The sequence below is a fragment of the Apostichopus japonicus genome, chromosome 16, assembly GCF_037975245.1.
Source record: "Apostichopus japonicus isolate 1M-3 chromosome 16, ASM3797524v1, whole genome shotgun sequence".
Lineage (NCBI taxonomy): Eukaryota > Metazoa > Echinodermata > Holothuroidea > Aspidochirotida > Stichopodidae > Apostichopus > Apostichopus japonicus.
In genome coordinates this window covers 39094235-39238413 of record NC_092576.1, presented here as the reverse complement: position 1 = coordinate 39238413, position 144179 = coordinate 39094235, and the positions used below count along the sequence as shown (strand labels likewise).

At 37.8% G+C, this 144179-nt stretch overlaps 2 protein-coding genes and 3 long non-coding RNA genes across 5 annotated transcripts in view; 3 read left to right on the top strand and 2 right to left on the bottom strand.

Annotated features, from left to right (window-relative positions):
- Positions 1–10978, top strand: part of LOC139982323 (uncharacterized) — a 17977-nt gene extending 6999 nt beyond the window's left edge. The window contains exons 3-6 of the mRNA XM_071995039.1: positions 1144–1241; positions 4601–4648; positions 6603–6628; positions 8002–10978. Coding sequence (XP_071851140.1) covers positions 1144–1241; positions 4601–4648; positions 6603–6628; positions 8002–8065 — 236 coding nt within the window. The 3' untranslated portion in view covers positions 8066–10978. The remainder of the gene's footprint in view (positions 1–1143; positions 1242–4600; positions 4649–6602; positions 6629–8001) is intronic.
- An 8044-nt stretch (positions 10979–19022) lies between these two features.
- Positions 19023–21246, top strand: LOC139983629 (uncharacterized). The gene is made up of 3 exons (XR_011798776.1): positions 19023–19407; positions 20121–20195; positions 20813–21246. It is a non-coding gene; the product is annotated as an uncharacterized lncRNA (long non-coding RNA).
- Positions 21247–23674: 2428 nt separating this feature from the next.
- On the bottom strand, positions 23675–26553 carry LOC139982537 (uncharacterized). Its single transcript, XM_071995430.1, has 3 exons — positions 26338–26553; positions 25365–25481; positions 23675–24179 (listed from the first exon to the last, which is right to left on the bottom strand). Exons 1-3 carry the CDS (start codon positions 26551–26553, stop codon positions 23874–23876), a joined length of 639 nt encoding a protein of 212 aa, XP_071851531.1. The 3' UTR covers positions 23675–23873.
- Positions 26554–33630: 7077 nt separating this feature from the next.
- On the bottom strand, positions 33631–124762 carry LOC139982810 (uncharacterized). The gene is made up of 2 exons (XR_011798362.1): positions 122940–124762; positions 33631–34491 (listed from the first exon to the last, which is right to left on the bottom strand). It is a non-coding gene; the product is annotated as an uncharacterized lncRNA (long non-coding RNA).
- Positions 124763–125157: 395 nt separating this feature from the next.
- LOC139982809 (uncharacterized) lies at positions 125158–132739 on the top strand. The gene is made up of 2 exons (XR_011798361.1): positions 125158–125536; positions 128733–132739. It is a non-coding gene; the product is annotated as an uncharacterized lncRNA (long non-coding RNA).
- Positions 132740–144179: the final 11440 nt, after the last annotated feature.

Below are 144179 nucleotides of genomic sequence, written 5' to 3'. Positions count from 1 at the left end.
ACAGAGTACAAACGTGAAAGAATTCTCACAGCGGTAAAATAATGGAAGCGGTACCACTGGTTGTGCACAAAGGTGAAAAGTGAAAATAAATTAAGTAAAATGTAGCCTGCTCATATTTTCATTAGAATATTCCAAATAGCATAGCGATGATCAACTTACCGATATCTGTCAATAATAGATCATGGATTGTATGCAACCTTCACGCTTTAAGGACAAATGCTCAGGTTATATGATTGCTTTCAAATCGTTAATTTTTGATTTTAGATGTTTATAAGCGATGTTATAACTATCAGAGATAGATCTGAAACATGAAGTTAGATTAAACTCGACGTTTCAGTTTTTAAAACTTAAGATATCTGAAAAAGAATGTTAATATGCATTAACTCAAAACTTGTTATAAATTATTGGAAAAAATACATTTACAGATATCTGCTATCTCAATTTCAGTAACTGAAAATGAAACATATTTGAAGCGATCCGTGTAAGGTTTGGTATAAATTACATTTCAAACGCACATACAATGTTTGAAATGAGCATTGTACACAATTCGTGTATGCTTTATGTTATAAACATATATCCAATAAATGCACATTAGAAGACAAATGCTGAATAGTTGCGAATATGTTTTAACCGTCTTCTCAAGTCTCGAATGATGGTAACTAGACCATTCTACATTAAAAATAGTTTAGTGTTGGAATGCAACCAGACATTTTATAGATATATTTCTGTGATAAAATTATGTCGGTATCACACATTTAGCTTTGGAGAAAAACACTGAGACAAACTGATTGCTCCCCTTGGCCTTTATTCTTGTACGTTTCCTCAATCTTCAAGTAACCAATCTTGTATTCAGACGAAACTTAATGGACTCAAACAATCAAAGAAAACTATCAAATTAGTTTCACTGATCGCTCTAATAAGCATAATGTGTGAATTATTTAGTTTAAAGTGATGCCTTTTGCGTGAAAAATAAACGGAATTCAACTGTTTACTATGTATCCGTCAGTACCTAAATCTATAAAAGTTTGACCTGATCAAAACATCTATTATAACATTGACTGCCGTTCTATCTTGTATCATCTGTTTTGATTGTTGATACTAATAACCTACCCTAATCCTGCTTTCTTTTTACTTATATTTTAGTTTTCTGGATGCCTTATGGATCAAGCGAAGGGTACTACAAACTAAATCTCCAGTCTGGTCGTTGGAAGCTGACATTTGGACGTTCTATACTCTTCCCGGTGATTATCTCCCATTGTTTATTTTAATATGAACCCTTGATGGTTCAACTCACTAAAAGTAACCCACCGACTGGAAATTATTTTAAACCAATGCTGGTCATTTCAAAGGAAAATGTGGAGATTATTATTATATTGCACCCACTTAACTATATCATGGCGGAAACAGCTCAGAAGTTTTTATGTTCTGCGATTTAAGTGACGCAGAAGTAACATCTAACTAAAATATAATTAAGCATGTTTACTAACTTCATTGTGTGATATGTCATCGATGGTAGATATAAGGGGTTTTGAGGTATACCAACGTTTGGTCACAAATAAACAGTGCCGCTTCCCTATGCTTTTGAAAAGAAGTGCACTTTGAATAGGCGGTACAAGAGGTGTTTGTTATCTGATATATTTCTCACAACAGTAGACATTGTGTACAGATATACGGTTCTGTCAGTTTATACTGTAATAGAGAGTAGAAGAGTGAGCAATGAATCTGGATTAATCAATCTGTAAATGTTTCAGTAAACATCCTCACCACAACGACATCACTGGTGGGGTCAAGGGGTTGGGGGAAGTTATGGTTAGGGATTGACGGGTCGGATGAAATAAAACGTTTTGAAGAGAACTTGGAGGGAATTTGCTAATTATGAAGGTGAATCTTTAATGTTAGCACGGAACACAAACATGTTTGCACTATGTGTCTTGTAGATGCAGTGACATGTACTCGACTTCGTATGAAAAATAATAACACATTGAAATATTCAATTTGCGTGCATTGCTTGAGCGATAGTGAAAGCATAAGTTTTATTGCTAAAGTTTCAAAATGTTTTGTGCTGATGATTGCGGTAGGGATGATGATGGGGATGGTGGTAGTATGATGATGGTGATGATGATGATGATGGTAAAGATGATGATAGTAGTGATGATGGTGTTAATGATGATACTGGTGAAGATGATAATAGTGGTAATGATGGTGATTATAGTGTCGGTGGAGATTGTAGTAATGATGATGGTAATAATGATGATGGTGATGAAGATGGTGATGAAGATGGTGATGAAGATGGTGATGATGGTAATGATGGTGATGATGATGATGATGATGATGATAGTGGTGATGATTGTAGTGGTGATAATTGTGGTGATGCCGATGGTGGTGGTGATAATGGTGGTGATGATGATGGTGATGATGGTGATCTTGGTGGTGATGATGACGATGCTGGTGATGGCGGAAATGATGGTGATGGTGATGATGGTAACGATAATGGTGATGATGAAGGTGGTGATTGTGGTGGTGATGATGGTGGTGGTAATGGTTATAATGATTGTGGTTATGATGATTGTGGTTGTGGAAGTATGATGATGGTGATGATGGTGGTGGTGGTGGTGATGATGGTGGTGATGATGATGGTGTTGATGATAATATTGGTAAAGATTATGTTAGTGGTGATAATGGTGATGGTGGAGATTGTAGTAATGATGATGGTAATGATGATGATGGTGATGATGAATCTGGTGATGGTGATGGGTGGTGGTGGTGATAATGGTGGTGATGATGATTACGGTGATGATGGTGACCTTGGTGGTGATCTTGATGGTGATCGTGGTGGTTATGATTGAAGTAATGATGATGGTAATGATGATGACGGTGATGATGGTGATCTTGGTGGTGACCATGGTGGTGATGATGATGGTGATGGTGGTGATGATGGTAATGGTAATGGTAATGGTGATGATGGTGGTGGTGATGATGGTGATTATGATGATGGTGATGATGAAGTTGGTGATGGTGATGGGTGGTGGAGATAATGGTGATGATGATGATGATGACGGTGATGATGGTGATCTTGGTGGTTATCGTGATGGTGATGACGATGATGGTGATGATAGTGATTGTGATGATGGTAATGATGATGGTGATGATTGTAGTGGTGATGGTGGTGATGATGGTGATGGTGGTAATGATGGTGATGGTAATGATAATGGTGATGACTGTGGTGGTGATGGTGATGGTGGTGGTAATGATAATGGTGATGATGGTGGTGGTGATGATGGTGATTATGAAGTTGGTGATGGTGATGGGTGGTGGTGATAATGGTGGTGATGATGATGACGGTGATGATGGTGATCTTGGTGGTTATCGTGATGGTGATGACGATGATAGTGATGGTGATTGTGATGATGGCGATTGTGATGATGGTAATGATGATGGTGATGATTGTAGTGATGATGATGGTGGTAATGATGGTGATGATGGTAATGATAATGTTGATGATTGTGGTGGTGATGATGATGGTGATGGTGATGGTGGTGGTGATGGTGGTGATGGTGATCTTGGTGGTGACCGTGGTGGTGATGATGACGATGATGGTGATGGTGGTAATGATGGTGTTGATGGCAATGATAATGTTGATGATGGTGGTGGTGCTGATGATGTTGGTGGTTTGTGGTGGTGGTGACGATGGTGATGTTGATTATTGTGATGGTGGTGATAGTGGTGGTGGCGGTGGCGATGGTGGATTTGGTGGTCGCGGTTATCGTGGTGGTGATGATCCCAACTTATAATGTTAGGAATCGAACTGAAATTACACGGGCGTCTATATTGTTAGTGGTAAATTTATCTCGTTACCGGACCGGAAACATTGTACAGCTAATTGTTGTATGTAGTTTATCGCCGGAGAAAAATTAAATATATTAATTGAACAAGAAGCTGGAGCATTGTGTAGTAGGGATATTTGAAAAGCCAAACATTACAGTACACAATAATATTCAAGTTGCATGCAATGCAGAGTAATATGAAATAAAAATGCGTTTTATTGTTGAAATATTTTGTAACCTGATTCACGGTAAATTATTTACAGTCATAACTTCTGTTCTTAATAATGATAATGATGATTACGAAGAAGATGATTACTATGACGAAGATTAATGCCAAAAGATGATTAATCCTTGCTATAAAATCTCAGGCATCAATGTTCATATGCAAAAAAGTGATCCTACTTTCTATGATATAGCTAACGATACATTTGTATTCCTCACAAACGGATACAGCAGCTGGTTTGCCATCAGAATATATCATTCCTGTTGGACAACACTATAATTTAACAGGGAAAATAGCTAACATATTTGAAGCAGTATTATTTGAGAAACATTCTTTTTATCTCCAAAAACAATACGATCACTTCTTTGAAATTAAATCTCTGTCATCAATTTCATGGGCAACATCTTCATTATTCCTGCTAGAGAATATTTATTATTTTTTACAAGGAAAAAAATAAAAAATATTAAAAGCAGTATGTCTTGCTTTTGGAAGTTATATTTTTGTTTACTCCATTCATACCTTAAAATTGATATTCAAATTTTGTTATTTACAGACGAAACAAATTGGAGATGAATTGACGGATGCAGAATATCGTCAAGAGGTAATGATATGCAAATAGTAAATATTCTACTTCATTTTGTAAATCGACCAGAATGATACATACATATACATATGTTATGTGAAATTCCTGTGTCATCCCATATTTAATAGCTATAAATCAATAGCATTAAAGCACGTGTTCTATTGTAAACATGTAAACATTTGTACTTTTAAACATTGTTTTTTTTTAAACACGAAATACTTCCAACAATAAACATTTTATATACATGTGGGCATGGTACGGCTTAAACAAGACCCGGTGGAATAACATGAAGTCATATGGTATGATATGATAAAAGATTCCTTATAATAGTAGGCAAAACTCGTTAACATTCAGAGTTTTCTTAATTCAACTTACTGTTTGGTTACTTGTCAGGCAAGTAACCTATGAAGTAAAGTTTGTGTGCAAGCGTATGTGTGTGGCGCCCTAGCCTGTAAACATGATATATCAAGATAGGTAACGTCTGTAATTATCATACGTGACATATGGCTTCCCCATAACCAGTACAATAATCGTAATGTTTTGTGTGCAGGTCAAGGTCATTTGGGGTCAGCAAAGATCACATTTTAAAATATTATAGTCAAAAACCTTGTAAACAAGATATAGTGAGTACACGAACCCTATTATTTCGGAAGGAGGTCACAGTTCATTTCTGGTCCACAAGGTCAATATATCCAAAGTCCTTTATCTTGAGAGTTTACCTTCAAAAAGAGATTATATGCCTGTCAGATTACCCAAATGAAAAGTAAGATTGCTTCACAATTTGGAATAGGTAAATGCTCATTTAAGGTATGCAGAAATCAAACCCAGCGAAATATCTAAAGGTCAAGTCTCCATAAAGATGTTAACCTTATGCTGATTGGACTTCCCCGTATGTAGTAGAAACTTCTTGTTGTATTAGGTTAAGTTAAATGTCGGCTTAAGTATATGTGGCCGTATGAACTTCAGCCAGGGTTAGCTTGCGATCTATTATTGTGCTGCTTCATATGTAATACATTTAAAGGCATGTAACTGTATGGAGGGGATTCCCTGCGCTCTTTTTTTTAAGCATAACAAATTTGGTAAGGGGAAATTGTTTTCTTTACTGGAAACTTGTTGTTGATATGAGATCACCTTTTATTTTATAACCAAGTATTTCAATGCCAAAACGATGGATTTAAACATAGTAATAAAAACCTGTACCGAGGAACTGAACTGATCTTTTATTTAGCCTTAACAGTGTGATTATAATACGTATCATTACACTTGAAAGCTAAATCTCTTGAATATGAACATCCGAAACAGTAAAAGCTCCAGACTTACCTTTTTTGTACCACTATGACATATCAACACTTCAATTATGTTTTAATGGATTTTTAGATGTGACGTTTTAAGTACTTGGTAGGATGGATGTGGTATGTGGATAGTAGTATTTTAATGTGAGCACAACATTAATTCGCATGTATTATTGACTGTAAACATTACAACTAATTAAAATCATGGTTAACAAATTTATCGTCGCATCAGAGTGTTGATGAAAGAATGATAGGTACCACGAGCAGCAGAGCAGTGAATTATTATGTTTAATTTAATTGTTTGAGGTTTCTTATATGTGACAGCGCACTAAAACATATAGTTTATAAATGAGATGGTTTAGTTCGAGAGGTTTGTATTGACTAATGATGTGTGATTATAAACTACCTTATATTAGTTAAAGGTAATTATGATGATAGGAAGTTCATTCAAAATTGATGCCATTCGTTACATGCATACCATTAGTTTGTGTGTTTTGAGAGAAAGTTGCACTTTAACATAAGCAATGAACTCATTGCTTATATGCAGTTTTTTTTATCGACTAGGATTCATTGTGGCAAGGAACGAGAGGTTTTGTGCGGGCGGGGAGGAGTTGGGGCATCCTTCATGTTTTATCTTATTTTTACGTTGTTTCCTTCCATTTTTTTTTAAATTTCTTTAGGTTGAAAGCTTCCGTCATCGCAACAGGTAAAGAAATAATGCTTATAGCGTGCAAGTTTGAATCACTACAGAACAAAACAAAACAAAAACAAGGGATTTTGTTTAATCCCGACATAGAACTTACCATTATATCCACGGTATTGCACCCAAATAATTACAATGTTACCTTTGTGAGACTTTGATACATTGAAGTAAATATCAAGTTCCAAAGGTTCATATTTGTATTTAAGTAAACATGAACAAATGATTATGCAAATTTAGGGTGACTCCGAATGTTATTAATAACATCCAAGTGGATTATTATTGTTATTTGAAACAATGAAAACAGGCGAAGACTCTCGTGACCATTCAATCAACTTGAGATATTTATTCATTTACTATTTAGACACAAAACATTGCTGTAGTTGCGTATTACATTTTATATAAGTATGATTATGTTGCAATTTTTCAACCCTAAACAATAAAATTAACATTTTAAATTTGATGATATCACTCGCCAAAAATATGAAGTTGCTTAATTAATAAAGTTGGATTTGTAAGAATTTTAATATTGTGTCACTCTGCTATTCCTATATATTTTCCAGATATTGATTTGAATATATTAACCTTGTCAGCGCCAATGTGGTTCTAAGTTGTCAATTGCCAAATCACTCACTGATTATAAAGAACTTGGAGAGCAGAATGTCAAACCTTATATGATCGTAAAATGTAAATGTGTTTAGTATTGAAAGGTTGACAGAAAGGGTATGGCATGTCATGTAAACGACTTACGAACGTTTTGGTCGATCATAGGTTTTAAAAAAGCTTCTTAATCAACGAGGCTATCGTAGACCAGACTAAATAACAATGTGTAAAGTTCTTGTACATAAATTAAATCACAAAACTGATAAACAAATCATAATTTGACACCCCTCTCTTAATACCACTCCACGGAGGACAAAAAAAGTAATATATCATTCGGCTCCTCTTAAATGATCGTCCCCATCCAATGTCAGCTTCAATCTGAAACTCATTCATGATTCTTAATATTTACATGACTGTGAGTTTGCACTTTTGTTTTCAAAGATCATGATGCTGATTTGAATCTACACATGGTGTCTCTCTGATGTTCAGAGATAGATTTGATGTTTCTACCTTGTCAAGGCCAATGCAATTCTAAGTTTCATTTAAAATGTAGCTGTCAATTGCAGCAAAACGTAGAATAATTGATAATCCACTCACTGGTAATAAAGGACTTGGAATGCAGCAACTCATACCTTGTATGATCTTAAAATGTCAATCTGTCTTATATGTTAACTTGGAAGTACTGGTGACTATTTGATGTACTATAAATGATATAAGAGTGTTAAGATATGTCGGTTATCATTATGCACTAGTTGATCTTACTTTATTCCAAACAGAGATTCCCCATGGCAGCAGACCTGGATAGTCTCGAGAGGAAGCCGAAATCTTGAAACAGAATAAGAAGATGACGATACGTTGTCAAGTACAGGAGACATTGATGTTGATATAAACTCAGGTGTCACCATAAAATAAGTTCAGTTTTCAACACATTACTTCATTGCAGAAAGCTGCAGTGGCGTGTATAAGATATCAAAGGTGGGGGATAAATTTGTTCTCGTGTATGGGGTTTTTGAGGTCCTTGTCCCTGATAAGTAACCGCTTAAAGTTTAATTGGGCATTAACACCTCATCATTGGAACATTCATTAAGTCTATAATAAGGTCTAATGGCCAAGCTTTGTTAATAATTATTTGGTTGAAAGGGTGTGTAACTAACAGACATGTCTTATATTCCCCAGACTGAATGTAAGCAGGTCCAAAACTGAACCATTTCCCTTCGCATGGCGGAAGAGGAGAGGGCATTGACCTCTATCCACCCACCCTTAACCCACGCCACTGGGAAATTGTATGAATGACTGAAAAACAGTAGACACAAGTAGCATTTACAGCACAAATACAAAATGGTTATTTATTGTTATATTATTGGTATGTTGGCAGGCACCTTTATTCAACTGAGTTCTATGTGAGAAGAACTAATGAATCATATTAAGTTTGGTATCAGGTTTGCTCAATTTATGTTGAATTTGCTACAATATTACCCTAGCATAGTTTTAGGCTTTTCTCGGCTGTTATATGAAGGGTCAAGAACCTTTAGGATAGAACGTGTACCAAAGGAAAAGTCTTGTCTCTGTGAACGTTAATCCGCTTCCTTTCTAAGTGCGGGGTCCTTCCCTTAAAAACAGACACGAGTAAAATGGAGCAGGTTTATTTTAGATTATAAATTAGGTTAATAATAAGGTACTAAGACAAGTCTCTACAACCCAAAGTATTGGACAAGATCAGTTATTTAATATAATCGATCCTCAACATCGTTTAATGTCACATAAATATTCATTGTTAAACAAAAAGAGGCAACATGCTCATGTACTTGATACATGTGTAAAAAGCAGAAGCTACTATTTGTCACGTGATCTCAGATCCATAGCCATAACATATCAATAGTCAGCTGCCAAATTTCCAATGTTGTAACAGTGGCTTAGGAAGCTATAAAGAAGTGTGGGACAGAAAAATACTGTAGTATTCACCACTAGTAGACATATGTAGATTATATAGTGACTGCGACGGGTTGCCAGAAATATATTACGGCTAAATGACTACATTACCTAGACTACACGAGTGTCAGTGTTTCATTTCAAGTTTGACATTTCCTGCCCCCTCCCCTCTGAAAAAATGAGAAAATTGAATACTAGAGCATTTTGAGGTATACAAGAAATAAAAAAATAATAGTTTGATGCTTGACACACCTTTCTGTAAATATAAGTGATCCGCTTGAAAGATTAGGTATGACTGTCATGGAGTGCATCGATTCCCTAAGTTAAATGTAAATTGCCAGATACACTCCTGTCCCCATTTATCAAAGTGATGGGGGTAGCGGTCCATTTGAACCTGTTCCTACTCGTTTGTTTATCTTTTATTTCATTATTTGAATAAACAAATTACCCACTCACCTATGTGATTCGACGGTAGATTAATATAGGGGCTTCAATTATGTTATGAGCTCAATTCTCCCTGAAGCTCAATATGAAATGAATGTGTTCGTTCCAATTCACACTTTACTTGTTTTTCGATAATACTGTTTTTTTTTTCTTTGTCGTTCATGCTTGTCTAAATTTTTAAACATCAAAAATATTCTATAGTATCATGTAACACGTTCGTAAAGAATTACAACGGCAAACAGTTTGATGTGAATAATAGGGCATAATATTGACATGGGTGAGTTATAATTTAGTCATCATAAAATTGGATTAACAAATGAACATTATTTTATAAAGAAGATTGACGTCATGATCCAATTATTATCAAAAGAACATTCCAAAAATATTTTGATTGTGAACTTCCCGAAAACCTGAATAGGTTTTGTTTCTTGCAACAAAACAAATAAGAATAGATTTAGGAAGTTACATCGGAATCAACATGTTTCTACTTGTTTGCAACTATAAATATCAACCTTACAATTCTTCTTAAAGTCATGTTTGATGTTTTAAGTATGCTGGTGACTATTTAACTACAATAAATGTCTGAGGATTAAGAGGAGCTTAAGAAACGTAAGACGTCTAAATGCGTGGAGAAAATGATACCAATAATTAATTCTCGTGATCAAACCTAAGTGATATAAATAACCTCCCGCATCGGAGATGATATTATTTTAATATCTTTATAATATTCAATGTGGTAAAGTTCTTGACATATTCATGAGAATTGAACAAATATTTTCTATAAATAACATTAAAGAACATTTATTAAATCCATATAACAATTATTTCATGGTGATAACTCAGCGATAGAACATACCATGCATGTTATAGTGAGGCCTCATATGTTCTTTTGAATTCTTACGTACTTTTATTACTTTTCTTATCATTGCTCGTCTAAGCTTCTCAAGTTTTGCCTTTTTTGCATAGTGTCTTTCTTAAGAGAACTAGAAATGTAAACCGAAATGTGTATCTCATTTATTTCTCAGAGCTTATGATTATAACACTAATCCAGAGCGCTACAGAATCAGACAATTTGAAATTATTTTCTTAATTATAAAGGTAATAAGACGTTAAATGCTGATATAAAATCATGGTGCAACATAATCCATTTGTTAAAATATCTCAGAATAAATTTGTCTTTTTAGCTATAGTTCGTTGCTTTGTAAGTGCTTAATAGTATTGTTTTTCTTTTATTAAATTACATTTTATTTCATATTGGTTTTCCGTCAAGAAATTGAAACATGCAGTATTTACTTCGACATTATATAACCTTACTTAAGCTTCAAAATCATATATAATTATAGAAAAAACATATACCTTTCGTTTGCAGTTTTAAATCAAATTAAATTCCAGGAATTATAAATGAATAAGAGTTAACTTTTTTTTTATCAATATCATGATTGTATTTATCGATCAGTGAATAGATTTAACAAAATTAAAATATTTATGAACAATTTGTGTCTTTTGAATAGCTTCGTTTTTGCTTTTTATACGCAATGCAAAGCAGACTGGAATATGCACGGTTATTTTAAATTTGATCTTCATTAAAACTGACATTGAGACAGTTGAGCATATTCGTGCCAATGTGGCTAATACTAATATATACAAATATATCTACGATGGAGTTATTTCGACGCTCCATGACCTGGCCTTTATGTTGCGTGGCTTAGTACGTTAATAAGGACTTTATTAGTTTTACACCATTAGTGACAATATGGCGTTCCATGTCATAGAATAACTTGTTGCGACACTAGCTGTTGCTCTTCACTCGACTTGGCAGTGCATGACTTGTGAATTCTCTTGCTTTGTGACATTCATAAGTGAACTATGATAAACTTGAATGAATTGGATGAATATATTTTCTTGAAAGTTGTGAAGAAATGGAAAGACAGGGAATGCGTGTTTTCAAAGATACTACGTTTATTTTCAGTGTATAGCACAATTGAGTGAACGTTAAGCACTGTTTTAAGATGTTTTAATATATCCAAGCATATTCCAGCAATTGGCCAGCATGCCAACAAGTTATGAGTAATTCTTTCACAAATGGCGATATTTTATATTCAGTATTTATTGACCCATCGTTATTTGATGGTCCGTTGACTGGTTTCTTAAATGTGCTTTATTATTTACTTTAGTATGATCGTTGTTTAGTGTTAGAAATTTCTTGCCGATAGGGTTGCCGCCCCCCCCCCTCCCCCGCCCCACCATATCACAAAGCTTCATAAAGTCTACCCTCGACCCAATCCATGGACCCAAAATATTGCTCTCATTTGATAGTGTCTCCCCACCTCCGTAATAGCCAATGTTCGGTGGGGACGGATGGCAGGCAGACCTTGCAGAGTATATGTTAACTGTGTGTTAATATGTGTAGGCTAAAGTGATAAACATAAAGAGATTAATCATTACTTGGTTGATTGTGTTAAATGGTGGGAAAGTGCCAGTTACACGATAACAACTTAAACAACTGTTATGTGGACTCCATCTGTGCAGTCAGTCGGGGAATTATTTTGGTAAGTAACCTCCCCTGCCGCACGTTTCTGAACATTTACACAAAATTCAAGAATATAAATTAGCACAATCTTGCTTTCACACCAAATCATGTGTATTATGTATTGTGTAATCATACCTCAGAAAGCACCCTTGCTGAAGTCTTAACTTGTCATGTTCTTTCTGTAGGAGGCTCATACAGGCGCTCCTATAATGGGTGTTCACTTCAACGATCCCTTTGACAACCCCCTTCTCTTTAAAGCCCTTCCTTTACCTCTACCATTCCATAAATATTTAAATGCCACTAGCGATAAATTAATTGAAGAGACATACCATATTTAATTCATTTACACACTACAAAATTGCACTTCAAAGTTGTTATGTGTCCTAACATCTTTTGGCGATCAAAGTTAAAGCACCAACCTAAACACTGTCATTGCGGTAGCTGGATGAATATGAGAATCTTCCCCCTTTTAATGGCATGAAATAGAAGACGTATGTTCTAAAATATTAATCGTGCGGTCTTTAAAACACTCATTGAAGCATGTTGACGACGATCTATCTCGTTTACTATCGGAATTACATGTTTGTTTCTATAATACGTACGAAAAATCTTAATACGTCGTAACCATTATATTATTGTGTGGTATTTAATCGTATTGCTCATATCGATCGCAAGCTTTCCGATTCCACCCCATCCCCTGTCATCCAAATTTCGGTTGCATCTTGGTTACTCTGACGACTCGACGATCAATTAAAGATTAAATAATTTCCTAATCATATATTATATCCACTGCCCTAGGTTTGCCCCCTCCTCCCTGTTCGCTTTTAGAAATCAAATCACACCCCATGTTCATTTTCTTAGTTTTTGATTTTGGGACATGGTATGTTAAGCTGCGTATCTTTCCTCTACTCTCGTGAAGTAGATAGGGCTACAGATAAACATGTGTAGACGTGAATCTATGCAGATGAAGAACACTTCTCAGATATCTTCGCCATGTAACTCAACCCAACCTGCCCCCTCCCTAAAAAAAAAAAAAAAAGTAATGATAAGATAAATTGGAACGTTGTTACAAATGCCTGCGTTATGATGGTTTTGTTAGGAAGAATTTAACTTAATTAAAACTGAACCAAATGAACAAACAGCAAGATGCAGTCACATTTCTAACAATATTACATAACAATCTAGTCTTGAGATTGTTAAACTGGAGTGAATGTTTTTGAAAGTTATAGTGTTTGTAATTTGTTAACACACGTAACCTTACAATGTAGGCTACCTATATGGACACATATACGTGAGCATGTTAATCGCTTTGTTTCACTGTACTGCTTATAGTAGGAGTCTAACTCGCTTTAGTACGTTTACCTAGTTATATAGTGCTGCAATCCATATCAACATGAAAATATGAACCTTGATTTGCAGATATAGACCCCGAATCTAACAGAACTGTAAAGGCCTGTCCAGTAGCTAATCCCGCCATTATTGTTTGGCTTTATCACATGTATGCAATACTGTTATTCTAAATAGTAATGTGCACACAACGAAAATGAGTGGTAGAGGAAAACCCCCACCTCCAACGAGAGAGGGATGGGAAGGATTTGTTCAGTCGGGACTGTTAACACTACGCCATTTAGTCCATTCCTCATGGTGTAACTCCGCAACCCCGCCCTTTTCAAACGTATGCGCACAATTATCAGGAGTTTGTATGACCACAACCATATATCACGACAATAAACAATACGTTATACCAAAGGTCTTGGACAATGCTTTGTTGGAGAACATTCTCAACCTGCTCAACCTTTTATAACTATAATAACCTATACTTTATGGGATTCATGTAACATTTATTCTTAGCGGTACGCTAAAACTACCGCTCCCAAAAGTAATTTCACACTGTGGTTTTTTCCTCAGTATACAAGCAACAGTTAATCATATGTAAATTCACTTAGCTAGTTACCCCATGATTTGTTTATGATACACTCCATGTTACCATGTTATTTTGTTAAGTACTATGTGTTCATCTAACCCACCTGGTGACCTTCTTACAACTTGTCTTCGTAGAGAATCGAACATAGACATGAAGAAAAGTTTTAGTCATTTTATTTTATTTCACTCATTTCTGTTAATGACGATTGCATATTTAAATCTTCCAGAAATAACTTTGTAAATGTAAGGTCTTACTCAGATGGCCAATGCACATTGTCATTTTTAATTTTTTTCTCTCGATGACGTTTACCATTAATTGTAATGTAAATGTATATTCTAAAATCCCTGGTAAGAGACACTCAGACGTAGTTATATGAAACTATGAACTTTGTATTATATACTATGATTATCGCCATATTACTTAGCTTCATGAAATATATATTAGTAGATTAGTACTCTACTGAATGTTACACTTTCAGTTTACATGCTTTATCTCTTTATTTCATAAGTGTATTATTGTCCCTATATTGTAACAAGATTTGAAAGTGTTACAGGTTTAAACTTGCAGTTTCTGTTCTGAAATATAGTACTGGAAGGTTACTGGAATAAGACCCCGTGACAGTGACCTTCACGGGAAAAAGACACGCATTTAAGTTATCGTAAGCACAGTCCTTGGATGTTTACGTCTTGCTTACGGTCACCTTAAACATCGGAAACCCGTACATTTTGGAACAACGCGTTTACGATGTGATTACGCATCCTTAAACATTGTAAACACGGAACAACAGATTTCCGTTACGTTTATGACAACTTACATATCGGAAGTTAATAATTACTTTCGTATTTATTAAAACTTATTTCTTCTCCACGTTTACGTTGACCTTAATCTCGCCACGAAGAAATTTACGACAGGATTACGATTATCTTACACATCGGAAACTCGTAGCATAGACACAACGCGTTTACAACAAACTTACGCCAAACTTAAGCATGACGTTAACGTTAATTGTTCCATGAAATAAAACACTGGACACAATTCTCATGTCAATCTTTCCGATGATGATATAACCCTGCGACTGCATCTCATGAACAAAATTTCAACATTTACGTTTGCTGAAACGAGTGCAGTTAAAAATTTACTGTATATTTACAATTAACTTACAAATACCCAAATACGTTCATTTCAGCGTTTACGTATTGATTACGAAATCCTTAAACGTCAAGTTTAAGTCATTTTCGTTCACCTGAAACAGGCACAGTACGGCATGTTTAGGATATACACGTCGGAAATTCCGAAGCATGCACACCACGGGATTACAGCATGATTACACCAACTTACGCATTTCGTTTACGTTGAATGTATTCTCCACTGAATTCGGAATTTACGGGAAGATTACGATTCACTTACGCGTCGAGCGCAGAGCATACACATACCACGAGTGTCAGTACAGCATGATTACATCAACTTCGCTTACGTTGACTCAATAAAGATTCGGAATTTAAGAGATGATTAATATTAACTTAAGCGTCGGAAATTTCAAAAAATACAAAAAACGTGATTACGGTATGATTACAACGCCCATATACGTCATATTTAATTTATACCCACGGGTAATTTTTACCGAGACAATCATCTGCCTATTCGGTTCATTATATGTTCGTCTGTAATTATAGCATGCTAAAGTACTTGCTACAAGTTTTCAAAAAGAGAGGTTTTAACTCTTCCAAAGTGTTCTCTTGAAATTCTAGTAAATGGACATACAAGATGACTGAATGTCCAGTGAGGTAAATTTCCTTCAGGGTGCACATGGTAATATAAAAAATGTAAAGGATTTGACCAAAGATGACCATATTTGAATATCTGACACTGTTCTAATACAGCATATATCTGTCAACGTCAATGTGCATGGCTTGCACATACATACAACCATATGTACCTCACAATGTATTTCTCATACTTTGTTCAGTTATAATATATATATATATATATATATATATATATATATATCTATATATATATATATATATATATATATATATATATATATATATATATATATATATATATCTATATATATATATATATATATATATATATATATATATATATATATATATATATATATATATATATATATATGCAGCCGTCAAATCAACAAAACTCCTCAAGCTAATTCTATGAGAGTATCAGCAAATTTCCTCGTGGTTGCTCATTTTGGTAAGTTACGTAATTCACGTTGCGGGCCCTCGATCATAATACCTCAACAAACAGCTCGCCCTCACAAAGAATTAAGTTTGGCTCTCTGGCATGGCTGATCGATATTCTTATTACTACCGCTGGAATCATGAGAAAACAGATGAGAAGACACATACACGGGTCTCCTCATCTGTCTGTCTAACTTTTTTATGTATAGTTATTTATGTGTTAAAGTAAGTTGGCCTGACGTTTTTTATTATTTATTATTATTATTTATTTCCAATTAGTATGGTACGTGTTTGGTTTATCTGCTTCTTGATGCATATGCAGATACAACAATGAAAATACACGATACGGCCTGCCTTATACTGTATCAAACAGAACAGTGCATCCAATTGGTTTATTGTAGAAAATTTGTGAAACCGCAATGAACAACCCTCATCTGTTGATCAGTCGCTGCTCCAATAAAACGACAGCAAAACCAGCATGAAAAAAACGCGCTTGTTTTCAAACGCGGTCAAAGCTGCTTACATTACAACAGGAGGGTTAATAATGTGACCGCGAATAGCGTACGAAATGTATGGCTGACTAAAACCAGGGAGTTGCATAACAACTCCCTGCTGATACTATATACGTTTGAAAGTAATAGTATACTCTTACTGAATTAACGTCTGCTTTCTTATTGTTCTTTGTTTTCTTTTCACACGGGGAGGTTGTTTTCTCCTCTGATAATTTTCGCACACGTATCAGCGTTTGCTATACATTCTCTTATACCCCATTAAGGGAGTATATGAACTGGAAAATTTCCAAAAGAATGGCGATCCTCCTGCGTTAATGTGCTTCCTAGCTAATTACTAGTTAAATCAGGGAGTTGTAACTCACCTGTTAAACAATCTGGCTATAGGTCGGGTCGTGAGCATGAAATGATGGGTTAATGCCTAGAAAGCCACAGTTTTAGGGTAGCATTAACAGCTCATATGTATAACACTGCTACAATTGTGTGCACATGTATTACACACTTATAGGGCGGTGATCCTGAAAACATAACTTCAAAGCTAATACTTGCCCGTTGAGCAATTTGTCGGTGGCTAAATTGATGAAAGGTAGTCTGCATATGCCACAAATTATAGCACGCTATATATAACTGCCAGAAGTTTACAAAAATTACCTTCCAGGAGGTCTTTACTTTCCAATTGTTCTCATACCTTCTTAATTATAAGACATAAAATAACTGAATGTTGCTTTCCTCAAGGGTGGTAATACAAATACAATATTTGTTTTGTATCAAATGTGACCATATTTGAATACCTGGCATATTAGGGGCCAAAACAGCAAACCTTTGGAGCGGGATATACTGGTTTTGTATTGGGGTTTAAAATCAAATGTAAACAATTGCAAGTAAAAGATTCAAAGTAAAGAACATACTTTACCAAACACGTTTTACGGGGTACAAAGTATATATTTATAAATTTGTAGTTGAGACGGTGCACTCTTTACTGCAGGAATGCGACAACTTAATAACGATTTTGCTCTCCCTTTCCTCTCTTATTCATTGCTGCAAATGTTTCTGTTGCAGCGATAGAAAGCAAGTGTAAATAAATGACACATGTTGACGCCAGAAATGTGTTCCACGCTCATTTCTATTGAACATTTTCTATTGTAGATAATGTTATTGAACTCTGAATTCAAACATGGAAACGTTTTACAAACATTCACCTCAAAATTAGTGGAACAATGCCACGAAGATTAATATATAGAATGAAAAACAACTTGTAGGTAGGGCTTATTGCTTACCGGCTAGATACAGACGTAACGATAATATACAACGTGTACTGCACGCAGCCGCGTACACTATACACACACATATATACATATGATCCGTATTGTGCCACGCTTAGGGAATTGTGCCACGCTTGGGAAAGTATGATTGAAATATATTAGGCTAGTTGTCATAAAACCTGTTCTTAAATTTAACAATTTGGAAGGCATTACACCATGTACAAACGGGAAGGCCCCATGAAAAAAATGCAAGTGAGACAAAAGCCTATACATCATATACTTTCTTATATTCTCTTTCAAACACTCCGATCCCCCCCCCCCCCCCCTACCAACCCGTTTAAATTTCGAAGGTGTTTACGTTGCTACGGGAGATTTTTGGGTGTCCAGTTATATTCAAACTTGTTATATGCAACTAATATAGGTTATGTAGAAGGATTAAAGTATGCTGTATTGGCCCATATATGCCATATATTTAAAAATGGTCACCTCACCCCTGGTCAATATTCTTAAACGGTTATATTACCTCGTTGGAAGAAAAATTACCTCACTAGACATTCAGTCATATTTTGTGTCCATTAAGAATGTCTGAGAACAATTTGGAGAGCGGAGACCTCCAAGGAAAGTATTTGTTTGAACATTCCTAGCAACTATTGCATGTTGCTTAATTTGCGGCCAATACAGTCCACAGATACAGTCTCAGATACAGACACATGTACGATAAACATATATACATAGACAACATATGTATAATGTACACAGCCGCATACACTACACATATACATATTGGTTAACATGCATGTGTGACAGTAACTTTATTGTGCCCACGCTTTGCACTATTAAAGAAGCCATTATATTAGAATCCTCTTTCCGACACCCGACCCACCCCCCTGAGACATATACATATATACCCATATACATATTGGTTAAAGAGGCGTGGTCGTGACGTAGCGGCTTTTAGAATATTTCTTCTGGACGTCAGAGTTTGATACAGTACATTTCTCTGACGTCACGAAGGTGACGTCACTCTGTACTTTTACGAATGATCACCGCGACGAACATCGGCAACTTTCGCCTGTATGCAGTCTGCTACATGTACAGTTTCACATAGGGAAAGTCCAGTACACAATGCAGGGAGTGACTGTATTATTGACAAAAGGCTACTGTAAATTAGATATTTAATGCGGAAATTAAAAGAACGGAGGTCCACATCGGTTCTTCTTTCCGACGCTTTGATGAGTGGGTTCGACAGTAAAAAGGCTTCGAGACGAAACGAGGTGAATTTAAAGAAAGTCGAGGGGTAGGTGACAAAGACCTAACGGTTTCCTCAACACATTGTGAACACCTCCTTGAATGTCATCTCGCTGCATGTCGTTTTTGCTGGTAAGTGCGTAACTTTCAGCATGCATAAACTTTTAAAAATGTAAGTTTGATAGGCCTAGGTCTTCCATCCATAGGTGAACAAGTCATACATTGATGTAGGCCTATAACTGAAACAAAATTGCTTTCTCTCGATCTAGGTGAAGCAATTACATAAGTATTCCAAGAACCTTTCAAATAATTGATTAGGAATAGGCTCGGGCCTAATTTCGGTTGCTAAAGCCTCTTATTTACTGTAGGCCTAACTTCTTCGTGTAGGTTTTATTCTGTCAAGGGACCTCTTTGGACTTGTTTTTAGTTATGGACAATTGATTGACCACTATGGTGAACTGAAGTAGTGCCACTGCCAGGGCTTTATTTCTCAGTTTGAAACTTGTAAGATTGTATCTGAGGACAGTGTATCCTCTCATACAGAGAACAGGTACGTGTAAAATGTTTAGATCGAATTTCAGGTTTCCCCCTCCCACACAAGATATATTCTCGTTGAAGATATATTCTCATGACATTAGTAGGAGTTGTATGTGGATCACCAGTTAACCACAAGTTTGCATGCATTGCCTAGCTGGTTGTATTCAAGTGCTGGAGTCGTAACAGACCAAAGTTGATGAAGACTTATACCTAAAAATATGTTGCTCTGTTCAGTAGAAAGTGGTGTGAGTGAAATGTGTGCTTTGACAGCCCTTGCAACTGCTTGTTTTTATTACACTTTGTTGAAGGTCGTTTCACCGTGATGAAGAAGGTATTGCAGCCCTATCCCATGGTGAAGAAGAACTATTGTGTATTGATGAAGGGTGAGTATATAGTAAAGACTATCACATAGTTACTCTATGGAAGTTTCTATGGATACAGTTATCAGTGTAATTTAAATGGAATATAACCTGCAAGTAAACACTGCTGTACAGTGTGGAGCCAGCCATACTGTCAAGTGAGGAACTATTTTCATTCTCATTTAAAGTTTCAAGAAAAGAAGAAGAAAATCAGTTAGAGTAAGCTAAGCTAAGGCCTACGGTTTCATGTATGACCTATTTCATAGTGAAGTTGGGGTATACATCCTGTTTAAATACTTTGCTAAATGTGGTTTATTAGGTCAACAATTTTGGCCATTGAAAATTCCTATATTCCATGCTTTATACCAGAACTATACAAAACATTCATTACAATCTTCCCTGCCTAAAGCAAATACCGCCAAGAGTACCCTGTTTTGGGCAAAAACAACATAGGAAATTGAATATCTACAGGTGTTGGTAATGCTAGCACACTGCCCCCCCCCCACCCCCACAAAAAAATACAGATACCATGACTGAAATTTTGTGCCTCTGCACTTACATTACAGTACTGATGCAAATAGGCTTCCATAATCTATTATTAATATACCTGTTGACTGAATTTTTGGATTTTCTTTTCACAGAGAGTTACTCCCTAATGAAACTGTAGAGAGTGAGGTGTTTCCTCCAGAGCTTGAGATGGACTCCTCAGAAAAACAGAGTGAAGAGTCTCTTCCAGATAACTACCCCTCAGGGGAAACTCTTGGTATAATTGAGGAAGCGAAATGTATTGTATCTATAAACAAATTGTAAGAACTGCTGAAGTTAATACATGGGGAGTACTGCACACACACAAACTGTACTAAAATCATATCTTATCAATGGAGTGCTATTGGTGCAGCAATTATTTTTTCTTGGAAGTGTGAAGATGGCCTTGTGTGGAAAATGGTACTCACAAAACAGATTTTGTGGTATCTTTTCAGGTAACATTCAATATTCGTCAGCTGTAACCATTTCAGGAAACAATTATTCTAAAATGGCATTGTATTTTAAAGTTTCCAAATTTGTTTTTGTAAGCAACACATTTCTACGTGTTCAAAGGTTGTATGTAACTCCAGCTGTTACAGCTACTTGGCAGAAGGTCCAAAAGGCAGAATTCTGCAAACTTAAAGACAGAGGTTTATGTGTAGCAGGAGATGCTAGAACAGACTCCCCTGGGCATTGTGCGCAATACTGTACTTACAGCTTCATGGATGAAGATTCTTCCAAGAGTTTGCATTTAGAGGTAGTTGATGTTAGTGAAGTAGGGGGAAAAGTCCAAACATGGAAAGAGTTGGATTTGAGAGATTATTGGATTTTCTAATGAAATAATTTAAAATCTGCGAAGTAGTGACAGATGCCCATGTTTTGATAAAGGCACAACTAATAAAAATGTGTACAATATATGATGGAATTTCTCATCAAGTGGATGTTTGGCATGGGGCAAAGAACCTTGTCAAGAAACTCTCTAACGTAGCAAATACCAAAGAGAACACCGATCTGCACTTATGTATGCCTGCTATAACGTAATAATTTCTGGTACTCCACTAAAGAGTGCGGTGGTAATGATATCACAATCAAGTCAATTTTGCTGTCACTTCTCCACCACATTGTAGACGAACACCAGTAATTGTTATCAATTGATGGTACACCTGGTGAATGTAGTCATCACCACCTATGTGAAAACGACCATAGTAAGCCTTATCTGAAGAAGGGATCACCGTCACATGAAGCTCTTAGCTCTTCCATACTCAAGAAGCAATTTCTTAACACTTTTCCATATTACAAAAATTTCAAGCATACTGGTCTCTTGAATCATTTCACAATCATATGCTAATGTATGCCAATAAATGTTGTGCTTATTCTTATGATGGATATGTAACTAGAATGCTACTGGCTGCTATCGATCACAAGTATCACATTGCAAACCAATGTATCTGGCAAAGTATAGTTAAAGATCAAAACAATGGGGCCTCAAAAAGTCAAAGTGCCTAAGGCTTTTGATTACATTCCTGAATTGATGAAAACTGTCTTTCTGCTCAGACAAGAGAATCAGTGCCATTTATTGGCCAGAGTAGTCCTACCTGAAGATCACCCAAAAATCATCAAACCAAATATTGGCAGTGCTCCAAAGCCTAGTATGAGTGTTTTACTTGCACAGTACCAGCTTAGATTTGCAAATTCAGCTGACATGGGGCATTCCTAAGCTACAATGGTTAATTTAGGAAACGAGATGCAGTTTTATTTCACTTGATTTGTTATTGATTAGCACTCTTAATGGCTCGGAGAGATGTTATATAAAGTTAAGTCTTGATGTGTGCTAAATTTACTACACTTAAAGAGTTATTTAAAGACTCCCTACTTTACTCGTTCATTTAATTTAGATCAACTTTATTATTACTATGTTACAAGTCAAGCAAAGCATGTTCTTTGATTTTCATGTCAAAAACAGAGCCCTTGGATTACATTCAATACTATTTTATCCTTGTAACACACTGTAAACATGTCATTTGATTGATGCCTTAAAGTCTTAAGTATTGTCACTGAGTTTTGCATGCATCTGAGGTGGCAAACTGTAGTCTTATCCAGTGGTGAGTAGCATAAAGTCAGAACTTCTATCTAGACTAACGAACATATTATTGTAATGGTTTAACATGCAAGTCAATGGGGCTTTTAGTAGGGTTATGACGTTCTAGTATCTTTAGACTACCTACTGTAGTCCAGCCCCTGTAATAGATGAAACTCAGCTGTTTAAGAGGTCATTTATCAAAATTAAAAGTAGTACAAGCTTGGCAACTTGGTCTGATAGCATTCATGGTTTTTAACTGTCTATAACACATCACAATGGCTGTGATAATACTTCATTTTTTGAGAGAAAGAAAAGAGAATACATTGTCATCAACTAAATTTGAACTTTTTATACCTTTATTGGAGTGCTCACATCTGTATTATTTGGATCTGCATTTGCTATTTGCCACCTACATTCTAACTTTTTCCCCTGATCGTGTCTTTTCATACCTTTCAAAACAAGAAATAAATATTTTACCTTTCAGCATAATTTGCAAACTTCTTTCACTCCTTGGAAGAACAATAACACCCCTTCCCCTCCACCCTGCTTAGGTTAACACTCTCTATAAACTTGAAAACCATGAAATAATCAGTTTACCTTCAACAATGTTTCACTGCTTGGAGTAACAAAAACGCCTCCCACAGCCCCACCCACCATCATCCCACATAGGTTACTACTGTCTATATACATAAGAAAAGAAATTACCATCACTCTACGAAAGGTTGTTAATAGGATTGAAATCCCTATCACAAACCATGAAGTAATCAGTTTACCTTCAACAATGTTTCACTGCTTGGAGTAACAACCCGTTACCCCTCACCCCACTCTGCCGCCATCACCCCACTTAAGTTAACAATTACTACAAATTTATCACTACGACTGTGGCAATATGGTTTCTTTTCAAACTGTTTTCTCTCTTAATCGATGAGGTAGTTGCCAGGATTGAATCCTACATATTGTCCATCCACATATGGAAATCTTTCCCTTATCTTTGAGATGCAACAGGATGGCAATACCATTCTATTTCCTCTACCTAGGCGACCAAACTTCAAGTAAATAAAATTTCTGTAAGCATAATGTCTGTAGTTCCTGTTGGTTCAAGCAAGATCATCCTCTCCCTTGCGCATATTTACACCCAAGATGTGTGCATTAAGGCAAATATCCCTAAATGCATCCGAGTAAGTTACACATTGTTGCACCCTGTTTGTGCAGCACTTCTTTTCCGCATCAGTTAGCATCTCTACACATTGCAGACATTTGCACCACGAAGGGACTTCACGAGAAGCAGTCACTTCCTCAGGTTGGTTTGGCACAGTGAGATCACTGTGAGCATCTGGGTTTCTGCTGAGAAGCTCTACTGCAACCTGCTCTAACTGTTCTCGTGACAATCCTTGTACATACATCTGTTGGAAAATTGAAAATAGCTTGTTTATTCCTTCAGTACAATCATGAACATATTAAGAGATAGCAGGGAAATTGGCTGCTAGTAAAAATGCAGGATATTTTTTGGGTCAAACTCACTACCTCATAGCACTCTGAATGGTGAAATTTTGGTATTTTGTGAATGCATGTGGAACACAGCAGAGTGAATGATGCAATCATGGCACTTCAAATACAATGTCTATTTATGAGCTATTTCATTCAGTTCTTCACAGATGAAAATAATCACAAAGATGCATTTTGATGGCATTCTTAACACAGAAACCCTAACAGTGTGGAATTTATCTTATCCACAAAAATGTCACATTTTCAGCCACTGGAATATCCCTTTAAGAAAGAATTGAACACAAACATTTCATTTGATTTCATACCAAAAAAAAATGGACCGCAGCCATTCACGTGAAACAAAACATAATACTCATCTTGATAGATAACTAGTTTGGTTATCATTGAAAGAGACAAAATGTGGTTTTCTTTGATTTCACAAAGACTGACATTCCTCAGAAGCTATACTTTCATATTCTAATCTTTATTTACTGAAAACCTTAAAATCTGACATATTTTGGAATGTTAAATTTTTAGCTGGAAATGTATTATGATTTTGAGTTTTCATTACACTTTAATATTTTGAATGAATATCTGGTGTGGATAAATTACTTTGGGTTTATGAATTGGGGGGGGGGTGGTTTCAGCCCAATCATCATGCATGGTGACATCACATAGTTTGCTTCTGTTAGGGAACTTCATAAACCTGTATTGGCTGCAATCTGAATATCACTCTCTGGAGATTTGCCGGTGTGTCTGACACTAAGGTGTCCAACTGCACCAATGTATGTGTGACAATATTCTTTGTTATAAGAATTCGGTACAACATAAATTATAAATAGAAAAATAAGCAAATATTGGTCTGATAACAGTGGGCACAGTTGCACATTGTGACATAAACTTGTACAACATTGTATTATATGCATCATAATCTGGACAAATTTTGGTCTTTTAACATTGGGCAGTTGCTCATTGTGACATAACCTTGTACTACAGTACATTATCATATGCATCATAATCTGCATACGTTATGATTTTTGTAGTCTATGATCATCAACGTAATGTAAATATTTAGTAAAGTGGAAAGTGTGTGCTATGCCAACCTGAAGTTGAGATTCATTTTCGTTTGAAGCCACATTCTGCTGCCCAGGTGCACTATCATCTTCACCTGCTGCATGCTCATTTGGTGAGATCTCACTATCACTAGTGTCTGACAAATCCTGTATAAAGAAAAAAATTCAAAAGACACTTATGAATGCAATATTTCTAGCATTGCTGGCTTTGAGCCTGTTTGAGTGTAGATATCAGATGGTGATGCTCTAGATATCATTATAGTATAGGCATATGGGCTTTAATCTGTCTGGACAGTTGTTATTCATACAGAGTATAGCTCCCTGGTCTCACCCCACGGTAAAGAATCACTGCTGTGCGTACAGTACTATACCAGCAGTACCCATTTAGTACTAGATCCTTACCAGGTTTGTATCAGGGCTTGCCATGCTGGTCACAACCATCCCCTAATCCCTGGCTCACACCCCACGGTATAGAACCACTGCTGTATGTACAGTACTATACCAGCTTAATCCTATAGTCCTAGATTATTACCATGTTTGTATTAGGGCTTGCCATGCTGGTCACAACCATCCCCTAATCCCACAACCATCCCCTAATCGCCCTCACTCCCCAAAGCAATGTCATATTCTCGTTTAACCCTTTTTATGTCAAGCGCCCAAGCCTATAGGGCTACTTTTATTTGGTTCACTTTATAATTATAAGCATACGCCTATATATACACTTAACTTACTAGACTTAGCCTAGGCCTAATATAGTAATAATAAATAAATAATTTCTTTGCTGATGAAATAAGGCCTTGTACATTAAAATTCAAGTTGTAAGTGCATATGACACCCTCCCTTCCAACCATGCATTATATTTGACGATTCGTTTGCACGCCGAGAGCACCCTTAACCTTCGCCTTATACCATTACCAGTTAATAATAGACCTAGGCTTACTAATGACACATTTATGCCTAGCCTACCTTAACCTAGACGCTGTGTTGTCAGTTATTAACATACCGTAGGTTTATTCTGGCAAGCTTTCCTTTTTGTGCCACACGTACAGAAAGAATTGCAGTAGGCCCCTAGTCCCTTGCACGGACACCCAGCTCCTGCTCGGCCCCTAGTCCTAGTGCTGGGCTGTCTCTGACTTGTCTTATTACAATTACAACATGAAGGAACTCCACCGGAAAATCGTGAATCCCATGATGATTGTAACGCTAGTTCAGATGACATCTTCTTTTGTAATTTTCAAAGAAGGTTTTTCGAAATTCACAAAATATACGTTCGATTGAATGTTTCGGCGGTGGTACTGTCATATGTTGAAGGTGAGTTGTCAACTGGTTGCCTGTACTGTAAGTCTGTAGACACACATACAGCACACACAGCAACGGTTCCGATTCGGTTAGTGCGATGAGGACTGTACATTATGTAGCGCATGCACTTCATATTGCCGCTGTGGCAACAACGCCTGTGTTTTGCACACATGTGTTCGGCAGACTTCTTGGAAATTAGTGGTCAGATACCATTTATACTTCTCTCTTACCTAAAGTAGAATCCATCTTACCAGTCACCTCCGATCTTTTTGCATAGTGTAATCATTTAAAATATTGTAATTTATATATTTTTAAATTTTAAAAGCTTGACATTGAATACTAAAAACGAATTTATTTTTCCCCCTGTTAAAACCTCTTACATCACAATGAACAATTGAAAATTAAATTGCTGTCGATATTTCATGACGACCACGCCCCTTTAACATGCATGCGTGACAGTAACTTTATTGTGCCCACGCTTAGGGGAATTGTGCCCACGCTTGGGAAAGTATGACTGAAATATAGTAGTCTTCACAGAAACTGTTCGAAAATTAAGCGATTTAGAAAGCATTAAAACCCAATACAAACGAGTAGACCCTTTAGGAACTGCACTATTAAAGAAGCCTATATATTACATACTTTCTTGAATCCTCTTTCCGACCCCCGACCCCCCCCCCTGACACATATACATAGATACACATGTATACATATTGGTTAACATGCATGTGTGACAGTAACTTTATTGTGCCCACGCTTAGGGGAATTGTGCCCACGCTTGAGAAAGTATGACTGAAATATAGTAGTCTTCACAGAAACTGTTCGAAAATTAAGCGATTTAGAAAGCATTAAAACCCAATACAAACGAGTAGACCCTTTAGGAACTGCACTATAAAAGAAGCCTATATGTTACATACTTTCTTGAATCCTCTTTCAGACACCCGACCCAACCCCCCCCCCCCCCGACACATATACATATATACACATATACATGTTGTCAACATGCATGTGTGACAGTAACTTTATTGTGCCCACGCTTAGGGGAATTGTGCCCACGCTTGGGAAAGTATGACTGAAATATAGTAGTCTTCACAGAAACCGTTTGAAAATTAAGCAATTTAGAAGGAATTAAACCCAATATAAACAAGTAGACCCTTTAGGAACTGCACTATAAAAGAAGCTTATATATTACATACTTTCTTGAATCCTCTTTCAGACACCTGACCCCCCCCCCCCCCTGACACATATACATAGATACACATATACATATTGGTTAACATGCATGTGTGACAGTAACTTTATTGTGCCCACGCTTAGGGGAATTGTGCCCATGCTTGGGAAAGTATGACTGAAATATAGTAGTCTTCACAGAACATGTTTTAAAATTAAGCGATTTAGAAGGCATTAAAATCCAATACAAACGAGTAGACCCTTTAGGAACTGCACTATTTAAGAAGCCAATATATTACATAATTTCTTGAATCCTCTGTCCGACCCCGACCCCCCCCCCCTCCCGCGCCTCTTCATTTATTTTTCGAAGGTGTTACATACCGGGAAGTTTTGGTCTCTAGTTAGGTTCAAACCTTGTTATATGCAACTTCACTAGGTTAAAGCCCAATACAAACGAGTAGACCCTACTCTACTAAATATTACTATCATACTAAGTATGATTTACTGGTCCCATATATGCTACATATTAAAATGTGGTCACCTTAGGTTAAAATTCTTAAACTGTTTTATTAACCACCTTGGAGGAAATTTACCTAACTGGGAATTTAGTCATCTTGTTGTGTGTGTTTATCATGTCAGCGAACAATATGGAGAGTGAACACCTTCAGGAAAGGACTTTTTTGAAAACTTCCAGCAATTACGGCATGCCGTAATTTGGGGCCATTACAGACTACTTTTGATGAGTATACGTATTTGAACCCGAAGCCCCTCACCCCACAATCAATTTCCCCTCCCTAAATCGATTACGGTACGCCTGATTGACTCTGCGATCAATTTCATATATAGGTTGATGATACCTATACTTACTTTTAATTTAACATAATATGTTGATAACATATATCAACTGAAAATTATAGTGGGGGATCATAACGAGGAAGAAACTGTACCCATCAGCCTTAGATTAAAATTGTATACGTACGCTTATGAGTACGGAATTTCCGACTGTCGCACTCTATTTTTCATAAATTCTTGCTATTTGTGAGTGACATACAATTTTCGGTCAAACTTGACCTTTAATCAGTCATATTTATCACGTTTTCCTTGTCATATTAAGAAATTGTATCTCGCGGTTCTTATACTCCACCATACAAAACTTCGTGTGATTTTGAATACTCTAAAAAAAATGCCTAATAAACTACTGTACAACGTATACAATTAAAACGCTCGATGTTATTCTACGGAAGCTTAAAATGGCAATCAACATACGAAAAACTTTGCCCATAAAGTGAAATTTTTCAGTAAATTGTTAAAATAACAAGATAAAATCTTATCCAAAAAAAAAACAGAAAAATGTTGGATTGCTTAGTTGCTTAAACTGAGCAATTGAACAATTATTGAAAAATGTTTAATTGACTTATCATATCTCGTGTATTGGACATTTTGCTGCAAATTGTTCACTTGTTCACTTCATTCCATCTGAGCAATTGAAAAATTTTCTGCAAAATGTTCAATTGACAACTTCTCTTATCTCGTTAATTGGACATGTTTTGGGCAAAATGTTCAATTGTTCACTTCATCCCAATTGAGCGATTGTAAAATTTTCTGCAAAATGTTTAATTGGCAACTTATCGTATCTCGTCAACTTAACATTTTTCTGCAAAATGTTTAACTGTTCACTTCATTCCCAATGCTCAGTTGGAATGAAGTGAACAATTTAATTTTTTTCATGTGAGTGATAAACCCCCCCCCCCACCCCCCAAGAAAATAATATTAAGCGCGCTAGGAAAAAGCACTGTATTTTGGGGTAGTTCACTATGTCGTCGAATATAATTTGTTGAAAAAGAAAAGTTTTCCCCTTTGTTACATTAACATAGCTTTTTTAGTTGGTAGTCTATGTAGCCTATCAAGCAGATAACTTATACTCATTGCTTACTCGCTAACCAGAGTGATTAATAAATTTGTGAAGTGAGGGCCAGTGGTACAAATGTACCGAAAAAACAAAAGTGCAGTCGCGAAAGATGGAGTGTCTGACTGACTGTCTGACACTGACTGTATCGTTGAAGAGTAAGGTGTGGGGGGGGGGGGTGCGGGTTACAAGGCAGCAGTCGGAATTTTGTGGCTCCAAATCCCATCCAGTTGGAATTTCAGCCACGACATCTCTTCCCCCCCCCCCCATACCCATTCTCAATCATCAGGCCTTAGCTACGTCCCTGTGTATAATACGTAAACGACGTTCATTACTGTTTAGTTTTTACGGAAATGTCGAAAATAATTTATATCGCTTGAGAAAATAAGCATTATGCCAAAAAAATGGCATATTCACGTGTGGTGTTTGTAAAAATCACGCACCTATATGCAAATAAATAATAGCTAAGATTGTCCTGTGTCCGTTATATAATTCCATTAAAGAAATGCATACCTGAGACACGGAAGTATTATCCTGTGAGGGTACCGTAATACATTCATGCTTGAGACACATGCAAGACTTAAATAAACAGAATAGCAAGACTTAAATAAACAGAATAGCAAGTCCCAAACATATAGACCTTCCTTACCGGTTTCGAACCTCTGGACATACAATCAGCGTCCATATAGCGTAGTGGTTAGGGTGTCCGCGTACAGAGCGGGCATGTGAGAATCCGCCCTTTAGTAGCACGGACGTTCACTTTTGGACACTGGCAGTTTCTGTACCATTCAAGGTTATTAGTTTGGAATATAAGCTTGTATATTACGTAACTATTTTCCTTTCAAGTAGCCTGATTTCCCTTAGCCATGCAGCCAAATAAGATGTAATTTTTACGTTTGATGATTGTTTTACTGTAATAAAAGTCTTAGCTGGATTATTTATACCCAATTTAGTGGTTGAATTTTCCAATTTGTTGCAATATTCATCGAAATAGACAAGTTTGAGAAGTTTAATTCCGATCTGAACTTTCAAATCGTGCCGATCCCTGAGCGTACATCCTCCCCAGGAGAAAAGCCCGCGCATTTCAGTTCAGGCGCTACTTGCGAAAACCCGGTGAAAGTGATCGTGAATCTACACACTACAGCGCTGTAAAAAAAATGTACAGGTCTGAAGACTTCGTTCTGTAGCGAGTTCAAATTGGCCATAAATTCCCTTATTTTTTTGTCTCGGCTTATTGTTCAAGTAGAATAAGGCTACAGAAGAGACTGATTTGGTTGAAGAGGTGAGTACTAGGCTATGAAACATAGGCCTGTTTCACATCCCTCCAATGTTTGTTTCGTTTCAGGTTTGCCGAACTTAGGCTAAGCATAGCCGTAATATAACTAGTGTTAGGCCTAAGCTAGTACAATGCTAGGTAATCTTAGCCTCACGCTAGACTAGTTTGAGAGTTTCTATAGTATAAAGGTGGGCCTATTACATGTACGTTGTCGGTTATGTAAGGGTTTTGACAATACGTACGAGTCTAAGATGATAACCTACACATCTAAGTTATCTTCTGGAAGCCTTTGATGTACTTTCGATGAACCTTTTGAAGTAAGTACTAAAGTATAGTCAGTATTGCGAAGTTCGCCATACTGCGAAGTTCGGGCACCCTAAGAAATACACGATTTTCACCATGAAAACCTACAGGAAGAGCCAAATTTCACCAAAAAGTATGAAGCTACAGTTATTTTCTCTCCAAAATGACCCGTGTGCAAGAAATTACTTACATATTTGTCAATAAAATGACGAAGATCTATGAAGTCTGTTATAATTACTGAAAGAGCAACAGCGCCACCAATTTTTACCAGCGCCACACTGTAGGTTGCGTGGCCGAAATTCGCAATACTCTAGCAAGAAATACCAGTTCCACAATCACGAAGAATCTTCTTGGAAAACAACGTGAAAACAGTTTGCAGGAAAGAAAGTTTGGCCGTGTATCGTACTATAACAAAATTCTCCCACCATATGAAGTATATTTTCAAATGATTTATACCAGAAGATTTAGTTTTGGGGTGTTTTAAGTCTTAAGTGGGCGAACTTCGAAGTCACCATCCTATATGCTTAACTTGTTCTTTAATTTAAATGTATAGTTGGCTTAGAAATAGTAGTACTAGGCTACTTACTAATACTACTACTAGTACTAGCCTAGTGTACTTAAGTCTAACTAGTATTAGGCCTAGTAATAGTAGTAGTACTAGTACTACTTACTAATTACTGCTATACTACTAGTACCAGGCCTAGCCTAGTGTACTTAAGTCTAACTAGTAATAGTAGTACTAGGCTAGAACAAGACCTAGTCTACCTAGGCTATAAACAAGACAGAGCCTAAGCAAAGCCGCTATTCGCTTGAAATTGGGTGCCTTTGCAGTGGTGTTTGAAACAAGAAAATCAAAACACCATCCTTGTACCAAATTGTGGCATGTAATCAGCCAAGGCTAGGCATAGGAGATAAATTGACTTCGTTCACAAGAATATAGAAATTGTCCACCTGCAACAAAGACAATGTATCATGATTCTTAAGTAAATTACACAGGGCAGTTACAAATAAGTAGGCCTACACAAACAACAAAAAATTAGTAGAATTTTTCAAACACTACTTTAAAAAGAACTTGATAAAACATAACATGGAAGAAAACACAACACCACAATTGCAGCAGGCTGTACAGAAAAAGCAATTTAATATTATGAGTTTTAATAGCCAGAGAATGAAAGATAAAATGATAGCAGGTTTAGGTCATAGAAGGCTGACTGGGCCTACTACTGCATTGAATTACTTGCCACATAATCTGGACATGGATGGGGACTACTGTCAGTCCAAAGGGAAGCAGCTCGTTACGTACACACAAGGTACACACATACATACAGGCGTAAGGTGGTTTACGGGGACTCAACCTTTTGGCTATCATTATGGGGACCGTTAGTTACAATGATCACAGAGGCTTCAAACTTTGAATTTGTAATGACCTTTCCATCCAAAATTAAGTTAGGGATTATTTATGTTTTTATTTACTTTTGTTATAGTGTTACTATACAAGACATTCCACATTACTTGTGGGGACTCACTACTGACTTAACACACACTGAATTGGTTTATGGGGACCTCACTGGAAGTTTGTTATTTCAATCATAATCAATGTAGCATGCTTCTGTTCCATTGTCAGTATATCATGGGGAAGGGGAAGGGGGGGGTGATAAGGGAAAAAATTACTTCACACATGACAAGTGAGTTGGCCACAGACTTGTTTGAAACTGGTATCAGCTGGATATCATTTGAGAAGCACTACTTCTAACTGTTCATGATCGAAGTGTGCTTATTATCCATTCCTGGGATGCCGAAGGGGGTATGATGGGGAAAACAGTGTGTTACTTCAAATAATGATCGTTAGGGACACATTATAGTTTTTGCAGAAAGGTTGATATCGAAAAATGAAAAAAAAAACACTTCAAGCCACATAATTTCAATCATTACCAATGTAATTATATTCCATAGTGTTATTGGTAGTAATTTCTGGGGTGGAGGAAGGGGGGGGGGGAGTGGAGGAGGAGGAGGCATAATGATTGAACAAGATATCTGGCATTTCACAATTGTCATGGAAGGATGCCATATATTGGTTTGTTGCATATGGAACTTATTTCCTGATACATCCCTCAAATTTTAATTCCATGCAATTTTGAAAGAATGCAATGGTAAATATAGGATAACAATACTGGCCAACTTTTTAAAGCCTTAAGTGGGCACCTTTGTCCTCTCCCACACAGGAAACATTTAATTGAACTGTTTACCTAAATAACAGTTCAAAACCAAGCTGCTGTTCAAACACTCCATGTTGGTTGGCATCACCACTTGACTCAATTTGATTCAAAATAGGGGGATAATTTCAGCATAAGGTGAAGGTGGGGAACCAGGGGGGAGGGGGGTAATCCACCTTCCTCCTTGGAAAAAACACAGCCAAAACAACACCCTTCGTGCCCTGTAAAATAGTAGCACAAAAAAAACCCAAAGAAGAACTTTTATACAACTGTGTGGAAACATAGAGAGGATATTACAGATATTGTAGAGGAAGTAGAGTAGAGTAGAATTTTATTCAATTCTTGTCATATGTTGCACCCTATGTATCTACATTGCAACAGATTTGTCCATACATATGGAACTGTTTCAAGACAAATATCAACAGTACATCACTTTATCTTTAAAAAAGTATAATTTTCACTGGTATAATATGGTATGGTATATATTATATTTCATCATAGCTAATCTTCCTGTCACATTGACAAAGCATGATGTTCACAAATGTTTTGTAAATTTTCTAATTATGCCTTTCTCTTGCATCATAATATATTCTTTAGTATTAAAACTCCTCAAACACATACCATCTCAGTTTAATAAATAACTCATCAATATAATATCAAGATCAATGCATGGTGATATAATACAATGTGCTCAATGGTCTCCAAAATGTATGATAATCAAAGAACTGAACACAAGAAACAAAGATTCTCTGAAATGAATATTGTGCATAGAGCTGAACTTCACCAATCAGTATGATCTGTTGCTATAGTGCTGACATATCCACTATGCAAGAATTGTTTGCTTGAAACCAACCCAGCTGACAAAATCCAAGAACATGTTTATTGCATATCCGGAGGTCCCAACACAACATTATATAATATGGAACCAAGCAGCCTTGATATACCAACTTGAGCATTTATATGATAGTACTGTGCCAGCCAGCCAGCCCTTGTCTGTAAGAGAGCAGAAAAACAATATCTATGTGAGAATATGATAAAATATTTGACAAAGAATAGGGGAAAAGGTTAAAAGGTAGTGTACTTTCCAAGGCATGCCAAACTTTATAGATCTAGCATATGCAACAGCATATAGCTTAATTGGGTGGTCAAGTCACCTTATCCCCCATTTCCAATCAACAAGTGGAATGACATCAAAGCATTAAATAGACATAACATTGGAATATTAGGCCATTATGAAATGTCAAACCCTGAATAAAGTACTCAAAGTATGAAGTACCTGATTCCCCATGGGCCCATTCCACCTGCCCCATGCAATGAACTTCAAAACAGTGTACAATCTGTAGTTTCAAAGACATATCAAACTACAGAAATGTAGCATTTGCTACATAAAATGGTCTAAATAGGGCTCCTATGTCACTTTCCCAACCATCTCCAGCACGACAGTGTACAAAAGTCATACAATCTGATATATTATAGAGAAAATAGGGATGTACACTGTTATGGCTTTCTCCTATTGTTCGAGAAAGAATTTTTTTTCACCATTTCCAACAGCATAGATTAAGGTGATGTATATTAAATGTAATGTCAAAGGTTTTTTTTTTTTCAACTATTAGGGTCCCTAAATGTGTGTGAGAATTTAATGAACAGTCTAATATTAATTTTTGACCATCTTATTTTCACCGTTTCAAAGTTTTGATGTCATTCCAAATTGGTGAACTGCTTAATCTCAAATACATCAGTGTAGAAAATTACCTTGTCCAACATTTACAGGGTCCACCCATATGTGGAACCATCATGTGGGGCAGAAGTTGGGGGGGGGGTTCCTGGAGGGGGAAACTGGGAAAGCAGCTATATGTAGGTTAGAGCTATCATTAGGATCAAATATTTCAAAGCATAGGATTTTATGTGTATTCATCTTTGTTGAATGGGATGGAGGGTCGGGGAGGGGTGGGGGGGGTCCAATTGACTTGGCTGCCCTCTTGGTCGTCTATTTGCTTTTCTCCGTGCTACGTAAAGTTTGATATGTCTTGAAAATTACAGTTTGAACACTATCACACTATCTAGCTCATTGCATGTGGCAAGTGGTGCGGGTTACTATGGAATCAGGTACCGTATACAGGGTCAGACCTCCATAACGTCCTAATATTGTGATATTATGTATAAATAATGTTTTGATGTCATTCCACTAATTGAGCGGAAATGAGGGGTGGGGATGATTGGAAAGCCCTAATCAGAATATATGCTGTTGCATGTGCTACATTCATACAATTTGATATATTATAGAGAAAATAGGGATGTACACTGTTATGGCTTTTTCCTATTGTTTGAGAAAGATTTATTTTACCATTTCCAACAGCATAGATTAAGGTGATGTATATTAAATGTAATGTCGAAGGTTTTTTTTCCAACTATTAGGGTCCCCATAATGTGTGTGAGAATTTAATGAACAGTCTAATATTAATTTTTGACCATCTTATTTTCACCGTTTCAAAGTTTTGATGTCATTCCAAATTGGTGAACTGCTTAATCTCAAATACATCAGTGTATAAAATTTCCTTGTCCAACTTTTACAGGCTCCACCCACATGTGGAACCATCATGTAGGGCAAAAGGGGGGGGGGTTGCTGGAGGGGGAAACTGGGAAAGCAGCTATATGTAGGTGAGAGCTATCATTAGGATCAAATATTTGAAAGCATAGGATTTTATGTGTATTCATCCTTGTTGAATGGGATGGAGGGTCGAGGAGGGTTGGGGGGGGGTCCAAGTGACTTGCGTGCCCTCTTGGTCGTCTATTTGCTTTTCTACCTGCTACGTAAAGTTTGATATGTCTTGAAAATTACAGTTTGTACACTATCACACTATCTAGCTCATTGCATGTGGCAAGTGGTGTGGGTCACTATGGAATCAGGTACCGTATACAGGGTCAGACCTCCATAACGCCCTAACATTGTGATATTATGTATAAATAATGTTTTGATGTCATTCCACTAGTTGAGTGGGAATGAGGGGTGGGGATGATTGGAAAGCCCTAATCAGAATATATGCTATTGCATGTGCTACATTCATACAATTTGATATATTAGAGAGAAAATAGGGATGTACACTGTTATGGCTTTCTCCTATTGTTTGAGAAAGATTTTTTTTACCATTTCCAACAGCATAGATTACGGTGATGTATATTAAATGTAATGTCAAAGGTTTTTTTTTTTTACTATTATGGTCCCAATGTGTGTGAGAATTTAATGAACAGTCTAATATTAATTTTTGACCATCTTATTTCCACCGTTTCAAAGTTTTGTTGTCATTCCAAATTGATGAACTGCTTAATCTCAAATACATCACGTAGAAAATAACCTTGTCCAACTTTTACAGGCTCCACCCATATGTGGAACCATCATGTGGGGCAAAAGGGGGGGGGTGTTGCTGGAGGGGGAAACTGGGAAAGCAGCTATATGTATGTTCTAGGGCTATCATTAGGATCAAATATTTGAAAGCATAGGATTTTATGTGTATTCATCCTTGTTGAACGGGATGGAGGGTCGGGGAGGGGGGAGGGGGGTCCAATTGACTTGCGTGCCCTCTTGGTCGTCTATTTGCTTTTCTCCCTGCTACGTAAAGTTTGATATGTCCTGAAAATTACAGTTTGAACACTATCACTCTATTTAGATCATTGCATGTGGCAAGTGGTGTGGGTTACTATGGAATCAGGTACCCTATACAGGGTCAGACCTCCATAACGCCCTAATAATGTGATATTATGTATAAATAATGTTTTGATGTCATTCCACTAGTTGAGTGGGAATGAGGGGTGGGGATGACTGGAAAGCCCTAATCAGAATATATATGCTGTTGCATGTGCTGTATTCATACAATTTGATATATTAGAGAGAAAATAGGGATGTACACTGATATGGCTTTCTCCTATTGTTTGAGATTTTTTTTTTTCACCATTTCCAACAGCATAGATTAAGGTGATGTATATTAAAAGTAATGTCAAAGGTTTTTTTTTCCAACTATTAGGGTCCCCATAATGTGTGTGAGAATTTAATGAGCAGTCTAATATTAATTTTTGACCATCTTATTTCCACCGTTTCAAAGTTTTGTTGTCATTCCAAATTGATGAACTGCTTAATCTCAAATACATCAGTGTAGAAAATAGCCTTGTCCAACTTTTACAGGCTCCACCCATATGTGGAACCATCATGTGGGGCAAAAGGGGGGGGGGGTGTTGCTGGAGGGGGAAACTGGGAAAGCAGCTATATGTATGTTCTAGGGCTATCATTAGGATCAAATATTTGAAAGCATAGGATTTTATGTGTATTCATCCTTGTTGAATCGGATGGAGGGTCGGGGAGGGGTGGGGGGGTCCAATTGACTTGGCTGCCCTCTTGGTCGTCTATTTGCTTTTCTCCCTGCTACGTAAAGTTTGATATGTCCTGAAAATTACAGTTTGTACACTATCACTCTATCTAGCTCATTGCATATGTCAAGTGGTGTGGGTTACTATGGAATTAGGTACCGTATACAGGGTCAGACCTCCATAACGCCCTAATATTGTGATATTATACATGTATAAATAATGTTTTGATGTCATTCCACTAGTTGAGTGGGAATGAGGGGTGGGGATGATTGGAAAGCCCTAATCAGAATATATGCTATTGCATGTGCTACATTCATACAATTTGATATATTAGAGAGAAAATAGGGATGTACACTGATATGGCTTTCTCCTATTGTTTGAGATTTTTTTTTTTACCATTTCCAACAGCATAGATTAAGGTGATGTATATTAAATGTAATGTCAAAGGTTTTTTTTTTTTACTATTAGGGTCCCCATAATGTGTGTGAGAATTTAATGAACAGTCTAATATTAATTTTTGACCATCTTATTTTCACCGTTTCAAAGTTTTGATGTCATTCCAAATTGGTGAACTGCTTAATCTCAAATACATCAGTGTAGAAAATTACCTTGTCCAACATTTACAGGCTCCACACATATGTGGAACCATCATGTGGGGCAGAAGGCGGGGGGGGGGGTTGCTGGAGGGGGGAACTGGGAAAGCAGCTATATGTAGGTTAGAGCTATCATTAGGATCAAATATTTGAAAGCATAGGATTTTATGTGTATTCATCCTTGTTGAATGGGATGGAGGGTCGAGGCGGGGTGGGGGGGGTCCAAGTGACTTGCGTGCCCTCTTGGTCGTCTATTTGCTTTTCTACCTGCTACGTAAAGTTTGATATGTCTTGAAAATTACAGTTTGTACACTATCACACTATCTAGCTCATTGCATGTGGCAAGTGGTGTGGGTCACTATGGAATCAGGTACCGTATACAGGGTCAGACCTCCATAACGCCCTAATATTGTGATATTATGTATAAATAATGTTTTGATGTCATTCCACTAGTTGAGTGGGAATGAGGGGTGGGGATGATTGGAAAGCCCTAATCAGAATATATATGCTGTTGCATGTGCTGCATTCATACAATTTGATATATTAGAGAGAAAATAGGGATGTACACAGCTGTTATGGTTTTCTCCTATTGTTTGAGAAAGATTTTTTTACCATTTCCAACAGCATAGATTAAGGTGATGTATATTAAATGTAAAGTAGAAGGTTTGTTTTCCAACTATTAGGGTCCCCATAATGTGTGTGAGAATTTAATGAACAGTCTAATATTAATTTTTGACCATCTTATTTTCACCGTTTCAAGGTTTCCATGCCATCCCAAATTGGTGAACTGCTTAATCTCAAATACAACAGTGTAGAAAATTACCTTGTCCAACTTTTACAGGCTCCACCCATATGTGGAACCATCATGTGGGGCAAAAGGGGGGGGGGGTTGCTAGAGGGGGAAACTGGGAAAGCAGCTATATGTAGGTTAGAGCTATCATTAGGATCAAATATTTGAAAGCATTTTATGTGTATTCATCCTTGTTGAATGGGATGGAGGGTCGGGGAGGGGTGGGGGGGGGCCCAAGTGACTTGCGTGCCCTCTTGGTCGTCTATTTGCTTTTCTACCTGCTACGTAAAGTTTGATATGTCTTGAAAATTACAGTTTGTACACTATCACTCTATTTAGATTATTGCATGTGGCAAGTGGTGTGGGTTACTATGGAATCAGGTACCGTATACAGGGTCAGACCTCCATAACGCCCTAATAATGTGATATTATGTATAAATAATGTTTTGATGTCATTCCACTAGTTGAGTGGGAATGAGGGGTGGGGATGATTGGAAAGCCCTAATCAGAATATATATGCTGTTGCATGTGCTACATTCATACAATTTGATATATTATAGAAAAAATAGGGATGTACACTGTTATGGCTTTCTCCTATTGTTTGAGAAATTTTTTTTTCACCATTTCCAACAGCATAGATTAAGGTGATGTATATTGAATGTAAAGTAGAATGTTTTTTTTTTCCCAACTATTAGGGTCCCCATAATGTGTGTGAGAATTTAATGAACAGTCTAATATTAATTTTTTACCATCTTATTTCCACCGTTTCAAAGTTTTGTTGTCATTCCAAATTGATGAACTGCTTAATCTCAAATACATCAGTGTAGAAAATAGCCTTGTCCAACTTTTACAGGCTCCACCCATATGTGGAACCATCATGTGGGGCAAAAGGGGGGGGGGTGTTGCTGGAGGGGGAAACTGGGAAAGCAGCTATATGTAGGTTCTAGGGCTATCATTAGGATCAAATATTTGAAAGCATAGGATTTTATGTGTATTCATCCTTGTTGAATGGGATGGAGGGTCGAGGAGGGTTGGGGGGGGGGGGTCCAAGTGACTTGCATGCCCTCTTGGTCGTCTATTTGCTTTTCTACCTGCTACGTAAAGTTTGATATGTCTTGAAAATTACAGTTTGTACACTATCACACTATCTAGCTCATTGCATGTGGCAAGTGGTGTGGGTTACTATGGAATCAGGTACCGTATACAGGGTCAGACCTCCATAACGCCCTTACATTGTGATATTATGTATAAATAATGTTTTGATGTCATTCCACTAGTTGAGTGGGAATGAGGGGTGGGGATGATTGGAAAGCCCTAATCAGAATATATATGCTGTTGCATGTGCTGCATTCATACAATTTGATATATTAGAGAGAAAATAGGGATGTACACGGCTGTTATGGTTTTCTCCTATTGTTTGAGAAAGATTTTTTTACCATTTCCAACAGCATAGATTAAGGTGATGTATATTAAATGTAAAGTAGAAGGTTTGTTTTCCAACTATTAGGGTCCCCATAATGTGTGTGAGAATTTAATGAACAGTCTAATATTAATTTTTGACCATCTTATTTCCACCATTTCAAGGTTTCCATGCCATCCCAAATTGGTGAACTGCTTAATCTCAAATACAACAGTGTAGAAAATTACCTTGTCCAACTTTTACAGGCTCCACCCATATGTGGAACCATCATGTGGGGCAAAAGGGGGGGGGGGGGTTGCTAGAGGGGGAAACTGGGAAAGCAGCTATATGTAGGTTAGAGCTATCATTAGGATCAAATATTAGAAAGCATTTTATGTGTATTCATCCTTGTTGAATGGGATGGAGGGTCGGGGAGGGGTGGGGGGGCCCAAGTGACTTGCGTGCCCTCTTGGTCGTCTATTTGCTTTTCTACCTGCTACGTAAAGTTTGATATGTCTTGAAAATTACAGTTTGTACACTATCAATCTATTTAGATTATTGCATGTGGCAAGTGGTGTGGGTTACTATGGAATCAGGTACCGTATACAGGGTCAGACCTCCATAACGCCCTAATAATGTGATATTATGTATAAATAATGTTTTGATGTCATTCCACTAGTTGAGTGGGAATGAGGGGTGGGGATGATTGGAAAGCCCTAATCAGAATATATATGCTGTTGCATGTGCTACATTCATACAATTTGATATATTATAGAGAAAATAGGGATGTACACTGTTATGGCTTTCTCCTATTGTTTGAGAAATTTTTTTTTCACCATTTCCAACAGCATAGATTAAGGTGATGTATATTGAATGTAAAGTAGAATGTTTTTTTTTTCCCCAACTATTAGGGTCCCCATAATGTGTGTGAGAATTTAATGAACAGTCTAATATTAATTTTTTACCATCTTATTTCCACCGTTTCAAAGTTTTGTTGTCATTCCAAATTGATGAACTGCTTAATCTCAAATACATCAGTGTAGAAAATAGCCTTGTCCAACTTTTACAGGCTCCACCCATATGTGGAACCATCATGTGGGGCAAAAGGGGGGGGGGTGTTGCTGGAGGGGGAAACTGGGAAAGCAGCTATATGTAGGTTCTAGGGCTATCATTAGGATCAAATATTTGAAAGCATAGGATTTTATGTGTATTCATCCTTGTTGAATGGGATGGAGGGTCGAGGAGGGTTGGGGGGGGTCCAAGTGACTTGCGTGCCCTCTTGGTCGTCTATTTGCTTTTCTACCTGCTACGTAAAGTTTGATATGTCCTGAAAATTACAGTTTGTACACTATCACTCTATCTAGCTCATTGCATGTGGTAAGTGGTGTGGGTCACTATGGAATCAGGTACCGTATACAGGGTCAGACCTCCATAACGCCCTAACATTGTGATATTATGTATAAATAATGTTTTGATGTCATTCCACTAGTTGAGTGGGAATGAGGGGTGGGGATGATTGGAAAGCCCTAATCAGAATATATGCTATTGCATGTGCTACATTCATACAATTTGATATATTAGAGAGAAAATAGGGATGTACACTGTTATGGCTTTCTCCTATTGTTTGAGAAAGATTTTTTTTACCATTTCCAACAGCATAGATTAAGGTGATGTATATTAAATGTAATGTCAAAGGGTTTTTTTTTGTACTATTATGGTCCCAATGTGTGTGAGAATTTAATGAACAGTCTAATATTAATTTTTGACCATCTTATTTTCACCGTTTCAAAATTTTGATGTCATTCCAAATTGGTGAACTGCTTAATCTCAAATACATCAGTGTAGAAAATTACCTCGTCCAACTTTTACAGGCTCCACCCATATGTGGAACCATCATGTGGGGCAAAAAGGGAGGGGGGTTGCTAGAGGGGGAAACTGGGAAAGCAGCTATATGTAGGTTAGAGCTATCATTAGGATCAAATATTTGAAAGCATAGGATTTTATGTGTATTCATCCTTGTTGAATGGGATGGAGGGTTGGGGAGGGGTGGGGGGTGTCCAGTTGACTTGGCTGCCCTATTGGTCGTCTATTTGCTTTTCTCCCTGCTACGTAAAGTTTGATATGTCCTGAAAATTACAGTTTGTACACTATCACTCTATCTAGCTCATTGCATATGTCAAGTGGTGTGGGTTACTATGGAATTAGGTACCCTATACAGGGTCAGACCTCCATAACGCCCTAATATTGTGATATTATGTATAAATAATGTTTTGATGTCATTCCACTAGTTGAGTGGGGATGAGGGGTGGGGATGATTGGAAAGCCCTCATCAGAATATATGGTGTTGCATGTGCTACATTCATACAATTTGATATATTAGAGAGAAAATAGGGATGTACACTGTTATGGCTTTCTCCTATTGTTTGAGAAAGATTTTTTTTTACCATTTACAACAGCATAGATTAAGGTGATGTATATTAAATGTAATGTCAAAGGTTTTTTTTTTTGTACTATTATGGTCCCAATGTGTGTGAGAATTTAATGAACAGTCTAATATTAGTTTTTGACCATCTTATTTTCACCGTTTCAAAGTTTTGATGTCATTCCAAATTGATGAACTGCTTAATCTCAAATACATCAGTGTAGAAAATAACCTTGTCCAACTTTTACAGGCTCCACCCATATGTGGAACCATCATGTGGGGCAAAAGGGGGGGGGGTGTTGCTGGAGGGGGAAACTGGGATGCAGCTATATGTACGTTCTAGGGCTATCATTAGGATCAAATATTTGAAAGCATAGGATTTTATGTGTATTCATCCTTGTTGAATGGGATGGAGGGTCGGGGAGGGGGGAGGGGGGGTCCAATTGACTTGGCTGCCCTCTTGGTCGTCTATTTGCTTTTCTCCCTGCTACGTAAAGTTTGATATGTCTTGAAAATTACAGTTTGTACACTATCACTCTATCTAGCTCATTGCATATGTCAAGTGGTGTGGGTTACTATGGAATTAGGTACCCTATACAGGGTCAGACCTCCATAACGCCCTAATATTGTGATATTATGTATAAATAATGTTTTGATGTCATTCCACTAGTTGAGTGGGAATGAGGGGTGGGGATGATTGGAAAGCCCTAATCAGAATATATGCTGTTGCATGTGCTACATTCATACAATTTGATATATTAGAGAGAAAATAGGGATGTACACTGTTATGGCTTTCTCCTATTGTTTGAGAAAGATTTTTTTTACCATTTCCAACAGCATAGATTAAGGTGATGTATATTAAATGTAATGTCAAAGGGTTTTTTTAAACTATTAGGGTCCCAATGTGTGTAAAAATTTAATGAACAGTCTAATATTAATTTTTGACCATCTTATTTCCACCGTTTCAAAGTTTTGTTGTCATTCCAAATTGATGAACTGCTTAATCTCAAATACATCAGTGTAGAAAATAACCTTGTCCAACTTTTACAGGCTCCACCCATATGTGGAACCATCATGTGGGGCAATAGGGGGGGGGGGGGTGTTGCTGGAGGGGGAAACTGGGAAAGCAGCTATATGTATGTTCTAGGGCTATCATTAGGATCAAATATTTGAAAGCATAGAATTTTATGTGTATTCATCCTTGTTGAATGGGATGGAGGGTCGGGGAGGGGTGGGGGGTGTCCAATTGACTTGGCTGCCCTATTGGTCGTCTATTTGCTTTTCTCCCTGCTACGTAAAGTTTGATATGTCCTGAAAATTACAGTTTGTACACTATCACTCTATTTAGATCATTGCATGTGGCAAGTGGTGTGGGTTACTATGGAATCAGGTACCGTATACAGGGTCAGACCTCCATAAACGCCCTAATAATGTGATATTATGTATAAATAATGTTTTGATGTCATTCCACTAGTTGAGTGGGAATGAGGGGTGGGGATGATTGGAAAGCCCTAATCAGAATATATATGCTGTTGCATGTGCTACATTCATACAATTTGATATATTATAGAGAAAATAGGGATGTACACTGATATGGCTTTCTCCTATTGTTTGAGAAATTTTTTTTTTCACCATTTCCAACAGCATAGATTAAGGTGATGTATATTAAATGTAAAGTAGAATGTTTTTTTTTTCCCAACTATTAGGGTCCCCATAATGTGTGTGAGAATTTAATGAACAGTCTAATATTAGTGTTTGACCATCTTATTTCCACCTTTTCAAAGTTTCGATGTCATTCCAAATTGGTGAACTGCTTAATCTCAAATACATCAGTGTAGAAAATAACCTTGTCCAACTTTTACAGGCTCCACCCATATGTGGAACCATCATGTGGGGCAAAAGGGGGGGGGTGTTGCTGGAGGGGGAAACTGGGAAAGCAGCTATATGTATGTTCTAGGGCTATCATTAGGATCAAATATTTGAAAGCATAGGATTTTATGTGTATTCATCCTTGTTGAATGGGATGGAGGGTCGGGGAGGGGTGGGGGGTGTCCAGTTGACTTGGCTGCCCTATTGGTCGTCTATTTGCTTTTCTCCCTGCTACGTAAAGTTTGATATGTCCTGAAAATTACAGTTTGTACACTATCACTCTATCTAGCTCATTGCATATGTCAAGTGGTGTGGGTTACTATGGAATTAGGTACCCTATACAGGGTCAGACCTCCATAAACGCCCTAATAATGTGATATTATGTATAAATAATGTTTTGATGTCATTCCACTAGTTGAGTGGGAATGAGGGGTGGGGATGATTGGAAAGCCCTAATCAGAATATATATGCTGTTGCATGTGCTACATTCATACAATTTGATATATTATAGAGAAAATAGGGATGTACACTGATATGGCTTTCTCCTATTGTTTGAGAAATTTTTTTTTTCACCATTTCCAACAGCATAGATTAAGGTGATGTATATTAAATGTAAAGTAGAATGTTTTTTTTTTTTCCCAACTATTAGGGTCCCCATAATGTGTGTGAGAATTTAATGAACAGTCTAATATTAGTTTTTGACCATCTTATTTCCACCTTTTCAAAGTTTCGATGTCATTCCAAATTGGTGAACTGCTTAATCTCAAATACATCAGTGTAGAAAATAACCTTGTCCAACTTTTACAGGCTCCACCCATATGTGGAACCATCATGTGGGGCAAAAGGGGGGGGGGGTGTTGCTGGAGGGGGAAACTGGGAAAGCAGCTATATGTATGTTCTAGGGCTATCATTAGGATCAAATATTTGAAAGCATAGGATTTTATGTGTATTCATCCTTGTTGAATGGGATGGAGGGTCGGGGTGGGGTGGGGGGTGTCCAGTTGACTTGGCTGCCCTATTGGTCGTCTATTTGCTTTTCTCCCTGCTACGTAAAGTTTGATATGTCCTGAAAATTACAGTTTGTACACTATCACTCTATCTAGCTCATTGCATATGTCAAGTGGTGTGGGTTACTATGGAATTAGGTACCCTATACAGGGTCAGACCTCCATAACGCCCTAATATTGTGATATTATGTATAAATAATGTTTTGATGTCATTCCACTAGTTGAGTGGGAATGAGGGGTGGGGATGATTGGAAAGCCCTGATCAGAATATATGCTATTGCATGTGCTACATTCATACAATTTGATATATTATAGAGAAAATAGGGATGTACACTGTTATGGTTTTCTCCTATTGTTTGAGAAAGATTTTTTTTACCATTTCCAACAGCATAGATTAAGGTGATGTATATTAAATGTAAAGTAGAATGTTTTTTTTTTTTCCCAACTATTAGGGTCCCCATAATGTGTGTGAGAATTTAATGAACAGTCTAATATTAATTTTTGACCATCTTATTTTCACCGTTTCAAAGTTTCGATGTCATTCCAAATTGGTGAACTGCTTAATCTCAAATACATCAGTGTAGAAAATAACCTTGTCCAACTTTTACAGGCTCCACCCATATGTGGAACCATCATGTGGGGCAAAAGGGGGGGGGGGTTGCTAGAGGGGGAAACTGGGAAAGCAGCTATATGTAGGTTAGAGCTATCATTAGGATCAAATATTTGAAAGCATAGGATTTTATGTGTATTCATCTTTGTTGAATGGGATGGAGGGTCGGGGAGGGGTGGGGGGTGTCCAATTGACTTGCGTGCCCTATTGGTCGTCTATTTGCTTTTCTCCCTGCTACGTAAAGTTTGATATGTCCTGAAAATAACAGTTTGTACACTATTACTCTATCTAGCTCATTGCATACGTCAAGTGGTGTGGGTTACTATGGAATTAGGTACCCTATACAGGGTCAGACCTCCATAACGCCCTAATATTGTGATATTATGTATAAATAATGTTTTGATGTCATTCCACTAGTTGAGTGGGAATGAGGGGTGGGGATGATTGGAATATATCAGAATATATGCTGTTGCATGTGCTACATTCATACAATTTGATATATTAGAGAGAAAATAGGGATGTACACTGTTATGGCTTTCTCCTATTGTTTGAGAAAGATTTTTTTTACCATTTCCAACAGCATAGATTAAGGTGATGTATATTAAATGTAATGTCAAAGGGTTTTTTTTTTACTATTAGGGTCCCAATGTGTGTGAAAATTTAATGAACAGTCTAATATTAATTTTTGACCATCTTATTTCCACCGTTTCAAAGTTTTGTTGTCATTCCAAATTGATGAACTGCTTAATCTCAAATACATCAGTGTAGAAAATAACCTTGTCCTACTTTTACAGGCTCCACCCATATGTGGAACCATCATGTGGGGCAAAAGGGGGGGGGGGTGTTGCTGGAGGGGGAAACTGGGAAAGCAGCTATATGTAGGTTCTAGGGCTATCATTAGGATCAAATATTTGAAAGCATAGAATTTTATGTGTATTCATCCTTGTTGAATGGGATGGAGGGTCGGGGAGGGGTGGGGGGTGTCCAATTGACTTGGCTGCCCTATTGGTCGTCTATTTGCTTTTCTCCCTGCTACGTAAAGTTTGATATGTCCTGAAAATTACAGTTTGTACACTATCACTCTATTTAGATCATTGCATGTGGCAAGTGGTGTGGGTTACTATGGAATCAGGTACCGTATACAGGGTCAGACCTCCATAAACGCCCTAATAATGTGATATTATGTATAAATAATGTTTTGATGTCATTCCACTAGTTGAGTGGGAATGAGGGGTGGGGATGATTGGAAAGTCCTAAGCAGAATATATATGCTGTTGCATGTGCTACATTCATACAATTTGATATATTATAGAGAAAATAGGGATGTACACTGATATGGCTTTCTCCTATTGTTTGAGAAATTTTTTTTTTCACCATTTCCAACAGCATAGATTAAGGTGATGTATATTAAATGTAAGGTAGAATGTTTTTTTTTTTTCCCAACTATTAGGGTCCCCATTATGTGTGTGAGAATTTAATGAACAGTCTAATATTAGTTTTTGACCATCTTATTTTCACCTTTTCAAAGTTTTGATGTCATTCCAAATTGGTGAACTGCTTAATCTCAAATACAACAGTGTAGAAAATTACCTTGTCCAACTTTTACAGGCTCCACCCATATGTGGAACCATCATGTGGGGCAAAAGGGGGGGGGGTTGCTAGAGGGGGAAACTGGGAAAGCAGCTATATGTAGGTTAGAGCTATCATTAGGATCAAATATTTGAAAGCATAGGATTTTATGTGTATTCATCATTGTTGAATGGGATGGAGGGTCGGGGAGGGGTGGGGGGCCCAAGTGACTTGCGTGCCCTCTAGGTCGTCTATTTGCTTTTCTACCTGCTACGTTAAGTTTGATATGTCTTGAAAATTACAGTTTGTACACTATCACACTATCTAGCTCATTGCATGTGGCAAGTGGTGTGGGTTACTATGGAATCAGGTACCCTATACAGGGTCAGACCTCCATAACGCCCTAATATTGTGATATTATGTATAAATAATGTTTTGATGTCATTCCACTAGTTGAGTGGGAATGAGGGGTGGGGATGATTGGAATATATCAGAATATATGCTGTTGCATGTGCTACATTCATACAATTTGATATATTAGAGAGAAAATAGGGATGTACACCATGGGCGGCGATCCGTACTTCCGAGTGGGGGTGATATGACCTTGTTGACTATCTAAGCGTAGCGCCACCATAAGTTGGCGCGAAGCGTACAAGAAAATTTTGGGATTTACAAACCCTCTAGATGGCCGGAAACGGCACTTCCCGAGGTTTCCAAGCGGCATATACCCAACTTTAAAATAGGGATTTCATGTCCGAAATATCTCATAATCAGGATCCAAAATAATTTTTTTTTTAATTTCGGGTGTTATTTTGGGAAAATTGCCCCTGTCAATCTTGTTTCAGGCGCTACGTTAGAATGTTCGAGAGCTCTTTATATTATGCGATGAAGAAAATGGCCTCATGCAGGCTATTTTAGGCCTATACACATGCAATACACAATTACACATAGTTACATTCCTAGGTACCGATTGCTAGGGCATCCAGGTGAAACGTACGTGTATTAACAGGGGCGTCTGAAGCTATTTGGGATTGGTACGGAAGATCAGAGTGTGGCCATCTACCATAATTATCGGGGGGGTGGGGGACGTTTGGAAGGTCAAACTACGCTACGCGCCACCATTGGTTGGCGCGTAGCGTAATGGAGAAAATTTTGAAAAAATGCCTCCCAGATTGCAGGAAATGGCACTTCCCGAGCTTTTCTTCTGTGCATTCTCCCTTGTCTGTTTTTGTACCCGATTAATCTTCTGAAACACATTTTGAAGTATTTTTTCATTTTGGTTCTTTATTTTTTGCCTTTTTTTCTTCTTAGTGCTACTTTTTTCTCCTTTTTTTTTTGCGCCGTGAATATTGGTCCGGCGAACCGCTCCGACGCCCCTAATTAAGCATTACCCTGGTAACATGAGATTCTCAGCTGTTCGAGGGAACATGTACGTGTTTAGGCCTACTATAGGGCCTATATGAATACTATGAGGGTGCATATATGTACTATATCAATACCGTGGGCGCAATAATACATTTTGTTGTTATAGGGCCAATGAAGCCTACAGTCAACTATTCTTGCTTTATAAAGACGGTTTATGCGTTTATGGTATAGGCGAGAAATGAAGCTAAAAAGAGCCGTACATTCACGATGATGCATAAATGAAGGCATGAAAATATTCTTATTCCTGGCATTTGGTGGGGGGGGATATGGTGTATTACATCCCCTCCACCCATTTTCATGGGGGGGATATATCCCCCCCATCCCCCCCAGGATCGCCGCCCATGATGTACACTGTTATGGCTTTCTCCTATTGTTTGAGAAAGATTTTTTTTACCATTTCCAACAGCATAGATTAAGGTGATGTATATTAAATGTAATGTCAAAGGGTTTTTTTTTTACTATTAGGGTCCCAATGTGTGTGAAAATTTAATGAACAGTCTAATATTAATTTTTGACCATCTTATTTCCACCGTTTCAAAGTTTTGTTGTCATTCCAAATTGATGAACTGCTTAATCTCAAATACATCAGTGTAGAAAATAACCTTGTCCTACTTTTACAGGCTCCACCCATATGTGGAACCATCATGTGGGGCAAAAGGGGGGGGGGTGTTGCTGGAGGGGGAAACTGGGAAAGCAGCTATATGTAGGTTCTAGGGCTATCATTAGGATCAAATATTTGAAAGCATAGAATTTTATGTGTATTCATCCTTGTTGAATGGGATGGAGGGTCGGGGAGGGGTGGGGGGTGTCCAATTGACTTGGCTGCCCTATTGGTCGTCTATTTGCTTTTCTCCCTGCTACGTAAAGTTTGATATGTCCTGAAAATTACAGTTTGTACACTATCACTCTATTTAGATCATTGCATGTGGCAAGTGGTGTGGGTTACTATGGAATCAGGTACCGTATACAGGGTCAGACCTCCATAAACGCCCTAATAATGTGATATTATGTATAAATAATGTTTTGATGTCATTCCACTAGTTGAGTGGGAATGAGGGGTGGGGATGATTGGAAAGTCCTAAGCAGAATATATATGCTGTTGCATGTGCTACATTCATACAATTTGATATATTATAGAGAAAATAGGGATGTACACTGATATGGCTTTCTCCTATTGTTTGAGAAATTTTTTTTTTCACCATTTCCAACAGCATAGATTAAGGTGATGTATATTAAATGTAAGGTAGAATGTTTTTTTTTTTTCCCAACTATTAGGGTCCCCATTATGTGTGTGAGAATTTAATGAACAGTCTAATATTAGTTTTTGACCATCTTATTTTCACCTTTTCAAAGTTTTGATGTCATTCCAAATTGGTGAACTGCTTAATCTCAAATACAACAGTGTAGAAAATTACCTTGTCCAACTTTTACAGGCTCCACCCATATGTGGAACCATCATGTGGGGCAAAAGGGGGGGGGGTTGCTAGAGGGGGAAACTGGGAAAGCAGCTATATGTAGGTTAGAGCTATCATTAGGATCAAATATTTGAAAGCATAGGATTTTATGTGTATTCATCATTGTTGAATGGGATGGAGGGTCGGGGAGGGGTGGGGGGCCCAAGTGACTTGCGTGCCCTCTAGGTCGTCTATTTGCTTTTCTACCTGCTACGTAAAGTTTGATATGTCTTGAAAATTACAGTTTGTACACTATCACACTATCTAGCTCATTGCATGTGGCAAGTGGTGTGGGTTACTATGGAATCAGGTACCCTATACAGGGTCAGACCTCCATAACGCCCTAATATTGTGATATTATGTATAAATAATGTTTTGATGTCATTCCACTAGTTGAGTGGGAATGAGGGGTGGGGATGATTGGAAAGCCCTAATCAGAATATATATGCTGTTGCATGTGCTGCATTCATACAATTTGATATATTAGAGAGAAAATAGGGATGTACACTGTTATGGTTTTCTCCTATTGTTTGAGAAAGATTTTTTTACCATTTCCAACAGCATAGATTAAGGTGATGTATATTAAATGTAAAGTAGAAGGTTTGTTTTCCAACTATTAGGGTCCCCATAATGTGTGTGAGAATTTAATGAACAGTCTAATATTAATTTTTGACCATCTTATTTTCACCTTTTCAAAGTTTTGATGTCATTCCAAATTGGTGAACTGCTTAATCTCAAATACAACAGTGTAGAAAATTACCTTGTCCAACTTTTACAGGCTCCACCCATATGTGGAACCATCATGTGGGGCAAAAGGGGGGGGGGGGTTGCTAGAGGGGGAAACTGGGAAAGCAGCTATATGTAGGTTAGAGCTATCATTAGGATCAAATATTTGAAAGCATAGGATTTTATGTGTATTCATCTTTGTTGAATGGGATGGAGGGTCGGGGAGGGGTGGGGGGTGTCCAATTGACTTGCGTGCCCTATTGGTCGTCTATTTGCTTTTCTCCCTGCTACGTAAAGTTTGATATGTCCTGAAAATAACAGTTTGTACACTATTACTCTATCTAGCTCATTGCATACGTCAAGTGGTGTGGGTTACTATGGAATTAGGTACCCTATACAGGGTCAGACCTCCATAACGCCCTAATATTGTGATATTATGTATAAATAATGGTTTGATGTCATTCCACTAGTTGAGTGGGAATGAGGGGTGGGGATGATTGGAAAGCCCTAATCAGAATATACGCTGTTGCATGTGCTACATTCATACAATTTGATATATTAGAGAGAAAATAGGGATGTACACTGTTATGGCTTTCTCCTATTGTTTGAGAAAGATTTATTTTACCATTTCCAACAGCATAGATTAAGGTGATGTATATTAAATGTAGAGTAGAAGGTTTTTTTTTCAATTATTAGGGTCCCCATAATGTGTGTGAGAATTTAATGAACAGTCTAATATTAATTTTTGACCATCTTATTTTCACCGTTTCAAAGTTTTGATGTCATTCCAAATTGGTGAACTGCTTAATCTCAAATACATCAGTGTAGAAAATAACCTTGTCCAACTTTACAGGCTCCACCCATATGTGGAACCATCATGTGGGGCAAAAGGGAGGGGGGGGGGATTGCTGTAGGGGGAAACTGGGAAAGCAGCTATATGTAGGTTAGAGCTATCATTAGGATCAAATATTTGGGATTTTATGTGTATTCATCCTTGTTGAATGGGATGGAGGGTCGGGGAGGGGTGGGGGGTGTCCAATTGACTTGGCTGTCCTATTGGTCGTCTATTTGCTTTTCTACCTGCTACGTAAAGTTTGATATGTCCTGAAAATTACAGTTTGTACACTATCACTCTATCTAGATCATTGCATGTGGCAAGTTGTGTGGGTTACTATGGAATTAGGTACCGTATACAGGGTCAGACCCTCATAACGCCCTAATAATGTGATATTATGTATAAATAATGTTTTGATGTCATTCCACTAGTTGAGTGGGAATGAGGGGTGGGGATGATTGGAAAGCCCTAATCAGAATATATATGCTGTTGCATGTGCTGTATTCATACAATTTGATATATTGTAGAGAAAATAGGGATGTACACTGTTATGGCTTTCTCCTATTGTTTGAGAAAGATTTTTTTGACCATTTCCAACAGCATAGATTAAGGTGATGTATATTAAATGTAAGGTAGAATGTTTTTTTTTCTCCAACTATTAGGGTCCCCATAATGTGTGTGAGAATTTAATGAACAGTCTAATATTAGTTTTTGACCATCTCATTTTCACCGTTTCAAAGTTTCGATGTCATTCCAAATTGATGAACTGCTTAATCTCAAATGCATCAGTGTAGAAATTGATCTTGTCCAACTTTTACAGGCTCCACCCATATGTGGAACCATAATGTTGGGCAAAAGGGAGGGGGGTGGGGGGGTTGCTGGAGGGGGAAACTGGGAAAGCAGCTATATGTAGGTTAGAGCTATCATTAGGATCAAATATTTGAAAGCATAGGATTTTATGTGTATTCATCCTTGTTGAATGGGATGGAGGGTCGGGGAGGGGTGGGGGTGTCCAATTGACTTGGCTGCCCTATTGGTCGTCTATTTGCTTTTCTACCTGCTACGTAAAGTTTGATATGTCCTGAAAATTACAGTTTGTACACTATCACTCTATCTAGATCATTGCATGTGGCAAGTGGTGTGGGTTACTATGGAATCAGGTACCGTATACAGGGTCAGACCTCCATAACGCCCTAATAATGTGATATTATGTATAAATAATGTTTTGATGTCATTTCACTAGTTGAGTGGGAATGAGGGGTGGGGATGATTGGAAAGCCCTATTCAGAATATATATGCTGTTGCATGTGCTGTATTCATACATTTTGATATATCATAGAGAAAATAGGGATGTACACTGTTATGGCTTTCTCCTATTGTTTGAGAAAGATTTGTTTACCATTTCCAACAGCATAGATTAAGGTGATGTATATTAAATGTAATGTCAAAGGTTTTTTTTTTCAACTATTAGGGTCCCAATGTGTGTGAGAATTAATGAACAGCCTAATATTAATTTTTGACCATCTTATTTTCACCGTTTCAAAGTTTTGATGTCATTCCAAATTGATGAACTGCTTAATCTCAAATGCATCAGTGTAGAAAATGATCTTGTCCAACTTTTACAGGCTCCACCCATATGTGGAACCATAATGTTGGGCAAAAAGGAGGGGGTGGGGATTGCTGGAGGGGGAAACTGGGAAAGCAGCTATATGTAGGTTAGAGATATCATTAGGATCAGATATTTGAAAGCATAGGATTTTATGTGTATTCATCCTTGTTGAATGGGATGGAGGGTCGGGGAGGGGTGGGGGGTGTCCAATTGACTTGGCTGCCCTATTGGTCGTCTATTTGCTTTTCTACCTGCTACGTAAAGTTTGATATGTCCTGAAAATTACAGTTTGTACACTATCACTCTATCTAGATCATTGCATGTGGCAAGTGGTGTGGGTTACTATGGAATCAGGTACCGTATACAGGGTCAGACCCTCACAACGCCCTAATATTGTGATATTATGTATAAATAATGTTTTGATGTCATTCCACTAGTTGAGTGGGAATGAGGGGTGGGGATGATTGGAAAGCCCTAATCAGAATATATGCTGTTGCATGTGCTACATTCATACAATTTGATATATTAGAGAGAAAATAGGGATGTACACTGATATGGTTTTCTCCTATTGTTTGAGAAAGATTTTTTTGACCATTTCCAACAGCATAGATTAAGGTGATGTATATTAAATGTAATGTCAAAGGGTTTTTTTTTTACTATTAGGGTCCCAATGTGTGTGAGAATTTAATGAACAGTCTAATATTAATTTTTGACCATCTTATTTCCACCGTTTCAAAGTTTTGTTGTCATTCCAAATTGATGAACTGCTTAATCTCAAATACATCAGTGTAGAAAATAGCCTTGTCCAACTTTTACAGGCTCCACCCATATGTGGAACCATCATGTGGGGCAAAAGGGGGGGAGGGTGTTGCTGGAGGGGGAAACTGGGAAAGCAGCTATTTGTATGTTCTAGGGCTATCATTAGGATCAAATATTTGAAAGCATAGGATTTTATGTGTATTCATCCTTGTTGAATCGGATGGAGGGTCGGGGAGGGGTGGGGGGGGTCCAATTGACTTGGCTGCCCTCTTGGTCGTCTATTTGCTTTTCTCCCTGCTACGTAAAGTTTGATATGTCCTGAAAATTACAGTTTGTACACTATCACTCTATCTAGCTCATTGCATATGTCAAGTGGTGTGGGTTACTATGGAATTAGGTACCCTATAAAGGGTCAGACCTCCATAACGCCCTAATATTGTGATATTATGTATAAATAATGTTTTGATGTCATTCCACTAGTTGAGTGGGAATGAGGGGTGGGGATGATTGGAAAGCCCTAATCAGAATATATATGCTGTTGCATGTGCTACATTCATACAATTTGATATATTATAGAGAAAATAGGGATGTACACTGTTATGGCTTTCTCCTATTGTTTGAGAAAGATTTGTTTACCATTTCCAACAGCATAGATTAAGGTGATGTATATTAAATGTAATGTCAAAGGGTTTTTTTTTTCAACTATTAGGGTCCCAATGTGTGTGAGAATTAATGAACAGCCTAATATTAATTTTTGACCATCTTATTTTCACCGTTTCAAAGTTTTGATGTCATTCCAAATTGATGAACTGCTTAATCTCAAATGCATCAGTGTAGAAAATGATCTTGTCCAACTTTTACAGGCTCCACCCATATGTGGAACCATAATGTTGGGCAAAAGGGAGGGGGGGGGGGATTGCTGGAGGGGGAAACTGGGAAAGCAGCTATATGTAGGTTAGAGCTATCATTAGGATCAAATATTTGAAAGCATAGGATTTTATGTGTATTCATCCTTGTTGAATGGGATGGAGGGTCGGGGAGGGGTGGGGGGTGTCCAATTGACTTGGCTGCCCTATTGGTCGTCTATTTGCTTTTCTACCTGCTACGTAAAGTTTGATATGTCCTGAAAATTACAGTTTGTACACTATCACTCTATCTAGATCATTGCATGTGGCAAGTGGTGTGGGTTACTATGGAATCAGGTCCCGTATACAGGGTCAGACCCTCATAACGCCCTAATATTGTGATATTATGTATAAATAATGTTTTGATGTCATTCCACTAGTTGAGTGGGAATGAGGGGTGGGGATGATTGGAAAGCCCTAATCAGAATATATGCTGTTGCATGTGCTACATTCATACAATTTGATATATTAGAGAGAAAATAGGGATGTACACTGTTATTGCTTTCTCCTATTGTTTGAAAAGATTTTTTTTACCATTTCCAACAGCATAGATTAAGGTGATGTATATTAAATGTAATGTCAAAGGTTTTTTTTTTCTCCAACTATTAGGGTCCCCATAATGTGTGTAAGAATTTAATGAACAGTCTAATATTAATTTTTGACCATCTTATTTCCACCGTTTCAAAGTTTTGTTGTCATTCCAAATTGGTGAACTGCTTAATCTCAAATACATCAGTGTAGAAAATAACCTTGTCCAACTTTTACAGGCTCCACCCATATGTGGAACCATCATGTGGGGCAAAAGGGGGGGGGTGTTGCTGGAGGGGGAAACTGGGAAAGCAGCTATTTGTAGGTTCTAGGGCTATCATTAGGATCAGATATTTGAAAGCATAGAATTTTATGTGTATTCATCCTTGTTGAATGGGATGGAGGGTCGAGGAGGGGTGGGGGGGTCCAAGTGACTTACGTGCCCTCTTGGTCGTCTATTTGCTTTTCTACCTGCTACGTAAAGTTTGATATGTCCTGAAAATTACAGTTTGTACACTATCACTCTATCTAGCTCATTGCATATGTCAAGTGGTGTGGGTTACTGTGGAATTAGGTACCCTATACAGGGTCAGACCTCCATAACGCCCTAATATTGTGATATTATGTATAAATAATGTTTTGATGTCATTCCACTAGTTGAGTGGGAATGAGGGGTGGGGATGATTGGAAAGCCCTAATCAGAATATATGCTATTGCATGTGCTACATTAACATACAATTTGATATATTATAGAGAAAATAGGGATGTACACTGTTATGGTTTTCTCCTATTGTTTGAGAAAGATTTTTTTGACCATTTCCAACAGCATAGATTAAGGTGATGTATATTAAATGTAATGTCAAAGGGTTTTTTTTTTTACTATAAGGGTCCCAATGTGTGTGAGAATTTAATGAACAGTCTAATATTAATTTTTGACCATCTTATTTCCACCGTTTCAAAGTTTTGTTGTCATTCCAAATTGATGAACTGCTTAATCTCAAATACATCAGTGTAGAAAATAGCCTTGTCCAACTTTTACAGGCTCCACCCATATGTGGAACCATCATGTGGGGCAAAAGGGGGGGGGGGGTGTTGCTGGAGGGGGAAACTGGGAAAGCAGCTATATGTATGTTCTAGGGCTATCATTAGGATCAAATATTTGAAAGCATAGGATTTTATGTGTATTCATCCTTGTTGAATCGGATGGAGGGTCGGGGAGGGGTGGGGGGTCCAATTGAATTGGCTGCCCTCTTGGTCGTCTATTTGCTTTTCTACCTGCTACGTAAAGTTTGATATGTCCTGAAAATTACAGTTTGTACACTATCACTCTATCTAGCTCATTGCATATGTCAAGTGGTGTGGGTTACTATGGAATTAGGTACCCTATACAGGGTCAGACCTCCATAACGCCCTAATATTGTGATATTATGTATAAATAATGTTTTGATGTCATTCCACTAGTTGAGTGGGGATGAGGGGTGGGGATGATTGGAAAGCCCTAATCAGAATATATGCTGTTGCATGTGCTACATTCATACAATTTGATATATTAGAGAGAAAATAGGGATGTACACTGTTATGGCTTTCTCCTATTGTTTGAGAAAGATTTTTTTTTACCATTTCCAACAGCATAGATTAAGGTGATGTATATTAAATGTAATGTCAAAGGTTTTTTTTCCAACTATTAGGGTCCCAATGTGTGTGAGAATTTAATGAACAGTCTAATATTAATTTTTGACCATCTTATTTTCACCGTTTCAAAGTTTTGTTGTCATTCCAAATTGGTGAACTGCTTAATCTCAAATACAACAGTGTAGAAAATTACCTTGTCCAACTTTTACAGGCTCCACCCATATGTGGAACCATCATGTGGGGCAAAAGGGGGGGGGGGGTTGCTGGAGGGGGAAACTGGGAAAGCAGCTATATGTAGGTTAGAGCTATCATTAGGATCAAATATTTGAAAGCATAGGATTTTATGTGTATTCATCCTTGTTGAATGGGATGGAGGGTCGGGGAGGGGTGGGGGGGCCCAAGTGACTTGCGTGCCCTCTTGGTCGTCTATTTGCTTTTCTACCTGCTACGTAAAGTTTGATATGTCCTGAAAATTACAGTTTGTACACTATCACACTATCTAGCTCATTGCATGTGGCAAGTGGTGTGGGTTACTATGGAATTAGGTACCCTATAAAGGGTCAGACCTCCATAACGCCCTAATATTGTGATATTATGTATAAATAATGTTTTGATGTCATTCCAATAGTTGAGTGGGAATGAGGGGTGGGGATGATTGGAAAGCCCTAATCAGAATATATGCTGTTGCATGTGCTACATTCATACAATTTGATATATTATAGAGAAAATAGGGATGTACACTGTTATGGTTTTCTCCTATTGTTTGAGAAAGATTTTTTTGACCATTTCCAACAGCATAGATTAAGGTGATGTATATTAAATGTAATGTCAAAGGGTTTTTTTTTTTACTATAAGGGTCCCAATGTGTGTGAGAATTTAATGAACAGTCTAATATTAATTTTTGACCATCTTATTTCCACCGTTTCAAAGTTTTGTTGTCATTCCAAATTGATGAACTGCTTAATCTCAAATACATCAGTGTAGAAAATAGCCTTGTCCAACTTTTACAGGCTCCACCCATATGTGGAACCATCATGTGGGGCAAAAGGGGGGGGGGGTGTTGCTGGAGGGGGAAACTGGGAAAGCAGCTATATGTATGTTCTAGGGCTATCATTAGGATCAAATATTTGAAAGCATAGGATTTTATGTGTATTCATCCTTGTTGAATCGGATGGAGGGTCGGGGAGGGGTGGGGGGTCCAATTGACTTGGCTGCCCTCTTAGTCGTCTATTTGCTTTTCTCCCTGCTACGTAAAGTTTGATATGTCCTGAAAATTACAGTTTGTACACTATCACTCTATCTAGCTCATTGCATATGTCAAGTGGTGTGGGTTACTATGGAATTAGGTACCCTATAAAGGGTCAGACCTCCATAACGCCCTAATATTGTGATATTATGTATAAATAATGTTTTGATGTCATTCCACTAGTTGAGTGGGAATGAGGGGTGGGGATGATTGGAAAGCCCTAATCAGAATATATATGCTGTTGCATGTGCTACATTCATACAATTTGATATATTATAGAGAAAATAGGGATGTACACTGTTATGGCTTTCTCCTATTGTTTGAGAAATTTTTTTTTTCACCATTTCCAACAGCATAGATTAAGGTGATGTATATTAAATGTAAAGTAGAATGTTTTTTTTTTTTCCCAACTATTAGGGTCCCCATAATGTGTGTGAGAATTTAATGAACAGTCTAATATTAGTTTTTGACCATCTTATTTCCACCTTTTCAAAGTTTCGATGTCATTCCAAATTGGTGAACTGCTTAATCTCAAATACATCAGTGTAGAAAATAACCTTGTCCAACTTTTACAGGCTCCACCCATATGTGTAACCATCATGTGGGGCAAAAGGGGGGGGGGTGTTGCTGGAGGGGGAAACTGGGAAAGCAGCTATTTGTAGGTTCTAGGGCTATCATTAGGATCAGATATTTGAAAGCATAGAATTTTATGTGTATTCATCCTTGTTGAATGGGATGGAGGGTCGAGGAGGGGTGGGGGGGTCCAAGTGACTTACGTGACCTCTTGGTCGTCTATTTGCTTTTCTACCTGCTACGTAAAGTTTGATATGTCCTGAAAATTACAGTTTGTACACTATCACTCTATCTAGCTCATTGCATATGTCAAGTGGTGTGGGTTACTATGGAATTAGGTACCCTATACAGGGTCAGACCTCCATAACGCCCTAATATTGTGATATTATGTATAAATAATGTTTTGATGTCATTCCACTAGTTGAGTGGGAATGAGGGGTGGGGATGATTGGAAAGCCCTAATCAGAATATATGCTGTTGCATGTGCTACATTCATACAATTTGATATATTAGAGAGAAAATAGGGATGTACACTGATATGGTTTTCTCCTATTGTTTGAGAAAGATTTTTTTGACCATTTCCAACAGCATAGATTAAGGTGATGTATATTAAATGTAATGTCAAAGGGTTTTCTTTCTTACTATTAGGGTCCCAATGTGTGTGAGAATTTAATGAACAGTCTAATATTAATTTTTGACCATCTTATTTCCACCGTTTCAAAGTTTTGTTGTCATTCCAAATTGATGAACTGCTTAATCTCAAATACATCAGTGTAGAAAATAGCCTTGTCCAACTTTTACAGGCTCCACCCATATGTGGAACCATCATGTGGGGCAAAAGGGGGGGGGATGTTGCTGGAGGGGGAAACTGGGAAAGCAGCTACATGTATGTTCTAGGGCTATCATTAGGATCAAATATTTGAAAGCATAGGATTTTATGTGTATTCATCCTTGTTGAATCGGATGGAGGGTCGGGGAGGGGTGGGGGGGTCCAAGTGACTTACGTGACCTCTTGGTCGTCTATTTGCTTTTCTCCCTGCTACGTAAAGTTTGATATGTCCTGAAAATTACAGTTTGAACACTATCACACTATCTAGCTCATTGCATATGTCAAGTGGTGTGGGTTACTATGGAATTAGGTACCCTATAAAGGGTCAGACCTCCATAACGCCCTAATATTGTGATATTATGTATAAATAATGTTTTGATGTCATTCCACTAGTTGAGTGGGAATGAGGGGTGGGGATGATTGGAAAGCCCTAATCAGAATATATGCTATTGCATGTGCTACATTAACATACAATTTGATATATTATAGAGAAAATAGGGATGTACACTGTTATGGTTTTCTCCTATTGTTTGAGAAAGATTTTTTTGACCATTTCCAACAGCATAGATTAAGGTGATGTATATTAAATGTAATGTCAAAGGGTTTTTTTTTTTACTATAAGGGTCCCAATGTGTGTGAGAATTTAATGAACAGTCTAATATTAATTTTTGACCATCTTATTTCCACCGTTTCAAAGTTTTGTTGTCATTCCAAATTGATGAACTGCTTAATCTCAAATACATCAGTGTAGAAAATAACCTTGTCCAACTTTTACAGGCTCCACCCATATGTGGAACCATCATGTGGGGCAAAAGGGGGGGGGGTGTTGCTGGAGGGGGAAACTGGGAAAGCAGCTATATGTATGTTCTAGGGCTATCATTAGGATCAAATATTTGAAAGCATAGGATTTTATGTGTATTCATCCTTGTTGAATCGGATGGAGGGTCGGGGAGGGGTGGGGGGGTAAAAATTGACTTGGCTGCCCTCTTGGTCGTCTATTTGCTTTTCTACCTGCTACGTAAAGTTTGATATGTCCTGAAAATTACAGTTTGTACACTATCACTCTATCTAGCTCATTGCATATGTCAAGTGGTGTGGGTTACTATGGAATTAGGTACCCTATACAGGGTCAGACCTCCATAACGCCCTAATATTGTGATATTATGTATAAATAATGTTTTGATGTCATTCCACTAGTTGAGTGGGAATGAGGGGTGGGGATGATTGGAAAGCCCTAATCAGAATATATGCTGTTGCATGTGCTACATTCATACAATTTGATATATTAGAGAGAAAATAGGGATGTACACTGATATGGTTTTCTCCTATTGTTTGAGAAAGATTTTTTTGACCATTTCCAACAGCATAGATTAAGGTGATGTATATTAAATGTAATGTCAAAGGGTTTTCTTTCTTACTATTAGGGTCCCAATGTGTGTGAGAATTTAATGAACAGTCTAATATTAATTTTTGACCATCTTATTTCCACCGTTTCAAAGTTTTGTTGTCATTCCAAATTGATGAACTGCTTAATCTCAAATACATCAGTGTAGAAAATAGCCTTGTCCAACTTTTACAGGCTCCACCCATATGTGGAACCATCATGTGGGGCAAAAGGGGGGGGGGGATGTTGCTGGAGGGGGAAACTGGGAAAGCAGCTATATGTATGTTCTAGGGCTATCATTAGGATCAAATATTTGAAAGCATAGGATTTTATGTGTATTCATCCTTGTTGAATCGGATGGAGGGTCGGGGAGGGGTGGGGGGTCCAAGTGACTTACGTGACCTCTTGGTCGTCTATTTGCTTTTCTCCCTGCTACGTAAAGTTTGATATGTCCTGAAAATTACAGTTTGAACACTATCACACTATCTAGCTCATTGCATATGTCAAGTGGTGTGGGTTACTATGGAATTAGGTACCCTATAAAGGGTCAGACCTCCATAACGCCCTAATATTGTGATATTATGTATAAATAATGTTTTGATGTCATTCCACTAGTTGAGTGGGAATGAGGGGTGGGGATGATTGGAAAGCCCTAATCAGAATATATGCTATTGCATGTGCTACATTAACATACAATTTGATATATTATAGAGAAAATAGGGATGTACACTATTATGGTTTTCTCCTATTGTTTGAGAAAGATTTTTTTGACCATTTCCAACAGCATAGATTAAGGTGATGTATATTAAATGTAATGTCAAAGGGTTTTTTTTTTTACTATAAGGGTCCCAATGTGTGTGAGAATTTAATGAACAGTCTAATATTAATTTTTGACCATCTTATTTCCACCGTTTCAAAGTTTTGTTGTCATTCCAAATTGATGAACTGCTTAATCTCAAATACATCAGTGTAGAAAATAGCCTTGTCCAACTTTTACAGGCTCCACCCATATGTGGAACCATCATGTGGGGCAAAAGGGGGGGGGGTGTTGCTGGAGGGGGAAACTGGGAAAGCAGCTATATGTATGTTCTAGGGCTATCATTAGGATCAAATATTTGAAAGCATAGGATTTTATGTGTATTCATCCTTGTTGAATCGGATGGAGGGTCGGGGAGGGGTGGGGGGGTCCAATTGACTTGGCTGCCCTCTTGGTCGTCTATTTGCTTTTCTACCTGCTACGTAAAGTTTGATATGTCCTGAAAATTACAGTTTGTACACTATCACTCTATCTAGCTCATTGCATATGTCAAGTGGTGTGGGTTACTATGGAATTAGGTACCCTATACAGGGTCAGACCTCCATAACGCCCTAATATTGTGATATTATGTATAAATAATGTTTTGATGTCATTCCACTAGTTGAGTGGGGATGAGGGGTGGGGATGATTGGAAAGCCCTAATCAGAATATATGCTGTTGCATGTGCTACATTCATACAATTTGATATATTAGAGAGAAAATAGGGATGTACACTGTTATGGCTTTCTCCTATTGTTTGAGAAAGATTTTTTTTTACCATTTCCAACAGCATAGATTAAGGTGATGTATATTAAATGTAATGTCAAAGGTTTTTTTTCCAACTATTAGGGTCCCAATGTGTGTGAGAATTTAATGAACAGTCTAATATTAATTTTTGACCATCTTATTTTCACCGTTTCAAAGTTTTGTTGTCATTCCAAATTGGTGAACTGCTTAATCTCAAATACAACAGTGTAGAAAATTACCTTGTCCAACTTTTACAGGCTCCACCCATATGTGGAACCATCATGTGGGGCAAAAGGGGGGGGGGGTTGCTAGAGGGGGAAACTGGGAAAGCAGCTATATGTAGGTTAGAGCTATCATTAGGATCAAATATTTGAAAGCATAGGATTTTATGTGTATTCATCCTTGTTGAATGGGATGGAGGGTCGGGGAGGGGTGGGGGGGCCCAAGTGACTTGCGTGCCCTCTTGGTCGTCTATTTGCTTTTCTACCTGCTACGTAAAGTTTGATATGTCTTGAAAATTACAGTTTGTACACTATCACACTATCTAGCTCATTGCATGTGGCAAGTGGTGTGGGTTACTATGGAATTAGGTACCCTATAAAGGGTCAGACCTCCATAACGCCCTAATATTGTGATATTATGTATAAATAATGTTTTGATGTCATTCCAATAGTTGAGTGGGAATGAGGGGTGGGGATGATTGGAAAGCCCTAATCAGAATATATGCTATTGCATGTGCTACATTCATACAATTTGATATATTATAGAGAAAATAGGGATGTACACTGTTATGGTTTTCTCCTATTGTTTGAGAAAGATTTTTTTGACCATTTCCAACAGCATAGATTAAGGTGATGTATATTAAATGTAATGTCAAAGGGTTTTTTTTCTTACTATTAGGGTCCCAATGTGTGTGAGAATTTAATGAACAGTCTAATATTAATTTTTGACCATCTTATTTCCACCGTTTCAAAGTTTTGTTGTCATTCCAAATTGATGAACTGCTTAATCTCAAATACATCAGTGTAGAAAATAGCCTTGTCCAACATTTACAGGCTCCACCCATATGTGGAACCATCATGTGGGGCAAAAGGGGGGGGGGGGTGTTGCTGGAGGGGGAAACTGGGAAAGCAGCTATATGTATGTTCTAGGGCTATCATTAGGATCAAATATTTGAAAGCATAGGATTTTATGTGTATTCATCCTTGTTGAATCGGATGGAGGGTCGGGGAGGGGTGGGGGGGTCCAATTGACTTGGCTGCCCTCTTAGTCGTCTATTTGCTTTTCTCCCTGCTACGTAAAGTTTGATATGTCCTGAAAATTACAGTTTGTACACTATCACTCTATCTAGCTCATTGCATATGTCAAGTGGTGTGGGTTACTATGGAATTAGGTACCCTATAAAGGGTCAGACCTCCATAACGCCCTAATATTGTGATATTATGTATAAATAATGTTTTGATGTCATTCCACTAGTTGAGTGGGAATGAGGGGTGGGGATGATTGGAAAGCCCTAATCAGAATATATATGCTGTTGCATGTGCTACATTCATACAATTTGATATATTATAGAGAAAATAGGGATGTACACTGTTATGGCTTTCTCCTATTGTTTGAGAAATTTTTTTTTTCACCATTTCCAACAGCATAGATTAAGGTGATGTATATTAAATGTAAAGTAGAATGTTTTTTTTTTTCCCCAACTATTAGGGTCCCCATAATGTGTGTGAGAATTTAATGAATAGTCTAATATTAGTTTTTGACCATCTTATTTCCACCTTTTCAAAGTTTCGATGTCATTCCAAATTGGTGAACTGCTTAATCTCAAATACATCAGTGTAGAAAATAACCTTGTCCAACTTTTACAGGCTCCACCCATATGTGTAACCATCATGTGGGGCAAAAGGGGGGGGGGGGGTGTTGCTGGAGGGGGAAACTGGGAAAGCAGCTATTTGTAGGTTCTAGGGCTATCATTAGGATCAGATATTTGAAAGCATAGAATTTTATGTGTATTCATCCTTGTTGAATGGGATGGAGGGTCGAGGAGGGGTGGGGGGGTCCAAGTGACTTACGTGACCTCTTGGTCGTCTATTTGCTTTTCTACCTGCTACGTAAAGTTTGATATGTCCTGAAAATTACAGTTTGTACACTATCACTCTATCTAGCTCATTGCATATGTCAAGTGGTGTGGGTTACTATGGAATTAGGTACCCTATACAGGGTCAGACCTCCATAACGCCCTAATATTGTGATATTATGTATAAATAATGTTTTGATGTCATTCCACTAGTTGAGTGGGAATGAGGGGTCGGGATGATTGGAAAGCCCTAATCAGAATATATGCTGTTGCATGTGCTACATTCATACAATTTGATATATTAGAGAGAAAATAGGGATGTACACTGATATGGTTTTCTCCTATTGTTTGAGAAAGATTTTTTTGACCATTTCCAACAGCATAGATTAAGGTGATGTATATTAAATGTAATGTCAAAGGGTTTTCTTTCTTACTATTAGGGTCCCAATGTGTGTGAGAATTTAATGAACAGTCTAATATTAATTTTTGACCATCTTATTTCCACCGTTTCAAAGTTTTGTTGTCATTCCAAATTGATGAACTGCTTAATCTCAAATACATCAGTGTAGAAAATAGCCTTGTCCAACTTTTACAGGCTCCACCCATATGTGGAACCATCATGTGGGGCAAAAGGGGGGGGGGGGATGTTGCTGGAGGGGGAAACTGGGAAAGCAGCTATATGTATGTTCTAGGGCTATCATTAGGATCAAATATTTGAAAGCATAGGATTTTATGTGTATTCATCCTTGTTGAATCGGATGGAGGGTCGGGGAGGGGTGGGGGGGTCCAAGTGACTTACGTGACCTCTTGGTCGTCTATTTGCTTTTCTCCCTGCTACGTAAAGTTTGATATGTCCTGAAAATTACAGTTTGAACACTATCACACTATCTAGCTCATTGCATATGTCAAGTGGTGTGGGTTACTATGGAATTAGGTACCCTATAAAGGGTCAGACCTCCATAACGCCCTAATATTGTGATATTATGTATAAATAATGTTTTGATGTCATTCCACTAGTTGAGTGGGAATGAGGGGTGGGGATGATTGGAAAGCCCTAATCAGAATATATATGCTGTTGCATGTGCTGTATTCATACAATTTGATATATCATAGAGAAAATAGGGATGTACACTGTTATGGCTTTCTCCTATTGTTTGAGAAAGATTTTTTTTACCATTTCCAACAGCATAGATTAAGGTGATGTATATTAAATGTAATGTCAAAGGGTTTTTTTTTTCAAGTATTAGGGTCCCAATGTGTGTGAGAATTAATGAACAGTCTAATATTAATTTTTGACCATCTTATTTTCACCGTTTCAAAGTTTTGATGTCATTCCAAATTGATGAACTGCTTAATCTCAAATGCATCAGTGTAGAAAATGATCTTGTCCAACTTTTACAGGCTCCACCCATATGTGGAACCATAATGTTGGGCAAAAGGGAGGGGGGGGGGGTTGCTGGAGGGGGAAACTGGGAAAGCAGCTATATGTAGGTTAGAGCTATCATTAGGATCAAATATTTGAAATTTTATGTGTATTCATCCTTGTTGAATGGGATGGAGGGTAGGGGAGGGGTGGGGGGTGTCCAATTGACTTGGCTGCCCTATTGGTCGTCCATTTGCTTTTCTCCCTGCTACGTAAAGTTTGATATGTCCTGAAAATTACAGTTTGTACACTATCACTCTAACTAGCTCATTGCATATGTCAAGTGGTGTGGGTTACTATGGAATTAGGTACCCTATACAGGGTCAGACCTCCATAACGCCCTAATATTGTGATATTATGTATAAATAATGTTTTGATGTCATTCCACTAGTTGAGTGGGAATGAGGGGTGGGGATGATTGGAAAGCCCTAATCAGAATATATGCTGTTGCATGTGCTACATTCATACAATTTGATATATTATAGAGAAAATAGGGATGTACACTGTTATGGCTTTCTCCTATTGTTTGAGAAAGATTTTTTTTACCATTTCCAACAGCATAGATTAAGGTGATGTATATTAAATGTAATGTCAAAGGTTTTTTTTTCAACTATTAGGGTCCCCATAATGTGTGTGAGAATTTAATGAACAGTCTAATATTAATTTTTGACCATCTTATTTTCACCGTTTCAAAGTTTTGATGTCATTCCAAATTGATGAACTGCTTAATCTCAAATACATCAGAGTAGAAAATGATCTTGTCCAACTTTTACAGGCTCCACCCATATGTGGAACCATAATGTTGGGCAAAAGGGAGGGGGGGATTGCTGAAGGGGGAAACTGGGAAAGCAGCTATATGTAGGTTAGAGCTATCATTAGGATCAAATATTTGAAAGCATAGGATTTTATGTGTATTCATCCTTGTTGAATGGGATGGAGGGTCGGGGAGGGGAGAGGGGGGGTCCAATTGACTTGGCTGCCCTATTGGTCGTCTATTTGCTTTTCTCCCTGCTACGTAAAGTTTGATATGTCCTGAAAATTACAGTTTGTACACTATCACTCTATCTAGATCATTGCATATGTCAAGTGGTGTGGGTTACTATGGAATTAGGTACCCTATACAGGGTCAGACCTCCATAACGCCCTAATATTGTGATATTATGTATAAATAATGTTTTGATGTCATTCCACTAGTTGAGTGGGAATGAGGGGTGGGGATGATTGGAAAGCCCTAATCAGAATACATATGCTGTTGCATGTGCTGTATTCATACAATTTGATATATCATAGAGAAAATAGGGATGTACACTGTTATGGCTTTCTCCTATTGTTTGAGAAAGATTTTTTTACCATTTCCAACAGCATAGATTAAGGTGATGTATATTAAATGTAATGTCAAAGGGTTTTTTTTTCAACTATTAGGGTCCCAATGTGGGTGAGAATTTAATGAACAGTCTAATATTAATTTTTGACCATCTTATTTTCACCGTTTCAAAGTTTTGATGTCATTCCAAATTGATGAACTGCTTAATCTCAAATGCATCAGTGTAGAAAATGATCTTGTCCAACTTTTACAGGCTCCACCCATATGTGGAACCATAATGTTGGGCAAAAGGGACGGGGGGGGGGGGGTTGCTAGAGGGGGAAACTAGGAAAGCAGCTATATGTAGGTTAGAGCTATCATTAGGATCAAATATTTGAAAGCATAAGATTTTATGTGTATTCATCCTTGTTGAATGGGATGGAGGGTCGGGGAGGGGTGGGGGATGTCCAATTGACTTGGCTGCCCTATTGGTCGTCTATTTGCTTTCTACCTGCTACGTAAAGTTTGATATGTCCTGAAAATTACAGTTTGTACACTATCACTCTATCTAGATCATTGCATGTGGCAAGTGGTGTGGGTTACTATGGAATCAGGTACCGTATACAGGGTCAGACCTCCATAACGCCCTAATAATGTGATATTATGTATAAATAATGTTTTGATGTCATTTCACTAGTTGAGTGGGAATGAGGGGTGGGGATGATTGGAAAGCCCTAATCAGAATATATATGCTGTTGCATGTGCTGTATTCATACAATTTGATATATCATAGAGAAAATAGGGATGTACACTGTTATGGCTTTCTCCTATTGTTTGAGAATATTTTTTTTACCATTTCCAACAGCATAGATTAAGGTGATGTATATTAAATGTAAAGTAGAAGGGTTTTTTTCCAACTATTAGGGTCCCCATAATGTGTGTGAGAATTTAATGAACAGTCTAATATTAATTTTTGACCATCTTATTTTCACCGTTTCAAAGTTTTGATGTCATTCCAAATTGATGAACTGCTTAATCTCAAATACATCAGAGTAGAAAATGATCTTGTCCAACTTTTACAGGCTCCACCCACATGTGGAACCATAATGTTGGGCAAAAGGGGGGGGGGGGGATTGCTGAAGGGGGAAACTGGGAAAGCAGCTATATGTAGGTTAGAGCTATCATTAGGATCAAATATTTGAAAGCATAGGATTTTATGTGTATTCATCCTTGTTGAATGGGATGGAGGGTCGGGGAGGGGAGAGGGGGGGTCCAATTGACTTGGCTGCCCTATTGGTCGTCTATTTGCTTTTCTCCCTGCTACGTAAAGTTTGATATGTCCTGAAAATTACAGTTTGTACACTATCACTCTATCTAGATCATTGCATATGTCAAGTGGTGTGGGTTACTATGGAATTAGGTACCCTATACAGGGTCAGACCTCCATAACGCCCTAATATTGTGATATTATATATAAATAATGTTTTGATGTCATTCCACTAGTTGAGTGGGAATGAGGGGTGGGGATGATTGGAAAGCCCTAATCAGAATATATATGCTGTTGCATGTGCTGTATTCATACAATTTGATATATCATAGAGAAAATAGGGATGTACACTGTTATGGCTTTCTCCTATTGTTTGAGAAAGATTTTTTTACCATTTCCAACAGCATAGATTAAGGTGATGTATATTAAATGTAATGTCAAAGGTTTTTTTTTCAACTATTAGGGTCCCAATGTGTGTGAGAATTTAATGAACAGTCTAATATTAATTTTTGACCATCTTATTTTCACCGTTTCAAAGTTTTGATGTCATTCCAAATTAATGAACTGCTTAATCTCAAATGCATCAGTGTAGAAAATGATCTTGTCCAACTTTTACAGGCTCCACCCATATGTGGAACCATAATGTTGGGCAAAAGGGAGGGGGGGGGGGTTGCTGGAGGGGGAAACTGGGAAAGCAGCTATATGTAGGTTAGAGCTATCATTAGGATCAAATATTTGAAATTTTATGTGTATTCATCCTTGTTGAATGGGATGGAGGGTAGGGGAGGGGTGGGGGGTGTCCAGTTGACTTGGCTGCCCTATTGGTCGTCTATTTGCTTTTCTACCTGCTACGTAAAGTTTGATATGTCCTGAAAATTACAGTTTGTACACTATCACTCTATCTAGATCATTGCATGGGGCAAGTGGTGTTGGTTACTATGGAATCAGGTACCGTATACAGGGTCAGACCCTCATAACGCCCTAATAATGTGATATTATGTATAAATAATGTTTTGATGTCATTCCACTAGTTGAGTGGGAATGAGGGGTGGGGATGATTGGAAAGCCCTAATCAGAATATATATGCTGTTGCATGTGCTGTATTCATACAATTTGATATATTGTAGAGAAAATAGGGATGTACACTGTTATGGCTTTCTCCTATTGTTTGAGAAAGATTTTTTTTACCATTTCCAACAGCATAGATTAAGGTGATGTATATTAAATGTAAGGTAGAATGTTTTTTTTTTCTCCAACTTTTAGGGTCCCCATAATGTGTGTGAGAATTTAATGAACAGTCTAATATTAGTTTTTGACCATCTTATTTTCACCGTTTCAAAGTTTTGATGTCATTCCAAATTGATGAACTGCTTAATCTCAAATGCATCAGTGTAGAAAATGATCTTGTCCAACTTTTACAGGCTCCACCCGTATGTGGAACCATAATGTTGGGCAAAAGGGTGGGGGGGGGGGTTGCTGGAGGGGGAAACTGGGAAAGCAGCTATATGTAGGTTAGAGCTATCATTAGGATCAAATATTTGAAAGCATAGGATTTTATGTGTATTCATCCTTGTTGAATGGGATGGAGGGTCGGGGAGGGGTGGGGGGTGTCCAATTGACTTGGCTGCCCTATTGGTCGTCTATTTGCTTTTCTACCTGCTACGTAAAGTTTGATATGTCCTGAAAATTACAGTTTGTACACTATCACTCTATCTAGATCATTGCATGTGGCAAGTGGTGTGGGTTACTATGGAATCAGGTACCGTATACAGGGTCAGACCTCCATAACGCCCTAATAATGTGATATTATGTATCAATAATGTTTTGATGTCATTTCACTAGTTGAGTGGGAATGAGGGGTGGGGATGATTGAGAAGCCCTAATCAGAATATATATGCTGTTGCATAGTGCTGTATTCATACAATTTGATATATCATAGAGAAAATAGGGATGTACACTGTTATGGCTTTCTCCTATTGTTTGAGAAAGATTTTTTTACCATTTCCAACAGCATAGATTAAGGTGATGTATATTAAATGTAAAGTAGAAGGTTTTTTTTCCAACTATTAGGGTCCCCATAATGTGTGTGAGAATTTAATGAACAGTCTAATATTAATTTTTGACCATCTTATTTTCACCGTTTCAAAGTTTTGATGTCATTGCAAATTAATGAACTGCTTAATCTCAAATGCATCAGTGTAGAAAATGATCTTGTCCAACTTTTACAGGCTCCACCCATATGTGGAACCATAATGTTGGGCAAAAGGGAGGGGGGGGGGGTTGCTGGAGGGGGAAACTGGGAAAGCAGCTATATGTAGGTTAGAGCTATCATTAGGATCAAATATTTGAAAGCATAGGATTTTATGTGTATTCATCCTTGTTGAATGGGATGGAGGGTCGGGGAGGGGTGGGGGGTGTCCAATTGACTTGGCTGCCCTATTGGTCGTCTATTTGCTTTTCTACCTGCTACGTAAAGTTTGATATGTCCTGAAAATAACAGTTTGTACACTATCACTCTATCTAGATCATTGCATGTGGCAAGTGGTGTGGGTTACTATGGAATCAGGTACCGTATACAGGGTCAGACCTCCATAACGCCCTAATAATGTGATATTATGTATCAATAATGTTTTGATGTCATTTCACTAGTTGAGTGGGAATGAGGGGTGGGGATGATTGGAAAGCCCTAATCAGAATATATATGCTGTTGCATGTGCTGTATTCATACAATTTGATATATCATAGAGAAAATAGGGATGTACACTGTTATGGCTTTCTCCTATTGTTTGAGAAAGATTTTTTTTACCATTTCCAACAGCATAGATTAAGGTGATGTATATTAAATGTAATGTCAAAGGTTTTTTTTTCAAGTATTAGGGTCCCAATGTGTGTGAGAATTTAATGAACAGTCTAATATTAATTTTTGACCATCTTATTTTCACCGTTTCAAAGTTTTGATGTCATTCCAAATTGATGAACTGCTTAATCTCAAATGCATCAGTGTAGAAAATGATCTTGTCCAACTTTTACAGGCTCCACCCATATGTGGAACCATAATGTTGGGCAAAAGGGGGGGGGGGGGGATTGCTGAAGGGGGAAACTGGGAAAGCAGCTATATGTAGGTTAGAGCTATCATTAGGATCAAATATTTGAAAGCATAGGATTTTATGTGTATTCATCCTTGTTGAATCGGATGGAGGGTCGGGGAGGGGGAAGGGGGTCCAATTGACTTGGCTGCCCTATTGGTCGTCTATTTGCTTTTCTCCCTGCTACGTAAAGTTTGATATGTCCTGAAAATTACAGTTTGTACACTATCACTCTATCTAGCTCATTGCATATGTCAAGTGGTGTGGGTTACTATGGAATTAGGTACCCTATACAGGGTCAGACCTCCATAACGCCCTAATATTGTGATATTATGTATAAATAATGTTTTGATGTCATTCCACTAGTTGAGTGGGAATGAGGGGTGGGGATGATTGGAAAGCCCTAATCAGAATATATGCTATTGCATGTGCTACATTCATACAATTTGATATATTATAGAGAAAATAGGGATGTACACTGTTATGGCTTTCTCCTATTGTTTGAGAAAGATTTTTTTTACCATTTCCAACAGCATAGATTAAGGTGATGTATATTAAATGTAATGTCAAAGGTTTTTTTTTTCAACTATTAGGGTCCCAATGTGTGTGAGAATTTAATGAACAGTCTAATATTAATTTTTGACCATCTTATTTTCACCGTTTCAAAGTTTTGATGTCATTCCAAATTGATGAACTGCTTAATCTCAAATGCATCAGTGTAGAAAATGATCTTGTCCAACTTTTACAGGCTCCACCCATATGTGGAACCATAATGTTGGGCAAAAGGGACGGGGGGGGGGGGTTGCTGGAGGGGGAAACTGGGAAAGCAGCTATATGTAGGTTAGAGCTATCATTAGGATCAAATATTTGAAAGCATAGGATTTTATGTGTATTCATCCTTGTTGAATGGGATGGAGGGTCGGGGAGGGGTGGGGGGTGTCCAATTGACTTGGCTGCCCTATTGGTCGTCTATTTGCTTTCTACCTGCTACGTAAAGTTTGATATTTCCTGAAAATTACAGTTTGTACACTATCACTCTATCTAGATCATTGCATGTGGCAAGTGGTGTGGGTTACTATGGAATCAGGTACCGTATACAGGGTCAGACCTCCATAACGCCCTAATAATGTGATATTATGTATAAATAATGTTTTGATGTCATTTCACTAGTTGAGTGGGAATGAGGGGTGGGGATGATTGGAAAGCCCTAATCAGAATATATATGCTGTTGCATGTGCTGTATTCATACAATTTGATATATCATAGAGAAAATAGGGATGTACACTGTTATGGATTTCTCCTATTGTTTGAGAATTTTTTTTTTACCATTTCCAACAGCATAGATTAAGGTGATGTATATTAAATGTAAAGTAGAAGGTTTTTTTTCCAACTATTAGGGTCCCCATAATGTGTGTGAGAATTTAATGAACAGTCTAATATTAATTTTTGACCATCTTATTTTCACCGTTTCAAAGTTTTGATGTCATTCCAAATTGATGAACTGCTTAATCTCAAATACATCAGAGTAGAAAATGATCTTGTCCAACTTTTACAGGCTCCACCCATATGTGGAACCATAATGTTGGGCAAAAGGGAGGGGGGGGGGGATTGCTGAAGGGGGAAACTGGGAAAGCAGCTATATGTAGGTTAGAGCTATCATTAGGATCAAATATTTGAAAGCATAGGATTTTATGTGTATTCATCCTTGTTGAATGGGATGGAGGGTCGGGGAGGGGAGAGGGGGGGTCCAATTGACTTGGCTGCCCTATTGGTCGTCTATTTGCTTTTCTCCCTGCTACGTAAAGTTTGATATGTCCTGAAAATTACAGTTTGTACACTATCACTCTATCTAGATCATTGCATATGTCAAGTGGTGTGGGTTACTATGGAATTAGGTACCCTATACAGGGTCAGACCTCCATGACGCCCTAATATTGTGATATTATGTATAAATAATGTTTTGATGTCATTCCACTAGTTGAGTGGGAATGAGGGGTGGGGATGATTGGAAAGCCCTAATCAGAATATATATGCTGTTGCATGTGCTGTATTCATACAATTTGATATATCATAGAGAAAATAGGGATGTACACTGTTATGGCTTTCTCCTATTGTTTGAGAAAGATTTTTTTACCATTTCCAACAGCATAGATTAAGGTGATGTATATTAAATGTAATGTCAAAGGGTTTTTTTTTCAACTATTAGGGTCCCAATGTGGGTGAGAATTTAATGAACAGTCTAATATTAATTTTTGACCATCTTATTTTCACCGTTTCAAAGTTTTGATGTCATTCCAAATTGATGAACTGCTTAATCTCAAATGCATCAGTGTAGAAAATGATCTTGTCCAACTTTTACAGGCTCCACCCATATGTGGAACCATAATGTTGGGCAAAAGGGACGGGGGGGGGGGTTGCTAGAGGGGGAAACTGGGAAAGCAGCTATATGTAGGTTAGAGCTATCATTAGGATCAAATATTTGAAAGCATAGGATTTTATGTGTATTCATCCTTGTTGAATGGGATGGAGGGTCGGGGAGGGGTGGGGGGTGTCCAATTGACTTGGCTGCCCTATTGGTCGTCTATTTGCTTTCTACCTGCTACGTAAAGTTTGATATGTCCTGAAAATTACAGTTTGTACACTATCACTCTATCTAGATCATTGCATGTGGCAAGTGGTGTGGGTTACTATGGAATCAGGTACCGTATACAGGGTCAGACCTCCATAACGCCCTAATAATGTGATATTATGTATAAATAATGTTTTGATGTCATTTCACTAGTTGAGTGGGAATGAGGGGTGGGGATGATTGGAAAGCCCTAATCAGAATATATATGCTGTTGCATGTGCTGTATTCATACAATTTGATATATCATAGAGAAAATAGGGATGTACACTGTTATGGCTTTCTCCTATTGTTTGAGAATTTTTTTTTTACCATTTCCAACAGCATAGATTAAGGTGATGTATATTAAATGTAAAGTAGAAGGTTTTTTTTCCAACTATTAGGGTCCCCATAATGTGTGTGAGAATTTAATGAACAGTCTAATATTAATTTTTGACCATCTTATTTTCACCGTTTCAAAGTTTTGATGTCATTCCAAATTGATGAACTGCTTAATCTCAAATACATCAGAGTAGAAAATGATCTTGTCCAACTTTTACAGGCTCCACCCATATGTGGAACCATAATGTTGGGCAAAAGGGGGGGGGGGGGGATTGCTGAAGGGGGAAACTGGGAAAGCAGCTATATGTAGGTTAGAGCTATCATTAGGATCAAATATTTGAAAGCATAGGATTTTATGTGTATTCATCCTTGTTGAATGGGATGGAGGGTCGGGGAGGGGAGAGGGGGGGTCCAATTGACTTGGCTGCCCTATTGGTCGTCTATTTGCTTTTCTCCCTGCTACGTAAAGTTTGATATGTCCTGAAAATTACAGTTTGTACACTATCACTCTATCTAGATAATTGCATATGTCAAGTGGTGTGGGTTACTATGGAATTAGGTACCCTATACAGGGTCAGACCTCCATAACGCCCTAATATTGTGATATTATGTATAAATAATGTTTTGATGTCATTCCACTAGTTGAGTGGGAATGAGGGGTGGGGATGATTGGAAAGCCCTAATCAGAATATATATGCTGTTGCATGTGCTGTATTCATACAATTTGATATATCATAGAGAAAATAGGGATGTACACTGTTATGGCTTTCTCCTATTGTTTGAGAAAGATTTTTTTTACCATTTCCAACAGCATAGATTAAGGTGATGTATATTAAATGTAATGTCAAAGGGTTTTTTTTTTCAAGTATTAGGGTCCCAATGTGTGTGAGAATTAATGAACAGTCTAATATTAATTTTTGACCATCTTATTTTCACCGTTTCAAAGTTTTGATGTCATTGCAAATTGATGAACTGCTTAATCTCAAATGCATCAGTGTAGAAAATGATCTTGTCCAACTTTTACAGGCTCCACCCATATGTGGAACCATAATGTTGGGCAAAAGGGAGGGGGGGGGGGGGGTTGCTGGAGGGGGAAACTGGGAAAGCAGCTATATGTAGGTTAGAGCTATCATTAGGATCAAATATTTGAAATTTTATGTGTATTCATCCTTGTTGAATGGGATGGAGGGTAGGGGAGGGGTGGGGGTGTCCAATTGACTTGGCTGCCCTATTGGTCGTCCATTTGCTTTTCTCCCTGCTACGTAAAGTTTGATATGTCCTGAAAATTACAGTTTGTACACTATCACTCTAACTAGCTCATTGCATATGTCAAGTGGTGTGGGTTACTATGGAATTAGGTACCCTATACAGGGTCAGACCTCCATAACGCCCTAATATTGTGATATTATGTATAAATAATGTTTTGATGTCATTCCACTAGTTGAGTGGGAATGAGGGGTGGGGATGATTGGAAAGCCCTAATCAGAATATATGCTATTGCATGTGCTACATTCATACAATTTGATATATTATAGAGAAAATAGGGATGTACACTGTTATGGCTTTCTCCTATTGTTTGAGAAAGATTTTTTTTACCATTTCCAACAGCATAGATTAAGGTGATGTATATTAAATGTAATGTCAAAGGTTTTTTTTTCAACTATTAGGGTCCCAATGTGTGTGAGAATTTAATGAACAGTCTAATATTAATTTTTGACCATCTTATTTTCACCGTTTCAAAGTTTTGATGTCATTCCAAATTGATGAACTGCTTAATCTCAAATGCATCAGTGTACAAAATGATCTTGTCCAACTTTTACAGGCTCCACCCATATGTGGAACCATAATGTTGGGCAAAAGGGACGGGGGGGGGGGGGTTGCTAGAGGGGGAAACTGGGAAAGCAGCTATATGTAGGTTAGAGCTATCAATAGGATCAAATATTTGAAAGCATAAGATTTTATGTGTATTCATCCTTGTTGAATGGGATGGAGGGTCGGGGAGGGGTGGGGGATGTCCAATTGACTTGGCTGCCCTATTGGTCGTCTATTTGCTTTCTACCTGCTACGTAAAGTTTGATATGTCCTGAAAATTACAGTTTGTACACTATCACTCTATCTAGATCATTGCATGTGGCAAGTGGTGTGGGTTACTATGGAATCAGGTACCGTATACAGGGTCAGACCTCCATAACGCCCTAATAATGTGATATTATGTATAAATAATGTTTTGATGTCATTTCACTAGTTGAGTGGGAATGAGGGGTGGGGATGATTGGAAAGCCCTAATCAGAATATATATGCTGTTGCATGTGCTGTATTCATACAATTTGATATATCATAGAGAAAATAGGGATGTACACTGTTATGGCTTTCTCCTATTGTTTGAGAATTTTTTTTTTACCATTTCCAACAGCATAGATTAAGGTGATGTATATTAAATGTAAAGTAGAAGGGTTTTTTTCCAACTATTAGGGTCCCCATAATGTGTGTGAGAATTTAATGAACAGTCTAATATTAATTTTTGACCATCTTATTTTCACCGTTTCAAAGTTTTGATGTCATTCCAAATTGATGAACTGCTTAATCTCAAATACATCAGAGTAGAAAATGATCTTGTCCAACTTTTACAGGCTCCACCCACATGTGGAACCATAATGTTGGGCAAAAGGGGGGGGGGGATTGCTGAAGGGGGAAACTGGGAAAGCAGCTATATGTAGGTTAGAGCTATCATTAGGATCAAATATTTGAAAGCATAGGATTTTATGTGTATTCATCCTTGTTGAATGGGATGGAGGGTCGGGGAGGGGAGAGGGGGGGTCCAATTGACTTGGCTGCCCTATTGGTCGTCTATTTGCTTTTCTCCCTGCTACGTAAAGTTTGATGTGTCCTGAAAATTACAGTTTGTACACTATCACTCTATCTAGATCATTGCATATGTCAAGTGGTGTGGGTTACTATGGAATTAGGTACCCTATACAGGGTCAGACCTCCATAACGCCCTAATATTGTGATATTATATATAAATAATGTTTTCATGTCATTCCACTAGTTGAGTGGGAATGAGGGGTGGGGATGATTGGAAAGCCCTAATCAGAATATATATGCTGTTGCATGTGCTGTATTCATACAATTTGATATATCATAGAGAAAATAGGGATGTACACTGTTATGGCTTTCTCCTATTGTTTGAGAAAGATTTTTTTACCATTTCCAACAGCATAGATTAAGGTGATGTATATTAAATGTAATGTCAAAGGTTTTTTTTTCAACTATTAGGGTCCCAATGTGTGTGAGAATTTAATGAACAGTCTAATATTAATTTTTGACCATCTTATTTTCACCGTTTCAAAGTTTTGATGTCATTCCAAATTAATGAACTGCTTAATCTCAAATGCATCAGTGTAGAAAATGATCTTGTCCAACTTTTACAGGCTCCACCCATATGTGGAACCATAATGTTGGGCAAAAGGGAGGGGGGGGGGGGTTGCTGGAGGGGGAAACTGGGAAAGCAGCTATATGTAGGTTAGAGCTATCATTAGGATCAAATATTTGAAATTTTATGTGTATTCATCCTTGTTGAATGGGATGGAGGGTAGGGGAGGGGTGGGGGGTGTCCAATTGACTTGGCTGCCCTATTGGTCGTCCATTTGCTTTTCTACCTGCTACGTAAAGTTTGATATGTCCTGAAAATTACAGTTTGTACACTATCACTCTATCTAGATCATTGCATGGGGCAAGTGGTGTGGGTTACTATGGAATCAGGTACCGTATACAGGGTCAGACCCTCATAACGCCCTAATAATGTGATATTATGTATAAATAATGTTTTGATGTCATTCCACTAGTTGAGTGGGAATGAGGGGTGGGGATGATTGGAAAGCCCTAATCAGAATATATATGCTGTTGCATGTGCTGTATTCATATAATTTGATATATCATAGAGAAAATAGGGATGTACACTGTTATGGCTTTCTCCTATTGTTTGAGAAAGATTTTTTTACCATTTCCAACAGCATAGATTAAGGTGATGTATATTAAATGTAAAGTAGAAGGTTTTTTTTTCCAACTATTAGGGTCCCCATAATGTGTGTGAGAATTTAATGAACATTCTAATATTAATTTTTGACCATCTTATTTTCACCGTTTCAAAGTTTTGATGTCATTCCAAATTGATGAACTGCTTAATCTCAAATGCATCAGTGTAGAAAATGATCTTGTCCAACTTTTACAGGCTCCACCCATATGTGGAACCATAATGTTGGGCAAAAGGGGGGGGGGGGATTGCTGAAGGGGGAAACTGGGAAAGCAGCTATATGTAGGTTAGAGCTATCATTAGGATCAAATATTTGAAAGCATAGGATTTTATGTGTATTCATCCTTGTTGAATGGGATGGAGGGTCGGGGAGGGGTGGGGGGTGTCCAATTGACTTGGCTGCCCTATTGGTCGTCTATTTGCTTTTCTACCTGCTACGTAAAGTTTGATATGTCCTGAAAATTACAGTTTGTATCACTCTATCTAGATCATTGCATGTGGCAAGTGGTGTGGGTTACTATGGAATTAGGTACCCTATACAGGGTCAGACCTCCATAACGCCCTAATGATGTGATATTATGTATAAATAATGTTTTGATGTCATTCCACTAGTTGAGTGGGAATGAGGGGTGGGGATGATTGGAAAGCCCTAATCAGAATATATATGCTGTTGCATGTGCTGTATTCATACAATTTGATATATTGTAGAGAAAATAGGGATGTACACTGTTATGGCTTTCTCCTATTGTTTGAGAAAGATTTTTTTTACCATTTCCAACAGCATAGATTAAGGTGATGTATATTAAATGTAAGGTAGCATGTTTTTTTTTCTCCAACTATTAGGGTCCCCATAATGTGTGTGAGAATTTAATGAACAGTCTAATATTAGTTTTTGACCATCTTATTTTCACCGTTTCAAAGTTTTGTTGTCATTCCAAATTGATGAACTGCTTAATCTCAAATGCATCAGTGTAGAAATTGATCTTGTCCAACTTTTACAGGCTCCACCCATATGTGGAACCATAATGTTGGGCAAAAGGGAGGGGGGGGGGGGTTGCTGGAGGGGGAAACTGGGAAAGCAGCTATATGTAGGTTAGAGCTATCATTAGGATCAAATATTTGAAAGCATAGGATTTTATGTGTATTCATCCTTGTTGAATGGGATGGAGGGTCGGGGAGGGGTGGGGGGTGTCCAATTGACTTGGCTGCCCTATTGGTCGTCTATTTGCTTTTCTACCTGCTACGTAAAGTTTGATATGTCCTGAAAATTACAGTTTGTACACTATCACTCTATCTAGATCATTGCATGGGGCAAGTGGTGTGGGTTACTATGGAATCAGGTACTGTATACAGGGTCAGACCCTCATAACGCCCTAATAATGTGATATTATGTATAAATAATGTTTTGATATCATTCCACTAGTTGAGTGGGAATGAGGGGTGGGGATGATTGGAAAGCCCAAATCAGAATATATATGCTGTTGCATGTGCTACATTCATACAATTTGATATATTAGAGAGAAAATAGGGATGTACACTGTTATGGCTTTCTCCTATTGTTTGAGAAAGATTTTTTTTACCATTTCCAACAGCATAGATTAAGGTGATGTATATTAAATGTAATGTCAAAGGGTTTTTTTTTTCAACTATAAGGGTCCCAATGTGTGTGAGAATTAATGAACAGTCTAATAATAATTTTTGACCATCTTATTTTCACCGTTTCAAAGTTTTGATGTCATTCCAAATTGATGAACTGCTTAATCTCAAATGCATCAGTGTAGAAAATGATCTTGTCCAACTTTTACAGGCTCCACCCATATGTGGAACCATAATGTTGGGCAAAAGGGTGGGACGGAGGGGGTTGCTGGAGGGGGAAACTGGGAAAGCAGCTATATGTAGGTTAGAGCTATCATTAGGATCAAATATTTGAAAGCATAGGATTTTATGTGTATTCATCCTTGTTGAATGGGATGGAGGGTCGGGGAGGGGTGGGGGGTGTCCAATTGACTTGGCTGCCCTATTGGTCGTCTATTTGCTTTTCTACCTGCTACGTAAAGTTTGATATGTCCTGAAAATTACAGTTTGTACACTATCACTCTATCTAGATCATTGCATGTGGCAAGTGGTGTGGGTTACTATGGAATCAGGTACCGTATACAGGGTCAGACCTCCATAACGCCCTAATAATGTGATATTATGTATCAATAATGTTTTGATGTCATTTCACTAGTTGAGTGGGAATGAGGGGTGGGGATGATTGGAAAGCCCTAATCAGAATTTATATGCTGTTGCATAGTGCTGTATTCATACAATTTGATATATCATAGAGAAAATAGGGATGTACACTGTTATGGCTTTCTCCTATTGTTTGAGAAAGATTTTTTTACCATTTCCAACAGCATAGATTAAGGTGATGTATATTAAATGTAAAGTAGAAGGTTTTTTTCCAACTATTAGGGTCCCCATAATGTGTGTGAGAATTTAATGAACAGTCTAATATTAATTTTTGACCATCTTATTTTCACCGTTTCAAAGTTTTGATGTCATTCCAAATTGATGAACTGCTTAATCTCAAATACATCAGTGTAGAAAATGATCTTGTCCAACTTTTACAGGCTCCACCCATATGTGGAACCATAATGTTGGGCAAAAGGAGGGGGGGGGTTGCTGGAGGGGGAAACTGGGAAAGCAGCTATATGTAGGTTAGAGCTATCATTAGGATCAAATATTTGAAAGCATAGGATTTTATGTGTATTCATCCTTGTTGAATGGGATGGAGGGTAGGGGAGGGGTGGGGGGTGTCCAATTGACTTGGCTGCCCTATTGGTCGTCTATTTGCTTTTCTACCTGCTACGTAAAGTTTGATATGTCCTGAAAATTACAGTTTGTACACTATCACTCTATCTAGATCATTGCATGGGGCAAGTGGTGTGGGTTACTATGGAATCAGGTACTGTATACAGGGTCAGACCCTCATAACGCCCTAATAATGTGATATTATGTATAAATAATGTTTTGATATCATTCCACTAGTTGAGTGGGAATGAGGGGTGGGGATGATTGGAAAGCCCTAATCAGAATATATGCTATTGCATGTGCTACATTCATACAATTTGATATATTATAGAGAAAATAGGGATGTACACTGTTATGGCTTTCTCCTATTGTTTGAGAAAGATTTTTTTTACCATTTCCAACAGCATAGATTAAGGTGATGTATATTAAATGTAATGTCAAAGGGTTTTTTTTTTCAACTATAAGGGTCCCAATGTGTGTGAGAATTAATGAACAGTCTAATAATAATTTTTGACCATCTTATTTTCACCGTTTCAAAGTTTTGATGTCATTCCAAATTGATGAACTGCTTAATCTCAAATGCATCAGTGTAGAAAATGATCTTGTCCAACTTTTACAGGCTCCACCCATATGTGGAACCATAATGTTGGGCAAAAGGGTGGGACGGAGGGGGTTGCTGGAGGGGGAAACTGGGAAAGCAGCTATATGTAGGTTAGAGCTATCATTAGGATCAAATATTTGAAAGCATAGGATTTTATGTGTATTCATCCTTGTTGAATGGGATGGAGGGTCGGGGAGGGGTGGGGGGTGTCCAATTGACTTGGCTGCCCTATTGGTCGTCTATTTGCTTTTCTACCTGCTACGTAAAGTTTGATATGTCCTGAAAATTACAGTTTGTACACTATCACTCTATCTAGATCATTGCATGTGGCAAGTGGTGTGGGTTACTATGGAATCAGGTACCGTATACAGGGTCAGACCTCCATAACGCCCTAATAATGTGATATTATGTATCAATAATGTTTTGATGTCATTTCACTAGTTGAGTGGGAATGAGGGGTGGGGATGATTGGAAAGCCCTAATCAGAATTTATATGCTGTTGCATAGTGCTGTATTCATACAATTTGATATATCATAGAGAAAATAGGGATGTACACTGTTATGGCTTTCTCCTATTGTTTGAGAAAGATTTTTTTTACCATTTCCAACAGCATAGATTAAGGTGATGTATATTAAATGTAAGGTAGAATGTTTTTTTTTCTCCAACTTTTAGGGTCCCCATAATGTGTGTGAGAATTTAATGAACAGTCTAATATTAGTTTTTGACCATCTTATTTTCACCGTTTCAAAGTTTTGATGTCATTCCAAATTGATGAACTGCTTAATCTCAAATGCATCAGTGTAGAAAATGATCTTGTCCAACTTTTACAGGCTCCACCCATATGTGGAACCATAATGTTGGGCAAAAGGGTGGGGGGGGGGGTTGCTGGAGGGGGAAACTGGGAAAGCAGCTATATGTAGGTTAGAGCTATCATTAGGATCAAATATTTGAAAGCATAGGATTTTATGTGTATTCATCCTTGTTGAATGGGATGGAGGGTCGGGGAGGGGTGGGGGGTGTCCAACTGACTTGGCTGCCCTATTGGTCGTCTATTTGCTTTTCTACCTGCTACGTAAAGTTTGATATGTCCTGAAAATTACAGTTTGTACACTATCACTCTATCTAGATCATTGCATGTGGCAAGTGGTGTGGGTTACTATGGAATCAGGTACCGTATACAGGGTCAGACCTCCATAACGCCCTAATAATGTGATATTATGTATCAATAATGTTTTGATGTCATTTCACTAGTTGAGTGGGAATGAGGGGTGGGGATGATTGAGAAGCCCTAATCAGAATATATATGCTGTTGCATAGTGCTGTATTCATACAATTTGATATATCATAGAGAAAATAGGGATGTACACTGTTATGGCTTTCTCCTATTGTTTGAGAAAGATTTTTTTACCATTTCCAACAGCATAGATTAAGGTGATGTATATTAAATGTAAAGTAGAAGGTTTTTTTCCAACTATTAGGGTCCCCATAATGTGTGTGAGAATTTAATGAACAGTCTAATATTAATTTTTGACCATCTTATTTTCACCGTTTCAAAGTTTTGATGTCATTGCAAATTGATGAACTGCTTAATCTCAAATACATCAGTGTAGAAAATGATCTTGTCCAACTTTTACAGGCTCCACCCATATGTGGAACCATAATGTTGGGCAAAAGGAGGGGGGGGGGATTGCTGAAGGGGGAAACTGGGAAAGCAGCTATATGTAGGTTAGAGCTATCATTAGGATCAAATATTTGAAAGCATAGGATTTTATGTGTATTCATCCTTGTTGAATGGGATGGAGGGTCGGGGAGGGGTGGGGGGTGTCCAATTGACTTGGCTGCCCTATTGGTCGTCTATTTGCTTTTCTACCTGCTACGTAAAGTTTGATATGTCCTGAAAATTACAGTTTGTACACTATCACTCTATCTAGATCATTGCATGTGGCAAGTGGTGTGGGTTACTATGGAATCAGGTACCGTATACAGGGTCAGACCTCCATAACGCCCTAATATTTTGATATTATGTATAAATAATGTTTTGATGTCATTCCACTAGTTGAGTGGGAATGAGGGGTGGGGATGATTGGAAAGCCCTAATCAGAATATATATGCTGTTGCATGTGCTGTATTCATACAATTTGATATATCATAGAGAAAATAGGGATGTACACTGTTATGGCTTTCTCCTATTGTTTGAGAAAGATTTTTTTACCATTTCCAACAGCATAGATTAAGGTGATGTATATTAAATGTAAAGTAGAAGGTTTTTTTTTCCAACTATTAGGGTCCCCATAATGTGTGTGAGAATTTAATGAACAGTCTAATATTAATTTTTGACCATCTTATTTTCACCGTTTCAAAGTTTTGATGTCATTCCAAATTGATGAACTGCTTAATCTCAAATGCATCAGTGTAGAAAATGATCTTGTCCAACTTTTACAGGCTCCACCCATATGTGGAACCATCATGTGGGGCAAAAGGGAGGGGGGGGGGTTGCTGGAGGGGGAAACTGGGAAAGCAGCTATATGTAGGTTAGAGCTAACATTAGGATCAAATATTTGAAAGCATAGGATTTTATGTGTATTCATCCTTGTTGAATGGGATGGAGGGTCGGGGAGGGGTGGGGGGTGTCCAACTGACTTGGCTGCCCTATTGGTCGTCTATTTGCTTTTCTACCTGCTACGTAAAGTTTGATATGTCCTGAAAATTACAGTTTGTACACTATCACTCTATCTAGATCATTGCATGTGGCAAGTGGTGTGGGTTACTATGGAATCAGGTACCGTATACAGGGTCAGACCTCCATAACGCCCTAATAATGTGATATTATGTATCAATAATGTTTTGATGTCATTTCACTAGTTGAGTGGGAATGAGGGGTGGGGATGATTGGAAAGCCCTAATCAGAATATATATGCTGTTGCATGTGCTGTATTCATACAATTTGATATATCATAGCGAAAATAGGGATGTACACTGTTATGGCTTTCTCCTATAGTTTGAGAAAGATTTTTTTACCATTTCCAACAGCATAGATTAAGGTGATGTATATTAAATGTAAAGTAGGTTTTTTTTTCCAACTATTAGGGTCCCCATAATGTGTGTGAGAATTTAATGAACATTCTGATATTAATTTTTGACCATCTTATTTTCACCGTTTCAAAGTTTTGATGTCATTGCAAATTGATGAACTGCTTAATCTCAATTACATCAGTGTAGAAAATGATCTTGTCCAACTTTTACAGGCTCCACCCATATGTGGAACCATAATGTTGGGCAAAAGGGGGGGGGGGATTGCTGAAGGGGGAAACTGGGAAAGCAGCTATATGTAGGTTAGAGCTATCATTAGGATCAAATATTTGAAAGCATAGGATTTTATGTGTATTCATCCTTGTTGAATGGGATGGAGGGTAGGGGAGGGGTGGGGGTGTCCAATTGACTTGGCTGCCCTATTGGTGGTCTATTTGCTTTTCTACCTGCTACGTAAAGTTTGATATGTCCTGAAAATTACAGTTTGTACACTATTACTCTATCTAGATCATTGCATGGGGCAAGTGGTGTGGGTTACTATGAAATCAGGTACCGTATACAGGGTCAGACCTCCATAACGCCCTAATAATGTGATATTATGTATAAATAATGTTATGATGTCATTCCACTAGTTGAGTGGGAATGAGGGGTGGGGATGATTGGAAAGCCCTAATCAGAATATATATGCTGTTGCATGTGCTGTATTCATACAATTTGATATATTGTAGAGAAAATAGGGATGTACACTGTTATGGCTTTCTCCTATTGTTTGAGAAAGATTTTTTTTACCATTTCCAACAGCATAGATTAAGGTGATGTATATTAAATGTAAGGTAGAATGTTTTTTTTTCCAACTATTAGGGTCCCCATAATGTGTGTGAGAATTTAATGAACAGTCTAATATTAGTTTTTGACCATCTTATTTCCACCTTTTCAAAGTTTCGATGTCATTCCAAATTGGTGAACTGCTTAATCTCAAATACATCAGTGTAGAAAATTACCTTGTCCAACATTTACAGGCTCCACCCATATGTGGAACCATCATGTGGGGCAGAAGGTGGGGGGGGGGGTTGCTGGAAGGGGAAACTGGGAAAGCAGCTATATGTAGGTTAGAGCTATCATTAGGATCAAATATTTGAAAGCATAGGATTTTATGTGTATTCATCCTTGTTGAATAGGATGGAGGGTCGGGGAGGGGTGGGGGGTGTCCAACTGACTTGGCTGCCCTATTGGTCGTCTATTTGCTTTTCTACCTGCTACGTAAAGTTTGATATGTCCTGAAAATTACAGTTTGTACAATATCACTCTATCTAGATCATTGCATGTGGCAAGTGGTGTGGGTTACTATGGAATCAGGTACCGTATACAGGGTCAGACCAAATACATCAGCGTAGAAAATTACCTTGTCCAACTTTTACAGGCTCCACCTATATGTGGGTGTAGCCATCATGTGGGGCAATAAGGGGGGGGGGTTGCTGCAGGGGGAAACTGGGAAAGCAGCTATATGTAGGTTAGAGCTATTGCTAGTACCCCCACACACTATACTGTTTACCAAGATTTATGTAGGTTGGCTAGTTTCTTGTCTGAGATAAGATGTAAAGGCTGAAAAATATTAATTCAAAGACTTGTTTTCAATAAAAAACACATATTCCAGTTCAGACATAGAAACTACCTTGAGTTGCCACTTCCAATATTCACATAAAAGGACTCCAAAGTTAAAACAATACTCCAATATAAAAATCAGTGCCCCCACACACTATACTGTAGATCAAGATTGATATAGGGTGTGCTGTTTCTTGTCTGAAATATGAGGTAAAAGTCTGTGGGAACAGGAACGCTTTTAAAACTACATTACTACTGGATCTAATTTAAGGATACAATAACTTTTGCATATTGAAGGGTGCATCAAAGTATATACAAAGTTATCTCATGTACACATATCTTTGAATTCTTTCTGAAATTGTTTTTATCATATACCAGTACATTTGAGAGTTAATTTTGAAATTCATTGTATTCAAGCAATGCATGCATATTACAGAAACACACATGAGTATGAAATTGTCTTTATCATATACCAGTACATTTGAGAGTTATTTTTGAAATTCATTGTATTCAAGCAATGCATACATATTACAGAAACACACATTAGTATTAGAACCAGTCCCCCTATTGAGGTATGTGTGCAGACAGCTCACATTTTTAATCACTGACATGAATTTCTTAGTTTGTCAAGATATCATGAAACCTATATAAACTGCATTACTACTGTGTCTATTTTAAAGGTACAATCATAATTTTGAATAATGAAGGGTGCATTAAAGTATATGCTAAGTTATCTCATCCCTTTTGGAAAACACTGATGGAATTCTGAAAAAGTAAACGGTGAGGTTACCTAGCTGGTCTTTTCAATGCGTGAGTAGGAAACTGGTCTTTAATTGGCATTACAACAAACTTGGTATACCTTGCAAAATACTGAAAAGTTAACATGTACACATATCTTTGACTTCTTTCTGAAATTGTTTTTTATCATATACCAGTTCATTTGAGAGTTATGTTTGAAATTCATTGTATTGAAGCAATGCATGTATATTACAGAAACACACATTAGTATTAGAACCAGTTACACTGTTGAGTAATGTGTGCAGGGTGCATCAAAGTATATACAAAGTTATCTCATCCACTATTGGAAAACACTGATGGAAATTCGGAAAAAGAAAACGTTGAGGGTACCTAGCTAGTCTTTTCAATGCGTGAGTAGGAAACTGGTCTTAAATTGGCATTACACAAACTTGGTATACCTTGCAAAATACTGAAAAGTTAAGGTCAATACTTGGGAAAACATGGGATGAGGTGGTCTATATCAGTGAGCTAAATGCGCGGCTAATTCCATGCTATCTTTGAATTATACTCTTTGAATTATAGTTGCACATATCTCATAAATGGGCGTAGGAATGATTTGTGTGCACCCTACTTGGCTTAAGTGAGCAGTAATAATTGCATTTGTGAAGATCGATGCTGTCATAGTGACTAAAACAGTCCATTTGAGTGCATTCAGGGTAGGTGTACAGAGCTCCCAACTGACCCTCATTTCGCGGGTTGGACCCGCATTCTAACACCCAAACCCGCTGACCCGCGCAAGCGTCCGAAAAACCCGCATTGTCATTGTCAAGTATACAAAAAAAAATGCATCAAATTTTGACTTAGCAACCATCATTTCTTTAGCATTTAGCATAATGGTTACATCTCTATGTTCTGACGTCTCTAGGTTCCGACGTCTCTATGTTCCGACATCTCTATGTTCCGACGTCTCTATGTTCCGACAATTTTTTCGGACTCAATTTTTTTGGACCAAAATTGTTGACCAACATGTTTTCGGACCAACTTTTTTCGGACCAAAATTATTTTAGACCAACATATTTTTATGACCAATTTTTTTTTGGACCAAAATTTTTGACACCAACATGTTTTCGGACCAACTTTTTTCAGACCAAAATTTTTTTGACCAAACTGATTTTGGTCCCAAAAAATTTGAGTACAAACAATTAAATTTCGGGTCACAAGCAATTTTCGGTCACAAGCACTATTTGGGTCATAACAAACTTTGGGCCCTTTTTTTCCTGAAAAAAATTTGGTGCGTCCAAAAAATTGTGTCCCCAAAAAGGTAGGTCAGAAAAAATGTTGGTCCAAAAAAATTGAGTCCCCCCCAAAAAAAATTGGGTCCCAAAAAATTTGGGGCCCAAAAAATTAAGTCCCCCAAAAAATTTGGTCCGAAAAATGGGGGACCAAAAATATTGAGTCTCCCAAAAAAAATTGGGTCCGAAAAAATTTGGGTCACTGAAAAAAATTAGAGTCCAAACAATTTGTCGGAACATAGAGACGTCGGAACATAGGGATGTCACCAGCATAGTAGAGTATAAAACCTCCTTTACAGCATCATTTGAACCACAAATTAGCCTCTATTTCTTTTCATTGGGGTGAGCAGCGAACATTTTCATGCCATGGGAAGAATGAATTATCCCCTACTATTCAATTTATTGATGTTACACACAAAAAAAATGCATATTTCTCAGAAAATATTGGGTGACAAAAGAATTCCAAAGGTGGGACACCCCCTCCCCTTATAACCCTCCCCCAGAACGGCGATTCGTGGCATGGACCCGCATTTGCCTTCTCAAGAGTTGGGAGCTATGGGTGTATGTCTTCGAACACAAATAGGTTTCTCTCCATGCCATATGTAGCACAGAGAACATATCCCTGTAGAATCTTTGCCCTCTTTCAGCTGATCACTTAACTGACCTCCAAGGTAATAACACCTCTGCATTAGTATGACCTTGGCCATACTCACAACACACTCAGTGACCATCAGCTACTTCAGGCCTTTTCATACAGTTTATATTCACACAGTGCAAACAATAACAATGTGTTAAGTCATCATATGCATGTGTATAGCCTATGCTTGCAGTGTGGCTATGTTGTAACAGGTGAACATGTATTGCAGGGATGAAATGTTGAAATTAAGTTAATGGACCATGAACATTTCATTTTGTTTAAATTTCCAAGGAATAGGGATTGTAGTAGCTCTAGGCCTATAGTCAACCAGCTTAGCTTTGAGCAGAAGCAAAAAATGCAGGATTAACACATTTTTTTTATAAGTTTTAGCTGGTGAATGCATGCCAAGCAAGTCTGTAGCAACTTCCCAGGCTAAGCAAACTGTATGTAATTATGTACTAAGCAAACTAGACATAGTATGGGAGCCTCTATGACCATATTGTGTGTTATACCAGTTAAGCAAGCTTTATCCTGTAGTTTGTCACCTCAACTTCAGTTGTCGGGTTTGGACCCCAGAATTCCCTGAAAGACCCCCAATACAGGTGACACCTTATCTTGCACATGGACCAAACTGTGGCAAAAGGAAGTTATAAGAAGAGAAAAAGTTGCAATGTTCCTTGTCTGGAAGGGGCTGTTTAGTCACCACGCAGCTGATTCAGTTAGTTCAGTTACAGTAGTTCAGACAAACCATTAACCAAAATGCCTGTTCATGAGATTACAAAAAAAAAATGAATATAAAGGACAAGAGTATGGTTGAATAGGTTTCATCATCAGGTTCCTTCCCCCCTTCCCTCTCATCATACATTGTACATTATTCAAACTTGGTCATAAGGAGCTGCTACTAGTGGGTCTTATGCAGCCTTGAGTGACCAAATCCACTTTTCACATCACATCACATTATCAGTGAGCTACTTTGGCTTCTACTGTACTATTTATCATACCCCTAACCTATCTGTCTCTCAAGCTAACCTCAGAAACCAAAGCCTGGCAGTCACCTTGTACAGTAAAACTATAAGCTTTGGGTACATACATAGTCCATTTACAATCCACTATACTCTCCTTGAAAATGAAAACAGCTAATGAAATATTTATGACCTCTGTTGTAAAGTATAAAGAGCTAGCTAGGTCTTTATGGTAGGCTCTCAGTATCAAATCGTGGGCAATTGACATACCAGGCGCGTATCCAGGGGGGGGGGGTGTGGGGGCACGCGCCAGGTAAGAAAAAGAAGAGAGAAAAAAAGAGAGAAGAAAAAAGGAAAAAAGAGGGGGAAAAAGAGGAGGAAGGAGAGGAAGGAAGGGAAAAGAAAAAGAAGAAAGAGAGAAAGGAGAAAAAGGAGAGAACAGAAGAAAAACCCCAAGACACCAGGAAGAGAAAGAGGAACAGTGACATAATTACAGCACTGATCCCTATTATATACACAGGGTAGTCAGTGACGGATCGAGAAGGGGCGTCCGCCTCAGACTACCCCTTACACCGACAACTCCATTTTTGACGTTTCCATTTTCCTCTCACTAATGTTTATATATATATATATATATATATATATATATATATATATATATATATATATAGATATGCTATATATGTATATATATATATGCTATATATATATATGCTATATAGATATATATGCTATATATAGTATATCATGGCGCGTGTGTATGTATGGACGCCTTAAACAATTGTAAGTTTGTGTTATGAAACCAATTGTGGCTGGTCTTGAACTCGACTTAGTCATCATGGAACATGATGCATTTCGGTATTAGCCCAGGATCTATATCCGAACTGCACTAGACATATGTCCTTCATTGGGTCTGGGAAGTGTTATTTCAGGTGATCTGGGAGGTATATTTGCCAAAAATTTCTTGTACGCTACGCGCGAACCCATGGTCGCGCTTCGCTTAGATAGTATCAGAGAACAGACACGCATCCCCACCATTATCCACGACTGATCTGCGCCCATGCACCAATAAATTAACTGTGTCTGAATTTTCGAAATTTCCCTGACCAACATTCCTAAACAATCTTCCATCTTCTCGCGCAATTTTGACCGGTCTGGTAGGGGTTGAAGGAGGTTTTTCTGTATTGGCTGTCCATTAGATAAAATTTTGTGCAACATTTTGGGTATATTTTGAAGTGAATTTATTTCACGAGAAGTGTGAATTTTCAAATTCTGAACGAATAATGGGCTTAAAACCTTGAAAAGTGGGACTGACGGGTATTGTGGGCCGCGACGTAGAATCACCTACAAAAGCAATGATCCACAGGAGATGCGATGTGGTCGAACATGATGTGTGACTGGTGACAATCTTCAAAAAGATTATGGATGGAAATTGGGAAAATACTTGATTTACTCAGGCAAAAGTGAACATCTAGTGGGTCATTTTCAAGCCCGAGATGTGCCATTTCCGGTGATCTGGGGGGGTGTCAAAACGAGAAATATTCTTGTACGCTGCGCGCCAACCTATGGTGGCGCTCCGCTTAGATAGTCATTCGCGCCTCCCGGGTTAGAAAATCCTGGATACGCCCCTGCATCAAGGGCGGCGGAAGCACTTTTAATCTGGGGGGCACTGACATCAAAAGGCACTTTGCAGAAATTAGATTGGACTGATGCAGCCTTATATTTAGTACCCTTCATAACTCTTATTGTATTATCTTATTTGCGTATACACATCACTCCATCAACGCCCCCCCCCCCCTCAAGGAAAATATGCATACTAGCACTGCAATATCCAATGTGCAAATTGGGAAACAAGGAACAAGTTTTCTTTTGAGACAAAATGAGGTGAAATCATGCTAGTTGCTAATGTAGGAATCTTTGAATTAGAGTTTATTTCTTGCTAATATCTTAACAATTTTTTTCCATTCAAAATAGTTTTGAGTTTGACCCACAGAAATTCATTAAAAGTCAAGGGCGCATCCAGGATTTGCAAAGTTGTATGCGCCACTATCTGAGCGGAGCGCCACCATCGGTTGGCGCGGAGCTTAGAAGAAAATTTTTGGTTTTACAAACCCCTCAGATGGCAAGAAACGGCCTTCCCGAGTGTTCATTCTGGTTCCCTGGCCTCTTGCTAACTTGAGACACCTCAATTTTTATGTAGAAAAAGGGCACATATTTAACCTGAGGAAAAGTGGGGGGGCACGTGCCCCCTGTGCCCCCCCGGTTCCGCCGCCCTTGCCCTGCATACTGATGTAAATCGACATATATGTATATGTAAGGTTGGAACATACTGTAGAGGTGTCAGAACAGATTAGAGATTATTGCATGCAGTTAGGTGTGTTTAACATCTATATGTAGCTTTAGAAATCAAGAGAACTTTAACCATAATTTTTTGCATTGGAGAGCTCTGCTGTAGTTCCTAGGCTGATAAATAAATGCTGTAGATATGATAGTGATTCTGAGTTTTGTAGGGCATTATTGATGTTAATTATGAAAAACACATACAACAGGCGTGTAGGCCTACAGTAGTTAAAGGGACATCAGATTTATGCCCGATGCTGAGATTGAAGACTGACAAACAGTGTATGGGAATATTTTGATTTTCAAAAACCAGGTTTATAGCTATGTGATAGGCCACATGCCGCTAAAGAGGGAATTTTGAAGTGAATCCCATAATCTTCAGTGGTCATGTTATCAAACTATATATATACTTTATGTAGGCATTCATTGTTATGATACTATCCTTGTTATACGAGTGATTCATCACGGCACCTTCTATGTAACCTGCTAAACACTACACTGTGTAATAGGTTCAGGCTCATTCATGGTCGAAAATTTAAATAAAAAATAATGAGACATCCACGTGCAAAATAATCCCCAAATTATGATGGCATCCCTGGGTTCAAAGAGGAGGATTAATGCTTTATTTTTGTATCCTTGATGGACAGAACATTCCCAGAGACACTACATGTGTACTAAAGTGGTATGTATAAATACAATTGAGATTGGTCAGTGTTTGGACTGTCATTAGGCCAAATATGAGCTCAAATATGTGTTTTTGTTTTTTTTGGTTCAATACATACAAAACACATGTTTGAGCTCAGACTTGTGCAAATTTTCCACAACCTAGTACTCCAAACTGAAAACAGTACCCCAAATTGTACCGTATATCAAGATAGTTGTGCTAGTTTTGTCTCTAAAATTAGAAGTTAAAGTTGGAAAAGTTTAGTTTAAAGATTTGTTAACAACAAAAAACACATATTTGAGCTCAGTCATAGCAAGTAACTTGATTTTTCATTTCAGATTATCACATACAAGGACTCCAAAGTTAAAACAGTACTCCAAAATAAAGTGCAGTACCCCCACACACTGTACTGTATATCAAGAGTTGTATAAGGTGCACTTGTTTTTTGTCTGAAATATGAAGTAAATATGCATATATTCACAGTCAATTTCAGTATATTAATTTGGCATGAGAATATTGAGGTATGCAATTGTTTGCACTGTTAGTTAGTTGGTAATATTCACAGTCAATTTCAATTTATTCAAGTTTTCATATTCTATTAATATTGGTTTTGTTTGAGGAGTGAATTATAAGAAAGAATTTTACTGGCTTATACCACAATGGAACAGTAATATCTGAAATAAGGAAACACACAATATTCGGTGTACCGGACTCACTTTTGATGTACTTTTTATAATGTATAATTTTATTATGTTAAATTCAGATATAAATGATAAGAATATACATGTGGAAAATAGAACTGCCTGGTCAGTTTCCAGTTCATCACTATCATAGAACTTGTATTTTGAAGGTGCGTGACAGAAAGTCCCACATTTATTGAGAGGACACAAATCAGTCCCCCAATGTACTGTTCAAAATGTGCCAACGTAATGGTCCCCCAAATGTAGAGAAGGTTTGTATGCATGGTCTAACCCTGTGTACGGTACTTGATTCCATAGTAACCCACACCAATTGCTGCGTGCAATGGGCTAGATAGTGTACAATCTGTAATTTTCAAGACATATCAAACTTTATTTAGCAGGGATAAAAGCAAATAGTCTCCTGCCCTGCCCAGCCCACCCCCTCCCCACCCTCCATCCCATTCAAAACATAAAATCCTATGCTTTCAAATATTTGATATTAATGAGATCTCAAACCTATGTACCTTCATTCCTAGTTTCCCCCTACAGCAACCCCCCCCCCCCCGCACCCCTAACTGCACCACATGATGGATCCACATATGGGTGGAGCCTGTAAAAGTTGTACAAGGTAATTTTCTACACTGATGTATTTGAGATTAAGCAGTTCACCAATTTGGAATGACATTGAAACTCTGAATTGGTGGAAATAAGATGTTCAAAAGTTAATATTAGACTGTTCCTTAAATTCTCACACACATAATGGGGACTTAAAAGTTGAAAAAAAAACTTTTACCTAGCATTTAATATACATCACCTCAATCTATACTGTTGAAAATGGTGAAAACAACCCAGCAACCCCCTTCCCCCCAACCCCTAACTGCCCCACATGATGGATCCACATATGGGTGGAGCCTGTAAAAATTGTACAAGGTAATTTTCTACACTGATATATTTGAGATTAAGCAGTTTCCCAATTTGGGATGACATGGAAACCTTGAAATGGTGGAAATAAGATGGTCAAAAATTAATGGTAGATGTTCATTAAATTCTCACATACATAATGGGGACCCTAAAAGTTGAAAACAAAAATAAAATTACCTATCATTTAATGCACCTTAATCTGTGCTGTTGGAAATGGTAAAAAAATCTTTCTCAAATAATAGGAAAAAACCCTAACAGTGTACAACCCTATTTTCTCTGAGATATATCAATTGTATGAATGTAGCATATGCAACAGAGTATTTTCTCAATAGCGCTTTCCAATCATCTCCACCCCTCATTCCCACTCAACTAGTGGAATGATATGAAAACATTATTTAGACATAATATCACAATATTAGAGCATAATGAGGTCTAACCCTGTATACGGTACCTGATTCCATAGTAACCGACACCAACTGCCCCATGCAATGAGCTAGATAGTGTGATAGTGTACAATCTGTAATTTTCAAGACATATCAAACTTTATGTAGCAGGGATAAAAGCAAATTATGTCCAAGAGGGCAGCCAAGTCACTTGGATCCATCCCCCCCCACCCAACCTCCATCCCATTCAACAAGGACGAATTCACATAAAATCCTATGCATTCAAATATTTGATCCTAATGAGAGCTCTAACCTGCTTTCCCAGTTGCTACCCCCTCCCCTCCCCCCTATCTGCTCCACATGATGGTTCTACATATTGGTGGTGAATGTAAAAGATGGAGAAAGTAATTTTCTACACTGATATATTTGAGATTAAGCAGTTTCCCAATTTGGGATGGCATGGAAACCTTGAAATGGTGGAAATAAGATGGTCAAAAATTAATGGTAGATGTTCATTAAATTCTCACATACATAATGGGACCCTAAAAGTTGAAAACAAAAATAAAATTACCTATCATTTAATGCACCTTAATCTGTGCTGTTGGAAATGGTAAAAAAAATCTTTCTCAAATAATAGGAGAAAACCTTAACAGTGTACAACCCTATTTTCTCTGAGATATATCAAATTGTATGAATGTAGCATATGCAACAGTGTATTTTCTCAATAGCGCTTTCCAATCACCTCCACCCCTCATTCCCACTCAACTAGTGGAATGATATGAAAACATTATTTAGACATAATATCACAATATTAGGGCATTATGGAGGTCTAACCCTGTATACAGTACCTGATTCCATAGTAAGCGACACCAACTGCCCCATGCAATGAGCTAGGTAGTGTGATAGTGTACAATCTGTAATTTTCAAGACATATCAAACTTTATGTAGCAGGGATAAAAGCAAATTATGTCCAAGAGGGCAGCCAAGTCACTTGGATCTACCCCCCCCCCCCCCCACCCACCGACACTCCATCCCATTCAACAAGGATGAATACACATAAAATCCTATGCTTTCAAATATTTGATATTAATGAGATCTCAAACCTATGTACCTGCATTCCCAGTTGCCCTCTACAGCATACCCCGCCCCCCGCACCCCTAACTGCACCACATGATGGATCCACATATAGGTGGAGCCTGTAAAAGTTGTACAAGGTAATTTTCTACACTGATGTATTTGAGTCTAAGCAGTTTACCAATTTGGAATGACATCGAAACTTTGAAACGGTGGAAATAAGATGGTCAAAAATTAATATTAGACTTCATTAAATTCTCACACACATTATGGGGACCCTAATAGTTGAAAAAAAAAAACATTCTACATTACATTTAATATACATCACCTTAATCTATGCTGTTGGAAATGGTAAAAAAAATCTTTCTGGAACAGTATGAGAAAACCAAAACAGTGTACAACCCTATTTTCTCTGAGATATTTCAAATTGTATGAATGTAGCATATGCAACAGCATATTTTCTTAATGGAGCTTTCCAATCGTAACCACCCTCATTCCCACTCAACTAGTGCAATGATATGAAAACATTATTTAGACATAATATCACAATATTAGGGCATTATGGAGGTCTAACCCTGTATATGGTACCTGATTCCATAGTAACCGACACCAACTGCCCCATGCAATGAGCTAGGTAGTGTACAATCTGTAATTTTCAAGACATATCAAACTTTAAGTAGCAGGGATAAAAGCAAATTATGTCCAAGAGGGCAGCCAAGTCACTTGGATCCACCCCCCCCCTCCCAATGACCCTCCATCCCATTCAACAAGGATGAATTCACATAAAATCCTATGTTTTCAAATATTTGATCCTAAAGAGAGCTCAAAACTGCTTTCCCAGTTGCAGTAACAGTGTACAACCCTATTTTCTCTGAGATATATCAAATTGTATGAATGTACCATATGCAACAGCGTATTTTCTTTATAGCGCTTTCCAATCACCTCCACCCCTCATTCCCACTCAACTAGTGGAATGATATGACAACATTATTTAGACATAATATCACAATATTAGGGCATCATGGAGGTCTAACCCTGTATACGGTACCTGATTCCATAGTAACCCACACCAATTGCTCCGTGCAATGAGCTAGATAGTGAACAATCTGTAATTTTCAAGACATATCACACTTTATTTAGCAGGGATAAAAGCAAATAATCTCCTGCCAAGCCCCTTGGACCCACCCCCTCCCCACCCTCCATCCCATTCAACAAGGATGAATACACATAAAATCCTATGCTTTCAAATATTTGATATTAATGAGATCTCAAACCTATGTACCTGCATTCCCAGTTGCCCTCTACAGCAACCGCCGCCCCCCCCCCCCCGCACCCGTAACTGCACCACATGATGGATCCACATATGGGTGGAGCCTGTAAAAGTTGTACAAGGTAATTTTCTACACTGATGTATTTGAGTCTAAGCAGTTTACCAATTTGGAATGACATCGAAACTTTGAAACGGTGGAAATAAGATGGTCAAAAATTAATATTAGACTTCATTAAATTCTCATACACATTATGGGGACCCTAATAGTTGAAAAAAAAAACATTCTACGTTACATTTAATATACATCACCTTAATCTATGCTGTTGGAAATGGTAAAAAAAATCTTTCTGGAACAATATGAGAAAACCAAAACAGTGTACAACCTTATTTTCTCTGAGATATATCAAATTGTATGAATGTAGCATATGCAACAGCATATTTTCTTAATGGAGCTTTCCAATCGTAACCACCCCTCATTCCCACTCAACTAGTGCAATGATATGAAAACATTATTTAGACATATCACAATATTAGGGCATTATGGAGGTCTAACCCTGTATATGGTACCTGATTCCATACTAACTGACACCAACTGCCCCATGCAATGAGCTAGATAGTGTACAATCTGTAATTTTCAAGACATATCAAACTTTATGTAGCAGGGATAAAAGCAAATTATGTCCAAGAGGGCAGCCAAGTCACTTGGATCCCCCCCCCCACCGACCCTCCATCCCATTCAACAAGGACGAATTCACATAAAATCCTATGCTTTCAAATATTTGATCTTAATGAGAGCTCTAACCTGCTTTCCCAGTTGCTATACCCCTCCCCTCCCCCTTTCTGCTCCACATGATGGTTCCATATATTGGTGGAGCCTGTAAAAGTTGTACAAGGTAATTTTCTACACTGATGTATTTGAGTCTAAGCAGTTTACCAATTTGGGATGACATGGAAACCTTGAAATGGTGGAAATAAGATGGTCAAAAATTAATGGTAGATGTTCATTAAATTCTCACATACATAATGGGACCCTAAAAGTTGAAAACAAAAATAAAATTACCTATCATTTTATACACCTTAATCTGTGCTGTTGGAAATGGTAAAAAAAATCTTCCTCAAACAATAGGAGAAAACCGTAACAGTGTACAACCCTATTTTCTCTGAGATATATCAAATTGTATGAATGTAGCATAAGCGTATTTTCTCAGTAGCGATTTCCAATCATCTCCACCCCTCATTCCCACTCAACTAGTGGAATGATATGAAAACATTATTTAGACATAATATCACAATATTAGGGCATTATGGAGGTCTAACCCTGTATACGGTACCTGATTCCATAGTAACCGACACCAACTGCCCCATGCAATGAGCTAGGTAGTGAGATAGTGTACAATCTGTCATTTTCAAGACATATCAAATTTTATGTAGCAGGGATAAAAGCAAATTATGTCCAAGAGGGCAGCCAAGTCACCTGGATCCCCCCCCCCCACTGACCCTCCATCCCATTCAACAAGGATGATTTCACATTAAGTCCTATATGCTTTCAAATATTTGATCCTAATGAGAGCTCAAATCTGCTTTCCCAGATGCAGTAACAGTGTACAACCCTATTTTCTCTGAGATATATCAAATTGTATGAATGTAGCATATGCAACAGCGTATTTTCTCAATAGCGCTTTCCAATCATCTCCACCCCTCATTCCCACTCAACTAGTGGAATGATATGAAAACATTATTAAGACATAAATTCACAATATTAGGGCATTATATAGGTCTAACCCTGTATACGGTACCTGATTCCATAGTAACCGACACCAACTGCCCCATGCAATGAGCTAGGTAGTGAGATAGTGTACAATCTGTCATTTTCAAGACATATCAAACTTTATGTAGCAGGGATAAAAGCAAATTATGTCCAAGAGGGCAGCCAAGTCACTTTGATCCCCCCCCCACCCACCGACACTCCATCCCATTCAACAAGGACGAATTCGCATAAAATCCTATGCTTTCAATCCTAATGAGAGCTCTAACCTGCTTTCCCAGTTGCTACCCCCCCCCCTCCCCCTTTCTGCTCCACATGATGGTTCCACATATTGGTGGAGCCTGTAAAAGTTGTACAAGGTAATTTTCTACACTGATGTATTTGAGTCTAAGCAGTTTCCCAATTTGCGATGGCATGGAAACCTTGAAATGGTGGAAATAAGATGGTCAAAAATTAATGGTAGCGATGTTCATTAAATTCTCACATACATAATGGGACCCTAAAAGTTGAAAACAAAAATAAAATTACCTATCATTTTATACACCTTAATCTGTGCTGTTGGAAATGGTAAACAAAATCTTCATCAAACAATAGGAGAAAACCGTAACAGTGTACAACCCTATTTTCTCTGAGATATATCAAATTGTATGAATGTAGCATATGCAACAGCGTATTTTCTCAATAGCGCTTTCCAATCACCTCCACCCCTCATTCCCACTCAACTAGTGGAATGATATGAAAACATTATTAAGACATAAATTCACAATATTAGGGCATTATGTAGGTCTAACCCTGTATACGGTACCTGATTCCATAGTAACCGACACCAACTGCCCCATGCACTGAGCTAGATAGTGTGATAGTGTACAATCTGTAATTTTCAAGACATATCAAACTTTATATAGCAGGGACAAAAGCAAATTATGTCCAAGAGGGCAGCCAAGTCACTTGGATCCACCCCCCCCCCCCCCACTGACCCTCCATCCCATTCAACAAGGATGAATTCACATAAAATCCTATGCTTTCAAATATTTGATCCTAATGAGAGCTCAAACCTGCTTTCCCAGTTGCAGTAACAGTGTACAACCCTATTTTCTCTGAGATATATCAAATTGTATGAATGTACCATATGCAACAGCGTATTTTCTCAATAGCGCTTTCCAATCACCTCCACCCCTCATTCCCACTCAACTAGTGGAATGATATGACAACATTATTTAGACATAATATCACAATATTAGGGCATCATGGAGGTCTAACCCTGTATACGGTACCTGATTCCATAGTAACCCACTCCAATTGCTCCGTGCAATGAGCTAGATAGTGAACAATCTGTAATTTTCAAGACATATCAAACTTTATTTAGCAGGGATAAAAGCAAATAATCTCCTGCCAAGCCCCTTGGACCCACCCCCTCCCCACCCTCCATCCCATTCAACAAGGATGAATACACATAAAATCCTATACTTTCAAATATTTGATATTAATGAGATCTCAAACCTATGTACCTGCATTCCCAGTTGCCCTCTACAGCAACCCCCGCCCCCCGCACCCCTAACTGCACCACATGATGGATCCACATATGGGTGGAGCCTGTAAAAGTTGTACAAGGTAATTTTCTACACTGATGTATTTGAGTCTAAGCAGTTTACCAATTTGGAATGACATCGAAACTTTGAAACGGTGGAAATAAGATGGTCAAAAATTAATATTAGACTTCATTAAATTCTCACACACATTATGGGGACCCTAATAGTTGAAAAAAAAAAAACATTCTACATTACATTTAATATACATCACCTTAATCTATGCTGTTGGAAATGGTAAAAAAAATCTTTCTGGAACAATATGAGAAAACCAAAACAGTGTACAACCCTATTTTCTCTGAGATATATCAAATTGTATGAATGTAGCATATGCAACAGCATATTTTTTTTTAATGGCGCTTTCCAATCATAACCACCCCTCATTCCCACTCAACTAGTGGAATGATATGAAAACATTATTTAGACATAATATCACAATATTAGGGCATTATAGAGGTCTAACCCTGTATATGGTACCTGATTCCATACTAACTGACACCAACTGCCCCATGCAATGAGCTAGATAGTGTACAATCTGTAATTTTCAAGACATATCATACTTTATGTAGCAGGGTTCAAAGCAAATTATGTCCAAGAGGGCAGCCAAGTCACTTGGATCCCCCCCCCCACCGACCCTCCATCCCATTCAACAAGGACGAATTCACATAAAATCCTATGCTTTCAAATATTTGATCTTAATGAGAGCTCTAACCTGCTTTCCCAGTTGCTACCCCTCCCCTCCCCCTTTCTGCTCCACATGATGGTTCCATATATTGGTGGAGCCTGTAAAAGTTGTACAAGGTAATTTTCTACACTGATGTATTTGAGTCTAAGCAGTTTACCAATTTGGGATGACATGGAAACCTTGAAATGGTGGAAATAAGATGGTCAAAAATTAATGGTAGATGTTCATTAAATTCTCACATACATAATGGGACTCTAAAAGTTGAAAACAAAAATTAAATTACCTATCATTTAATGCACCTTAATCTGTGCTGTTGGAAATGGTAAAAAAATCTTTCTCAAAGAATAGGAGAAAACCTTAACAGTGTACAACCCTATTTTCTCTGAGATATATCAAATTGTATGAATGTAGCATATGCAACAGCGTATTTTCTCAATAGCGATTTCCAATCATCTCCACCCCTCATTCCCACTCAACTAGTGGAATGATATGAAAACATTATTAAGACATAAATTCACAATATTAGGGCATTATGTAGGTCTAACCCTGTATACGGTACCTGATTCCATAGTAACCGACACCAACTGCCCCATGCACTGAGCTAGATAGTGTGATAGTGTACAATCTGTAATTTTCAAGACATATCAAACTTTATATAGCAGGGACAAAAGCAAATTATGTCCAAGAGGGCAGCCAAGTCACTTGGATCCACCCCCCCCCCCCCACTGACCCTCCATCCCATTCAACAAGGATGAATTCACATTAAGTCCTATATGCTTTCAAATATTTGATCCTAATGAGAGCTCAAATCTGCTTTCCCAGATGCAGTAACAGTGTACAACCCTATTTTCTCTGAGATATATCAAATTGTATGAATGTAGCATATGCAACAGCGTATTTTCTCAATAGCGCTTTCCAATCATCTCCACCCCTCATTCCCACTCAACTAGTGGAATGATATGAAAACATTATTTAGACATAATATCACAATATTAGGGCATCATGGAGGTCTAACCCTGTATACGGTACCTGATTCCATAGTAACCCACACCAATTGCTCCGTGCAATGAGCTAGATAGTGAACAATCTGTAATTTTCAAGACATATCAAACTTTATTTAGCAGGGATAAAAGCAAATAATCTCCTGCCAAGCCCCTTGGACCCACCCCCTCCCCACCCTCCATCCCATTCAACAAGGATGAATACACATAAAATCCTATGCTTTCAAATATTTGATATTAATGAGATCTCAAACCTATGTACCTGCATTCCCAGTTGCCCTCTACAGCAACCCCCGCACCCGTAACTGCACCACATGATGGATCCACATATGGGTGGAGCCTGTAAAAGTTGTACAAGGTAATTTTCTACACTGATGTATTTGAGTCTAAGCAGTTTACCAATTTGGAATGACATCGAAACTTTGAAACGGTGGAAATAAGATGGTCAAAAATTAATATTAGACTTCATTAAATTCTCACACACATTATGGGGACCCTAATAGTTGAAAAAAAAACATTCTACATTACATTTAATATACATCACCTTAATCTATGCTGTTGGAAATGGTAAAAAAAATCTTTCTGGAACAATATGAGAAAACCAAAACAGTGTACAACCCTATTTTCTCTGAGATATATCAAATTGTATGAATGTAGCATATGCAACAGCATATTTTCTTAATGGAGCTTTCCAATCGTAACCACCCCTCATTCCCACTCAACTAGTGCAATGATATGAAAACATTATTTAGACATAATATCACAATATTAGGGCATTATGGAGGTCTAACCCTGTATATGGTACCTGATTCCATACTAACTGACACCAACTGCCCCATGCAATGAGCTAGATAGTGTACAATCTGTAATTTTCAAGACATATCATACTTTATGTAGCAGGGTTCAAAGCAAATTATGTCCAAGAGGGCAGCCAAGTCACTTGGATCCCCCCCCCCCACCGACCCTCCATCCCATTCAACAAGGACGAATTCACATAAAATCCTATGCTTTCAAATATTTGATCTTAATGAGAGCTCTAACCTGCTTTCCCAGTTGCTAACCCTCCCCTCCCCCTTTCTGCTCCACATGATGGTTCCATATATTGGTGGAGCCTGTAAAAGCTGTACAAGGTAATTTTCTACACTGATGTATTTGAGTCTAAGCAGTTTACCAATTTGGGATGACATGGAAACCTTGAAATGGTGGAAATAAGATGGTCAAAAATTAATGGTAGATGTTCATTAAATTCTCACATACATAATGGGACCCTAAAAGTTGAAAACAAAAATAAAATTACCTATCATTTAATGCACCTTAATCTGTGCTGTTGGAAATGGTAAAAAAATCTTTCTCAAACAATTGGAGAAAACCTTAACAGTGTACAACCCTATTTTCTCTGAGATATATCAAATTGTATGAATGTAGCATATGCAACAGCGTATTTTCTCAATAGCGATTTCCAATCATCTCCACCCCTCATTCCCACTCAACTAGTGGAATGATATGAAAACATTATTAAGACATAAATTCACAATATTAGGGCATTATGTAGGTCTAACCCTGTATACGGTACCTGATTCCATAGTAACCGACACCAACTGCCCCATGCACTGAGCTAGATAGTGTGATAGTGTACAATCTGTAATTTTCAAGACATATCAAACTTTATATAGCAGGGACAAAAGCAAATTATGTCCAAGAGGGCAGCCAAGTCACTTGGATCCACCCCCCCCCCCCCACTGACCCTCCATCCCATTCAACAAGGATGAATTCACATTAAGTCCTATATGCTTTCAAATATTTGATCCTAATGAGAGCTCAAATCTGCTTTCCCAGATGCAGTAACAGTGTACAACCCTATTTTCTCTGAGATATATCAAATTGTATGAATGTAGCATATGCAACAGCGTATTTTCTCAATAGCGCTTTCCAATCATCTCCACCCCTCATTCCCACTCAACTAGTGGAATGATATGAAAACATTATTTAGACATAATATCACAATATTAGGGCATCATGGAGGTCTAACCCTGTATACGGTACCTGATTCCATAGTAACCCACACCAATTGCTCCGTGCAATGAGCTAGATAGTGAACAATCTGTAATTTTCAAGACATATCAAACTTTATTTAGCAGGGATAAAAGCAAATAATCTCCTGCCAAGCCCCTTGGACCCACCCCCTCCCCACCCTCCATCTCATTCAACAAGGATGAATACACACAAAATCCTATGCTTTCAAATATTTGATCTTAATGAGAGCTCTAACCTGCTTTCCCAGTTGCTACCCCCCCCCCCCTCCCCCTTTCTGCTCCACATGATGGTTCCACATATTGGTGGAGCCTGTAAAAGTTGTACAAGGTAATTTTCTACACTGATGTATTTGAGTCTAAGCAGTTTCCCGATTTGGGATGGCATCGAAACCTTGAAATGGTGGAAATAAGATGGTCAAAAATTAATGGTAGCGATGTTCATTAAATTCTCACATACATAATGGGACCCTAAAAGTTGAAAACAAAAATTAAATTACCTATCATTTTATACACCTTAATCTGTGCTGTTGGAAATGGTAAAAAAAATCTTCCTCAAACAATAGGAGAAAACCGTAACAGTGTACAACCCTATTTTCTCTGAGATATATCAAATTGTATGAATGTAGCATATGCAACAGCGTATTTTCTCAATAGCGCTTTCCAATCACCTCCACCCCTCATTCCCACTCAACTAGTGGAATGATATAAAAACATTATTAAGACATAAATTCACAATATTAGGGCATTATGTAGGTCTAACCCTGTATACGGTACCTGATTCCATAGTAACCGACACCAACTGCCCCATGCACTGAGCTAGATAGTGTGATAGTGTACAATCTGTAATTTTCAAGACATATCAAACTTTATATAGCAGGGACAAAAGCAAATTATGTCCAAGAGGGCAGCCAAGTCACTTGGATCCACCCCCCCCCACTGACCCTCCATCCCATTCAACAAGGATGAATTCACATAAAATCCTATGCTTTCAAATATTTGATCCTAATGAGAGCTCAAACCTTCTTTCCCAGTTGCAGTAACAGTGTACAACCCTATTTTCTCTGAGATATATCAAATTGTATGAATGTAGCATATGCAACAGCGTATTTTCTCAATAGCGCTTTTCAATCACCTCCACCCCTCATTCCCACTCAACTAGTGGAATGATATGACAACATTATTTAGACATAATATCACAATATTAGGGCATCATGGAGGTCTAACCCTGTATACGATACCTGATTCCATAGTAACCCACACCAATTGCTCCGTGCAATGAGCTAGATAGTGAACAATCTGTAATTTTCAAGACATATCAAACTTTATTTAGCAGGGATAAAAGCAAATAATTTCCTGCCAAGCCCCTTGGACCCACCCCCTCCCCACCCTCCATCCCATTCAACAAGGATGAATACACATAAAATCCTATGCTTTCAAATATTTGATATTAATGAGATCTCAAACCTATGTACCTGCATTCCCAGTTGCCCTCTACAGCAACCCCCGCCCCCCGCACCCCTAACTGCACCACATGATGGATCCACATATGGGTGGAGCCTGTAAAAGTTGTACAAGGTAATTTTCTACACTGATGTATTTGAGTCTAAGCAGTTTACCAATTTGGAATGACATCGAAACTTTGAAACGTTGGAAATAAGATGGTCAAAAATTAATATTAGACTGTTCATTAAATTCTCACACACATTATGGGGACCCTAATAGTTGAAAAAAAAAAAACATTCTACATTACATTTAATATACATCACCTTAATCTATGCTGTTGGAAATGGTAAAAAAAATCTTTCTGGAACAATATGAGAAAACCAAAACAGTGTACAACCCTATTTTCTCTGAGATATATCAAATTGTATGAATGTAGCATATGCAACAGCATATTTTTTTTTAATGGCGCTTTCCAATCATAACCACCCCTCATTCCCACTCAACTAGTGGAATGATATGAAAACATTATTTAGACATAATATCACAATATTAGGGCATTATGGAGGTCTAACCCTGTATATGGTACCTGATTCCATACTAACTGACACCAACTGCCCCATGCAATGAGCTAGATAGTGTACAATCTGTAATTTTCAAGACATATCATACTTTATGTAGCAGGGTTCAAAGCAAATTATGTCCAAGAGGGCAGCCAAGTCACTTGGATCCCCCCCCCCCACCGACCCTCCATCCCATTCAACAAGGACGAATTCACATAAAATCCTATGCTTTCAAATATTTGATCTTAATGAGAGCTCTAACCTGCTTTCCCAGTTGCTAACCCTCCCCTCCCCCTTTCTGCTCCACATGATGGTTCCATATATTGGTGGAGCCTGTAAAAGCTGTACAAGGTAATTTTCTACACTGATGTATTTGAGTCTAAGCAGTTTACCAATTTGGGATGACATGGAAACCTTGAAATGGTGGAAATAAGATGGTCAAAAATTAATGGTAGATGTTCATTAAATTCTCACATACATAATGGGACCCTAAAAGTTGAAAACAAAAATAAAATTACCTATCATTTAATGCACCTTAATCTGTGCTGTTGGAAATGGTAAAAAAATCTTTCTCAAACAATTGGAGAAAACCTTAACAGTGTACAACCCTATTTTCTCTGAGATATATCAAATTGTATGAATGTAGCATATGCAACAGCGTATTTTCTCAATAGCGATTTCCAATCATCTCCACCCCTCATTCCCACTCAACTAGTGGAATGATATGAAAACATTATTAAGACATAAATTCACAATATTAGGGCATTATGTAGGTCTAACCCTGTATACGGTACCTGATTCCATAGTAACCGACACCAACTGCCCCATGCACTGAGCTAGATAGTGTGATAGTGTACAATCTGTAATTTTCAAGACATATCAAACTTTATATAGCAGGGACAAAAGCAAATTATGTCCAAGAGGGCAGCCAAGTCACTTGGATCCACCCCCCCCCCCCACTGACCCTCCATCCCATTCAACAAGGATGAATTCACATTAAGTCCTATATGCTTTCAAATATTTGATCCTAATGAGAGCTCAAATCTGCTTTCCCAGATGCAGTAACAGTGTACAACCCTATTTTCTCTGAGATATATCAAATTGTATGAATGTAGCATATGCAACAGCGTATTTTCTCAATAGCGCTTTCCAATCATCTCCACCCCTCATTCCCACTCAACTAGTGGAATGATATGAAAACATTATTTAGACATAATATCACAATATTAGGGCATCATGGAGGTCTAACCCTGTATACGGTACCTGATTCCATAGTAACCCACACCAATTGCTCCGTGCAATGAGCTAGATAGTGAACAATCTGTAATTTTCAAGACATATCAAACTTTATTTAGCAGGGATAAAAGCAAATAATCTCCTGCCAAGCCCCTTGGACCCACCCCCTCCCCACCCTCCATCTCATTCAACAAGGATGAATACACACAAAATCCTATGCTTTCAAATATTTGATCTTAATGAGAGCTCTAACCTGCTTTCCCAGTTGCTACCCCCCCCCCTCCCCCTTTCTGCTCCACATGATGGTTCCACATATTGGTGGAGCCTGTAAAAGTTGTACAAGGTAATTTTCTACACTGATGTATTTGAGTCTAAGCAGTTTCCCGATTTGGGATGGCATCGAAACCTTGAAATGGTGGAAATAAGATGGTCAAAAATTAATGGTAGCGATGTTCATTAAATTCTCACATACATAATGGGACCCTAAAAGTTGAAAACAAAAATTAAATTACCTATCATTTTATACACCTTAATCTGTGCTGTTGGAAATGGTAAAAAAAATCTTCCTCAAACAATAGGAGAAAACCGTAACAGTGTACAACCCTATTTTCTCTGAGATATATCAAATTGTATGAATGTAGCATATGCAACAGCGTATTTTCTCAATAGCGCTTTCCAATCACCTCCACCCCTCATTCCCACTCAACTAGTGGAATGATATAAAAACATTATTAAGACATAAATTCACAATATTAGGGCATTATGTAGGTCTAACCCTGTATACGGTACCTGATTCCATAGTAACCGACACCAACTGCCCCATGCACTGAGCTAGATAGTGTGATAGTGTACAATCTGTAATTTTCAAGACATATCAAACTTTATATAGCAGGGACAAAAGCAAATTATGTCCAAGAGGGCAGCCAAGTCACTTGGATCCACCCCCCCCCACTGACCCTCCATCCCATTCAACAAGGATGAATTCACATAAAATCCTATGCTTTCAAATATTTGATCCTAATGAGAGCTCAAACCTTCTTTCCCAGTTGCAGTAACAGTGTACAACCCTATTTTCTCTGAGATATATCAAATTGTATGAATGTAGCATATGCAACAGCGTATTTTCTCAATAGCGCTTTTCAATCACCTCCACCCCTCATTCCCACTCAACTAGTGGAATGATATGACAACATTATTTAGACATAATATCACAATATTAGGGCATCATGGAGGTCTAACCCTGTATACGATACCTGATTCCATAGTAACCCACACCAATTGCTCCGTGCAATGAGCTAGATAGTGAACAATCTGTAATTTTCAAGACATATCAAACTTTATTTAGCAGGGATAAAAGCAAATAATTTCCTGCCAAGCCCCTTGGACCCACCCCCTCCCCACCCTCCATCCCATTCAACAAGGATGAATACACATAAAATCCTATGCTTTCAAATATTTGATATTAATGAGATCTCAAACCTATGTACCTGCATTCCCAGTTGCCCTCTACAGCAACCCCCGCCCCCCGCACCCCTAACTGCACCACATGATGGATCCACATATGGGTGGAGCCTGTAAAAGTTGTACAAGGTAATTTTCTACACTGATGTATTTGAGTCTAAGCAGTTTACCAATTTGGAATGACATCGAAACTTTGAAACGGTGGAAATAAGATGGTCAAAAATTAATATTAGACTGTTCATTAAATTCTCACACACATTATGGGGACCCTAATAGTTGAAAAAAAAAAAACATTCTACATTACATTTAATATACATCACCTTAATCTATGCTGTTGGAAATGGTAAAAAAAATCTTTCTGGAACAATATGAGAAAACCAAAACAGTGTACAACCCTATTTTCTCTGAGATATATCAAATTGTATGAATGTAGCATATGCAACAGCATATTTTTTTTTAATGGCGCTTTCCAATTAAACCACCCCTCATTCCCACTCAACTAGTGGAATGATATGAAAACATTATTTAGACATAATATCACAATATTAGGGCATTATGGAGGTCTAACCCTGTATATGGTACCTGATTCCATACTAACTGACACCAACTGCCCCATGCAATGAGCTAGATAGTGTACAATCTGTAATTTTCAAGACATATCATACTTTATGTAGCAGGGTTCAAAGCAAATTATGTCCAAGAGGGCAGCCAAGTCACTTGGATCCCCCCCCCCCCCCACCGACCCTCCATCCCATTCAACAAGGACGAATTCACATAAAATCCTATGCTTTCAAATATTTGATCTTAATGAGAGCTCTAACCTGCTTTCCCAGTTGCTAACCCTCCCCTCCCCCTTTCTGCTCCACATGATGGTTCCATATATTGGTGGAGCCTGTAAAAGCTGTACAAGGTAATTTTCTACACTGATGTATTTGAGTCTAAGCAGTTTACCAATTTGGGATGACATGGAAACCTTGAAATGGTGGAAATAAGATGGTCAAAAATTAATGGTAGATGTTCATTAAATTCTCACATACATAATGGGACCCTAAAAGTTGAAAACAAAAATAAAATTACCTATCATTTTATACACCTTAATCTGTGCTGTTGGAAATGGTAAAAAAAATCTTCCTCAAACAATTGGAGAAAACCTTAACAGTGTACAACCCTATTTTCTCTGAGATATATCAAATTGTATGAATGTAGCATATGCAACAGCGTATTTTCTCAATAGCGCTTTCCAATCACCTCCACCCCTCATTCCCACTCAACTAGTGGAATGATATGAAAACATTATTAAGACATAAATTCACAATATTAGGGCATTATGTAGGTCTAACCCTGTATACGGTACCTGATTCCATAGTAACCGACACCAACTGCCCCATGCACTGAGCTAGATAGTGTGATAGTGTACAATCTGTAATTTTCAAGACATATCAAACTTTATATAGCAGGGACAAAAGCAAATTATGTCCAAGAGGGCAGCCAAGTCACTTGGATCCACCCCCCCCCACTGACCCTCCATCCCATTCAACAAGGATGAATTCACATAAAATCCTATGCTTTCAAATATTTGATCCTAATGAGAGCTCAAACCTGCTTTCCCAGTTGCAGTAACAGTGTACAACCCTATTTTCTCTGAGATATATCAAATTGTATGAATGTAGCATATGCAACAGCGTATTTTCTCAATAGCGTTTCCAATCATCTCCACCCCTCATTCCCACTCAACTAGTGGAATGATATGACAACATTATTTAGACATAATATCACAATATTAGGGCATCATGGAGGTCTAACCCTGTATACGGTACCTGATTCCATAGTAACCCACACCAATTGCTCCGTGCAATGAGCTAGATAGTGAACAATCTGTAATTTCATATCAAACTTTATTTAGTAGGGATGAAAGCAAATAATCTCCTGCCAAGCCCCTTGGACCCACCCCCTCCCCACCCTCCATCCCATTCAACAAGGATGAATACACATAAAATCCTATGCTTTCAAATATTTGATATTAATGAGATCTCAAACCTATGTACCTGCATTCCCAGTTGCCCTCTACAGCAACCCCCGCACTTGCACCCCTAACTGCACCACATGATGGATCCACATATGGGTGGAGCCTGTAAAAGTTGTACAAGGTAATTTTCTACACTGATGTATTTGAGTCTAAGCAGTTTACCAATTTGGAATGACATCGAAACTTTGAAACGGTGGAAATAAGATGGTCAAAAATTAATATTAGACTTCATTAAATTCTCACACACATTATGGGGACCCTAATAGTTGAAAAAAAAACCTTCTAAATTACATTTAATATACATCACCTTAATCTATGCTGTTGGAAATGGTAAAAAAAATCTTTCTGGAACAATATGAGAAACCACAACAGTGTACAACCATATTTTCTCTGAGATATATCAAATAATATGAATGTAGCATATGCAACAGCGTATTTTCTTAATGACGCTTTCCAATCATAACCACCCCTCATTCCCACTCAACTAGTGGAATGATATGAAAACATTATTTAGACATAATATCACAATATTAGGGCATTATGGAGGTCTAACCCTGTATACGGTACCTGATTCCATACTAACTGACACCAACTGCCCCATGCAAAGAGCTAGATAGTGTACAATCTGTAATTTTCAAGACATATCAAACTTTATGTAGCAGGGATAAAAGCAAATTATGTCCAAGAGGGCAGCCAAGTCACTTGTATCCACCCCCCCCCCCACCGACCCTCCATCCCATTCAACAAGGACGAATTCACATAAAATCCTATGCTTTCAAATATTTGATCTTAATGAGAGCTCTAACCTGCTTTCCCAGTTGCTACCCCTCCCCTCCCCCTTTCTGCTCCACATGATGGTTCCATATATTGGTGGAGCCTGTAAAAGTTGTACAAGGTAATTTTCTACACTGATGTATTTGAGTCTAAGCAGTTTACCAATTTGGGATGACATGGAAACCTTGAAATGGTGGAAATAAGATGGTCAAAAATTAATGGTAGATGTTCATTAAATTCTCACATACATAATGGGACCCTAAAAGTTGAAAACAAAAATAAAATTACCTATCATTTAATGCACCTTAATCTGTGCTGTTGGAAATGGTAAAAAAATCTTTCTCAAAGAATAGGAGAAAACCTTAACAGTGTACAACCCTATTTTCTCTGAGATATATCAAATTGTATGAATGTAGCATATGCAACAGCGTATTTTCTCAATAGCGATTTCCAATCATCTCCACCCCTCATTCCCACTCAACTAGTGGAATGATATGAAAACATTATTAAGACATAAATTTACAATATTAGGGCATTATGTAGGTCTAACCCTGTATACGGTACCTGATTCCATAGTAACCGACACCAACTGCCCCATGCACTGAGCTAGATAGTGTGATAGTGTACAATCTGTAATTTTCAAGACATATCAAACTTTATATAGCAGGGACAAAAGCAAATTATGTCCAAGAGGGCAGCCAAGTCACTTGGATCCACCCCCCCCCCCACTGACCCTCCATCCCATTCAACAAGGATGAATTCACATTAAGTCCTATATGCTTTCAAATATTTGATCCTAATGAGAGCTCAAATCTGCTTTCCCAGATGCAGTAACAGTGTACAACCCTATTTTCTCTGAGATATATCAAATTGTATGAATGTAGCATATGCAACAGCGTATTTTCTCAATAGCGCTTTCCAATCATCTCCACCCCTCATTCCCACTCAACTAGTGGAATGATATGAAAACATTATTTAGACATAATATCACAATATTAGGGCATCATGGAGGTCTAACCCTGTATACGGTACCTGATTCCATAGTAACCCACACCAATTGCTCCGTGCAATGAGCTAGATAGTGAACAATCTGTAATTTTCAAGACATATCAAACTTTATTTAGCAGGGATAAAAGCAAATAATCTCCTGCCAAGCCCCTTGGACCCACCCCCTCCCCACCCTCCATCCCATTCAACAAGGATGAATACACATAAAATCCTATGCTTTCAAATATTTGATATTAATGAGATCTCAAACCTATGTACCTGCATTCCCAGTTGCCCTCTACAGCAACCCCCGCACCCCTAACTGCACCACATGATGGATCCACATATGGGTGGAGCCTGTAAAAGTTGTACAAGGTAATTTTCTACACTGATGTATTTGAGTCTAAGCAGTTTACCAATTTGGAATGACATCGAAACTTTGAAACGGTGGAAATAAGATGGTCAAAAATTAATATTAGACTTCATTAAATTCTCACACACATTATGGGGACCCTAATAGTTGAAAAAAAAACATTCTACATTACATTTAATATACATCACCTTAATCTATGCTGTTGGAAATGGTAAAAAAAATCTTTCTGGAACAATATGAGAAAACCAAAACAGTGTACAACCCTATTTTCTCTGAGATATATCAAATTGTATGAATGTAGCATATGCAACAGCATATTTTCTTAATGGAGCTTTCCAATCGTAACCACCCCTCATTCCCACTCAACTAGTGCAATGATATGAAAACATTATTTAGACATAATATCACAATATTAGGGCATTATGGAGGTCTAACCCTGTATATGGTACCTGATTCCATACTAACTGACACCAACTGCCCCATGCAATGAGCTAGATAGTGTACAATCTGTAATTTTCAAGACATATCAAACTTTATGTAGCAGGGATAAAAGCAAATTATGTCCAAGAGGGCAGCCAAGTCACTTGGATCCCCCCCCACCGACCCTCCATCCCATTCAACAAGGACGAATTCACATAAAATCCTATGCTTTCAAATATTTGATCTTAATGAGAGCTCTAACCTGCTTTCCCAGTTGCTACCCCTCCCCTCCCCCTTTCTGCTCCACATGATGGTTCCATATATTGGTGGAGCCTGTAAAAGTTGTACAAGGTAATTTTCTACACTGATGTATTTGAGTCTAAGCAGTTTACCAATTTGGGATGACATGGAAACCTTGAAATGGTGGAAATAAGATGGTCAAAAATTAATGGTAGATGTTCATTAAATTCTCACATACATAATGGGACCCTAACAGTTGAAAACAAAAATAAAATTACCTATCATTTAATGCACCTTAATCTGTGCTGTTGGAAATGGTAAAAAAATCTTTCTCAAAGAATAGGAGAAAACCTTAACAGTGTACAACCCTATTTTCTCTGAGATATATCAAATTGTATGAATGTAGCATATGCAACAGCGTATTTTCTCAATAGCGATTTCCAATCATCTCCACCCCTCATTCCCACTCAACTAGTGGAATGATATGAAAACATTATTAAGACATAAATTCACAATATTAGGGCATTATGTAGGTCTAACCCTGTATACGGTACCTGATTCCATAGTAACCGACACCAACTGCCCCATGCACTGAGCTAGATAGTGTGATAGTGTACAATCTGTAATTTTCAAGACATATCAAACTTTATATAGCAGGGACAAAAGCAAATTATGTCCAAGAGGGCAGCCAAGTCACTTGTATCCACCCCCCCCCCCCCACTGACCCTCCATCCCATTCAACAAGGATGAATTCACATTAAGTCCTATATGCTTTCAAATATTTGATCCTAATGAGAGCTCAAATCTGCTTTCCCAGATGCAGTAACAGTGTACAACCCTATTTTCTCTGAGATATATCAAATTGTATGAATGTAGCATATGCAACAGCGTATTTTCTCAATAGCGCTTTCCAATCATCTCCACCCCTCATTCCCACTCAACTAGTGGAATGATATGAAAACATTATTTAGACATAATATCACAATATTAGGGCATCATGGAGGTCTAACCCTGTATACGGTACCTGATTCCATAGTAACCCACACCAATTGCTCCGTGCAATGAGCTAGATAGTGAACAATCTGTAATTTTCAAGACATATCAAACTTTATTTAGCAGGGATAAAAGCAAATAATCTCCTGCCAAGCCCCTTGGACCCACCCCCTCCCCACCCTCCATCTCATTCAACAAGGATGAATACACACAAAATCCTATGCTTTCAAATATTTGATCTTAATGAGAGCTCTAACCTGCTTTCCCAGTTGCTACCCCCCCCCCTCCCCCTTTCTGCTCCACATGATGGTTCCACATATTGGTGGAGCCTGTAAAAGTTGTACAAGGTAATTTTCTACACTGATGTATTTGAGTCTAAGCAGTTTCCCGATTTGGGATGGCATCGAAACCTTGAAATGGTGGAAATAAGATGGTCAAAAATTAATGGTAGCGATGTTCATTAAATTCTCACATACATAATGGGACCCTAAAAGTTGAAAACAAAAATTAAATTACCTATCATTTTATACACCTTAATCTGTGCTGTTGGAAATGGTAAAAAAAATCTTCCTCAAATAGGAGAAAACCGTAACAGTGTACAACCCTATTTTCTCTGAGATATATCAAATTGTATGAATGTAGCATATGCAACAGCGTATTTTCTCAATAGCGCTTTCCAATCACCTCCACCCCTCATTCCCACTCAACTAGTGGAATGATATAAAAACATTATTAAGACATAAATTCACAATATTAGGGCATTATGTAGGTCTAACCCTGTATACGGTACCTGATTCCATAGTAACCGACACCAACTGCCCCATGCACTGAGCTAGATAGTGTGATAGTGTACAATCTGTAATTTTCAAGACATATCAAACTTTATATAGCAGGGACAAAAGCAAATTATGTCCAAGAGGGCAGCCAAGTCACTTGGATCCACCCCCCCCCCCACTGACCCTCCATCCCATTCAACAAGGATGAATTCACATAAAATCCTATGCTTTCAAATATTTGATCCTAATGAGAGCTCAAACCTTCTTTCCCAGTTGCAGTAACAGTGTACAACCCTATTTTCTCTGAGATATATCAAATTGTATGAATGTAGCATATGCAACAGCGTATTTTCTCAATAGCGCTTTTCAATCACCTCCACCCCTCATTCCCACTCAACTAGTGGAATGATATGACAACATTATTTAGACATAATATCACAATATTAGGGCATCATGGAGGTCTAACCCTGTATACGATACCTGATTCCATAGTAACCCACACCAATTGCTCCGTGCAATGAGCTAGATAGTGAACAATCTGTAATTTTCAAGACATATCAAACTTTATTTAGCAGGGATAAAAGCAAATAATTTCCTGCCAAGCCCCTTGGACCCACCCCCTCCCCACCCTCCATCCCATTCAACAAGGATGAATACACATAAAATCCTATGCTTTCAAATATTTGATATTAATGAGATCTCAAACCTATGTACCTGCATTCCCAGTTGCCCTCTACAGCAACCCCCGCCCCCCGCACCCCTAACTGCACCACATGATGGATCCACATATGGGTGGAGCCTGTAAAAGTTGTACAAGGTAATTTTCTACACTGATGTATTTGAGTCTAAGCAGTTTACCAATTTGGAATGACATCGAAACTTTGAAACGGTGGAAATAAGATGGTCAAAAATTAATATTAGACTGTTCATTAAATTCTCACACACATTATGGGGACCCTAATAGTTGAAAAAAAAAAAAAACATTCTACATTACATTTAATATACATCACCTTAATCTATGCTGTTGGAAATGGTAAAAAAAATCTTTCTGGAACAATATGAGAAAACCAAAACAGTGTACAACCCTATTTTCTCTGAGATATATCAAATTGTATGAATGTAGCATATGCAACAGCATATTTTTTTTTAATGGCGCTTTCCAATCATAACCACCCCTCATTCCCACTCAACTAGTGGAATGATATGAAAACATTATTTAGACATAATATCACAATATTAGGGCATTATGGAGGTCTAACCCTGTATATGGTACCTGATTCCATACTAACTGACACCAACTGCCCCATGCAATGAGCTAGATAGTGTACAATCTGTAATTTTCAAGACATATCATACTTTATGTAGCAGGGTTCAAAGCAAATTATGTCCAAGAGGGCAGCCAAGTCACTTGGATCCCCCCCCCCCCACCGACCCTCCATCCCATTCAACAAGGACGAATTCACATAAAATCCTATGCTTTCAAATATTTGATCTTAATGAGAGCTCTAACCTGCTTTCCCAGTTGCTAACCCTCCCCTCCCCCTTTCTGCTCCACATGATGGTTCCATATATTGGTGGAGCCTGTAAAAGCTGTACAAGGTAATTTTCTACACTGATGTATTTGAGTCTAAGCAGTTTACCAATTTGGGATGACATGGAAACCTTGAAATGGTGGAAATAAGATGGTCAAAAATTAATGGTAGATGTTCATTAAATTCTCACATACATAATGGGACCCTAAAAGTTGAAAACAAAAATAAAATTACCTATCATTTTATACACCTTAATCTGTGCTGTTGGAAATGGTAAAAAAAATCTTCCTCAAACAATTGGAGAAAACCTTAACAGTGTACAACCCTATTTTCTCTGAGATATATCAAATTGTATGAATGTAGCATATGCAACAGCGTATTTTCTCAATAGCGCTTTCCAATCACCTCCACCCCTCATTCCCACTCAACTAGTGGAATGATATGAAAACATTATTAAGACATAAATTCACAATATTAGGGCATTATGTAGGTCTAACCCTGTATACGGTACCTGATTCCATAGTAACCGACACCAACTGCCCCATGCACTGAGCTAGATAGTGTGATAGTGTACAATCTGTAATTTTCAAGACATATCAAACTTTATATAGCAGGGACAAAAGCAAATTATGTCCAAGAGGGCAGCCAAGTCACTTGGATCCACCCCCCCCCCCCACTGACCCTTCATCCCATTCAACAAGGATGAATTCACAAAAAATCCTATGCTTTCAAATATTTGATCCTAATGAGAGCTCAAACCTGCTTTCCCAGTTGCAGTAACAGTGTACAACCCTATTTTCTCTGAGATATATCAAATTGTATGAATGTAGCATATGCAACAGCGTATTTTCTCAATAGCGTTTCCAATCATCTCCACCCCTCATTCCCACTCAACTAGTGGAATGATATGACAACATTATTTAGACATAATATCACAATATTAGGGCATCATGGAGGTCTAACCCTGTATACGGTACCTGATTCCATAGTAACCCACACCAATTGCTCCGTGCAATGAGCTAGATAGTGAACAATCTGTAATTTCATATCAAACTTTATTTAGTAGGGATGAAAGCAAATAATCTCCTGCCAAGCCCCTTGGACCCACCCCCTCCCCACCCTCCATCCCATTCAACAAGGATGAATACACATAAAATCCTATGCTTTCAAATATTTGATATTAATGAGATCTCAAACCTATGTACCTGCATTCCCAGTTGCCCTCTACAGCAACCCCCGCCCTTGCACCCCTAACTGCACCACATGATGGATCCACATATGGGTGGAGCCTGTAAAAGTTGTACAAGGTAATTTTCTACACTGATGTATTTGAGTCTAAGCAGTTTACCAATTTGGAATGACATCGAAACTTTGAAACGGTGGAAATAAGATGGTCAAAAATTAATATTAGACTTCATTAAATTCTCACACACATTATGGGGACCCTAATAGTTGAAAAAAAAACCTTCTAAATTACATTTAATATACATCACCTTAATCTATGCTGTTGGAAATGGTAAAAAAAATCTTTCTGGAACAATATGAGAAACCACAACAGTGTACAACCATATTTTCTCTGAGATATATCAAATAATATGAATGTAGCATATGCAACAGCGTATTTTCTTAATGACGCTTTCCAATCATAACCACCCCTCATTCCCACTCAACTAGTGGAATGATATGAAAACATTATTTAGACATAATATCACAATATTAGGGCATTATGGAGGTCTAACCCTGTATACGGTACCTGATTCCATACTAACTGACACCAACTGCCCCATGCAATGAGCTAGATAGTGTACAATCTGTAATTTTCAAGACATATCAAACTTTATGTAGCAGGGATAAAAGCAAATTATGTCCAAGAGGGCAGCCAAGTCACTTGTATCCACCCCCCCCCCCCCACCGACCCTCCATCCCATTCAACAAGGACGAATTCACATAAAATCCTATGCTTTCAAATATTTGATCTTAATGAGAGCTCTAACCTGCTTTCCCAGTTGCTACCCCTCCCCCTCCCCCTTTCTGCTCCACATGATGGTTCCATATATTGGTGGAGCCTGTAAAAGTTGTACAAGGTAATTTTCTACACTGATGTATTTGAGTCTAAGCAGTTTACCAATTTGGGATGACATGGAAACCTTGAAATGGTGGAAATAAGATGGTCAAAAATTAATGGTAGATGTTCATTAAATTCTCACATACATAATGGGACCCTAAAAGTTGAAAACAAAAATAAAATTACCTATCATTTAATGCACCTTAATCTGTGCTGTTGGAAATAGTAAAAAAATCTTTCTCAAATAATAGGAGAAAACCTTAACAGTGTACAACCCTATTTTCTCTGAGATATATCAAATTGTATGAATGTAGCATATGCAACAGCGTATTTTCTCAATAGCGCTTTCCAATCATCTCCACCCCTCATTCCCACTCAACTAGTGGAATGATATGAAAACATTATTTAGACATAATATCACAATATTAGGGCATTATGGAGGTCTAACCCTGTATACGGTACCTGATTCCATAGTAACCGACACCAACTGCCCCATGCAATGAGCTAGATAGTGTACAATCTGTAATTTTCAAGACATATCAAACTTTATGTAGCAGGGACAAAAGCAAATTATGTCCAAGAGGGCAGCCAAGTCACTTGGATCCACCCCCCCCCCACTGACCCTTCATCCCATTCAACAAGGATGAATTCACAAAAAATCCTATGCTTTCAAATATTTGATCCTAATGAGAGCTCAAACCTGCTTTCCCAGTTGCAGTAACAGTGTACAACCCTATTTTCTCTGAGATATATCAAATTGTTTGAATGTAGCATATGCAACAGTGTATATTCTTAACATTTCTTAATATTAGACTGTTCCTTAAATTCTCACACACATTATGGGGACCCTAAAAGTTAGAAAAAAACATTTCTACCTAGCATTTAATATACATCACCTGATCACCTCAATCTATGCTGTTGGAAATGGTAAAAAAAAACAGCAACCCCCCCCAACCCCTAACTGCACCACATGATGGATCCACATATGGGTGGAGCCTGTAAAAGTTGTACAAGGTAATTTTCTACACTGATGTATTTGAGTCTAAGCAGTTTACCAATTTGGAATGACATTGGAACTCTGAATCGGTGGAAATAAGATGTTCAAAAGTTAATATTAGACTGTTCCTTAAATTCTCACACACATTATGGGGACCCTAAAAGTTGAAAAAAAACCTTTTACCTAGCATTTAATATACATCAGCTCAATCTATGCTGTTGGAAATGGTAAAAAAAACCAGCAACCCCCCCCCCCCCAACCCCTAACTGCACCACATGATGGATCCACATATAGGTGGAGCCTGTAAAAGTTGTACAAGGTAATTTTCTACACTGATGTATTTGAGTCTAAGCAGTTTACCAATTTGGAATGACATCGAAACTTTGAAACGGTGGAAATAAGATGGTCAAAAATTAATATTAGACTGTTCATTAAATTCTCACACACATTATGGGGACCCTAATAGTTGAAAAAAAAAAAAAACATTCTACATTACATTTAATATACATCACCTTAATCTATGCTGTTGGAAATGGTAAAAAAATCTTTCTGGAACAATATGAGAAAACCACAACAGTGTACAACCATATTTTCTCTGAGATATATCAAATTGTATGAATGTAGCATATGCAACAGCGTATTTTCTTAATGGCGCTTTCCAATCATAACCACCCCTCATTCCCACTCAACTAGTGGAATGATATGAAAACATTATTTAGACATAATATCACAATATTAGGGCATTATGGAGGTCTAACCCTGTATACGGTACCTGATTCCATAGTAACCGACACCAACTGCCCCATGCACTGAGCTAGATAGTGTGATAGTGTACAATCTGTAATTTTCAAGACATATCAAACTTTATGTAGCAGGGATAAAAGCAAATTATGTCCAAGAGGGCAGCCAAGTCACTTGGATCCACCCCTTCCCCCCCCCCCCCACCGACCCTCCATCCCATTCAACAAGGATGAATTCACATAAAATCCTATGCTTTCAAATATGCTATGCGAATGACAGCGCTAACATACAAACCTGCTTTCCCAGTTGCCCCCTCACCATCCCCCCCCTCCCCCCTTGCCCAACATAATGGTTTCACATATGGGAGGTAGCCGGTAAAAGTTAGACAAGGTAATTTTCTACACTGACCTTATTCAAGATTAAACAGTTTACCAATTTAGAGTAACATCAAAGCTTTGAATTGTTTGATATTATTAAAGATGTTATACTCTCTGGGATATAAATGCATTACTTTGATGCATATTTACAGAGTAGTATGCATGCCCTGAACTTACCTGCTTCTTGCCTTAGCTATCTATAGTGAACAAAAAATTCCTTTTCCCTTGATGATGTGGAAGTTGTTTGATCTAAATATGAAGAAATAAAGAAAATGTCCATGTCAAGATATTACAAACTTTCTGTTGTACATTCCTTGTATCTCCATGAGGGCAATTATGATTAAGATAAATAATACCACATTAATTAAACAATAGGAGTTGCAACTGCTGGAATGAATTCCAGGGTGAAGAGCAATCATCATAGCATATAACACTACTTGTCATTAAAGTGTCACAGAAAACCGTATATATGGCACAATTTGAAGTGAAATAAAAACAAATTATCTCGGTTGGAAAGAATGCAATTTCTTGCCTAGTAGAGTGTCACAGAACCACCGAACCTCTGTTCTATTTTGTTGTATCTTATATTCCCATTGAGCCTATATGAATACAAAGCTTTTATGCCAATCATGTAAAGTATATATCTGCCACCAATTGTAACTGCAGGTTTTACCAATTAGCATGAAGCCTGCATAAATAGCATAAACATGTTATTAGAAATAGTACTCATCATTGTGCAACTTCTAAAGTGTAATTTTAAATTGCTAAAAAGTATAAAAGTGATTACAACAGCAACATTACTTGTACAGATATAGTTCTGAAGCAATAAAATTTATACTTACCAGTTTAGCATTGTGACAAGTTGACAGATCTTGATAAGAATCGCTAGATGGCTCAGGTGCCAAATTCCGTCCATACTCAAAATATGCTTTATCTGAATTCGTCATACATGAATACCTGGAACTTGTTTTCAATAAATTCTGTACTTGCATGTACAGAACTCTTAAAAAGTATGTCAAATTTAGGTGAAAGAGAGTATTTAAACTATGAAAATCTCTTATATTATTACATAGGCTATTCTGTAACCTTGAAGAAAAAAGAGTTCTAACAATTAATTTACGACAAAATCCCCGTATGGAATACCTTCAGCATATACAGGCTACGGCTACTATTTAAGCAGGCTGTATCATGCTTTTGTATATTGATATTGACAAATGGTCAATTCACAATTATTACCTACTAGTAGGCCTAAGTGAAATCTTTCCAACTATTTATATCTGTTTATGGAGGTGTAAACTTCTAAAACATGAACTCCCAGACAAAAGAATGCATAGATGCAAACAATGTTGGGAAGTACATACCATTTTCATGCAATCTGGGATCATATTTTAGCAACAGCCTTCTCCATACACTGCTTGCCAACCAAAAGTGGTGCTGGCATTATTGCCACCATGCCCCCTCCCCTCCCCTCCCCACCCCACCCTGCACTGAAAATTTCTTGTAAACCCCTAAAAAACTCCTTTTCATACTAAAAGCTCTATCCAACACTAAGCAGGTTATACAATTGATGGATCTAATGATGTGAGTAAATACATGTACTTGCTCTTTGAAACCGAGTTCCACTTTCCTGAAAAAAGGCATCCCCCCTCTTTGCCAGGCTAACACCAGCCTGCGCCCTTGAAATGTGGCTTTGGTAACCAGAGCCTGGCTTTTGAATTTTCTGTATACTATTTGTACATAGAGTTACACATTTTGGGGGGCGCTCTTCAAAAATACCTTAGGTCCCCACAATGTGTGTTGAAAAATTTTCAAGAAAGAAGGAAAAATTAAAAAAAATTAAAAAGCCTTATTTTCATCTAAAACATGCAAAATAAGTTTTTTATTAGCAAAACATTATGGGGACCTGATACAGGTCCCCACAATGTTCACAGTCCCCATAGCGAAGGTGTGTTGTCACATGCGGGTCCCCGTAAACCACCTTACGCAAACACAGTCCCTCCTGTACCTCACTAATCACTCGCCCTGCACATCTTATACATTTATAAATACACTTATTTCCATTAATTGTAGCATTGTCTCCCAAGCACATTGGGTAGTAATAACCCCACAAAAAAAGGAATAACAAATAAATTACAGTGATTTTTTTCTATAACTCAATAAATTGCTGTATCAGTCACTTAAACTTATCTCGAGGTCTTTACAATACTTAACAAATTCTTCTCAGACATTCTCAATGAACACTCATGGTGACTAAATGCCTCAGTGAGGTAAATTGGCCAAAGTTGACCATATTTGAATATGTGGCATGTTTGGGGCCAATACAGTTTTGATGCATGCACATGGCCCAGGTGACCACAATAGGAAAATCATTTACCCCCCCCCCCCACCTCTACCAACCAAAATGAATTAGCTCATATAATAACAGACAACTTTGAATGCAAATGTTAAGTCACAAACTATTATCTAAGCCCTCTGTTCATTTATTGCTTGTTTTTCTTGTAGAACTGCAATGGCCCGAAAAAGAGGGAAGGAGAAAGTGAAAAGAAGGAGCAAAACAAGGCGATTGAAGAAAATTAAAAGTAGACCCTTTGCTTCTGAAGAAGTGGGCTGCGACAGAAAGGTTCTGTCATGGATGGCAAAGACCAACTTGGATGATCAATGTCCTTCTTCTCCATTTCCTTCATTTCCCAGTAGTAGCCAGTGCTCGGAAAGCCAACAAAGTGATGGGCAGGATACAACTGCCAGCACAGAAACAGTGCCTAGTGAAAGTACAGGTGATGACACATCTTCCAACACAAAGTGTATTTGTAATATTAAAAAACAAAATATTAAGGAGGATAAACTTATGGATGGGTTTATGAAGTGGAGGAAAGCTCACCAATTGGTGGCATTTTATGAAAACCACTAATTTTAAATTCTTGATTCCTTATGATTATGTTCATTTGCATATGACCCATTTTATTAAGACAGCACATACCATCTTGTGTGGTGTCAGGATAATTGGCTTTCATTTCATTTGGTCACATATATGTCAGCAGTCCACCACCAAAATCCCCCTTCCCTCTTAAGTTATAACCCTAAGAATAGGTTAATGTAGGGTCATTGGATAATGCAAGTGTCAGCAGGCCTATCCCAAAAAAGTATCTTTTAAAAACCTAACATGGTTTGCCTAAGGTGACTGGAATAAGTGAAGGTTTGAAGACAGCACACACCATATTGTGTGGTGTGAAGCTTTGCCACATTCTGTTTAATATTGCTGTTAGTGGCTGAATCTTATTTTATAATACTTACTTAAGACTTCACTAGTGGCCTATAGCCAATTGATCAGTAGACTATATGAGGAACACATTCATTACTCAATATTGATATATAAATGTACTTTATAGGTTTCACTTAGTAGTAAGAGTGTTACATTATTTCCAGAAATAACTAATATGTACAGTTAAGTAATCAACCACCCATCACAACCTCCCACCCCCCCCCCCCCGCCCTTAACCCAGTTCAGTTATAGGACATTGTTCAGTATGTTCATTGAATGGTACAAATATCAGTAGGTTTATCCAAAGAAAGGCCTATGTACAGTAGTTCATATAGTGTAGTTGGCCTAAGGAAATGTCATTTAACTGGTAATAGTGAGGGTGTGAAGGCAGCACACACCATATTGTGTGGTGTGAAGCTTTGCCACATACTCTTTACTAATGCTGTTAGTGGCTGAATCTTATTTTATAATACTTACTTAAGACTTCACTAGTGGCCTATAGCCAATTGATCAGTAGACTATATGAGGAACACATTCATTACTCAATATTGATATATAAATGTACTTTATAGGTTTCACTTAGTAGTAAGAGTGTTACATTATTTCCAGAAATAACTAATATGTACAGTTAAGTAATCAACCACCCATCACAACCTCCCCCCCCCCCCCCGCCCTTCACCCAGTTCAGTTATAGGATATTGTTCAGTATGTTCATTGAATGGTACAAATATCAGTAGGTTTATCCAAAGAAAGGCCTATGTACAGTAGTTCATATAATGTAGTTGGCCTAAGGAAATGTCATTTAACTGGTAATAGTGAGGGTGTGAAGGCAGCACACACCATATTGTGTGGTGTGAAGCTTTGCCACATACTCTTTACTAATGCTGTTAGTGGCTGAATCTTATTTTATAATACTTACTTAAGACTTCACTAGTGGCCTATAGCCAATTGATCAGTAGACTATATGAGGAACACATTCATTACTCAATATTGATATATAAATGTACTTTATAGGTTTCACTTAGTAGTAAGAGTGTTACATTATTTCCAGAAATAACTAATATGTACAGTTAAGTAATCAACCACCCATCACAACCTCCCCCCCCCCCCCCCGCCCTTCACCCAGTTCAGTTATAGGATATTGTTCAGTATGTTCATTGAATGGTACAAATATCAGTAGGTTTATCCAAAGAAAGGCCTATGTACAGTAGTTCATATAATGTAGTTGGCCTAAGGAAATGTCATTTAACTGGTAATAGTGAGGGTGTGAAGGCAGCACACACCATATTGTGTGGTGTGAAGCTTTGCCACATACTCTTTACTAATGCTGTTAGTGGCTGAATCTTATTTTATAATACTTACTTAAGACTTCACTAGTGGCCTATAGCCAATTGATCAGTAGACTTAGAGAAACACATTCATTACTCAATATTGATATATAAATGTACTTTATAGGTTTCACTTAGTAGTGAGAATGTTACTACAGGTATATTTGACAAAATCACTATTATGTACAGTGAAGTAATTACCCCTCAACCCATTACAGTTGTATGCTGTAATACAGTAGGTTCATTGAAATGTACAATATCAACAGGCCTAATTAAAGTGTAGTCTAGGACATTTAAATGTAATTTGCAATATTAAGTGACTGTTATTTGTGAGAGTGTCATATAATTTGGTGTGAAGCTTTGCCACATGCTTTCTTGCAGTCAATAGCTGAAAATTATAATTGTGGTTAGTGTAAAGTAAGCCTTTTTCACATTGAAGGTATGTCATTATGCCAATTCCCATTTCCAGCAACAATATTGTACAGGTAGCCATGTACTGTTGATTTCAGAGTTCAAGGTTTTCATGTAAGAAATTGAAGTCTTTCATTGAATTATGAGGTAATATTTTGTGAAAGCACCATGTTCCTAGTATAGACACTTCCCCCACCCCCTCCCTCTACGTTTTACTCCTTTCCCTCATGTTTCAGTTACATATGAATATACAAGTACATCATCTAGACTAAGATTACCGTTAATTATGTATTTCAGCAGGCCTAACCCAGGGAGCATTATCCATTTAATGTTTAGGCTTATTAGGAGATTACGGTACAGTACGTCGTTGTGTAAGTGAGAGTGCTAAGACAGCATGTACCACCTTATGTAGTGTAAAGAAAGTTTTACCACACACTTTTTACTATCATATTCAGTGGCTAATTATAGTCTTATTGTGCTTTGCACATTGAAGAAATTATGATATTGTTGCCAGACCTCTATGATTTGCTAAATGAAAGCAATCAGTATTCACTTGCACTCAGCATGACTGGCCTTTCACACCCCTTCTACTGACACACATTCCCACCCTGTCCACACCATTGTGTAATGTGGTTTACTGCACTAAGTAAGCAACCACAAAGTTTGTGCTTGACAGCACATTGGTGATTTGTCAAAATAACAGACCTTTTCCAAAGCTCCTCAAATGCTAGTATCCCAGTGGTCATGTTTCAAGTTCACACCATATTGACTTTTACTTTTCACATGGCACAGTTGAGAACTACACAGTTGGCACAGTTGAGTACCACAAAAATCTTCAGGCAAATCATTACAACCCCACCCCTACCAACCTAATTAAATTGGGCCCATACAAAAGAAAACTTTGAAACTAAAAGCCAAGTCACACATTATGATCTTTACACACTGTTCATTTATTGCTTGTTTTTCTTGTAGAACTAACTGTTGGCCTTGAGAAGAATAGAGAAGGAGAAAGTAAAAAAGGAGCAAAGCTAAGCAAATCAAGAAACAAAGTAGACGCTCCGCTTCTGAAGAAGTGAGTTGTGACAGAAAAGTTCTGTCATGGATGGCAGAAAACTATGTGGAAGAATGTCCTGTCGTTCTCCATTTCCCGGTAGTAGCCAGAGCTTGAAAGGCTAACAAAGTGGTTGGAAGGCTTCAACTACCAGCGCATAAACTGCCTGACAAAAGTACAGGTGATGGCACTCCTTCAAATACAAGGTGCAGATGTAATATAAAAACAAAACAACATTGAGGATAAACTTTTGGATGGGTTTATGGAGTCGAGGAAACTAATATTTTCATTTTTATGTGACCCATTTTATTGAGACAATGAAGATAGTACCTACCATCTCGTGCAGTGTGAGGATCATGGCTTTCATTTTATTTGCCAGCAGTCAACCACCAACACCTTCCTTTCCTCTTAAGTTTAAATACCCTAAGAATAGGCTGCTTTAGTGTTATTGGATTATACAACTATTGGCAGGACTATCCAACAAATAGTCTAATATAAAATTCAAATGTCGTTTGCATAAGGAGACTGTTATGTGTGAGAGCTTTGAGGCAGCACAAACCACATGGTCACATGCTTTTCGTTTTTGCAGTCAATCGCTGAATACTGTATCATTGTGAAGTAGGTGTGGTTGCCCTTTTTCACACTGAAGGTATGGCAATTCTCCAAGTCAAGTCAATTTGCCCCAACCCTCCCCAAACCCACAAACCCATAGCTACAGTACAAGTATGTTATCAATACTAGTCTACAGTGAATCTCATTGAATGATACTAATGTCTGTAGGTTTATCCCAAGATAGGTCTATGTATGTATAGTAGTTAAGTTAATATGGTTTGCCTAAGGTATTGTCAGGCAACTGGAATAAGTGAGAGTGTGAAGGTACATGTAGCACACACCATATTGCTTGGTGTGAAGCTTTGCCACATAGTCTTTACTGTTTCTGTTAGTGGCTTAATACAACTTTGTAATACTTAAGGTTTACACTGGGGGAATATATCTAATAGATCATTAGACTATACTGTATATGATAGGCAATTGGCCTAAGGTATTGTCATGCAACTGGAATAAGTGAGAGTGTGAAGGCAGCACACACCATATTGCTTGGTGTGAAGCTTTGCCACATACTCTTTACTGTTTCTGTTAGTGGCTTAATAATACTTCATAATACCTAAGGTCTACACTGGGGGCATATATATAATAGATCAGTAGACTATACTGTATATGATAGGCAATTGGCTTAAGGTATTGTCATACAACTAGAATAAGTGAGAGTGTGAAGGCAGCACACACCATACTGCGTGGTGTGAAGCTTTGCCACATACTGTTTCTGTTAGTGGCTTAATAATACTTCATAATACCTAAGGTCTACACTGGGGGCATATATATAATAGATCAGTAGACTATACTGTATATGATAGGCAATTGGCTTAAGGTATTGTCATGCAACTGGAATAAGTGAGAGTGTGAAGGCAGCACACACCATATTGCTTGGTGTGAAGCTTTGCCACATACTCTTTACTGTTTCTGTTAGTGGCTTAATAATACTTTGTAATACCTAAGGTCTACACTGGGGGCATATATCTAATAGATCAGTAGACTATACTGTATATGATAGGCAATTGGCCTAAGGTATTGTCATGCAACTGGAATAAGTGAGAGTGTGAAGGCAGCACACACCATATTGCTTGGTGTGAAGCTTTGCCACATACTCTTTACTGTTTCTGTTAGTGGCTTAATAATACTTCATAATACCTAAGGTCTACACTGGGGGCATATATATAATAGATCAGTAGACTATACTGTATATGATAGGCAATTGGCTTAAGGTATTGTCATACAACTAGAATAAGTGAGAGTGTGAAGGCAGCACACACCATACTGCGTGGTGTGAAGCTTTGCCACATACTGTTTCTGTTAGTGGCTTAATAATACTTCATAATACCTAAGGTCTACACTGGGGGCATATATATAATAGATCAGTAGACTATACTGTATATGATAGGCAATTGGCTTAAGGTATTGTCATGCAACTGGAATAAGTGAGAGTGTGAAGGCAGCACACACCATATTGCGTGGTGTGAAGCTTTGCCACATACTCTTTACTGTTTCTGTTAGTGGCTTAATAATACTTTGTAATACCTAAGGTCTACACTGGGGGCATATATCTAATAGATCATTAGACTATACTGTATATGATAGGCAATTGGCCTAAGGTATTGTCATGCAACTGGAATAAGTGAGAGTGTGAAGGCAGCACACACCATATTGCTTGGTGTGAAGCTTTGCCACATACTCTTTACTGTTTCTGTTAGTGGCTTAATAATACTTCATAATACCTAAGGTCTACACTGGGGGCATATATATAATAGATCAGTAGACTATACTGTATATGATAGGCAATTGGCCTAAGGTATTGTCATGCAACTGGAATAAGTGAGAGTGTGAAGGCAGCACACACCATATTGCTTGGTGTGAAGCTTTGCCACATACTCTTTACTGTTTCTGTTAGTGGCTTAATAATACTTCATAATACCTAAGGTCTACACTGGGGGCATATATATAATAGATCAGTAGACTATACTGTATATGATAGGCAATTGGCTTAAGGTATTGTCATACAACTAGAATAAGTGAGAGTGTGAAGGCAGCACACACCATACTGCGTGGTGTGAAGCTTTGCCACATACTGTTTCTGTTAGTGGCTTAATAATACTTCATAATACCTAAGGTCTACACTGGGGGCATATATATAATAGATCAGTAGACTATACTGTATATGATAGGCAATTGGCTTAAGGTATTGTCATGCAACTGGAATAAGTGAGAGTGTGAAGGCAGCACACACCATATTGCTTGGTGTGAAGCTTTGCCACATACTCTTTACTGTTTCTGTTAGTGGCTTAATAATACTTCATAATACCTAAGGTCTACACTGGGGGCATATATCTAATAGATCATTAGACTATACTGTATATGATAGGCAATTGGCCTAAGGTATTGTCATGCAACTGGAATAAGTGAGAGTGTGAAGGCAGCACACACCATATTGCTTGGTGTGAAGCTTTGCCACATACTCTTTACTGTTTCTGTTAGTGGCTTAATAATACTTCATAATACCTAAGGTCTACACTGGGGGCATATATATAATAGATCAGTAGACTATACTGTATATGATAGGCAATTGGCTTAAGGTATTGTCATACAACTAGAATAAGTGAGAGTGTGAAGGCAGCACACACCATACTGCGTGGTGTGAAGCTTTGCCACATACTGTTTCTGTTAGTGGCTTAATAATACTTCATAATACCTAAGGTCTACACTGGGGGCATATATATAATAGATCAGTAGACTATACTGTATATGATAGGCAATTGGCTTAAGGTATTGTCATGCAACTGGAATAAGTGAGAGTGTGAAGGCAGCACACACCATATTGCTTGGTGTGAAGCTTTGCCACATACTCTTTACTGTTTCTGTTAGTGGCTTAATAATACTTCATAATACCTAAGGTCTACACTGGGGGCATATATATAATAGATCAGTAGACTATACTGTATATGATAGGCAATTGGCCTAAGGTATTGTCATGCAACTGGAATAAGTGAGAGTGTGAAGGCAGCACACACCATATTGCTTGGTGTGAAGCTTTGCCACATACTCTTTACTGTTTCTGTTAGTGGCTTAATAATACTTCATAATACCTAAGGTCTACACTGGGGGCATATATATAATAGATCAGTAGACTATACTGTATATGATAGGCAATTGGCTTAAGGTATTGTCATACAACTAGAATAAGTGAGAGTGTGAAGGCAGCACACACCATACTGCGTGGTGTGAAGCTTTGCCACATACTGTTTCTGTTAGTGGCTTAATAATACTTCATAATACCTAAGGTCTACACTGGGGGCATATATATAATAGATCAGTAGACTATACTGTATATGATAGGCAATTGGCTTAAGGTATTGTCATGCAACTGGAATAAGTGAGAGTGTGAAGGCAGCACACACCATATTGCTTGGTGTGAAGCTTTGCCACATACTCTTTACTGTTTCTGTTAGTGGCTTAATAATACTTTGTAATACCTAAGGTCTACACTGGGGGCATATATCTAATAGATCAGTAGACTATACTGTATATGATAGGCAATTGGCCTAAGGCATTGTCATGCAACTGGAATAAGTGAGAGTGTGAAGGCAGCACACACCATATTGCTTGGTGTGAAGCTTTGCCACATACTCTTTACTGTTTCTGTTAGTGGCTTAATAATACTTCATAATACCTAAGGTCTACACTGGGGGCATATATATAATAGATCAGTAGACTATACTGTATATGATAGGCAATTGGCCTAAGGTATTGTCATGCAACTGGAATAAGTGAGAGTGTGAAGGCAGCACACACCATATTGCTTGGTGTGAAGCTTTGCCACATACTCTTTACTGTTTCTGTTAGTGGCTTAATAATACTTCATAATACCTAAGGTCTACACTGGGGGCATATATATAATAGATCAGTAGACTATACTGTATATGATAGGCAATTGGCCTAAGGTATTGTCATGCAACTGGAATAAGTGAGAGTGTGAAGGCAGCACACACCATATTGCTTGGTGTGAAGCTTTGCCACATACTCTTTACTGTTTCTGTTAGTGGCTTAATAATACTTCATAATACCTAAGGTCTACACTGGGGGCATATATATAATAGATCAGTAGACTATACTGTATATGATAGGCAATTGGCCTAAGGTATTGTCATGCAACTGGAATAAGTGAGAGTGTGAAGGCAGCACACACCATATTGCTTGGTGTGAAGCTTTGCCACATACTCTTTACTGTTTCTGTTAGTGGCTTAATAATACTTCATTATACCTAAGGTCTACACTGGGGGCATATATATAATAGATCAGTAGACTATACTGTATATGATAGGCAATTGGCTTAAGGTATTGTCATACAACTAGAATAAGTGAGAGTGTGAAGGCAGCACACACCATACTGCGTGGTGTGAAGCTTTGCCACATACTGTTTCTGTTAGTGGCTTAATAATACTTCATAATACCTAAGGTCTACACTGGGGGCATATATATAATAGATCAGTAGACTATACTGTATATGATAGGCAATTGGCTTAAGGTATTGTCATGCAACTGGAATAAGTGAGAGTGTGAAGGCAGCACACACCATATTGCGTGGTGTGAAGCTTTGCCACATACTCTTTACTGTTTCTGTTAGTGGCTTAATAATACTTTGTAATACCTAAGGTCTACACTGGGGGCATATATCTAATAGATCAGTAGACTATACTGTATATGATAGGCAATTGGCCTAAGGCATTGTCATGCAACTGGAATAAGTGAGAGTGTGAAGGCAGCACACACCATATTGCTTGGTGTGAAGCTTTGCCACATACTCTTTCCTGTTTCTGTTAGTGGCTTAATAATACTTTGTAATACTTGAGGTCTACACTGGGGGCATATATCTAATAGATCAGTAGACTATACTGTATATGATATGTATATGATACAATATAGGTTTCTCTTAGTTATGCGAGTGTTAGTATATTTCAAGATATTGCTAGTGTGTAGAGTAAGCAATAAACCACCCATTTCCCCCCCCCCCCCCAACCCAGAACTGGCTATTGTACAGTAGGTTCATCAAATGGTACAAATGTCAGCAGGCCTACACAAAGAATAGCATAGGACATTTTAATGTGGTGTGCAATATCAGATGACTTATTCGTGAGAGTGTGAAGGTAGCACATACGGTCTAGTTAGGCTTCAAGCTTAGCCACATGCTTTTCATTTTGCAGTCAATGGCTGAAATATTGTATCATTGTGTAGATTTTGCACAGTATGTTGCCCTTTTTTCACATTGAAGGTATACATGTCAATATATTACATTTTCTTGTTGTGCAGTTTCCTTTCAAATGATCTATCCGTTTCTCCCCCTAAAAATTAAATTAAAAGCTGCCTCAGTTGTTGAAATGTTCTCCAGATATTTTCTGTATTGATAGAAATATCAGTTTTTGGTTCCAATGATAATTTGTAGTCATGCAGGTGGAGGAGTGATGTGTTTGTGATGCCTTGCTTTTAAACTTGATATCTCAAGAAAGGAAGCTTGGACCAATTTCATATTAAAAACGTTGTTGTGACACGTTGAGTTCAAGAATCAAGAGACTTATTGTTTTTGGTGGTCAAAGGTCATGTGTAGTCAGAATGTGAGAACCTTGCAAACCATATCTATATGCTGAGCACAAGAAGACAATAATTTTGGTCATCAGCTGCCGATGTGAGTATTAATTGTCATCTCTCAATACTCTTTGCTAATTGGTCTATTGCAAGCGGTGGCAACATTTGGGATCGATTAAAGCAGAAGAAGGTACACATTTCATGCACTTAATCAACAGTCTTTCTCCAACATGGAGAAGATTGTAATGAACTTGGTTCCTTGCTGTGGAAATTTTCTCTTCAGGTAAGTGTGTGACTTGTCTTTCTCTTTTTTTTTTAATAAGCTGTACAGGTTTTTCCTCACAGAAATTACTCATTCTCTGCAGTTGTGTTAACAAGGCAATGGTCATCTGATGTCAGTAGAATGTGATTTCAAATCCATGTGAACAACATGATATTATTAAATGGACTGGATTTTTTTTTTTTTTTCATTTGAATATTCTTGTCAGAATCAATACATGAAATCATAACAAAAGGTGAAAGTATATTTCTGAACAATGCTGCTAGTGAATATTGTTTACTCTGTGAGCCTATAATATGCAGTTTTTAGTAGTTGTCATTGTTAAACATAGATTTCCCAAAATCGTGTAAAATCCATTTCAGAACAATTCAGAAAGTTTGGTATTTACTGTACATAAGTGCAGTGAATGTGTTTACATCTAGAGGCTCTCACACAGAGCAACAACTTGAGTTCCAGTGACCTATCAAATGGAAAGTTTAAAAAGCGCTTCAAAAGATGTCAATGAGGCCATCTGTGATCTTTCAAAGCAACGCTAGAGACAATCAGACCCCCCCCCCCATAATAAAAGTTGTGCCCCTCCCATGAACAAATCCTACCCAAAGGAAGCTTGATGTTTATGCTGAAAACCTTTATACCTTGCCTTCTTCTGCTGTTCACTGTGACAGGACACAATAAAAAGAACATAACAATGGTAAAATCTTGTTTGTTATCCTTTTCTTTGTGCTTTTCATTATTTTGCCTGCACCAAACAGCGTCCCTCTCCACCCCACCCTGACTGCATGTAAGAGGGAAATAATGACACTGTTAAGGTTCATCACTTACTGCTAGTCAGAGCCTGACATTGTTCTGCCAACCCCCATGTTTTCATGTGGGACTTATTAATTGTGTATATAAATAATTTTTGACCTTTCACATGACATTTCCAGTCACAGGCCCTTTGAATTTTTTCCATTGTCTCCCTTCTCCTACTCAAACAAAGACCAGATGTGCTTTTGTAATCGACTTCTACAAGCTTCCTAGGAGACAATAGTAAATAATTTGAAGAAAAAAAAAACACTCCTTGTAGAAGCAACAATACCCCTCCCCAAGCTGATATTTAAAAATCCAGTGAACCCACTTACTAACAAAGAATAATTGTTTGGTAAAATCAATTGCTGATTTCTACATATTTATTTGACATTATTACAGTACAGTCATGGTGAGATTGAATATCTGGGATGATGGCCTAAAGAAAAAAAGCATGATGGGCGATGTATGGATAAAATGATTGTTGCTGTATATAATAATAGGATCATTTAAGCAAGCAAATCTTATTGTAGCATAAAATAGATCATTTTATTAAATCTATGGCTGATGCTATAATATTACTAGTGACTTAGTTCAAGCAAAGTTTCTGTACAACTAGCCTATTATGATAATTTAGGAAAAAATGCAACATCAAGCATCAACTTATGCTATATATTAAATGATAGAAGTTTTCGCCTTTGAGCCACACTTCGCAAATCACGATAGGGGTATATCGTTGCACAGTATGGTTCATGGATAGGTATGGGTTCCACTATTTCTGCTAACGCAAGTTAGCTCTATAGATTTTCCCAGCTGACGTACGATAGTTCTGTACAATATGATGTAACATTTACCTTTGGCATGTTCGATGTTGATAAACGATGGGGAGAGTGGTTTTTAGATAATCCTTTTATTAACTGTAATGCGTTTAAATCATTACATAAATTAATGTAAATCACTTATAAATCATTATTAATAATTAAAAAAGGGGAGCTTAGAATCATATCAATCTCTTCAATGGCTTTGTCATATTTCAATTAATAACAATGTATATTCTCAACACCAAAAAATAATGGTACAGTCCAAGTTGAAACGGACGAGATTCAAGCCAAAATAAAGATGGGGAGGAAGTTTGCCGTGATGAATATCTGTTTTGAATTGTAAACCGGATTACAAGTTTTCGTGAAAAATGCTTTATAGACGACTATTTTTTAGTTTTAAGGGTGCAATTTCGTACTAAATCGTTCGAGCATTTCAAATTTTGGCATCCTAAATACCAAAATCGAGTTTCGTCTGTCGGATAGAAAAGGAATGAAGCATAGGCAATAGCTACGGAAGATCAAATTTCCCGCGAATACCGCAAGAATGCCCGAGGCAGCAAAAATCCTTATGTCCGTACCACTAAAGGGCGGATTTTCAAATGGAGGCCCGTGGCTCGAATCCTGGTGGAGGCTGAAAGTTTGTTTCACTGTTCATGATTTACAAACTCATTACGATTTTCATATGTATATATATATATATATATATATATATATATATATATATATATATATATATATATAGTAAATAATCATACATAAGTGCCGTATAAAGGCAAAAATAGAGCCCCTACATTACAATACGTAGTACATACAGCGAAATCCATATGCATGTGCCGGATGAAGGTAATGGTTTTATTCTCCAATAGTTATATATATGAAACGAATTTTCCTGAAAATTATTGCAAACTACATCTCGATCAAGTAACGTTAAATACACAAGTGATATTTAATATGTTGAATGTCAAAAATGGAATGTAGCTATATCATTACGCTGTTGATATGGAACTGAATAAAATTAAAAATTAAATACTGCCGCATTTTGAAGAGGGTCAGAATTTCAAACCTTTTAAAATGATAACTCGTGGGTCTCTGAAAAATATAGCAAGAATGTGTTTGTGATTACTGTCAAAAAGGCGTGATATACTGAATAACATGTACATATCAAATGCTATTGTCACTGTGACACGCTTCACATTGTTTAATTGTTTATTGTAAGATTCCAGCTTCTATATGATCACTGAGTCAAAGCATGGTTAAATGATCGACAAACTGCTATATTCAGTTTCCTCCGACTTTAACATAAGTTCACGATATCGTCAACAAGTTTTAGAAGCGGCAGTTCACGGCTTCCATACAGATTTGAATTTAGCTGCCTATTGTTGCTGGACCGTAGAATTCGGAAATATCAATGTTGGATGCTAACTACGGAGCTACAGAAGCGTAGAAAGGACATTGTACCATTGTATGATGGAGGTTTTTACCTCCATGATTGTACTAACAAATTTATGGACTAGTAGAACATAATTATAATATAATAATTGCAGTTTCCATGAACTGATATGTGAAAAGAATCGTTTTGCGTTGAAGACTTTTCGAAGACAACACACACACACAAAAAAAAAAAAAACTATGGCTTGGAGGATTCACACTGAGTACATAGCATCGCACAATTTTTGTCACTTGAAATCCAATAGAGTTTTCCCTTTGCTGTTTTCGCCAAGTTAGCTTCCGAGAACCCGCGACGTTTAAATGAGCATTTACAATAATTAGGGTACCTTAATTAGACCTCCTTTAACGCTATATTGGGGACCCAATGAAACCATGTGGTGCACCCCACCCACTCGCGCCCCCCTCGTCAGGTTCCCCAATGTGTGGTAAACTTAACTGTTAATGCAAAGAATCGTTCTTAATTTTATTATGAACCTGTTTAATTGCATATGCCTTTGTTATAGAATGTAATCCGTTAATTTTAATTGGAAAGTTAGGTGATCGAGGAACACATTGACATCTCATAGATACAACATTTTCCCCTAAACTGATCCAGAATGGTCGTAGAATTCATCTAATATTACAAATGGGTCATATTTTCAGGGGCGTATCCAGGGGGAGGGGCGCAACAGGCGCCCCCCTATTGGCCGTCACCCCCCCCAAAAAAAAGTTTAGCAACAAAAAAAAATTGATGAGAGACTTCATGTTGTAAATCATTGATAAACTAAAGTAAAATTCATAAATTTCTTAAAGGCTTTGATGGTGAAACTTGGCAATCACCAGATTTCCCAGTCGGTCACAAGTTTTACAAACACTAAGTAACATGCCAGCCATACTAAATTGTGCATTTTGTGTCCATTTTTACTGGAAATGTTGCTTATTATTAAGGTCGAAAAATGGACCACATATAGCACCATTTTGCATTTCAGCCCTTTTTCGAAAGCAAAAATTGTCCACCCCTCCCCTTAGACCCATCCCCCAGGACGGCGATCATTCATGCCTGACGCCCCCCCCCCCCAGTGAAAAATCCTGGATACGCCCCTGTATTTTGGATATTTGTGGATGTCTCCTTCTATCCAACTATATGTACCCCCTCCGAGTTTAGTCCTGGGTTAGAAATTAAAATATAATTAGCCGGTTCTTTGGTGATGCCGTTTTGCGGCCTTAGAAATGGTCGGGCCCAGAATAGCTATTTAGGACATTTATTTAAAAACGGGGACAGGGTGGGTGGGTGGGGGGGGGGGGCACAAGCCTCGGAACTGGGATATCGAACAATCGGTACTCAGTGTCAGTCTTAAAAACCTCGGCTAAACTTTGTCGGTCATAGCGGCGCAAATCCATATTTGAGATTTAAGTAATTTTTGCTTAAATTTTGTGCGAAACTTTTCCAACCTCCAACCTCGATCCTACCACATTCCCCCCTGCCCCTCCCCTGCCCCTCCCCTCCCCTCCCCCCGTTTTAAATGCTCCTCTTACGATTCCCATTGTCCATATCCTTTCTCATAGATTAGTCGAGATAGATTTCAACAGTCCGTTTTTTGCTCTGCCGATTTCTCTCAATATGCCGTCAAGTGATATTCGAAGAAGTATATTCAAGGCCTATATCATGCACGTAAAGCGATGAAACGCACAAATACCCACCGCAATATATGTACGAAACAGAAAAGTATACTGCTCACTTACTATAAATACCATTTCCAGATAAGCAAGTGAAATTTCCGGTCACATCACAATGATAAAGTTTACTGTCTGTCACTTTGCAGTTCACTGGTTGGCTACTCCAGTTGGTTAGTAACAATAACGTATTCAGTATAGTTAATTACGTCACAGCCTGGGCTTACTAGAAAGCGGGGAATTTGAAATCAGTACAAGGCGGTATCACAAGTAGCAACACGTTGGTTTGATTCACACCGCACTTGATCCTCAATCGAGTTTTACATTGCAAAGAGCATTCAAATTGGACGATTCCGGCTTCTGTGGTTTATTGCAGAAGTAACAGAAAGCTCCGTGGAAGCAAGGTTGCCAGTTTATAAAAGTACACTTTCAATTCGATCCGTCGCTGGTTTTCAATGATGTTCCGCAGGAAAATGTCATACGTGTATTGGAAAAAGAAAAAAACATTTAGAAGCAGCGACAGTTGGAACTCCCGCGGCAGTATGCAGATGTTGTGACAGAAAGCTCGGTGCAAACATTTGAAGGAAGAATTAAAGGCACTCCGAGCACTACTGGCTGAGGAGGAACAACTTCTTTCGAAAAAAAAAAAAACGAAAACGAAGTTCTCTGTGCTACTGGATTGTTCGGTACGTAACACTAGGCCAAGACTTATTAATGTAATTTTTCAATCACTAAAAGTCACCGTTATATAAACCCTAGACCTGTACAGGCATTCGCTCCTCTAAAAACGATAAAACAAAAGAGTTAACATATGACAATGAGAGAAATAATATAATAATCTCCTTTAGATATCTGTAAAATGTTTCATGCACAATTTGCCAGGGTATACTGTTATTGATACATTCACGTTCTAACCTTGTGATGGTGAACGTCACCCGACCACGTACCCCCTACCTCCCCCAACCCATAAACAATCTGCTTTGTAAACCGTTGAAACATACAGTGGCGTAGGAAGGTACATTTGAGTAGGGGGGTTGAAGACTGATGGCCGGCCCGGGGGAGGGGTCTAAGGGGAGTTTTTGCATTTCCAGGTGGCCTCAGATGCAATTTGGTGCAATAAAGCACACTTCAACACCCACCCCATTTTGTAAACTTAATTTTGTATTTTCACCTGGCCTTAGATGCAATTTGGTGCTCCAAATGAGACTTTTTTTTTCTCATTTGGAAATGAAAAAGGAGTTTTTCTGACTTGCGAAGCGGGGGGTGGGGGTGGAATGATACTTCCGCGCCTCCACATTTTTCACTGGGGGGGGGGGCTGGAGATATTGACAGTTGGAGCTAGTATATTTTTCGACAGAAGTAAACTATATGCCAACTGATCTAATTCATACTTATTCTTGTGTCTTTGTTTACAGAAACTTCAGTAGATTGAGCGCAATGAAGAACATAGACTGGTCAGAGGAGAGAAAAGACAGACTGTACAGTGATGTCAACTGAGTATATGTCATCCGAGGAATCTGACATGGAGAGCGAACGAGCTAGGGTACCGTAGTGCAGGAGTTCACTTGGAAGTCGGAAAGACTGAACAAAATGAGGCTGGACTCATTCTATAAGGACGTTCTCCTTAGCGAAAAGTCCAGAAAAAAGGATACCCACCGTTAGGAAAGGAGACGTATCTTTAAAATGCGTACCGACTGACGCCCCAACTTGGGCTGTTAAATAGGCTGAACAATAACAATGAAGGTATGACCCCCCTCCAAATGGTGAAAATGGTCATTGTTTGATGTGCCGGATTAAGCTTGTGGGAGGCCCGTGGCAAACAGTTTATTGGAGCTCCCATAGAGATACATTGGTACCGGATAACCCGGATGTATAGCTCACGAAAGACATCTATTTGCCCACGGTGGTTATGATACGTACATTAAAACATCACATAAAAACAGTCATTGATCAACAGCGTAAAGACTGCATATCGAAGTCCATTTCGTTTGACTTCTTTGAACTTTTTGTACCATTTACAACGTAGAATAATGAAACGTTATAACAATATTTCTTTGAATTTTTTACCCAACGTTTAAACTCGTGCCCTGTTGCACGTGGATAATCCTGTCCTGAGCATTTGTTGATTAATGAGGCACCAGGAACAAACAGCAAACGCCGTTGTTTCGGATACAAACAAGTTGCAGTTGACGATTTTGTATAATAAAGAAGAGTTTCTCTAATTTAACATTTGGTGTAATTACATGATACCTTTAAAACGAAATCCTGCCTGAGATAAATGCAACAAGGAAGAAAGAATATGCCCATAATAATAGATGTCAGATTAATTATTATTTTCTTGTTAGTCTTTTGCTTTAATGGAAGCCTTTTTTTTTAAATTTCCCTTCACAGCTAATATATTCCATCAAGGGATTAAATGTTAAGGATTAAGTTATCCTTAAAATATTTTCAGGAAACAAAAGCCAAGATAAAAGCATGATTCTTTAATTGTTAATGAATCATTTAGTAAATAATATTTTAAAATAAGACATAGCTATAGAGCATACTCAGCATAGGCCTAATTACTTGTCGTCGAAATGTTGTTGTACTTGTACGTTTGTCTTTCATTATTCATGCATGGTTAATTCCAGACTTTCAGGGTAAAAAATTTAGAGATCTTGTTTGGGCTATCATTGCATTTTATATCAAAATATATGTTAATTACAATAAAATTTAAAGCAGCAACAAAATATTAAGCGTGCTACGAAATGAGGCAGGAAGTGGTGTTCTGTATCAAGTTCGTTCCACATAAAAGAGGCTGGTACCGTTTCCGGGCCTGGGTGGAGGGGGGGTCGAGGGGCCGATAACCATCATGGAAGAAGTGCCTAGGCGTTTATATCATCCATCTGAGGATAAACACACCGAATTTTAAACATAAATTTGTTTGGTTCAATTTAACTGCTGATATGTTAAGTTACTTCAAGTGGGTAGCTGGTTTTCAGAGGTTTTGATTTGCAAACTAGTAACTAAAAATAGAATCATTCCATATTTACTTGTTTTTTTCCTTCTTTCACCTGGCATTGAAATCGTTGCATGTGTATATAATTGCCACAATGTAAGTAGAGTAATATTTGGGCATCAAAAAACATTCTCCGGACAATAATGCATGTTTTGAAATTTGAAAAGGAAAATGGCTTCTCGAGGTTTAAACTTTGTATTCAAAAAGCTGAATATTCAACACTGTGTTGTAAAGCAATATTGAGTTGCATTTAGATGCATTTACACATTAGAAGTGGTATTTCGTTCAATTACATAATTTTTGTATAAGTGTAAAAATAACAAATAAACGTTTACTATGCGATATGAGGTGCAAATATATAAATAAAAAAGTGGAAAATCAAACGAGTGTGATTTTATGTTTATTATTTTTAATTTTCTTTAAATCAAATGTAATATTTGATAGAGGTGGTCCGTGTATTTCTCAGCCTAATCAACCCGATTAAGACTCCCTAAACGTGGCGAATAAGCCCAGCCCCTGTATTGGTCGTAAGTAATGTGTTTACGATGACCACGTTTCTCCGTATATATTGGTGTAATCATGGCGTTTACGATGATCAATGCGAGAAGTTTACAGCTGGATTCAAACGTAAACTCCAGATAAACGGTCATGTTTAAGGTAGCGAATCTGTTGCAATTGTGACCGGAAACGTAACGATTACCCTTCCCTGAAACCGCACGATTAAGTGAGCTTCACCGTATTTGGATGACACTTGGCGTTTACGGTCACCGCGTACTCGGTAAATAAGTCATCGCGAACGCGGAAAACTCGTTTAAGTTGGGTCGTAAGCTTACCTTAATCACTAGTTTCAGGAGTGGAAACGTAACGGAAACAGGCTGGAACTCGGAATTTACGTCGCAATTACAGACCGAAATCTGCGATTTAAACGCGTGTTTTTTTCCCGTGCTTACGCCTATATACAACACAACTAAAGAATCGTGAACACATACGTAATACGCTCCCATTGACAGTTATACTAAGCAGCAGTAGAATCACCGTAGTAGAGTGGTGCGGATTTCTGTCTGTGACATGTTTTTTTTATTTTTTATAGTTGTCATCTTTAATGAGAGTAGACCTGCTCAGTCCAGAAGCACTGCTTTTCACAGGAGCCATCAATACAAAATATGCAATATTATGAAGTAGAAAAACG

What these genes read in the sequence shown, in the direction of transcription:
- LOC139982537 (XM_071995430.1), bottom strand. Translation starts at nt 26,553, where the DNA reads ATGTCATCTGAACTAGCGTTACAATCATCATGGGATTCACGATTTTCC. An exon ending in CTTGCCAGAATAAACCTACG is followed by an intron (nt 25,482 to 26,337) that starts GTATGTTAATAA and finishes TTCTTTATACAG; the next exon opens with GATTTGTCAGACACTAGTGA. An exon ending in AAAATGAATCTCAACTTCAG is followed by an intron (nt 24,180 to 25,364) that starts GTTGGCATAGCA and finishes ATTTTCCAACAG; the next exon opens with ATGTATGTACAAGGATTGTC.